The sequence below is a fragment of the Rosa chinensis genome, chromosome 7 (genome assembly GCF_002994745.2).
Source record: "Rosa chinensis cultivar Old Blush chromosome 7, RchiOBHm-V2, whole genome shotgun sequence".
Classification (NCBI taxonomy): Eukaryota; Viridiplantae; Streptophyta; class Magnoliopsida; order Rosales; family Rosaceae; genus Rosa; species Rosa chinensis.
In genome coordinates, this window is record NC_037094.1 from 3614291 (window position 1) to 3741709 (window position 127419).

A 127419-nucleotide genomic window follows, 5' to 3' on the forward strand; every position below is an offset into this window, starting at 1 on the left:
AGATAGACCCCAACTATATTGAAAACTTATTGCTTACTGAAAATCGAGCCTATACATATAAAAAACTCATAGTAAATAGGCACACTATAAAACCCGAAGTGCACAGCTCCCACAACAAATAGGAGATTATTAGAAAGTAAAAAACTAACTATTATAAGAACCCAAAAAGATAAAAGGAAAATTAACAGCCTGGCCCAGAACCTAGTCCTAGCCCAATCTTCTCATCCCATGAACGTACGCTGCACCCCACCAATGATGGACACCTCTACCTCGTCGCATCTCGCCGTAGGTGTCACCTGTCAAGCCATGCCGACGCACAATGACCATCGTCATAGCTCATAGCCACCCAGAAAGCACCACCGACACGGATAAGCAGACAAACCTGAAAACCAGAACAGGGATTGTTACGAGTCATTTTATTTACAATTGAAACGCAGCGTTTTGTTTAGTTGGTGCGCACCGTTTGGTCCTTGTGATGGGAGTATGTTAGGTAGGGGTCATCACTGGTTGGTCAACACGTGTCCTAGACAGTTCTATATGTACTAGCTTTCCTGTAGAATGAAGGGGGGGAATGAAAAATCAGTCTTTTATCATCTTATTTTCTTTAGCTTTCTTTTAGTTCCTTTCCTTTGCAATGTCGTTCCACGGTTTCGATCCCGGGGATCGTAACAATTGGTATCAGAGCCCGCAACTGGGCCTGTTTCCGGTGAGTCCGGCGGTGTACAGCGGTGGGATCTCTGGCGGATGTTACAACACTCATTCTTATCATCCTTATGGGAGCCCCAGCTACCCACCACCACCTCCTCAATATCTACTGCAACCAAGCTACCCACCACCTCCTCCTCAGTTTCCATCGCAACCAAGCTACCCACCACCACCTTCTCCAACAATCATCAATGGGCATGTTTTTCCTCACCAATTTCCACACGTTTCAGCAAATCACATTCAGTTGAGCACTGTTGCACATTCACCACACAATTACTCCTGCACTAAGTTTCTCACCACCAAACCCCAATCACCTCTAACCCCAATTCACCCTCATCCAAGTGAGGTCTATCACCATTGGGTAGGTCGTTTCACCCCCACAAACCAGTTTGTTCCTCCACCTTCTACTCATGAGCAACCACGTCCTATTTCAAATCTAAAGCAGGTGGAAACTGACCTTCAGCTTTGTCCAATTCCAATGGTACCTGACCTGGTGCGTTATTCCAATTGGGAAGTCCCAATTATTGATATGGTCAAGCTTAAGGGGGATGAGAAACCACCGTCACCACCACGAGGTTCCGGCGAATTTTCACACAAGGATTTTGAATTGCAAGGTCACAAAGATCACACAGATGATAAGCTATGTGAGATGCAAGAATCTTTTAAGAGCTTGATGGATACCTTCATGTCTGAATTCAGGGAAGAGCTGCGGTGGTTATGGGGTTCGAAGCTAACTCCGGCGGGCGAAGTTGATAATCCACGGAAGTTTGGCTCTCTGCCATCGTCAACACACAACATTATTCCAGCTACTATTGAGGCTTCTTCGTCACTCGTATCGTCTTCTAATGGTAATCTGATAATAACTTCTCTTAATACTGAGTTAAATTTATCTCACCATGAAGTTATATTTGGATTCACTAGTGAAGTGGGTACTGAACTTGTGGCATCTGCTATTTCCACATTATCTACTACTGACCCTCATGAAGTAACGTTGGATTTGCATAATGATATTTCTGTTGTGGTGGTCTCAGAAAGTAGTAATGAGGATAATATTGCTGTTGGAATGGCTGAAAAATTGAATATTGTGAGTAATAGCATGGGTGCTAGTACAGGAAATAAGGGGTATGAGATTCAAAGTGCTGAAGGGGCTGTTGTTATAGTAAAATCGATTGGGAAGCTGCGAGATGGTAAGAAATTTTTGAAGAAAGGTCATGGTGAAGGAGAAGCACCATTTGATTTCAAGAAAAACGAGGAGCAAGTGATTGACGAGCTTGAGAAAACTGTAGTGACAATGAGGAAGGTTTTAGATGAAGCAAGTCTTCCTTCTAACTTCATGGATGCTATAATGGATGGTGTCCTTTGCTCAATAGAGGCCATTACTTGCATCCCACAATGTCTGTATGCCCTGTGTTTAAATAATAATGGTTTTCAGGCTGTGAAAGATGCTTTGAGGTGCTTGGTTGAGGTATTTAATTCAAGAAAATATTTGCGTGCTCTAACAAATGATAAACTGGGTGAATTAATGTTTCATGCTTCCTCATTACATGGTCCTGATGTGGATATGTTAATTGAGATTTTAAATGCCATCTCAAATATTGGACACAGGGTTGATGCTTCTCTCACGTCAACTGTAGTTTTGTCTTCTTCTACTCATGTCCCCATAGAAGCTGATGGAGAAGAGAGGAATATAGTCATGACAGATTATAGGGAGTCATCCAAAATGGATAGTTTGGAGCAGGGGATTGAACCATCTTCTGATTCTTTAGTAGGATATGCTGAACTATTACTTCCTAGTTGTGTGAGCAAGGTTGCAAGTCTTCTTGAAACTGTACTTCAGAATGGTGTTGTCCTGCAGTTGTTTACCTTGCCTTTATTGTCTCTTTCTATTACTGTTAGTCCGAGTATACCTATTGCATTTAAGAACTTCACACCACAACATTCTGCTTCTTTGGCTTTGGTAGTATTCTACACTGACTACCAATCTCGATCACATTTATTGCAGTGGTTCGCTCTTTGCTTTGAACTTTGTAATTTTGAGACAACAAAGGAGCCACCACTCTCTTGCAGACTAATCCAAACCTTAGTCTCGAGGGTATTCACTACCATCATTTCTGGTCCTCAATATTTTTGAGCAGATTTTTATGAGGTATTGTGTGACTTATATAAGCTTTATGTTGTGATTCATAATCCTTTCAATAAGAATGTTGTGAATCTGCTTCTTGATGACACATTTGGGATAATGGGATCTGTTGCGAGCTTTGTTGTTGATATGTATGCCCACTTTGGAGCTTCTCTTATCCCGGAGATGGAAACACAATGTGAGAAGGAGTGCTCTAAGGTTTATATGCTTGACTCAACACAAGGACATTTGATACTAGCATTGGAAACAGTTCACTCCAGAGCTGCATGTCATTGGGCATTATGGTTTCATTGCCTCGCATTGCCTGCTGACAAAAATGGTTTCTTAACTGTGTTCAGTAGTCAGTTTTGTGACTTTATTTTGTTGAAGGCAAACCCTTGTCGGCCAACAACTTGGGGACAAATGGTTTCTTTGAGGTTTGACACTGTGGTGATTTATTTGCTTATTCCAAATGTAAAGCTCATCTTCATTATTGGTGGAATGACCCACAACAATTTAAACTGTGCTGCTCTACCTACTGCTTTTTGGTCTCCTCAAATGTGCAAGGACATAGACCAGTTACAAACCCACAGTACAATGATCATTACACTTATCGTGGGTGTCATTTCTGAGGATATAAATGACCAAACTAAAGCCATCTCTCAGCCAAGGAGTTTCTCTATTGATGAAGTTATTGATTTTCTCCAAATCAATTTAGAGTTTTCATCTTTGAGCCATCTACTGCAGGGTTCCAATAGAGAAGCCTTGAGAATCTCTGCTACTTCTCATGTTGGCGTTCATTTATGTGCATTAATGCATAATTGTGTCTTCAAATATTATATATGTCTCTTGAAGCAAAGAATGGAGTTTCCCTGGAATTACATGCCATATAATAAGCTGGCCATCTTTCTTAATTGGATCATTGAGACGTGGTCAGGTTTCAAAGAAGTGGCAAATATTGATACAACACTGCAGCCTACTGTGGGAGTTTTTTATGCTATTGATAATTCTAGCACTGGAACAGACTCAGAAAAGATGTCAGATAGGGACTTGCTTGGTGACATAATTAAGACACTATTCTACATGATAAGTGAGATCATTCATGTGGCTCCTGATAATTTGGATAGTTTCTCTGCTTATTTGCAACCTAGCAGATATGATAGAGATACAAGTATAACTTCAGAATTGTCAAATGAAAACTGCAAGGATTCTCAAGATATTTGTGGTATTGCTAGACTTGTTCTTGATTTGGCGAGTTCTGTTGGTGCAATGTACAGAGCTGGGGCGGATGATGCTATTTTCAATATAAACAATGTTATGGTATCATGGGTTCCGCATATGAATCGACTGGTTCAAGGCTCATTTCATCATCTTATCCAATGGGATATCACCCTTGAGTTTGTCTCTACTATCTCCATTTATGGTTGCTTCTTTTATAACAATTTGGGGGCTACTTTTGACAATACGATGGCTCTCCAGCTGGTCAACATTGTTGATTATGCTATTGGAACTTCACTCAATGCTTTTGACAGGTATTGGGATAAAATGTTCCTGCTGTTGGCAATATATGCAGTTTTGGAGCCTCAGATGCCAAAGATAACTTTTGGTGACTTGGGTAATGAAGCAGGGACAAATTTCGGAAGACATTTCAGGCTTGAGGTCAAGCCTGTTCTTTGAGCGGGTGGAAATGTTACGAGTCATTTTATTTACAATTGAAACGCAGCGTTTTGTTTAGTTGGTGCGCACCGTTTGGTCCTTGTGATGGGAGTATGTTAGGTAGGGGTCATCACTGGTTGGTCAACACGTGTCCTAGACAGTTCTATATGTACTAGCTTTCCTGTAGAATGAAGGGGGGAATGAAAAATCAGTCTTTTATCATCTTATTTTCTTTAGCTTTCTTTTAGTTCCTTTCCTTTGCAATGTCGTTCCACGGTTTCGATCCCGGGGATCGTAACAGGGATGGATCTGTCTTCAAGACGCTGGAGTCTAACGGTGGTGCCACCTCACCTAGGAGCAAACCAGTTCGCGCCCACCATCGTTGATCTCAAATGGTCCATCCACAGAGAATCCTTAATCAGACTCGAACCAAGCCTCTGGAGAGACCAACCATGGATGCCCACAAACTCGTCCAACAACAGCATCGGCACAGGTGCCCACTACCGCCGGACAAGCAAAACTTGAAAGCCCGCTACGACAAGGTGGTTGGAGACTTTCTCGAGAGAGAGTTTAGGCGTGGGTGAACATTTTTTTGAGATTTTTATTATTAGGAGGAACGTAATTGCTTGTTTTATGTGCAAAATGAAGAAAAGAAAGATTGAAATGTGAACCTTGCTAATTAGTACAACACTATTAATTTATAGGAATGACATTTCAACTGAAAATTTAATACACCAATTTATTTGATTTAAATAATAAGAGAGGATTTAGAACATCGACATACACTAGTATCAACATGAATGAACGGCTAAATTACATTAAATACGCTTTTTGGTTATTAAAAAAAACTGATTATAAATATCAAATGGTGAAATCATCTTATAAGTGTTGAGTCACTTGCACCGTCGTTGCATAAAAGAATTAATTCAAGGCCCCATTTGGTTGGCAGGAATGTCAAAATAAGAAAATGATATATTTTACTGATATGGAATGAAATAAGTTTTTCCATGTGGATGTTTGAAACATTATTGGAAATTAAATTCTAGAATTAATTTTTCATTCCTATTGTAGATCGAGTTTGGTAAGTCATAATAATCAAATATAAAATTATAATTTTCAATAATAATCTTTTACTAATTAAAGTACAAATATGGGGACCTCCATCTTTTACTAACTAAGAGGGAGGAGTCATCCTCCACCTTGCCGGCCTCCGGTGACCAGTGGCAGGGCGCCGGCGACCGGCGACCGGAATCCGGCGAACGGTGACCGGAATCCGGCGACCGGTGAACGAAATCGGACGACCGGTGAGCAGAATCCGGCGACCGGCCCCTAATAATATCCAGTAACCATATTATTGCCCCCCAGTAATCATATTACTGCCCCCCAGTAATCATACTATTGCCTCCCAAAAATCATATTATTGTCCTCTAGTGAATTGTATGAACTCCCAAAACCAAAATGAATACACTACAGGCACAATTGATTAATTTATAATCATATTATTGCCCCCCAATACAAAGTCCAATGTCTCTACTGCCTCCCAATAGACCACAAAAAATGCACATTTTTGTAGGATTCACAGATAATTTGACTTTAATACACAGAAAACAACATGTAACTTATCAAAACACCACACTATAGTGATCCTTGTCCCTCGTATCAAAGTCTACTGGGGGCCAATAATGTGTCTATTGCCCCCCAGTAGACCATCAAAATTAAAAAAAAAAATCCTGACATCCTACCTACCAGATCGTCCTTCGTCTCCGCCAGCCCATAAGTAACTGCAGCACCGCCTCCCCTTCACCGGAGTCATCTGCAGCACCGATCCCAACCGCCTGCATTCCGGCTTCCGATCCAGCCTCCTCACCGGAGCCTCCCAGCCTTTGATCTAGCTTCTAAGACCTTGGCGCTGACGTGGCGGGCGAGGTCGCGGATCTTGGAGGGTGAAGGTGAATCGGAGGACGGAGATGGTGAATCGGAATCTGGCTGGGGAGAACGAGTTGGTGAAGAGGAAGAAGCAGTGAGTTGGAGTAGGAGGAAGGCGAGGAAGAAGAAGCGGAGGTCGCAGACTCAGAGATCGCCGACGACAGTGGCCGGTGGGTCCGATTCGAATTCCGGCGAGGGCTTTCCAGAAGCAAGGGGAGGAGAGAGGTTGATGGGAGTCGAGAGAGAGAGAGAGAGTATGAGGGCAATATTGTCCATAGATGTTAGATTGGGTAAATGGGGTTAAATAACTCTTGGTGGAGTAAGTGGGCAATTTTTTGTCTAAAATTGGGTAAGTGGTCACGGCCCCTAAGGAATATTGGCGGAGGAATAATAATTTGTGTAATTTTGTCTTTGCCAATGGGAAATGGAAATAGAATACCACTCCTGACTACTAGGTAATTCTATTCAGGCTTTATGACAGAGTTTAATTTCTAGTGAGATCTCATTTTTTATTTCCTTTCTAATCTCTTATTTTAATCAAACGACACCTCTAAATGAAAAATATAATTGATTCCTATTCCATACTATAATTTTCTGCCATCCAAACGGGGCCTAAGTTCAATCTCTTCACACAATCACACGGGCTATGAGCTAGAGATCGATAGGAGGAAACCATTATTACATTGTATCACTTGATTAAGGGAGAATCATTAGCTCTTGTGTGATGCATAATTAAATTACTAATAATGAATTAGAGATGAATCTGTGGACCAAGAAAAAATCAATCAAGTTGGTATAATAAAGTTGATTATTCATGATCAACAGGTCAATTTATAGCTGCATGCTTGGACCCAGAAGCCAGACCGACCCTAAGATAATAATGCAATCATTATGCAGCTCCTCTTAGCCTAGTGTTCGGAAAACGATGGTTCATGAGCTTCAATAATTTGTCTACGATTTTGATTAAAAATGACGATGATTCCACCAGTAACATGAAGAAGAATCGTAAGTCAATCTATGTATTTAAACCTTTATTTAATCCTCCTAATAGGCTAATAGACAGACCCAATTTTTTTTTTTTTAATTTTAAGAAAACAATGCTTTCTACTGGCTCAAATAGTGTCAAAACAGAGAAAAAAAAAATGCCAAAATTGAATGTTACTATAGCTTGTTGGATCTTAGCAGCGTCGTTTGATCGTGATGTTGCGAAGCGGCTAATCATTGTTGTTCATTTGATCTTGAGTTTGACTCTACCCAAATCAAACAGGAACTAATCTTTTAAGGGGGGTGTATTGTATTTGAATTTGTGCAGACTTGTTTTAAATGACAGACTTTTTGAAAAGTCCACAGACTCTCTAAAAAGTTGACAGACTGTTACGGATTTTTTAAAACCATTGATTTTAGCAACAGACTTTCATTGATTCATGAAAATCTATATACTTTATTATGAATGACTTATACAGATTTCTTAGGATGTACAAAATAAAAAAAAAAAAAATTAAAGCAAATGCAACCCAAACACAAAACAAAATAATTACTTGTTGTCTCTTCAATGCTCCAGTATCTTCTAATAGAAATTAACTCAAATAAATGATTGTTAGTCTGTCTAGCGAGTCTGTTCTCATTCCTAATCTCTCAACAGCATAAATATACAATATAGATCACTTGATGTTTATGGTTAATTATTCTCATCAATTTTGTTTTCGCTAATTAACATATATTGTAGCAATATCGGTCAATGTCTTGATCTATAGTCAATCAATTGAAATTCAATTGTTCAACCTTTTTTTGAACCATAATATAAATTCAAATTAATGAGAATAATTAATTAATTAATAAAATTTAGTATGGTTCAAGGTCTTAGGGTTAGACCACAATATTTGAGTTTTAGGGTTTCATAAATCATTTTGATTGCTATTAGGGTTCAAAGTATCACAATTGAAAAAAACAAAACAAAAAACAAAAATCACATTCAACAACTACAATGAACATGTTGGGTAACAAAAAAGGTTGATATCATAAAAGATTAGAGAAAAGACAAAAATTAAGAAAGATAGATGATGAAGGACAAATTTCTTCGTGCGTAGAGATAAGAACTTTGATAGACATTTTTTTTTTTTTGAAGAGGAAACTTTGATAGACTTTTTGAAATCTTTGGTCTGGAGGCTGGAAAATTATTGGAGTTTGGTATGTATAGTTAACACTACAAAGTCCATGATTATCAATGATTTTCTAATTCCATAAGTATGAATGATATTTTGAATACCTCTGTACTTTTATTCATTTTTAAAAGTCCTAATTGAATACCCCTAGATTTTGGTGGAATTCATGAAGTCTTTAAAAATCCTAATTGAATACATCAAGACTTTCATGGACTGTTAAAAGTCTATATTGAATACACCCAGACTTTTAAATTCCATAGATTTCTTTAAAAGTTCCACTAATTCCATATACAATACACCCCCCTAAATTCAACTTTGGGATTTGCTCAACACAGAACCAATAAAAGGTAATGGATATATGGTCAAATATGAAACGCTTGGATCCAAATGTAGAAAAATAATTTCAAATTCATGTACATAAGATACAATGCATAAATAATTTCCAAAATTTGAAATGATTTTATGCATTGACAAATGTAGTATATATAATACATTTTTTTTTTTTAAAGAATGAAACAATTGCATTAGTAGTACATATGCTGATACATTGGTATTTGTACGTGGTATATTAATCTACATTATGGAAAGAGAGTATTTCTTGGCAAGGAAATAAACAAAAGCAAAAATGGAAAAAGAGAAAATACTATGATGGAGAGACGGCAATGCCCCCTATATACTAGGCGCGTTTTTGTCGTGGAATCACAGATATAGGTGACGCAATCCACTTTTATCAGGAACTCAGGAAGGATAAAAGGTTCTTTCCTCTGACAAAGATTGCTGTCTCCCTGCTCAAAGCTTCTTCTTCTCTCTCTCTCTCTCCTCCACCGGCAAAAAGAGGTTTGTACAATCTCCTTGATTTTTGGGAGAATGGGGTTGAATTTGGTTGTAACAAACGCGCTTATTATTCTTCCATAAAATAAGTAAATAACCACTCTTTCTGAAGCCACCAATAAATCCCCTTTTTGGGGTGTTCTTCTCTTCTTGGGTTGGGAAGAGAAACAGGAAAAAGGTATGATCTTGATCATTTTTTTCTTTCAATGTTAGTATCAATTGGGTTTTGTCTGTTTTATGCTTATGATTACATGGTTGATGTCTTAGAAGGGTCTTTGTGTTTGTCTCTGTATGAAATGAATCATCTTTAATGTGTTTTAGGAAAAATGATTGATATTTTGTCATGGGGGTGAGTCTCTGTTAATTGTTACGGTATTGATGAACAGTTGCTTCATACATGTTGATTGCACCGTAAGCATTTTCTATTTTGTATTGTATTGGCGTTTGTAATGCAGGGAATCTTTGTTTTATTGATTGTATCTACTTTTGGTCTGGTTTTGTTCATTGTTTGATTTCTTTGTCGTGGTTATTCCTTTTCATATGGTTTTTCAGGTTTTGAACAAATATGCCTAATAAGGAAACTAATCCTTGGAGGAGACCTTTCATGATATGTCTAACAGATTCATATTTGATCTTTCTCCTATTGTAGCTGTTAGATGGTGTCAATTTGTTAAAAATTGATACTTTGACTTCTGATCTTTCAAAATGTTGCTTGAAGTAATGAAATTAATTATTCCAAGTGAATCTTAGTAGAATTTTGTGATTCCTGTCTTATGCAGGATTACAATTTTGTTAAATTTTGGGACCTTAAGATTCTGCTTCAGTTTTTCTTAGTACTTGAAATTCAATGGGGAAATAATTGATATGATATTGAGTAGTTGTGCGGTTGCATACTCTCTCCTCACTCTGTTTCGGGAATTTTGATCTTCTACAGGGTTGTCATTTTGCTATGGCATAGTCTTCATACATGGAGGTGGAGAATATCGGTATCCCAGTGATCCTACAAGACTTGAAGTTTATTTGTGACGATGGCAGAAGGAACTCTATCTCAGTGATTCCACAAGAAAAAGAACTCAATGGCAGTCACATTAGAAGGCATTCTATAGCACTGGTTCCACAGGAAATGGAGTCCACGCGTGGTGATATCATTAGCAACTCTATCCCTGTGATCCAACAGGAAATTGAGCCAAATGGTGATGAAATCGGGAGGAACTCTATTCCAGTGATCCCACAGGAAATCCAGTCGGATGGTGATGATTTCAGAAGGGCCTTTATTTTCCCACAGAAGGTGGAGTCTAATGCTGATGAGTCCGATGATGTTAGCACTAACTCAATCCCAGTGATCCCACAGGAGGTGGAGTCTAATGCTGATGAGTCCGATGATGTTAGCACTAACTCAATCCCAGTGATCCCACAGGAGGTGGAGTCTAATGTTGATGAGTCCAATGATGTTAGCACAAACTCAATCCCAGTGATCCCACAGGAAATGGAGCTTGAAGGTAATGATATAGGAAGGAACTCTATCCCCGTGACTCCGCAGGAAATAGAGCTTGATGGTGATGATATCAGAAGGAGCTCTATTGGGGAAGTAGATCCAGTTGATATACAAACTAACTCTACAGTAATCCTACAGAAAATTGAGTCCAATGGTGGTGATGTGAGAAGGAATTCCATTGCAGGTATCCCACAGGAAATAGAGTCCGAGGATGGTGACATCAGAAGGAACTCTATCATAGTGATCCCGGTGGGAATAGAGGCCAGTGGTGCTGATGTCAGAAGGAGGTCTATTGCTAGAAATATCCAATCCCGTTATCTCAGAGCTTCAATGGGATCTTGCCATGATTATTGCAAATATGGAATAAGGGAAGGATGTGAAGATGAGAATTTGGAAATATCTCCTATAGCTGGGAGGAAAAGGATATCCACAATCAACTCTAAGCCTTCTCCAGATTCTTTTGTCACAAAGAAAAGGGTCATATCAGTGACGAAGAAAGGAACTCCTTCTCCTAAAAAAGTTTCTAAGGAAGTTGGTGTTCCTAAGGAAGAGTCCATTCATTTGAGGAAAAAGCGTGGGCAATTTGAGCCATCTTCTGAGGTGAAATCCCCAGTCAGTCATGAGCCTTCTCCGGATTCAGAAGCCCACATACTTAACAAGTCTTTTGTCACAGAGAAAAGGGTTGTGTCAGTGACAAAGAAAGGAACTGTTTCTTTGGAAAAAGAGATTGATGTTACTATGGAAGATTCCATGGATTTGGGGGAGGAACCTGAGCAATTAGAGTCATATTCTCTCCCAGGATCAGTCCAAAGCCTGAGAAATTCGAAAGTGATATCCACAGTCAGTCCTAGGCCTTATCCAGGTTCTGCTGCTATGGAGAAGAAAGTTATATCAGTGAAAAAGAAAGATACTGCTTCTTCAAAAAATGAAATGCCTTCCTTAAAGGAAATTTATGTTTCTATGGAAGAGCAAGGTTTACGTCATAAAAGAAACATTGGAACCAGAAATAGCAAGGAAGCACCTGACGGTTCAAGCAGTGGAGGAAATAGAAGTATCAGAAACCATAATAGGAGGGCTTCTCTACCGGGTGAGAAACAGACAATGGGGCTGCAACATGTTTCTTTGTCTTCCAAACACTTCAATAAGAGAGACTCCAATGTGAATACCGGAAGCTCTTATAACCTCAAGGGGTTGACTCATCTGAAAGATCAAAATGATCCCGGAAAAGTTGAACCTCAGCCTCCAAGTGATAAAGAAACGCCAGAAAAGATTTTGTATGTCATTGAATCAAGTACTGAGAATGGTACCATGGAATCAACTCCAAATGGTGTTAGTGTTCCTGAGCCATCACCATCCTCAGCTGTATCTGTTGAAGGCAAAGGCAAAAGCTTGAAGCATGCAAGGAAGGGAACTGGCAGAACTGGATCCTCTCCATCCTCTGAGAAGAAAAACTTGAAACGTGTTGTTAATGGAGCTGATTCTCGATTAGCTGGTCCTTTAGATCGGGATAACAAGGGGTTGAGAAGAACTCGACGTGGTACTCCAGCATCTTTATCTCCATCGTCATCCTTATCATCCATGTCCATATATTCATCTGACTCCACTCAACATAAAGAAAATGGTGCCCACTCTCAGCATGATAGAAGTAAAAATGTGAAGCCAATAGGAAAGTCGAAGGTGCAGCACAAGACTACTCCTCGGAGGGCTGCAATTGTTGGCTCTGGAAACAAAAACAGTGTATCCCGGAAGCTGACATTTCAGAGAGGTAGGGTGATTGAACTTCAGCCTGAGAACAATACTCCAAGGAGACTCAAATTCAGGCGAGTAAGATCGGCAATGGAGGTTCCAAACAGTAAAGGCAGTATCACAAGTGGAAGAATTGGGAGGAAGGAAGTTGATGACATCCAGTCAACTGGTGCTGGTATCATCAAAAAGGGAAGCAATGTGAGGAAGGAAGTTGGTAACAGACAGTCAAGTGGTGCTGGTATCAAAACGGTAAGCATTGTGAGGAAGGAAGTTGGTGATACCCAGTCAAGTGGTGTTGCTATCAAAAGGGGAATCATTGGGAGGAAGGAAGTTTATGACAATCAGACAAATGGTGCTAAACTCAAATCCGAGAAAGTTGTTCTGAGAAACCAAGAACAAGTTGAAGTTTCCTCAAGGAAGAGCTTAACGAGGAAGGGGGTTGCTGTTGGTCTTTTGAATGGCATCAGAAGCAATCCTGAGAAAGTGGTTTTGAGACACCAAGATGTAAAAGGAAAGAAAGGTGATCAGAAATTGTTCAACAATGTGATTGAAGAGACGGCCAGCAAGCTTGTCGAAACTAGGAAGAGTAAAGTCAAGGCCTTGGTTGGTGCTTTTGAGACTGTGATCTCTCTTCAGGACACCAGACCAGCGGCAGCGGCAGATGCATGTTGATTTTATCAAATACATATAGCTTTTCTGTACATGTTTGAAAAGAAAAAGAAAAAAGAAAAATAAAAGAAAGTGATGAACATAGTAGTTTTGGAGGTGACATGGGATAGGAGTCACAAGAATCTGTGGAGGTGTAGAGGCATAGATGGATGGAAACAGTCAAGGTGAGAAAGTTGTCTGAGTTGGGATGTTATCTATTGGTTTGCCTAAAGGGTGGAGTGTATTGTTATATTCTATATGTATTTTCTAATTTTGTTGGTGTAGTTTTTGCTTACGGAAGGCCGGATCTGTGCTTGTGAAAGAAGAGTTACAAAGCTTGATTCTTGAAAAGTATTCTTTCCCTTCTTAAAATATGATTAGTTTTATTGCTATTGTCATTTCTACATGAAGATTGTATTTGGCTGTGGTTGCTTATTAGCCTTATTTGCTTGATTGAAAGAGACAGTGCAATGGCTGGGATTGTTCTTTTCATTTCGATAAGCTATGAAAAGATAATCTTCATTTTACTCTTTGATTCAGTTTTGGCAGTCTAAACTTATCATCGTTGTTAATATTGTTGGAGATTAGGAGTTAAGTCATGAATGACAGTGTCACAACTCATCGGAGATTTTTGGAAAATCGTATGACTCATGCGACATGTTGAGAATGTCGGCGACAGAAATGTAGTTATGGTTAGACTCTTTGATGATCCGTTCAGCAAGAGTAAACTAATCCACATTTTGTGAAACATATGCAGAGGAAAGAAAATACAATATGGAACACTTATTAGTAATGCCAACAGAGATATTTTTCAAAGTCACAGCTTACACCAACTAGGCCAAGGCAATCACTCGTTCTTCTTCTTCTTAATTGTTTGACTGTGATGGGCTGCTTGCTGCCGTCTGATGATTGACTTGTTGACCGTACAGTGCTGCCATCCTGTTGAACAGGTCCATATTCATTGATTGCTGCTGCAAAATCAACCAAGGTTCAAGTAAAAAAAAAAAAAAAAAAATCCTGAATGCTTAGCACTCATTGGTTTTTGTCATCATCCCCAAGTTTATCAAATTTTGTTTCACTTTAGAACTAGAATTAGAATGTATGAGATAACAATCGGAGCCTTTTATTGTATAATCATCTTTGAAAATTGATCTTGGTAGCACTTTTTAGGCTATTTTGGCAGTCATTCTTTATTTTAGTTGTTCAAAACCATGTTTGATTATTAAACATACTTGTGCTAGGAGGGCATGATATGGATCAGCAAAATTAGCACTAGTGGCAGGGTCAGGCTTTGGCGGCATCAGTTGGGGCACCATAAAGGGTGGAAGAAATGATGCAGGAGTAGGATGAATGAGCGGCTGCTGTAGAGATTGATGAGGAGCAATTCTTGCCATGTTGCTTACGTCGAGCATTCCCATTCCTAGCGAGCCAGGTACAACAGGAGTCATTCCCATGCGCGCTAGGACTGACATTTGATGAAGATGTTGCTGCTGCTGCATTCCTAAAGGCATCATCATATTCATATGGGGATGCATATTATTCCTCATGCTATTCATCATTTGAACTTGTGCTTGAAGCTGTTCCAAGTATTTTATCACCTCGTCGAGCATTGAAGCTTTGTCAGTCTGTAATATTATAGCAAGTAGCTAGAATTAAAAGCCACACAAATCAAGTCTAAATGGACTTGTTACTAATTCTCAAAATGCATCTCTCACCTTATCGGCATTTGGCACCAACCTCTGTAGAGCTTTCATTTTCTGATTGATCCGATCTCTTCGTTTCTACAACAGAAAGTACCATTTTGATTTGCATCAGTAGGTTAAGCATATATACTTTTTCTTTGAGCAATATAGATATACTTTTTTGTTGGATGCCTAGTTATGCTTACATATAGCAGTTGGTATATAAAGTAATTAAGATCCATACCCTCTCTGACTGATTATGGATGGCAGCAACTCGCCGTGATCGTGATCGTGAACGGCTTGATTCATTGCCCTTTGCGGTCTTTCGTCCTTTGTCTTGGTTTTCCTATTAAGTGTGATATTTCGGTGATCAATAAATATGATACACACTACCACTATTCAAAGTAACACCTAATAAATATGTAGTTACCAATCCCTCGTGACAAGTGGAATCGTCGTCATTGCTTTTGCTCCTAGCCGATTCAAAAGAAACCCATGTGTTTAGAGTTGTATCATTGTCCCTCTGGTACTCGGTCTGTTCTTCATGAACATTGCTAGTAGTACTAGTACTACTAACATTCTTTCCATGATAGTCGGAATCCGATCGGGTACAGTTCCTGATCCAACTGTTTTCCAAAGGCTGCTGGCCGGAATCTTCAGTCCATGTTCCACCAGAGGATGCAACCATTGAGCTTAAATTTGTTTTAGGTACTTTGTGGCATGTAGCTTGATGGACTATTGATTCCAGTGTGTCACATGCCTTATTGCTCCAGGTGGCCTTTTCCAGAGCAGTGGGAACAATCCCACCAAGCCCATGAATTGCCAAATGACCATTTTCCAACTTTAGCTCAGCAACGTCATAGTTAGACCTGTACTTCCAAATGTTTGTCTGAATTATTTCAGATAGCCAAAGAAAAAAGGTCTAAAAATGGAAATTTTTAAATTTTGTTGCAGAGGAGAATGTAACATAGAAATATTAAATGTCAAATCAATGCAATCTTTGTTGGTAATACAGGTATAAAAACAGAATGAATGGAAGGAGGAAAACCAAACTTTTATGCTCTTGCATTTTAATTAGAACAATAAAATATGTATAGATGCATGGTATAATGAAAAAGGAAACTGTTTGAATAACCATGTTGAATTACATAAACGAAGTGACGAAAATCGCTATGATCAAGGAAAACTAGCTAGGAGAACTAGTGATTCTTCTGGTATTCATTTTTTTTTCCAGAAGAATACATATATGTAGTTTCTTGAAGAACAAGAACAAGAAACAGAAAAGAAATAGCTGAATTAGAAGTGATGAAAACAAAAAGCTGGGTCTCTCTCAGATCGATGATCCAAACTCAATATAGTAAATCGAAACTAAGCTGAGAACTCAAGCTGATGATGAAAGGTATACATACATTATATGATGAGTAAATATTGTGCTTACATGGGGACTAGATGAGTGATGTTGGGGTTGTTCTGATGCTGCTGCTGCATATTAAATAGCTGACAGGATCAATAGGATCTATTTCTCTTTTCGACTTCTTGGACTTGTTCTTGTCTCGCTTAGATTATTTCATCACTTGACTATATTTTCAGTATATATACAGTACTCACTCATTGACATATAAATTTTCTTGACTCTGAATGAGAGTTTGGGATTGAATTTGGGCTCTCTTATAATTAAGTTCTTTGTCTTATGGTCCCTTTTCATTAATTGTTTTGTGTAGTCAGTGTCACAATATATTGCTGTGATGGAGATTTTACACAAAACATGTGGTAGCCAAAACAAGCCAAGCTGGGGAGAGGGAATAGGATATGCATTGGCTCTATCGAAAACCTTTCCTCTAGCTTTCCCAAGACCTATATATCAATTCAAGGATCTTGATAATTTCATTTTCTGTAAATTCTCCACATATGTCACACACAAGACACAAAAGTTTTCTTATTAATAAATCGGTTAGTTGGGAGCTCTTCCGGAATGGTTGGTAGGATATACTTTGGGCTGACCGACACTGTGTGATTAATTTGTACTCGGTTCCTAAAAAAGACTAAAAAACAACTATGAGGCCAATTGCCTTCACACTTCACTTGAAGACAAACTCATGTTTGGTTGCTCTAAATCACATTCATCATTCAAGTTATGAACACATTAACTTTGACAGATGGATAAGTTTTAGTTGGCTTATTGAGTCAATGACTGTATGACACCAACTACCGCGCCCCCACCCCCCCCCCCAAAAAAAAAAAGCCTTGTAGATTATGACTTTCCCCCTATTAGAAGTCCAATCTTATGTACAGATCTTACTGTTCGATTTGTTCTATTTTGGTATAGAATCAATACATAGCTAGCTCTCTGCGTAAATGATTTTGGTACAAAAAGTTGTCAACTAATCAAACCAGGCATTAGGTGAAACATGTTCGGTATAAAATCATTATATAATATATATAGCTAGCTCTGCATAAATGATCTTGGTGTGCTTCCTTCAAACCAGGCATTAGATGAGGAATCCCCTGCATCTGCATTACACATTTAGAAGAACCCTATCGCACCACGTGGTGACGAGCGTGGACCAAAACTAGTATGGTCCTATTGACACTGAAGTGTCAGCCATAAACAGTTTTTCCCATTGGAGCAATGAGATATCCCAACAAATAAATACTACACCTACAAGTTAATTTCTGGGAGTTCAGATGACTGAAGTTTCATCATTCTTATCATATGAAAGTTCAGATTTATCTGTCACAAATATCTCTTCCTATTTTCCTAATTGTTATATATGCATCATCTTTTCCTCCATAACATTGATAAATTAATCTGATGCATGCTTGCGAAGGAAATATAAGAATCTTTCATTTGATGCAGTTTTTTTGTAAGCTGATTTCAAGTTAGCTAATAAGCAGTTCTCTTATAGGTTCGATAGACAATGACTTTCATTTCTCTCCATAAATTTCAGTAGTCTCTCACTATCTGCTGCTAGCTAAGTAGCTAGCATCCAACCTACAATATAATAGTATATGTCCTAAATATTAATTTAGTGTTTGCCTAGATGGTTACTGCCTTGACAAAATGGGATCATCTTTTGTCTAATGTCGAACGCGCGCATGGCAGCTGGGGTCACCTTGCTCCATCTCCAGGAACAATTTGATCCCATACTTACTTGTCTTCAAGCTTTTGTTGAAGGAATAAGCTTGTGAAGTTGTGATCGATGGTGATTTTCGTGGGCATGCACCAACATGTTATGAAAAGGATAAGCAGGTCCACTACAATCCTGCTTATAAGCATTACTTATGTGGTCGCGAACCCAATTTTCTTCCTTCTAGCTATGATCTGATTTTCACAAACAATATTGCTTCTAGTTGGATATGTTCTCTTTTCCCTGTCATGTATCAGCAATCGATTTTGAGTGTCATTTTCAGCTGATGTATGTGGTGGAGGTAATTTCATCCAGCATATTGGCCAGTTGTTGTGCCCTTTCCCTCAGAATGAGGAAAAAACTTGTTGCCATTCCTAATTATCAAAATCAACATCTTGGAACTTATTATATTCCTTTGTTCTGACTGAAGTTGTCCATGTCAATACTTTCATCTCTACACCATTAAACCAAAGCAAACAAGTTTCTATTTACGTGTTAATTCAAGCGTAGCTGCACAAGGGGTTCATATAATGATGTGATAATAGTACTTTTTGTTTAGACTTTAGAGTTTGCACAAATGTATAGTTATAATTTGATATACAGATATATTACATAGTTTTTCTCCTTCCATTACATCATTCACAATTAAAACAAGGTTATCGATATTTACTGTTGTGTACTTGTGTTTCCATCTTCCGACTACTAACAAGTGAAGCAGAAGCATGTAACAGGAACTTTTCCTGTTGCTCTAATCCTTTTCACCTTTTCTTTAACTCTGGACTCTTCATTCCTTCTTTTCTGTTCCACTTGTGCCCTTGCTCCTCCTGCTATCTGGTCAATCCTTTCTTGCTTAACTTGGTAGTGTTGCATATCTCTTGCTCGTCTTTGCTCCATTTCTCTCTGCATTTTAACAGTGCATGATTCGGGTGATCGCTATCATTGATCTTCACAAAGTTAAACTAAAGAACAACAGAATATAGTTAAAACAGTACCTTTCTCCTCTCTATCTTTATTTTCACTTGCATCTTCTTCTTATTTTCCCAAGCAAGAATTGCAGCTTTCACTTTTTCATACCTACATGTTATAGTTTTGTCATTACAGACTGATCAATTCTATTTCTTTAGACTTTAAAAGCAACCTTATGTACAATTATTAGTCCTTACCGGTTCTGAATCTTCTTCATCTGAGCTTTCTCCCAAGCATCTGCTTTGGTTTCCACTGCATTACCATGTCCTCTTGAATTTCCCTTTCGGTTTTGATTTCCGTCTGCAGGAGTTGGAGGCCTTATAGAGTTTCCACGATTTGGATACCTGGATGGAAAAGCTTTCTCTAAGTCCAATGTTTTTTGGTCCTGCCCCATTGGCCTTTTCATTGAAGCTCCACCTATTAAGTACAACCCTGTTTAATTCTCCAAGACCATTTCACTATAAAAAAAGAAAAAAGCACAATGAATATGTGCTGCTAAATTTACCACCATTATTTGCTCCTTTGTTTGATAATCGCCGAGTTGCTGCACTAGAACTCGGTCTCCCATTCATGTGATCCTGCAAAGTTTTGGTCCTTGTGATTTCAAGGCTTTCCCTCCTCTCTTTTTGATACTGCAATTCAGCTTGTTCCATTGAGTGAATGGCAAATGCAGCTGCTGCAACCGCAGTTGCAAACTCACTCTCTTGTGGAGCATAATCCATACCAATTTCCCCCGGAAACTGCCTTCTTGACCACTATTTCCCCTTATTATCTACAAAAAGTAATTAATCACTCGGAGTTTCTTGAGAAGCCATGTGATTATGTAATTATGTTAGTTCTCTTTGTTCCATGCATGGATGAACTACTGAAGAGAAAACTACATTTTATTTTAACTAAGCCACTTTTAAAAATCAGTGATTCATGTACAACAACCTTGAAAGATAAATCATGGATTTAATTATTTTCACAATGTTTTAAATATTTTTCAGATTCAGAAATATAATGAAGTGTATATATGCAGCTTATTACCTAAAAACTCTGCTTGTTGAAATGAAGGCTTTTTTCTTTAATGGGATCTGATCCTTGCTGCTGGTTTATGCTTGATCCTGTGCCAGAAAATCTCACTTCCAACAGACTTTTCACTAATTCTTTCCAAGATTTTGCCGATATTGACAATATGTAGAAGAAGAAGCAGGAACCAACTTTTTCTGGAAAAAACCAAGTATACTAATGTATTCTGGAAATTAATGGCATGGCTTTGTTATGTCTAAGCTGCAAAAATTCAACACAGGCGAGGAGAGGAAGCTATAAGTACCTTATCTCCTCTGCTTCATTGAAGCATTCGTTGTTCTTCACAACCTGATCTCTGTTGCTGATTCTATGACAGAATATATTTCCTGGTTTTTCAATGTGATCGATGCTGCTTATATCAAATTTGGGTCATGAACAGAAAACTCAGAAGCAAGCAAAGTGAAAATATGCCTTGCAGTTTGGATGCATGCACATCTATGAAGAGCTAGGGAAGCAAAGGATTTTCCCTTCACAGGCACATGCACATAAGTCTGATTGTCTGAACTAACAAGTTGTTTCCATTTTTAATCCCATGCTTGCTTTTTCTCCATTAAAGCCATGTTTGGCACAAAGCCATCTTTCATATACTAGTCAAAACTTTATGCAGTAGTGTTCTTCAAGTTTTGTAATGGAAATGGAACCATGGATTCTCACCAATCACCATATTCCCACTTTCTGTGCACCTGTTCTAGTTTTATTCCTTATTCCCTTTGAAGGGAATGGTCTAGTAATATTAATAATGTAATCTTCAATGCCTTGACGACAACATTGGATTCTGATGGCCCACCAGAGCAAGCAAGAGATTATATGTTCCAGCTCATCCAAGCCAGATGTTCCAGTTCTGATGATACCATTCCTTCCAAAGTTGGGAACTATATATAGTAGATGTGTGTGGTTGGTTTTGCTTAGTTTTGGACAAGGGAAATAAGGTCATTTCGGTTGCCTGATTGTGAAAGATTGAGAGGTATCTGGGTTTGCTTGGTTTTGGAGATTTACACTGTTGAGCTGTGAACTTGTGATGGTCAAGCAGTTGGTGATTCTACAAGATCTTTATCTATTGTTTCACTTTTAACCATGAACAACCTATATTCTTAATAATTCAACCTATATATAAACACAACACTAAAATGATAAGACGTGTGCACATCTGACTGAAGCTTATTATAATGTCCGTAGTACAATCATCTTACTCTGTGTGAAGTCACACTAAACACGTCTCTAAATTCTCAAGTTAGAAGAATCCCACGTGATAATGGTTCTTATTGCTTAGCAAACCATCAAAAGAAGAAGAAAGAAAATTGGTTTTGCAAACCATCATTGATTAGGTCGAACGCATGAAATCTCACTAACAGTATGACAAATCTTGTAATGTATTTGCTATATTCAAGCACCCTTACAACTGAGTTACAATCCTGTTCTTATAGAGCTCCTATAAGATTATAATATCAACATCATAGCTGGAAAGCCTAACACCTACATGTGTGATCCAGCTGATGTGAGGCTGGAAAGGTTAGTGGGCTACAGCTCACTTAACACTCCCCCTCAAGTTGGGGAATAGATGTCTCGCATACCCAACTTGTCTAGTGAGCTGTGGAACACTTTTCCAGAAACAGCTTTGGTCAGGATATCTGCAAGTTGATCTTCAGTACGCACATGTGGCATGTTAATGGTTTCTGACTCCAACTTCTCCTTGATGAAATGTCGATCCACTTCAACATGTTTTGTTCTATCATGTTGAACTGGATTGTGTGCTATATCAATGGCTGCTTTTTTGTCACAATACAAATTCATAGCATACTTGGGTTTGAATCCCAAGTCTTTCATCAAATGACGAAGCCATAGCATTTCGCATACTCCATGAGCCATTCCTCTGTACTCAGCTTCTGCACTGGATCTAGCAACCACTTTTTGCTTCTTGCTTCTCCACGTGACCAAGTTACCTCCCACAAAAGTAAAGTAACCTGAAGTAGACCTTCTATCAGTGATAGAACCAGCCCAATCTGCATCTGTGTATCCAGCTATGTCTGTGTGGTTATTCTTGGAAAACATGATCCCTTTACCGGGATTTGTCTTCAAATACCTCAGAATTCTATGTACTGCTTCCATGTGATCTTCACTTGGTGCATGCATGAATTGGCTTACAACACTTACAGCATATGCAATATCAGGTCGGGTGTGTGAGAGATAAATGAGCTTGCCTACTAACCTTTGATATCTCTCTTTGTTAGTAGGCACTTGGTCTGGATATTCTGCTAATTTGTGATTTTGCTCCATCGGTGTATCTGCTGGTCTACATGCTAGTAAACCGGTCTCTATCAGTAAGTCAACCACATACTTCCTTTGAGATAGGGCAATGCCTTCTTTTGATCTAGCCACCTCAATTCCCAAGAAGTATTTCAGTCCTCCAAGATCTTTCATCTCAAAAACAGATGATAGATGTGCTTCTAGTTTCTTGACTTCTTCCGGGTCATTACCTGTCACAATCATATCATCAACATAAATGATAAGTGCAGTAAGTTTATCTTTTCTGTGCTTCAGAAACAGTGTATGGTCAGAGTTGCTTTGTTTGTAACCAAACTGTTTCATAGATTGGCTGAATCTTCCAAACCATGCTCTGGGGGACTGTTTTAGTCCATAAAGGGATTTTTTCAACTTGCACACCATTCCTGCTTGTGAAGGTAGAGAATAGCCAGGAGGTAGATCCATGTAGACTTCTTCCTTCAAGTCTCCATGTAGGAAGGCATTCTTTACATCAAACTGCTTCAGAGGCCAGTCTAGGTTAGCCGCTAATGACAGTAGTACTCGAACGGTATTCATCTTGGCCACTGGTGCAAAAGTTTCTTGATAGTCAATACCATATGTCTGAGTATACCCTTTTGCAACCAACCTGGCTTTGTATCTATCCAGTGTACCATCAGCTGCGTACTTCAATGTATAGATCCATCTGCATCCTACAGCTCTCTTTCCTGCGGGTTTTGGCACTAGTTCCCATGTGTGATTCTTTTGCAATGCTTCCATTTCATCTTCCATAGCTTTAGTCCACTTAGGATTTGCTAGAGCATCCTGCACTTTATTTGGAATGATAATAGCAGATAAATGAAATACAAAGGACGCATATGACTTGGATAACCTATGGGATGACATGTAATTGCTTATGGGATATTTGGCCTTGGCTTTAGGATCTGGTTCATATTGAACCTTTGGTTGACCTCTATTTTTCCGAAATGGCAATTTATGAACCCCTATGATGTCACTTGATCCTATTTCAGTATTAGGCATAGAATTTACATTATCATGGCATTCAAACACAGGGTTATTAATTACCTCTGGATCATCCTCAGGGAGCATTGGTGTTGATGGGGTAGTAGAAGGGGAAGAAATATCTCTCACTGCTGATTCTGGAGTTGGTAGCTGATTTCCATGTTCAGCTGCCATTTCTGATGTCGGTAACTGGTTGCTCCTTTCAGTATTTCCATGCTCAATTCTTGTTTCTCCAGTATTTCCATGCTCTTGGATGTCCATGGGTTCCAAGGGTGGACACAAGCAATCCCCCGAAGACTGCTCTTCCTCTATATCATTCTCCCCTGAATAGTAGGCTTCGGGGAAAAATGTAGATCATGTTCATGGAATGTAACATCCATGGAAACATATGTACGCTTAGTGGTCGGACTATAGCACCGATATCCCTTTTGAGTGGAAGCATAGCCAATAAAGATACACTTTTCAGCACAAGCATCCAATTTAGTCCTCTGGTTTCGATGGATATGTACATAAGCTACACAACCAAAAATCTTTGGATCAAGGGCATGGGTAGGTGGTAAAGGTAAATGACTGGCAAGAGCTTGAATTGGTGTTTGTGGTGGTGGACTGGTTTCCTTAGCTGTAGACTGAAGGGCTTGTGTAGGGAGTCTATTTATGAGGTAAGCAGTAGTTAGGATGGCATCACCCCAAAAAGATTCTGGCATATGAGCTCCGATTAACATGGAGCGAGCAACTTCTAGAATGTGGCGGTTCTTTCTTTCTGCCACACCATTTTGTTGAGGAGTTTGAGGACATGTGGTCTGGTGAATGATGCCATGGGTAGCTAGATACTGGTGAAAGGGATGGTTCACATATTCTCCACCATTATCGGAACGAAGGACTTTAATAGGTGTTTGGAATTGAGTTTGGATCATGGCATGAAAAGTCTGAAAAACCGGGAAAACATCACTTTTATTTCGCAGCAAGTAGATCCAACTCATCCGGGTGCAATCATCGACAAATAAAACAAACCATTTCATTCCAGAGGGCGTTGCCGGACAAGGTCCCCAGACATCAGAGTGAACAAGATCAAAAGGGGAAATACTTTTATTCGAGCTCAATGGAAAGGTTACACGATGACTCTTGCCTAAAATGCAAGTGTTGCATTTAAAGTCTGATGGTCTATTATGCTGAAACAGTAAGGGGAAGAGAGTTTGGAGATACCCAAATGATGGATGTCCCAATCTTTTATGCCATAACCAGATCTGTTCTTCATCGGTGGAAGGTTTTTTCTGAATATGATGCACCTCACTTATGCGACGATTGCCAGCAGTGGTCATCTCCATGTAGTATAACCCCCCTTCTCAATACCCCGCCCAATGATTTCCCCTGTTAGGATGTCCTGAAATATACAACACCACGGGTAAAGAATTACACAACAATAAAATTGTTTTGTTATCTGTTTGACAGACAAGAGATTATGAGATAGGGAAGGAACAAGTAACACTGTATCAAGGGTAATGGATTTTGTAAGAGTAACAGATCCAGCTCCAGTAATGGGATAAGAATCGCCATTGGCATTAGTTACGCCAGACCGGCGAACTGGGGTTAAATGGTGAATATTGCTAGGGTTATTAGTCATATGGTCCGTTGCACCTGAATCAATTATCCACATATCCTTCCAATTAAAGTCAGAGTTACTCGATAGCAAAGAACAAGGTGTACCTGAAGTTGTCATGAAGGCAAAAGTGGAGTTACCAGAGTGAACACTGTGAGGAGGTTCATCAGAAGCTGTACTCGAACTCAGTTCTGGGGAAGCAATTTGGAGGGAGACTTGAGGTTTGCCTTTGGATTGATAACTCTTTGGGTTGTTGTTGCTAGATGGCTTAAATGATCTTGCTTTCCCTCGTACTTCTTTTGCTAGTGCTTCCTTTCTGGAAATGTGCTCCCCCCACCATTCCGGGAAGCCATGTAAGTGGAAACAAGTCTCTACCAGATGCCCGGTTGATTTGCAATGAGTGCATTTCATGGATCCTGGAGAGGATGCTTTCCAAGATGATGATGATGATGGAGGTGGTTGGGAGCTACGGAGATGCGGTGGTTGGTATTGAGCAACCATGGCAGAGCCTTCGTACTTTGTATCAGACATCATTTTTTTTGAGTCTATTATGCTCAGCACTGACTTGAGAATAAGTTTCTTCTATGGAAGGCAGCGGCTTGCTGTTTAGGATTCTACTCCGGACTCCATCAAGGTGAGGGTCTAGCCCTGCTAAGAAGAAATAAACACGATGCTTAGTGACTCTATTAGCCATGTAGGTGATAGAGTCTGCATCCTTAAGCTGGAGGGGGTCCAATATGTCAAGCTCCTGCCATATTTTCTTCATTTTGCTGTAATAGTCATGAAGAGGAGCCCCATTCTGTTTAGTGGAAACAGAAGCAATTTGTAGCTCATAGTTTCTTGTATCATCCTGAGCTACTGAAAAAGTAGTTTTGACAGCATCCCAAATTTCTTTAGCCGTCTCCAAACTTTCATAATTTCCTCTGACATCCGTGTGCATGGAGTTGAAGAGCCATGCTTGAACAAGACTGTCTTCTTCGACCCAAATTTCATACCCCTCTTCATCTTCTTCAGATGGTGCTTTCTTCTTGCCGGTGAGGTAGCCAAGTTTACCTCGGCCGGTGATGTTCAACTTTGCATGTTTAGACCAGGAAATAAAATTGGAGCTGTCCAATTTTTCTGGAGCAATAGGACCATGATCATTGGATGATGATCGCCCTTTATGTTGAGAAGAGTTGGTTGCCGATTTGGGGGTTGAAGCAGCAGATATTTCCTCGAGAACCATGGTTCAATACTTACTAAGTAAAGAGAAGAGAAATCGGATCCTTGGGTGTTGCCTATCGTGCAACCTTTCAGTAACTCCTTTTAATGTGGCCAGGTAGTAGAGGAACGATTTTGGCGGAGCTCAGCTCACTTGTTTAGCAGGGGACGAGACCCTTTGCTAGCACTTCTCGTATCCAATCAGCCTAGACACCACATTAATTGGATGAGCCTATGTGGTTGAACGAGTAAGCTCGACGTTACAAGGATAAAATTTCTAATCCTTTCTTTTTTTTTTCTTTTTTTTTTTTTCTCTCTCTCTCTTCCTTCACGTGCCTAACCTTTCTTCTTTTCTTCTTCTGCTTTTCCAAAAGATTCCCCCTTAGTTGTTCCCCCCTTTTTCCTTCACGTGTTGTCCCCCCCTTTTTTTTTTTTTTTTCTCTCTCTCTTCCTTTTCACGTGTTGTTCTCTCTTCTTCTTTTTTTCTTTTCTTCTCTTCCTTTTCTGAGACCAGTGCTGTCTCTTTCTCCTTCTTTCTGTCTCTCTTTCCCTTCTCCTTTCTTCTCTCTCTCCTTTCTCCTGTCAGATGAAATTGAAGTGGAGTGCAGATCAGAGAATTTCAGCGTGGCGAGTATAGCGGCTGCGGCGGTGGAGCGGCTGCTGCGGTGAAGCTGAAGGCGGTCGATCGGAGATGCTGCAGATCGGGTTTCGTTGGTGGGAATGGAGGAATCAAGGTAGTTTGAATATTTTTTTTTTTTTGACTTCAGTATTGAGCTGGTAAAAGGATGGAATTTGGTATTGATATGGGTACTGAGTATTGAAGAACAAAATTTGTTCTTGGTATTTTCTGGGAATATGGATATGGGGAAGAACAAAAGTTCTTTGGTAATGGTTTAGATTTTCTGGTGCTGGTATTTTTTTTGGTACTTGGTTAAGAGGGAAGAAACAAGATTCTTCTGTTGAAGGTATTGGTATGGCTAAGAGTTTCTGGTGCTTGGTTAAGATGAAGAACATAGTTCTTCTCTTGGTAATTCTGGCAGCGGAATATGGGTATGGGTAATTTAGATTTCTAGATATGGGTATTGGTCTCAAGAGCAAACCGCTCTGATACCATGACAAATCTTGTAATGTATTTGCTATATTCAAGCACCCTTACAACTGAGTTACAATCCTGTTCTTATAGAGCTCCTATAAGATTATAATATCAACATCATAGCTGGAAAGCCTAACACCTACATGTGTGATCCAGCTGATGTGAGGCTGGAAAGGTTAGTGGGCTACAGCTCACTTAACACAGTATGTAGGCTCTTAAATTAGTTTTGCAGTGTGGGCGGAAGAGAACGGAAAGATTGTAGAGAAGATCAAAGTGTTGCTCAAAACTTATGATATGCCTACATTTTCCTTCCGACCAAGAGAACGCAACAAAGTAGCTCATGAGCTCGCTAGATTCATAATGAATATCGTTTTCTATTGGTAAATATAGAAACAAATGTTTGTAACTATTACAATGATGGAAAATACTTCAGTACATTAATGTACTTATACATCAAGTAGACTAGGTTCAATACAGAGGTAGACTAGCTCAGTATAAGGGTAGACTCCATGTACTGAGCTAGTCTACATCTATATTGAACTAGTTTACTTGATGTATCGGTACATTAATATACCGTAGACGATCCCTACAATGATTATAAAAAAAGAAGAAGAAGAAAAAGAGACTATCACGTGCTTAGGCACGTGACTAGAGTTGAACACAACGGCTCAAATACTCTACAGTTGAGATCCACTTCTCTCTTCTCTCCAATTCCCCGCGCTAAATAGCCCCTTTTCAAAACACGCTCCTCTCTCTCTCTCTCTCTCTCTCTCTCTCTGCGAAAACCCTAAAACCCCAAAGAATGGAAATCACCGAAGAACAGCGAAAGCGAGCCGAGGCGAATCGATTGGCAGCCTTAGCAAAACGCAAAGCCCTCGCCGAATCCTCCAGTCTTCAACAACAACACGATCCGTGGTCGCTTTTCAAATGCCAAAAGGTCTCTCCGGACCTCAATCCGAGCTCAATTCGCTGCGCCCGCGATCCAAGATCCGAAATTTCACGGGTTAGCCCGGTTGTGGAGAACCAGATGTTCCGGGTCAGGCTCGAAATCTGCTCGCCGGACTCGTTCTCAGCCACCCCGGTTGCCGTTCAAGGGTTTAAATTTCCTGGGCGGGAAGAGTGCGTAAGGAGAATGAGTGATTGCTTGGCTGGTGTAAGCGGCTTTCTGGGTTTTGTGAATTTTGATTCTGAAATTGACCTAAATTCTGAGTCTTTACTACTGGCATTGTTGGTTTTAGATTTATAAGTTGCTTTTGTAGTGGTCATCATGAGCTTGATTTTCTTGGAATATTAAAATGTACATGTTCTCTGGAGTATTTTTTTTTTTTTTTTGAGTGGTGAGAAAATGGTTGAAATCAAGTTACATGAAGGAAATTGCATTCAGTTTTGTTAAATTTTGGTGATTTTTGTGCGAAAAAAGCTTCGTTCTAACTTCTAAGTGAATTTGTTTGACTATTCCTTCTGTCCTAGATCCATGCATACAATAGATAGACACAGTAAATTGTAGTATTCAACTGTGCTGTATTAAGTAGTTAAGAGTTTAGTGTTTAAAATTTTGTTTTATGCATTTGTATTAGGTAATGCCATCCCACTACACGCAAAATCACAGTGGTGGAAAGGCTGGTGTTTATAAGCTGAGTGAGTACAAAGAAGTCTTGAAATGTTTAAGGAGCAACAAGGGCATTGACATTGAAGAGATACCTTGGACTACTTTCCATGTTGTAGACAGACTTTCACAGTCATATATCACAGGGAAGTGGGTACCATGCAGGCCAGAACACTTGTTGGATGATAAGGTTGATGAGTTGATCGGGAAGCTGCCAAAGAGGCTATTGGATTCACTCTTACCTTTCCAGCTTGAGGGTGTTAGATTTGGTTTGCAAAGGGGCGGACGATGTCTTATTGCAGATGAAATGGGCCTCGGAAAGACACTGCAGGTAGTTTTATGTCAAGTAACTTTTCAATTCTTATTGATGGCGCTAGGATTTTGACCGATGATATTGTCCCTGTTGGGTGCATTGAGATATTGTAATGTAGTTCTAGGGAGTTAGAGTGCTAGAATACTCCAATAGTCTCTAGCTTTGTTATTATTCACACACACACTGACAGAGCTTTATTATACAGTATCTACAAAATAAAAAAAGTGTATCTCCTGCATTTCAAACGTTCCCCTGCAAGTATAAATTTTAAATTTGTCCTCCCAGGCTATTGCTATTGCATGCTGCTTCATGAGTGAAGGCTCTATACTTGTTGTTTGCCCAGCTATTTTGCGTTATTCATGGGCAGAAGAATTAGAGCATTGGCTTCCTTTTTGTTTGCCTGCTGACATCCATCTAGGTAATTCTTTTCATTAATTTAAATTTGTCTCTTGTTTAAGTTGGACTGAGTAGATGGGAAGGTGGTTGATATAAAAACAGACAACCATTTTTGCAAATAACACTTCAATAATGTGTCACTACCAAAAGTGTGATTTAGTTTCCAGTGTAGAAGATGTAATTACTTGAATTCCATATTGTATAATCTATCATTTTACTATACATAAAATTCGTTTAAAGATAATATTTAAATATAGTTTAAGAGTGGCTAGTCCAAGTAATGGAACATTATTATTAACTGGTTGGAACCAACAATGTTTAAGGTAAAAATGTCATGGTTTAAGGAAGTAGTTTTGTTATGCATCTTTGATGCACATGCCTACCCCAGGTGTAGTTGTTTGAACTCATTTCCTTGGTTGAATATGTGACTTACTTTCTAAAAGAGGTAGTGAGCAAATAAGCAAATTGTTGAGAGATATGATACAGAGTGAGCTGAACTGTTTATAAAATGGGGCGAGATGTGGTGTTGGTTTCAGTTAATTTTGTGAGCAAACTTTCACCTCAACATGTGTATTGCTGCACTTTTTTCGGCACTGATGCTGTATAAGTTTATATCTTTTAACAAACCAACCAAAGACCTACCATTTATTGCAAATGAAAAGCTGTATTGACTGATGCTCTCTGTGCATGCAAGTCTATAGAAGGATTTGGGTACTTGTTCTAACGTAGAATACTTATTTGTTTTATTGTTTTATATCTCCATATTATAGATTAGTTGTAAAACAGGACTAATTTCTTACATGTCCTTCTGACTCCAGTTTTTGGTCATGAGAACAATCCTGCTAATTTAAAGAAATGGCCTAGAGTTGTGGTTATTTCTTATACAATGCTTCACCATTTGCAAAAGAGCATGCTGGATCGAGAATGGGCTCTCTTGATTGTTGATGAGTCCCACCATGTACGATGTACGAAGAAAAAATCAGAACCTAGAGAGGTACCTAGATTGTTCTGATTTGTAGTTTTTGTAGTACTTACTAATTAAGTATATTAATTGCAGAGAGCCTTTACTATGTGGTATTTGTAATAATGTATATCTACAGATAAAAGCTGTTCTTGATGTGGCAAGAAAGGTCAAGCGCATAGTTTTACTATCGGGGACACCTTCTTTGTCAAGGTTGTAGCACAGGCCTTTAAAAGCACTGCAGTACTTGATATTTCTAGAATGCATGTTGTTGTTTACTTTTTTCATGTTGCATCTCTATAGCCTTCTCTTGTTCTTCCCCATACTAAACCCCTGTTTGTATATCTTCCTAGGTGATTGTAGGCCATTTGACATCTTTCATCAGATAGATATGTTATGGTAAGTGCCCTTAACACAGTTGAACTCCTGGTTGGCTTGGTTATCTCTAGTTCTATTGATTGACATCTCAGTTGTTCCTTTACAGGCCTGGTTTGCTGGGAAGGGACAAGTTTAAATTTGGAGAAACTTACTGTGATGCCAAATATGTTCGGGGTGTCCAAGGGAAAGTTTTTCAGGTAATATATGGAGTATCCTTCATAGTTCTCATAATGATTTCTTGAGAAGTGTCCTTTTTGTGCTGCCTATTAGTTAAGATTTAAGATGATGGTGTTTTGCAATCCCTTGGAAAGAAAGAAAAAAATGCATCCATGTCTTAAATGTGATGCAAGATTCCTGTTTCTTGTTTGATACAGTTGGCCATGGCCCAAATTGGTTTTTCTGTTTTGTCCTAAAGAGCCTTGTGCTGGACTATGTCAGATGTTTTAACTTCTTCAGGAAACATATAATAAATCTGTATCTATGCTTTACCTACACATTATAAAGCTACTACTAAGATCTTTTATCAACACCAGCTTTATCTAATGACTTATTGTTACAAAGAAAAGTAATGAAATACTCTGTGGGATTGTTGCTGCAGGATTTCTCAAAGGGTACTCGTTTGGAGGAGTTGAACATGTTACTAACGCGAACAGTTATGGTGTGCTCTTGTTCCTTAGATGTGTATGCCACTTTCGTTATTTTTCTGAAGTCATGTCATAGTCCTTCTCTTAATAATTATCTTTAAAAATGAACTGCTGGGTGTTTTCAAGGTCACAATTAAGTGCCAATCCAAAAAGCATAGATATGAACAGATTTGGAAAATAGCATGACTGTGATTATATCAATTTTATGAAAACAAATGTGGAAATTCTATGCTTAATTATCAGAAAATTTTACAATAAGAACTCTTATGCGGGCATACCTTAGAAGAGAATAGGGTTCAGGTTGATGATTATTTATGTGTTGATTATTTTGAGATTATACTTGGATGATATGCTATTTGTAGACTCCAAGTGAAGGTCAGAATAATTTGTTCTTTGGTTCTCTGTTTTGAAGTTCACTTACATGTTCTCATTCTAGGAATTAAAAGTATTCCTGCTGACTTAGTAGTTCATACTAATTTTTAATGTTGAAGCTTTTTGTTGAAATCTGATTCTTTATTTGAAACATAATTGTAGATAAGACGTTTGAAGGAACATGTCCTGTCTCAGCTACCACCCAAACGCCGACAGATTATACAAGTTGTACTAAAGAAATCAGATATAGTTTCAGCAAAGGCTGCTATCAGGGTGGGAAAGAGTCACGATGAAGATGTATCTTCAGAACATTTGGATGAACTGAATGGTAAATTAAAGTATTCTTTTTCTGTGTATATGCAAATACATTTCGAATGTCAAAGGACTGTTTATTTTCTTGTATTGCCACTTTTTATATTACACAGTGAGTATCGATGCCTCAAAACCTTTGGTTTGTTGATGTACTAAAGAGGTATATGATATACTTAATGTTCTGCAGTAAAACAGTGTATTGATTTTTGTTTTTATTGAATTTTGCATATCTTTGAAAAAAGCATTGATCACTGAATGCTAAGTTTGTTGTTGTATACTCATTTTGCCTCTCTCTCACTATCTGTCTAATTTTTTTTTTTTTTTTCCAGATAGTATGGGTTGCTGTATATCAAAGCAGCTTTCTCACCAAGAATTAGGTATTGCAAAGCTAGCCGGGTTTCGTGAATGGCTCTCCATTCATCCAGTCATTGCAGAGGCAGATGGGGTTGCAAAATTGGAGTCGGATTCCAGTTCTCATAAAATGTTAATATTTGCACATCACCATAAAGTACTTGACGGAGTACAGGTGAAATTCTTCAGACTTGGTGTTTCTTGTTCATTTGAGAAGGGCTTGAATTCACTTTTTTTAAATTAAGACAGTTGTTCAAGTGGAATTATCTTAGGTATATTGCTCCAATGGCTGTTTGTTTTAGTTATTCTCAAGATTATCAGGCGTCTGCTTTTTCTGAAATTGGAAAAAAATAATAGGGTCGGTGACTCGGTATAGTAAGAGTTTTACTTATATTTTTGAAGAGTGGATTATGATTGTACTGTTTACCAGCATTCCATTTATATTGTTTGATAACACATAATTTCTCTTTCTTGTTTTTTTAGTTCACATCATAGTTTGTGTGCATGTGTTGAATGTTGATCTTGTCTAAATAGTTCCTAAATATAAGTCTGGTATTCTAAATTCTCAGGAGTTCATAATCCACAAAGAGATAGATTTTGTCCGAATTGATGGAAACACACTTGCCACAGACAGGCAGTTAGCTGTGCGAAAATTCCAACTATCAAGTGAGGTTAGTATCAGCTGTACCATTACAAGAAAGTTACACCCACAGTGGTTTTCTTGATGTGCCTATAGACTTTTAACTAATGCATCATGAACTTAATAATATGCTACTGTCTTCACCTGATCATGGAGTTTCCATGTCATTTTCTGGTGGACTCCTGCCTTTACCCCATTTCTTCAGTGTGGTTTGTCTTAATAATGCATTGAGTGTCTACGTTGTTCAGGTTAAGATTGCAATAGTTGGTATTACAGCGGGAGGTGTTGGTCTTGATTTCTCATCAGCTACACATGTTGTCTTCTTGGAGCTTCCTCAGTCACCATCATTGATGCTTCAGGTTGAAAATAGTGAAGTTGTCTTCTTGTTTTGTGAATTGTCAGGGTTGATTCTAGGTTATATGTCATTAATCTTTGATGTACTTGGTTTTTCTGAAATTAATTGAAGGCTGAGGATAGAGCTCACAGGCGAGGGCAAACAAATGCAGTCAACATATACTTCTTTTCTGGGAAGGTGCTTCTTTCTTTGTTCATAGTTGTTTAGACATATTTCACATACTTTTAAACTAATGAATCTAGCATATTGCAGGATACCATTGATGAGTCACATTGGCAATACTTGAACAGGAGTTTGCGCCGTGTTTCATCTACAACAAATGGAAAATATGATGCAATACAAGAAATAGCGGTACTTTTCGTCTTTGAATGCTCCTTTCAACACTTATTATTGATCTGTAATTAATATATAGTAAGTTTTTAGTACCAAGTTCAATTCAAAACACTACTAGTCCGTATTTTATACCCCTTTTGTCTGAAATCCAGTTCTCTCTATGTTCGAAATTGTTAGACAGGTGCCAATTTCTTGTGAAGTTGGACTGCTCATCATGTCAGAGGTTGGGATTGTCTACAACTATGACCAACTAATTTTGGACTTTAGAAGTGAGGGTTAGTGGGTGAAAATGCTGGTCTAAAAGGATAAAATAGTTATGTTTAATTGTTTATGGAGTTTATTAGTAGGCTTTCTCTTGGAAGCAGTTACTGAGGAGTCTTTGGGGTTCATAAGGTTAGGAAAGATCAAGTATAACAGGACTTATATGGTAGCTTATTTGGCTTTATTTTTCATAATCATTTTAATGTCTTTGACAGTGAGATTCTCTGTAGAATTCAATATCATATTTTGGGGCCTGCAGGTTGAAGATGTTTCTTTTTTTGAGACATTGGGTGGAGGTGATACATGTGAAGATTATACTTTGCAAAAGTCAGAGGGTAGTGAGTTCTCAGCAGAGCTAATCAAAGTTCCTGGTTCTGGCTGCTTAGCTAAGGCTATGAAGCCTTTTGAGTCAAATGATAAATTAGTGCCAAACATTCCACAGAGATCTGAAAGACATCATGGTACTGATGGCATTTCATCACAAACTGAAAATTCTGTTATTAAGGTGAAATTTATAGATATTTATTTTTACTCCTTTATGAGATTTAATTTTACTCATTTCTTCCCTTGTAGTTACAACCTACAATAGTCCTTTTGGTTGGATGATCTATACTAATTTTAATGGTGAAACAGGATGATGTGGTCTCTGATTTGGATATGGATAACAGTATCTCTTTAGATGAGAAGTTGGAAACAAATGTTCCTGAGACTAAAATTAGAGAAGGGACAGTAGTCTATTCTTGTAAGTTAAATAAGAGCAGTGAAGATAGAGATGGACTGGAATCACTGGATAAGGTACATTTGGTTTGTTCTCAACTTTGAAGGAAGATGACTTTTTTTTTTTGGGTCCAATTTTTTATACAATTGAAGCTATCTTATAAATTAGAAGCAGGAAGACGGAATCAAATCTCAGACAAACAAAGGACATGATGGCCAATCTGTTCAGCTGATCAAAGGACATGATCGCGAACCTGTTCAGCCAATCAAAGGATATGATCGCGAACCTGTTCAGCCAATTGAAGCTGAAGAAGGTGGCACTAATCAAGTAGATGCTCTTCGATTTGAGGTAAAAATGTTGTTGAGAATATATACATCCCACATGGGAAAAATGGGACCTTGCTCAACAAATGTGTCCTGGTTGTCAGATTCCAATTTTACACAGGTCAAAGGCTGGAAACTAGTACATGTGAAAACATGATGTGTTAGTTTTTCTCTAACATCCAAATATGGTTTCATACTATTATTAATGCTCAGAATTTTTAAAATAATGCATCAATTTTATTGGTTTATTTTAGTTACCTACAAAGTACATATGGAATAATCAAATAGCGTTGCTATTTTTTTTATAAAAATTTCTTATGAATTGTAGGTGAGTCAATATACCGGTAGAATCCACTTGTATTCTTGCATCTCAGGAGAGGATTCAAGACCAAGGCCACTTTTTGAGAATTTTAGACCAGAGGAACTTGAGTCACTAAGTTCTTCTGCCGCTGAAAGTACTAAAGGAACAGTTTCAAATTCATTCAAGGATAACCCAGCTTATTTGCATGCACTTCTTGAATTCTATAAAGAATGGAAGAAACTGAGGCCCATTGAACAAAAGAAATTAATTGGAAAGCCTTTGCAACTTCCTTTGACTGTTGAGTTGTGCTTTCTGTGTGAAGGCACTAACCACGACAATACGGTACATCTGAACTTCCTTTGTGGGAATAAATTTGCTCATTCTTTGCTCTGGTGAATGTATTTTTAATTCATTTCAGTGTCTGCCTTATAATTTCTAGAGTTGCAGCAGTTTGTGGTCAGATGGACATAATAATCATTTTCATTTCTATGACAGGGACTGCTGAAGGGCCGAAGCAAGCGCCGCTCTACACCTTTTGATGAGATTAGCAAACCCCTACCATCAAATGCTGTGTGGAAAAAGGTCCACCTACGTAGTGGCTATGGAAAAAAGGAGAAGCAATACACTCAGGGTTACACTTTGACTGATGAACCTCTCTGTAAACTCTGCCAAACACCATGCGAGTAAGTCCTGTTTAAATCATCTGTTAATAGTGCTGTTTGTGTTGGACAATCACATTACTTGGTTTCAGGAGCCCCAATGCCAAGGAACCTGAATATTTTGAAGACCTGTTCTGTAATCTTGACTGTTATGGAGAGTACCGTATCCGAACTAGTAACAGATCTATTCGTCACGTAAGGACATGAGCTATGTTTTTTGAAAGAATCAAGTTCAGATATACTTTTTTCAGTTGTAGTTTGATTTTATCCATGTGACACTTATAATTGAAATTTTTTGGTGCTTTCTGCATATTTATCTTTTCTTTTTGTCATTTACTTGGGCATTTTTTTTTTCATAACTTAACATATTCATATGCTCAGGAACTTTTTCAACTAGAACGCGGTGTCTGTGCAAATTGTCAGTTGGACTGTCATAAACTTGTGGAGCACATAAGACCTTTATCTGATGTAAACCGGAGGCAGTATATTGAAAAGTTTGCACCAAGAGTGGCAAGGTTGAAGAAGTTGTAAGTCAAATTGTTGATGACTATCTTTGTATTTTAGTTGCTGCAGAGGGTTATAAATTTTTTTTACATTGTTGTGTGTTCCCATGGGTCTCTGAATATGCTAGACTTGATTAGAATAGTAAAAAAGTGCAACCTGCAGTGAGTTATGCAGATAATTGTCATGCAACTAGTTAAACATATGTATCTCTGTTTGATGCATCTACCAATTGTCTTACACTTTTCGAATATAAACAATACCCGTTAGGCCAAATACTTAAATTTGACATCCTGCAGGCTTGAGAGGCTTGTTAAGGATCCAACAGAGGGAAATGCATGGCATGCAGATCACCTTGTCCCTGTCTATCTTGGTGGAGGTATGTGCCTAAACAAATTTTCATGAATATGTTCTGAACTTCTGATACCTGGAAATATACCTTGTAAGCAAATAATCTGCCGAACTTTATTAGGACATAGACCGAGCAGAACATAATACTATTGATATTGTTTAGTCAGATTATAAATTGCCTGATACCATTTTATAATGATTGTGTCGTTGAACTGATGACATCACTCTGTATCAGCCCTTGCTATGCGGGAAATTTTGTTTTTTAATATAATCTTATTATAGTTATAAAATAATACTTCTGCTGCTCTTGTTCATATTCTTCTGTGATTTTGGAGGATGCCTTCATCTATAAAGCACACAATAATTAATCTTCTACGTTTTGCATGCTTCGAACTTAAGCCCTGGTTTTCTAATTTGATAACATTCAAACGTTTTGTAGGTGAATGCAGGCTAGAGAACATGAGGACTCTGTGTGTGGCCTGTCATTCTGATGTTACTAGAGCACAATGTGCTGAACGGCGGTCAACAAGGAGCAAGGCTAAGAAACAACTGAAAGCAATCATGAGTGACCTTAAAAACAAAGGCACAGAGATTAACCCAAAGGTATGTTCTGAAAGTAGCAGTCTCTTTTCTGTTTCCAGAAACTGTCTTATCACTTGCTTTTTTATGTGAGGCCTGCCACGGCCAGATGCAAGTGTCCAGTTTAAGCTGTCCCTGCATGAACACACAGTAGGGCCGTGCATAATTGCTGAGATAGCTTCCTTAGCAGTTCTCATGTGGTATTTGGTTCTAACACTGCCAATGTCCTTTTAAGTTGTTAGAATTGTATTTTCATTGATTTGTGCATTTACAATGTTTACAATATATAGGAGAAGCAGCATCAGTTTTACAATGCTGTAATAACTAAATTTATAACAATAGCAAAACTGATCCTAGATTGATGCACAGCAATATATGCTACAGCTATCTATATTTATAACAATAGCAAAACTGATCCTAGATTAATGCACAGCATTATAGCCATATTAATGGCTAGTGATTGAGGAAGATTGAGTATCTTTAACATCCCCCCTCAAACTTGACCGGCCTGGACGGACAAGTTTGCTGGTGAAAAGAAGATGTCGAGACTTGTGAAGTGGCTTTGTGAGTAAGTCAGCTGGCTGATCTCTGGAAGGAATGAAGCAAACTCTGTGACTTCCACGAGCAACTTTTTCACGCACATAGTGGTAGTCGAGCTCAATGTGCTTGGTGCGGGCATGGAACACCGGATTGGAAGCCATATATGTGGTGCTGAGATTATCACAATGAAGTAAAATTGGAAAATGGATCGTGGCACCAAGCTCATACAATAAATAACCCAACCATGTCGTTTCAGCACTAGCATGAGCCAGAGCTCTGTATTCAGACTCAGCACTAGAACGTGCAACCGTAGGTTGCTTTTTAGAACACCAAGAGATGAGATTGGAACCGAGATACACAAGGTAGCCAGATGTAGACCGACGAGACGTTGGACAACCAGCCCAATCTGCATCAGAGTAAGCTGAAAGATGAACTGGTTGTCGTTGAGGAGTGAACAACAACCCATGACCAAGTGAGCCCTTGACGTAACGAAGGATACGTTTTACAGCAATGAGATGGGAAACACGAGGCTGACTCATAAATTGAGAGACCAAGTTAACAGCAAAAGCAATGTCAGGACGGGTGATTGTGAGATATTGCAAAGACCCAACAAGCTCACGATACAATGTAGGATTCTCAAGGAAAACCCCATCAGTAGAGTGAAGATCAGACTTGGCAGACATGGGCGTACTGACAGGCTTGCTAAGCAAAAGGTCATGTTTAGAGAGAAGATCATGAGCATACTTAAGCTGATTAATATGCAGCCCATGATAGTGTTTTGTAACCTGTAATCCCAAAAAATAATGCAAAGGTCCTAGATCCTTAATGTCAAAACCACGCCCAAGGTTATCAATAAAGGATTGAAGCAGCTGAACATTGCTGCCCGTAACAACAATGTCATCTACATATAGCAGAAAAAATATCTGATGCTGGCCATGACGATAGATAAACAAAGAGGAATCTGCAAGACTCTGAGAGAACCCAACAGAAAGAAGAAAGGTGCTCATACGCTGAAACCATGCACGAGGTGCCTGTTTCAAGCCATAAAGAGCTTTGTTTAATTTGCAGACATGACTAGGCCTAGACTGATCAACAAAACCAGGGGGCTGAACCATATACACATCCTCAGTAAGAACACCATGAAGGAAAGCATTTTTAACATCTAATTGGCGTAGGGACCAACCACGAGACACAGCAATCGAAAGGACTGTACGAATAGTTGCAGGCTTAATGACTGGACTATAAGTTTCACCGTAATCAATACCTTGCTGTTGATGGAAGCCCTTGGCGACAAGACGAGCCTTGTACCGCTCAATAGATCCGTCAGACTTCCGCTTCACCCGAAAAACCCATTTGCAACCCACTGTATTTTGTGAAGAAGAAGGAGGCACTAGAGTCCATGTGTTGTTTTTCAACAAGGCATTGATCTCCTCTGTCATGGCAGCACGCCATTCAGGTTTCTGAGAGGCCTGAGAGTAACAAGTAGGTTCCACAATATCAACCAAGTGAAGGAGAGCACGAGGAATCGGGTACCGTACTGTACCATCTGTTAGTGCACGGGTTTGGACAATGCCATCCCGAAGTCGGGTGACCATTGGATGCGATGGGGCGGGGGCCGGTGGAGGAGCATTGACCGGTGGATCAGGAGAAGGAGCTGGTGAATTAGAAAGAGGAGAGGAAGGTGCCGCAGGCAGTGAGGATGACGAAGGATGGGAAGCTGCGTCGGGGGACGCGGAGGCTGGAGGAGGAGAGATAGGCGGCACTGCTGCGTTGCGCGACGCGGTGGCCGGAGATGGAGGGGAGAGCGGCGCTGTGGCTGGCGCAGTCGTTGGGCGACTGCGGGTGTATTGGAGAAGGGGAGTTCGGGCGGACGGGGGTGAGGGTGGAGGCGTGACGGTGGAGTCACCTGCGGGAATTGACAGTGGGAAGTCGGAGTTGCATGGAGATGCTTGAGCGGAAGGTATGGAGCTGTTTAGCAGTTGTAGGGTCGTAGGAGGATCTGAAGCAGGGGGACTGATCGATGTAGGGACTGTTTCTGGTGGAAAAGTCAATGGGCTAGATAATGTGAACAAGTGAAGTGGACCAGGAGGAACATTTGATGGTACCTGCAAATCTTTAAAAGGGAAACTATTTTCATTAAATAAAACGTTACGTGACACATAGACACGACCAGTTTTTGGATTGAGACACCGATAGCCCTTATGATTAGGACTATAACCAAGAAAGACACATTCTATACTACGACTGGATAACTTGTCTGAGACATAGGGACCAAGATAAGGGAAGCAAGAACACCCAAAAACACGAAGAGAAGAATAGGGGGAGAGCGTCCATAGAGACAAGAATAAGGTGTTGCCCAATCTAAAACTGGTGTAGGAAGGAGATTGATAAGATAGACTGAGGTTAGGACAGCTTCTACCCACAGATTGTGAGGAACCCCTGATGTGAGGAGAAGAGTTCGGGTCATTGTGGCTATATGTTGATGTTTGCGCTCAGCAAGGCCATTTTGTTGTGGCGTATGAGGACAGGAAAAACGTTGGAGAATGCCTAGAGATTTGCAATAATGAGAAAAGGCATTAGTGACGTATTCCGTGCCATTATCACTTTGTAAAAATTTTATGGAACTGTGAAAGTGATTTTGTATCATGACAACCAAGGACTGAAAATGAGTAAAAACCTCATTTTTACGGCGCATAGGATAGACCCAAGTAAAGCGAGAATACTCATCTGTAAATAGGACATAGTATCGAAAACCACTAACTGACGAAGTGGGAGACATCCACACATCACTATGAATTACATGGAAAAGAGAAGTAGCAGGATCATTATTAGAATTGAAAGGCAACTGTCGCGATTAAAACACCATTGTGGCCCGGGGCCAAGAAGCCCATTTGACCATGCTGGGCGAGCTGGCCATGAAGTAGAGGAATGTGCGTTTGGAGTAAACGCAAAGTTCTGGAACTGAGGACGTGCAGCACCACCACGACGGTAGCGCTGGTTGTTGCGCCCGCCATATGAAGGCCGGCGGCCGTCACGGCGAGGGGGAGGGCCACGGGGGGGTGCAGATGGGTTGGATCCATGGTGAAACAAGGCCGAGGCAGTGTTAGAATCTGGTGACCGGGTTTGCTGAGCCTCAAAAGAGAGGATTCGGGCTCGGAGTTCAGAGAAATCTGGAAGAGAAGATGATTGAGCAAGGGCAGTACGAAGCATTAGGTAATCTGGTCCAAGTCCATGAAGTGTGGCAACAACAAGATCAGCGTCAGAGACGGGTTGATTAATCGAGGCTAGGGAATCAGCAATTGATTTGGCTTGTTGGAGGTACTCATCAACAGATTGAGAACCCTTTTGAAGATCAAAGAGTTGAAGTTTGAGACTTGTGGCACTGGCAACAGACTTCTGGGAGAAATGGCGAGCGAGGCAGTCCCATATCCCTTTAGATGTATCGAAGCCAATGGTGAGACGTGCCACATTTTCAGAAAGGGAAGTGGTGAGGATGCTGACAATTTGTTGGTCAGTAGTGAACCAGGTTTCATGCTCAGGATTAGGGATGGTTGCGGCAGATTGGCCATCACTTGCAGGTCGTGTTTTGGTGGCAGCAGGTTCAGGGATAGAGCCATCTATATAGCCCCAGAGTTTCGCACCATGAAGATATGGTTTCAGCTGACGAAGCCAGACAAGATAATTTGTTTCTGTAAGTTTGGTGAATTGAGCAGTGTTTTGAGAGGGAGGGTTGGACGATGAAGAGGCCATGGAGATAAGGAGGGTGAGATTGGAAGAAAACACAGGAAGAAGACACAGGAAAGTTGACACCTAAGTTGACACCTTAGACTACTGATACCATGTTAGAATTGTATTTTCATTGATTTGTGCATTTACAATGTTTACAATATATAGGAGAAGCAGCATCAGTTTTACAATGCTGTAATAACTAAATTTATAACAACAGCAAAACTGATCCTAGATTGATGCACAGCAATATATGCTACAGCTATCTATATTTATAACAATAGCAAAACTGATCCTAGATTAATGCACAGCATTATAGCCATATTAATGGCTAGTGATTGAGGAAGATTGAGTATCTTTAACATAAGTAATGACCGGCTGTCTAGTAGGTATACTGTCAGTTGCTTTTTGTACCTTAAGCATCCAAGTGTTGTTTGTTAGTCCAGTTTGACCTGGCCAGACTTGTCCTGTGCATCACGAAAAATGGAAGTTTTCATTTCTCAATTAGTCTTGAAACTTCCATAGCATATAAGATTCAGAATTCCTCTTTTTAAGAAGGAAATGATTCCCTAACTAGTAATCCCTAATTGGGATGAGTCTATTTCATCTAGGACTATGTCCTTAAGTTTGATTCTTCCGTAGCTTCATTAGGTTGGTGAAATATAAGAATTTTGCAACCTCCTTTCCTTTTTTAGTTCAGCTTCGAAGGCGTAGGGATTAAAACCTTGGTCTGAAGATGCAATTATGTTTATGTGTTGATTGCACTTTGATGTCACATTACCTGATTTTAGGACCAGGGGGATCCAGAGGCAGAGGAGAATTTGAGTGATGACGAACTTTTAGTCAAGGTTCCTGGGAGCGCCTACTCATTAGCAAATCGTGGGGATGCTACAACGATGAATGAAGACTTGGAAGAGCCCTCCAATAGTGAGAAGATTCCCAGAGTAGAAAAATTCACGTATACGCCTATCTAGAGCATGTGTCTGTTTGTTGTAACCTTGGTGTTCAGCACACATTTTTTTAGGATTGCAACTCTTGGAAGTGTAGAAACTATGGCAGAGGGTGATGAATCATCTATTCCAAGATCATAATAGATTTCGGTGAAAAAATTAAAAAATAAATAAAAGATTAATGATCTTCTGATGTAGTTTTAGTATCCCTGTGTATTCAGCTGTATAGCAAACAAGAAGTTCAATTCATTAAGAGGAATATCAATTATTTATTTATTTTTACCAAGAAAAGGAATATCAATTCATATGGGACGAGCTTCTTCTATTTCATTAGGTTTAGAAGTCCAAAGGGAAACAAAGAACGTTTTCAGGAAATCCGAAATCTATTTAGTCCTAATTGTATTAGAGAATCTTTATTTATTTATTTATTTTTTCATTAATACTGAGCGACTTATAAACCTTGACCAAGCTGTGGTATCAACAAACCAACACAGCAGTATGGAAAACGATGAGAGAAAGGAAGAAAAGGCATTAGAGAAAGAACTGAAGAAGCAAATGGCAATAGCCAAAGAAGCTGCCAGGAGGCTACAAGCAGTCTCTTCTCCTACTGACACTGGAAAGAAGGAGAAGAAGAATTTAAAGAAGCGTTTGAACGATGAGGATGATGATCTTAACAAGAATGCAGAGGATCTAGAGACTCTATTCGGCAAAAAGAAACTGATGAGTGTTCAAATGGCAAAAGAGTACCGTTGAAGTGTTCAAATGGCAAAAGAGTACTTCTTGAAACAGGACATGACATTCTCTTTTTCTGGGTGGCGCGCATGGTAATGCTCGGAATTACTTTGGGTCCTGAAGCTGAGGGTGCAGGAGGTAATGTGCCTTTTCCAAAGGTGTACTTGCACCCGATGATTTGTGATGCGCAAGGGCGTAAAATGTCAAAGTCTTTGGGGAATGTGGTTGATCCAGTTGATGTGATAAACGGTATTAGTCTTGAAGGTCTACATGAGAAGCTTTCAAAGGGAAACTTGGACAAGAAGGAAATAGAGGTTGCGAAAGAGTGGCAAAAGAAGTCCTTTCCTAATGGTATTGAAGAATGTGGTGCAGATGCTCTTCGTTTTGCTCTCATTACCTACACCCATCAGGCTGAGAATATAAATCTAGACATCAACAGGGTGATGGGTTATCGTCACTGGTGCAACAAACTGTGGAATGCAGTAAGGTTTGCTATGCTCAAACTTGGGGATGGTTATGTTCCACCTTCGAGTGAAATTAATCCGAATGAGCTTCCATTCATTTGCCAGTGGATCCTCTCAGTACTAAACAAAGCAATTGACAGAACTGTTTCGTCAATGGAGTCCTATAAGCTGTGCAACCAAAGCTGTGTATGGGTGGTGGCAGAATCAGTTGTGTGATATTTTCATCAAGCCTTACTTTGCTGGTAATGATCCAAAGTTTGCAGCAGAAAGGGAGTTTGCGAAACACACTCTTTGGCTATGTCTTGACACTGGATTAAGGCTGCTTCATCCTTTTATGCCCTTCATCACAGAAGAATTGTGGCAGCGCCTTCATCTTGCATCATCATCATCATCATCATTAGTAGCACCATCATCGATTATGATATGTGACTATCCATGCATGATAGAGTGCTGGAAGAATGAAGAAGTGGAGACTCAGATGGATAATGTTATTATTTCGGTTGTGAATTCTATACGCTCACTTGCAAAAGAAGGTCGTGAACGACGAGCAGCATTTGTGCTTAGTGGGATAAGAGAAGAGAGGGAGTTGATGTACAGCCAGTGTGCAATCATTGAAAAGTTAGCGAATGTGTCACCGATGAAGAGGGTGCTGCTCCAACTGGATGTGCACTTGTATAATTCTTGCTGTCTTCAACTTTGGCAGTGACATGGAGTTTGACTTGCACTTACTCACAACTGCTGGCCTCTAAAAGCCCAAAATGCTGTGTGTCTCTGTCTTCCTTCTACAACCCCTTGATCACTCCTTGTCCATCTTGTGCTTGAGGTTGTAACGATGCAAATAATTGTGTGCAAGCTAGTAACGCTACTTTCTCTTTGATGCAATTCGTCGACCTCCTTACATACACTTCTTGTCTAATATTTTGGAAACATCATGCAGGAATGACCTCATGGATTCAAGTCTGCTACAATCAAATACCTCAGCCAAGGAAAATGCACCACAACTGTTACAATGCACAGAACACAACTGCCCAATCCGAGTTCATTGGCATGTGAAAGCTAACTACAGAGAGTATTGGCGTGTGCAAATTACCATCACCAATTTTAACTTCCTCATGAATTACACACAATGGACACTAGTTGTTCAGCACCCAAATCTCAACAAACTGGCCAATATACCTAGCTTCTTTCTTAACCAGTTTTTATTGTGTTTAATTCTGCAGATGACACTGGCATGTTTTATGGCATAAAAAATTAAAAACTCTTAATGAACTAATAAGGGAACCTGGGCCCAAGTGATATATCTACACAGTGTTGATTCTTAAGAAGGACAGGAATACATTCACATTGGATCAAGGTTGGGCATTTCCATTGAGGCTTTACTTCAATGGTGATGAATGCGTGATGCCCCTTCCGGATCAATACCCATATCTACCCAACTCTGCTTTCTATAATTCATATCCAATTTCTATATCATCTTCTACACTAGCTACCTTTTTTGGTTTTGGTATTGCTAGTCTTTTTGTGATCTAGTTCGTGCAATATGCAAGTAGGATCATTATGTATATCCAACGTCCCATCTAAGCAGGGTGATGCAATATATATATATTTTTTTGGGACAATAAGGGTGATGCAATTAGGTTACTTGTATAGTTTAGGCTTTTAGCATCATTAAAAAGTTACAAAAAAAAATGTCTTAGCAATTCAATTTGATTTTTGAACTTATCTTCAAATAAGTCATATATACATGGCACCTTAGGTGAGTTCCGATAATATGTCACTGCAAAGTTGGTTTGTGGATTCCAGAGTTTTCAGATCGCATGAATATGACAACAGCAATATGCAGAAGGTTCTAGCTTGTTTTTATATAACCAGACCTGCTGGTATATTTGGAGATGGGGTTATTTGGAGAATCTTTTACTTGTTGCTGCATCATGGAGACATGGAATATAGCTCACAAGTAACTTCTTTTGGCCTTAATCACAGTTTTGAATCAGCCTGACATTGTTTTTGTTCAAGTGTTTTTTCTCAACAATACTCTGCAAAAAATTAAGTGGGGGTTTAAAAATTCATGAAGAAGCACTTCTCCCTAAACCATACATTGTCTACAACACAAAGCATTTCTAACTATTTCGGCCTGACCTACTATTCCAAAAGAACTAGTCGTATTGATATCAAGCTCAACCTAAAAAGAAAAAAAGAAATGCATGTATGCAGGCATTTCTGTACTGTAATATTTAAATACACCACTTCAATACCACCACATCGTATCTCCATTATTCTACTCGACCGAATGAACACTCGTGTTTGGTAATGGCGTAGAGACTACAGAATGTAAAATGATATATATATTAATGGGATCCCTATATTAATACTCAAAACTAATTTTAAAATTGTGCGGGCAAATCCGTAAATTCACTATTACGGACGACTGTGAACGTAAAAGGTACCAAACTCGTTCGCCGAACTAGTGTCACCGACCATCGTTCCAAACTCTCTCTGTTCCCTCCTTTCCCCAAAACCAAAACCAAAAAAAAAAAAAAACCCTTCTTTGAATAAAACCCACCTCCCAATTCTCAATTCTCAATCTCAAAACTCGCATCCCACATTCCTAATCAGACCTTCTGTTAATTCTGAGCTACCCATTTCTCTTTTCCACTTTTATTTTGTGGGAAAACACTTCTCTCAGTTCGTTACAGATAAAAAAAAAAAAAACCAACCAAAAAGCTTCAAACTTTACCTCATTTCATCTTCGTTTTCGGATTCTGTTGAATACCCAGTTCGTTTTTGATCACCAAGATCGTGTATTTTGGTATTGGCTGTGTGATTGAAGTGAATTTTGATATTGGTTTAATGTAAAAATTGGGGCTTTTGATGAATAGAGTGGTGAAATTGATCTGGGATTTGATCAATTGGGAATGGAGAATATTGGAGAAGCTCTAGATGATGATGGCGCTGGATGGTTCGAAGTGAAAAAGGTCTGCGCTTTTTTGGGTTTTTAGTGCCTCATTTTGTTCCATTTGTAAAGTTACATCAAGTATTTCAGTGTTACATTTCCTGTAATTTGAATGAGGGGAGTGAGTGGTTGAAGTCCAAGTTCAATTTATATTGTTCAGATGGGAATAATGAATTGGTTTGAGTAAACCTATTTGCTGTTGTATTGTAATTGAAGCTGATAGAGTCTTGCTGTGTAAAGGTTTGTTCTTGTCATTTATCTTCATTATGATAAGTAAGTTGAGCTTAAATGTAGACCTGGAAATGTGGTAGAGTCAGTTTACCAAAAGCAAGAAAGAACGAAGGAAAACTAAAGAAACTGCATTTTCATTTCATAATCAGGACAGGGTTCCCACAATAACATATATAGTCTTTACAAAAATGTTATAATCTGAACCAACTGTCAACTAGAACCAAAACGTGTCCAGCTCAAGAGTTAAAGCTAATAAGATAATGGACCAAAAGCAAGGAAAGTCAGGAATGAACAGTAAATGATCTTATCAACTCCTCCCCCCTTGAGTAGGGCCTGACCTCAGGCACCAAATGCAGGAAAATCTAGAGTGTCAGAGGATTCGTCACTTGGTGTGGCAGTAGGTGCTTCCAGTATGGCTAGGAATGGTTGTTTACATGAGTGGGTGGGGGTGTACTGCTCATCACAATTAAAGCATAAACCTTTTGCTCTTCTCTCACGTTGTTCTGATGTGGAAAGGATTCTGGGATTGCGATGGGTCGGGGTTTTGGTAAGTTGTACTTGTGGTGGGTTAGGTGGTTGGGTGGTAGCAGGTGAGGACAAGGTATGGTTGGCACGGTAAGGTAATGGGGAAGTGGTTGAGTATGGAGGATTGGGGGAAGGTCGGAGGTCGACTGGAATTCGGAAAGCTTAGCCTCACAGCATCGTGCCAGCCTTTGTGCCTCTGTCAAAGTGAGAGGATTGAAGGTTTTGACATCGTTGCGGATTGCCGGTTTCAGGCCGCCCAAAAACATGGGAAGAAGATGATCATCGTTCCAATCCGGGGCTCTGCAGGACAGTTTGGTGAAGGCGGTGATGAAGAGCTCCACTGTTGACGTCTGCTGCAGGTGTGATAGTGCAATCTTGAAATCATGATTCGCACCTGCGCCGAAATGGGCCAAGAAAGCCGGTACAAACTGCTCCCAAGTAATCAATGGATGTCGTTGTTCAAACGAGTTCATCCAAAAACAAGCATCGGGTCCAAAATGGGAAGCTGCAATGGCCACCTTTTCTGATTGTGGTATGCGCTGGGTGCGCAAATACCTTTCGACCATGGTGATCCAACCGGCAGCATCATCACCCGTAAATCGAGGTAAGTCGACTTTTGGGGGTCTGAAGAATTGGGGTTCATACTGAAGTGTGTGGTGAGCTTGGGTGTGGTAAGCGTTATTTGTGGTGGTAAATTGTGGTTGTGGAATTGATGAAATGGTGGAATATTGCGGTGGTGCAGATGGCAATGGTTGATGTGTGTGTGGATAGGACTCGGGACGTGTAGGTATTGGTGATGTGAGAGCTGGGAAAGGAGTAGGAGAATTCAAACCTTGGTAAGAAGTGATTGGGGTTGAGATGGACCCAAATGTTATAGGTGGGATGTGGGCCGGTGTACGCGGTGGTGGAAGTGGTGAAAATGATGGAGTTGAAGTGGGGGTGGAGGGAGATGCCGAGCTAAGGGGTTGGTGTTGTCCAGTAAGAACTTGCATCATAGTGCTTTGCAAAGCTGCAAGTCGTGCAGTGATGTGATTTTGAAAGGATGTATGGTTATTGTTGACTGCGTCAATTGCCTGGTGGAATTCCTCTTGAAGAATGGCTAAGGAGTTGTGAAATTCTGCCCTTTGTAAAGGTTCTGCTGCATCAGTTGGTTGATAAGAGGAAGAAGCTAGGTGGGTAATTGGAGGAGGGGGTGGTGGTGGAACCAAAGCGGAGGTGACTGGGGTGGAGGAGGGAGCAGGAGCTTGCACGGTCCGAGCCATGCTCTGATACCAGTTGGTAGAGTCAGTTTACCAAAAGCAAGAAAGAACGAAGGAAAACTAAAGAAACTGCATTTTCATTTCATAATCAGGACAGGGTTCCCACAATAACATATATAGTCTTTACAAAAATGTTATAATCTGAACCAACTGTCAACTAGAACCAAAACGTGTCCAGCTCAAGAGTTAAAGCTAATAAGATAATGGACCAAAAGCAAGGAAAGTCAGGAATGAACAGTAAATGATCTTATCAAAATGTTGGGTTTAGTTGTGATCATTATCATATCAATGTGTAAAACTCTTTCTACTTTTGAAAGTTAGATCATCTTTTAGGGCAAGGGAGTGGTTACACTGATCATGAAATTCAACTTTGCATGTCGATATTGGCTTATTATCTTTAACTTTTTAATTGAAATTATGACCGTGAATTTTTTTGTATCTGAGGACTTTTACTTGTTAAAACATGCTACAATGTTGTCTCCATTTGAATTTTCCATTTTTTAGAATAATATAATGCTTATAGATTTTTAGCTGTAACGCTTCCCTGTTGATATCGACCTGTATTGCAGATTTGTGTGTTTTTCCAGAACTTAATTGTTTCATTTGGTATCAGTAACATGCATTTAACTTTTTATCTTTATTTGTTTGTCTCCTGTCCAGAAACAGAGAAGTAGCTCAAAGTTGTCTCTACAGAGTTGGGTTGGGGGAAGTTCTGGGAAGAATGCTAACTCTTCGAGTGGTCACTCCTTATCAATTGAGAACAGTAGGAATTATTTTGGCAAGCGCAGATCCCAGCTTCCAAAAGTAGGGGGAAATAGTGCTGTACATAGCCAAGGAAGTGGTGCAAGCACCATTCCTACGCCAAATAAGAGTAAAATGGGTGTTCCCTGTGATATTGGCATTGACAAGCAATGTGCTAAATGTCCCATGTCATCTCCTTCATTTATTACAAATCCTGATGGTGAAACTAGAGATCTAGAGAAGATCCCTGCAAGAGATAACTCTGAAGTGGTTCATAAAATTAAGTGGGGGGATCTAGAGGATGATGGTTTGGCACTTCCTCTTACTAACGTTGTCGGCACCAGAATCAAGTTTGGTGCTATTGGAGATGAAAATCTGGTGGCCTCCAAAGAGCATGAGAATTGTCATAGTTTTGTCCCTTCTGCAAATTCACAAGAAAACAAACTGTTTGCTGCATCTGCGGATGCCAATAGTGTTTCTCACCAGACGGCGTCAGTGAATGATAAGGATCAATTGTATGAAGATAACTGCAAGGAGGTGGATATTATATCTGCTGAAAATGTTGAGGAGCCAATTCAGAATGACAAAATGGTTGATGTGGATAACAATACTTCAAATTGCAAGGCTATACATACCGAAAACATTGAAGCAGTCGCTGATGATCCTGTAAGTGCTAGCACTTTGGCTTGTGAAGAGGGTGGGACAGTGGGGAAAGTTGAAGCACCTGTGGTTGTAACTGTGGTAAGTAATCCTGCAATTTTTGAAGAATCAGGCCCCGATGGCAGTTCAAGTGAAGTTCATATCTCCAAAGATAAAGACTTAGTTCCACCTGACAAGAGCAACCCAGAAATTTGTGCAGAGCCTACCCTCACACCATCTGGACATTATATGTTGAACTCAAATATGAGTGCCCTTGGAGATTGTGACACAGGTGAAAGCAAAGAAAGGTTTAGGCAGCGACTTTGGTGCTTTCTCTTTGAGAATCTTAACCGGGCTGTGGATGAGCTTTATCTTCTTTGTGAACTAGAGTGCGATGTAGAGCAGATGAAAGAGGCCATTCTTGTTCTTGAAGAGGCTCGCTCTGATTTCAGAGATCTGAATACTAGAGTGGAAGATTTTGAGAAAATAAAAAGGGCACCATCTCAGTTGATAGATGGGGTGCCCATCACCTTGAAGAGTGACCATCGTAGGCCACATGCTCTTTCATGGGAGGTAAGCTACCCTTCTTCTGCTCATTAAAAACATGTTATTCTCAGTTTGATGTGAAATTGAAACCTTGATGTTTTCTTTTCTCCATCACTATGAAAATGACAGGTTTCTTGTGTTTTTTGAAATTTCTGAAAATGATATAATCTTGTAAACTGCTAGTCAATGTCACATGCAGGTTAGAAGAATGACAACTTCTGCACACAAAGCAGAGATACTATCCTCATCTCTTGAGGCTTTTAAGAAAATTCAGAAAGAAAGAGCTAGCTTTTGTGCAGCCAATGATGCTAAACTTATGGGCCTTAAGTACACAAATATCCAATCTAGTGATAACCTCAATACGTTACCTGCAAGAAATGATGGGAAATTAAATTCTAAAGAATCAACAATGAAGTTAAGAAGATATAGTGGAGGTTCAGATCTCATTGAAGCCGTCACTAATGGGAATAAGAATACTGAATCAAGCAGTTTGAGCAGAGTAAAGTTGGTACAAAATGGGCGTGTCTCTCAGAATTCATCTTCCTTTGTTGTTAATGCATCTAGATTGCCTCCTAGGGACAATTCTGCTGCTGGAAAAACTAAGAGAGAACAGTCTGGGTCTGAAGCCGAGAAGATGCTTGCTAGGAAAGAAAAACTGTCAACAGAAGGTGGTGTTGAAAAAATTGCCAAGTTGACCAATCAGTCCAAAAAGCAAATTCCACTTTTGGAAAAAGATAAAGAAAAGAGGAATTCAGCTCCATGGAAATCCATGGATGCTTGGAAGGAGAAGAGGAATTGGGAGGATGTTCTTTCATCTCCTTCTCGTGTCTCTTCCCGAGTTTCACATTCGCCTGGCTTGAGGAGGAAAAGTGCTGATCGTGCACGAATGTTGCATGATAAACTAATGTCTCCTGAGAAGAAGAAAAAAACTAGTTTGGATCTGAAGAGAGAGGCAGAAGAAAAACATGCCCGTGCTATGAGAATCAGAAGCGAGCTAGAGAATGAGAGAGCTCAGAAGCTTCATCGTAGTTCAGAAAAGATGAATAGAGTTAATGAATTACAGGCTGTAAAAAATATGAAGTTACGGGAGGGAATGCATGCTCGTCATCAACGCAGTGAGTCTCGACACGAAGCACATCTAGCTCAACGAGTGAAGAGAGCTGGTGATGAAAGCATCAAAGTTAAAGAGGTTCAGTTCATAACTTCCTTAAATGAAGAAAATAAAAAGCTCAGTTTGCGCCAGAAGCATCATGATTCAGAACTGAGGAGAGCTGAAAAACTTCAAGTGATAAGAACTAAACAAAAAGAGGATATGGCGCGAGAAGAAGCTGTTTTAGAGCGGAGGAAACTCATTGAAGCTGAAAAGTTGCAGCGTCTTGCTGAAACACAGCGGAGAAAGGAAGAGGCTCAAGTTAGAAGGGAGGAGGAGCGTAAAGCATCAAGTGCAGCACGTGAAGCAAGGGCCATCGAACAACTTCGGAGGAAGGAGGAAAGAGCCAAAGCCCAGCAGGAGGAGGCTGAACTGCTGGCCCAGAAATTGGCTGAGAGACTAAGAGAAAGTGAGCAACGCCGCAAATTTTACCTGGAACAGATACGAGAGAGAGCTTCTATGGATTTCAGGGATCAATCTTCACCTTTATTACGTCGAACTTTAAACAAGGATGTTCAGGGAAGATCATCATCAATTAACAATGGCGATGATTATCAAGTAAGCAGTTTCTCAGGCCTAGGAAGTTGCACTTTTGCGGAAAGCAATAATACAGCACAACATTCAATGAAGCGGAGAATTAAAAAAATTCGACAGAGACTTATGGCTCTAAAATATGAAATTCTTGAGCCTCCTGTTGGTGCTGAAAATGCTGGCATTGGATACAGAACAGCACTGGGAACTGCAAGGGCAAAGATTGGGAGATGGCTTCAAGAACTTCAAAGACTCCGACAAGCAAGAAAAGAAGGGGCTGCAAGCATTGGGTTAATAACTGCTGAAATGATCAAGGTATGTAGGTTTTGAGGATTACCAGGTTGTTATACTGGATAGTCGAATATAAATTATGATGTTTGCATTAAGCATTTCTTTGTAGAGTTGATGATCATTATTATGGAAATTATACCATGTTTGCATTTTCACCTACCTAGAATGAACACTCGCAGCTCAGAAAAAGAAAGATCCAAATGTGCTGATGAGTGACTATATTTGTGCTGAAAAGTTGCTTTTCAGATAAATGTTCTTATGTCTCTATTTTATGCTTGAAAATGCTCTGCCTTTCTGATGTTCCAGTAGGGTTTTTTTAAGTTTAATGTAATTATGGGATGGCTATCTTGACTTACAAATGCTGTATGCTTTTCTTTTTCTGAACATAGTATTTGGAGGGAAAGGAGCTGGAACTGCAGGCTTCCCGCCAAGCTGGTCTGATTGATTTTATCGCTTCTGCCCTGCCTGCTTCTTATACATCAAAACCTGAAGCCTGCCAGGTGACAATACATCTTTTAAAACTCTTAAGGGTGGTGTTATCTCTGCCTACAAACAGGAGTTATTTTCTTGCACAGAATCTCTTGCCCCCTATCATCCCAATGCTGTCTGCTGCCCTTGAGAGCTACATAAAGATAGCAGTATCCTTGAATCCTTCTGGTAATGTTAATTTCCCATCTACCAAAACCTCAGTTGAAAATTTTGAATCAATATCTGAGGTGTTGGATGGTTATTTATGGACTGTAACAACAATAGTCAGTCACATAAGTTCTGATGAACGACAGCTCCAAATGAGGGATAGTTTGTTGGAGCTACTGATTGCCTACCAAGTTATTCACCGGCTGCGAGATCTCTTTGCCCTTTATGATCGACCCCAGGTGGAGGGGTCACCATTTCCATCGTCAATTATCTTAAGTATAAATTTGTTGGTTGTCTTAACTTCCAGGTCTGAAACTGATTGTCCTATTGATTGGAAAGAAGTACCTATTGAAACACTGCTTGGAAATGGAAGTGAAGAGGCTAAGATTGCTGAGTGTGATAATTCGGAATGTCTTCCTTCAACTCAGACCTTGGAAGATTTTAGGCCTCCATCATCATTGGTGAATGGTGGTAAATTTGTACATCTCCCAGATGTACCAGAGGATGGACCAGTAGATGAGATGTGTAAGATAAATGAATCTGTGGAGTCAGTAGCTGCTGCTAAGAATAGTGAGAAAGAGCAGTCTAATAGTCTGGTTGAAGCAAACAATGCTAACACCTTCAAAACAGGTGTTCCAGATGAACCCCAGAAGATGCTGAATGAGGATATTATGAAGCCTTTTGCATCAGTGGAGGAAGAGAAACACTTGGTGGATACTGGTGCGGAACATAAGTATGATAACAGTATGAGCTTGCAGCAACCGGTAGCATTTCTTCTTTCAGCTGTATCAGAGACAGGGCTTGTCAGTCTCCCATCTCTGTTGACATCTGTGTTATTACAGGCAAACAATAGATTGTCTTCTGAACAGGTAATTTTACTGTCAAGCCCAATATAATTTGCTTGAATTGATGGTTCTGAATATGTACCGTTGTAGTGCTCCCAATGTTATTAACATCGTTGCTGGTTGGTGTTATTCTTACTGTAAAAGAGTTGTGGTAAGATATTACAAAGACAAATTTTGATACAATGCAAATTAACCCCCATCCCTAAATGTAAGCCTTGCATAGTGATATATAAAATCTTGGGCCTGTTCACCTATTGCCAATTTTGGGCTGGATGCTAGATTCCTACAATTACCATTGCTCTCTACATATGGCATCATGGTCATGAATATTGAACCTGGAAACTAAATGTAAAGATAAACTTCTACTCTGTTTCAGGCCTCAGATTCCCTCCCATCTAATTTTGAAGATGTAGCAACTGGAGTACTGAAGGTGTTGAACAATTTGGCTCTTTTGGACCTTAAATTCATGCAGAGAATGCTAGTAGGTCCTTTTAACTAAAATCTTTGTTATAATGGCTCCCAAACTTTTGATATGCTCACTCTGTAATGTCATCTAGAAACTGTTGGCGATGAGCTTATCTATTTCTACTTTCCTGATCTGCTTGCAGGCTAGGCCTGACCTAAAAATGGAATTTTTCCATTTGATGAGTTTCCTGCTTTCTCATTGTGCCAGCAAGTGGAAAGTAGCTAATGATCAGGTAACCAATTCATGTCACTATTTGGTTTAATTCTATGTTTTAGTAGTAATTGCATTATTTCATCTCTAAAGTAGTTCCAAACTATCTGTTCACCTCTGTATGATGTTTTGTGTCTCAGGTGGGGCTGCTTTTGCTTGAATCTCTTTTGCTTCTTGGTCATTTTGCCCTGTTCCACCTTGGGAATCAAGCTGTCCTTCGTTGGGGAAAGAGTCCTACCATTATCCACAAGGTCAGTGAAGTCTTCCATACAAATATTTACATCTTTGAGTTGTATGGATAAACTAACTATTTAGTGGGTGAGGTCAGGTATGCGATTTGCCATTTGTATTCTTCAGTGATCCTGAGTTGATGCCAGTCTTGGCTGGCACGCTGGTTGCTGCCTGTTATGGGTGTGAGCAGAACAAGGGTGTGGTTCAGCAGGAAATGAGTACAGATATGCTACTCTCCCTGTTACAATCTTGCAGAAACGTCCTGCCAGCAGTTAGATCCAATTCTAAGTTGGACAGTGGCCCAGCAGATGATGTGCCCCTAAGATCCGGCCGTAACAGTACCAAGAACTCTAGGGTTTCTTCCGGAAAGGGTGTTGCTTCAGGAAACAGCATGAGAATTGGCAAGATGAGAAGCCATAGGGAAAGTAAAACAATTAGGAGTTATGAAGAGTTGGCTCCGAAGCAGATTCTTCCATCTACAGACACTGCCTCTATGATGCTGCATTGTAGATTTCCGAACAGCTTCATCGATAGAGCAGAAAATTTCTTTTCAACTGAGAACCCCAGCATCGCTGGAGTATGACATGCATGGCGGTGCGTCTCATTTTGACAGGTAATGTCATCTTGAGTGTGCATGCTGAATTATTTTGGCATTTTTGTTTCGCGTTCCAAGCAAGTTACAACATTAAACTCAGATTTTCCACAGAAGTTTCCTTTGAAACTGAATCTGCAAAAGACTTGCTGTGACTGTCGGAATAACTGAATATAGGCATCAGGGCTTAAGTCTCCGTCGGTATAGGGGTCGTATCAAAAATATGTTATGAACACAAGTGTAAAAACAATTGTTGTTGTACTGTACAGAATTGACAGAATAAACTTATGGAAATTCGATTATTGAGAACTAGCATTCCGCAAGTAAGATTGTTCTTGTAGACTTGTTGAGTGCATGGATGATAAAAGGATATACTAGTTGTTAGACTATGACACGAGTATGTAATATTTTCTATTTCTTGTAATAGAAAAACCCAAATGCGAAATATAGGTATTCAGAGAACTGGATTTGAAGCATTCCAAGTCTCTATTGCTTAGGTATGGGCCTCTCCCAAAAATCATGATGTACGGGAGAATTTCAATAAAAATTAGTCTTGGTGTTTGAGGACAAGTATGAAATGATAAACAGAGAGAGAGAGTAATGTTTCTGTGAGAATAGAGATTCAAGTGTGTTTATTCATCTCACACAAAGAGGTATTTATAGGAAAATATTACAAGTGTGAAAGCTCAAAGAGTAACTCAATTTGATAACCTCTACATTCACAGCTGCAGCCTTCTATGGTGGCTGTGATGATGATAAAATGCCATGCTTGTTGCCCTTTGGCATAAAGCTTGTCACACAAGTCACAATACCTACATTATACTCAAGTACCTATTTGTATACATGATATAGACATTTATACTATGACTCATGTTTTGTACATGTGAATCATATATACTACAACACTCCCCCTTGGATATTTCATGTCAAATAGTATTGTTTAGGTCGTGCGCTTCGAAATTGCCTCGTTAAAAACCTTGCCAAGTAATAAAACCCTGTGGGAAAAAACAACCTTGGTCGAAGGAGAAAAAGAGCACAACGCGCGTTTGAGCGTGGAGTATGTAACTGGATACTCCCCCTGATTTAGACTCCCCCTGAAGATCGTGGGAGTTCGGATAGCCTTCTCAATCCGATACTCTTCACATGTTTCTCGAAAGGGGATTTTGGTAACGACTTAGTAAATAAGTCCGCTACATTTTCCTCTGATCGGATTTGATTTACTTCAATTTTCAGAAGTGTTTGTTGTTGCTGATTGTAGAAGAATTTTGGCGATATATGCTTGGTATTGTCCCCCTTGATGAAACCTAATTTCATTTGCTCAATACAAGCTGCATTATCTTCGTAAATGCATGTAGGTTCTTCTGTGGTGGACTTCAAACCACAGGTTCCTCGAATGTGTCTATTTACAGACCTTAGCCATATGCATTCACGCACAGCTTCATGTAGAGCAATAATCTCTGCATGATTTGAGGAAGTAGCAACAAGGGTCTGTTTCGTGGATCTCCAAGATATCGCGGTGCTTCCCATGGTAAAGACATAACCTGTTTGGGAGCGACCTTTGTGAGGGTCAGAGAGATACCCTGCATCAGCAAAGCCCATCAAAACATCATTATCATTTTGATGGAGGGGAGGAGGAGAACGTCGGCCACCATGGAAAGTGTCGCCGGCGTTCATATTGCGGAAGGTGGCTTTTTGCCATGTGGGATCTAATCCCATACTTCCGTCCTTTCTTTTCTCCCTGTAGGGATAAAACAAGCCCATATCAATCGTACCTTTTAAGTATCGAAAGATTGTCTTTATACCAATCCAATGGCGGCGTGTTGGCGAGGAACTATGTCGAGCCAACAAGTTCACTGCGAATGAGATATCCGGTCTTGTGCATTGAGCTAAGTACAATAATGCACCTATTGCACTTAGATATGGCACTTCAGCCTCTAATAAGCCTTCGTCCTCATCCTTTGGACGAAATGGATCTTTTCTGGGCTCAAGGCTACGGCTGATCATGGGAGTACTCACAGGCTTTGCTTTATCTTCATTAAAGCGCCTTAGTAATTTTTGAGTATATGCTGACTGATGGATCATAATCCCATCACTACGGTGCTCGAGTTCTATTCCGAGACAAAACCGTGTTTTCCCAAGATCTTTCATCTCAAACTCGGATTTCAAATATTTAGCAGTTTCTTTTAACTCATTTAGAGTTCCAATTAGATTCATGTCATCGACATATACTGCTATAATTGCAAATCCGGAACTTGTTCTTTTAATGAACACGCATGGGCATATTTCATTGTTAATATATCCCTTCCTAATCAAGTAGTCACTTAGACGGTTATACCACATCCGTCCGGATTGTTTCAATCCATATAGTGAGCGTCTCAATCTTATTGAAAACGCGCTCCGTGGTTTAGAGCCATTTGATTTGGGTAATTGAAGTCCATCTGGAACCTTCATATATATCTCTGAATCTAGATCCCCATAGAGATATGCTGTAACCACATCCATAAGCTGCATGTCAAGTTTTTCGGAAACTACCAAACTGACAAGGTAGCGGAACGTTATAACGTCCATTACGGGAGAATATGTCTCCTCGTAGTCGATTCCAGGGCGTTGTGAGAAACCTTGTGCCACAAGGCGGGCTTTGTATCTAACAACCTCATTTTTCTCATTACGCTTTCTAACAAAGACCCATTTATGGCCAACAGGTTTTATATTTGGTGGTGTCAGCATTATAGACCCAAATACCTGTCTCTTTGTTAGTGAATCCAATTCAGTCTGGATCGCATCTTTCCATTTAGACCAATCTGCTCTTCGTTGACATTCTTCAACAGAGCGAGGTTCGATATCATCGTATTCTATAATTCCTTTTGCAATATGATATGCAAAAGCATCATTAATAGTCATAGAATTTCTATCCATCACCCCATGTATACTAGTGTAATTCATGGAGATCTCTCTATTCTCTGGAATTGGTTCTTTTATTGGAGCGTCCTCCAATGATGTCTCTTTGACATAACCATAATCCGGAATATTTTCATGAGAGGGATTAATTGTATCGATGATTAATGGATTATTTTGTGCCAAACTCGCTTTCTTTCTTGGGCGAGAATCCATCGAACCAATGGGCCTCCCGCGCTTCCTGGCGGGAGCCATGGGTCTAGCCACTACATCACCCATATAGGGGACGTTGGCGCCATTCTCATGTATTCTTGAGATGGCATCATGTCCTCTAGTGTTAGGGACATCAATCCTTGCAGGCACATTTGCAGAAGGTATATGTGATCTTGTCACTTTAGCGATATCAGAAAACGCATCAGGCATTGATTCTGCTACGTTCTGAAGATCGAGAATCCTCCGCACTTCTATTTCAGATTGTGCTGTTCGGGGATCAAGATGAGACAGAGTGGGGACAAACCACGACAATTCCTGTCTTTTCTGTTGAACATTACTGTTCATGTCTCCCCCTAATGATGGGAAGACTGTCTCATCAAAGTGACAATCCGCAAATCTAGCGGTAAATAGATCGCCTGTCAAGGGTTCTATATAGCGGATAATGGTGGGAGAGTCATATCCAGTATAAAGACCCAATCGTCTTTGAGGACCCATTTTGGTGCGCTGTGGCGGCGCAATTGGCACATAGACTGCACACCCGAATATTCGTAAGTGTGAGACATCGGGCTCATACCCAGTGACCATCTGGGAAGCAGAAAATGGTTGGGTGGCAGTGGGCCTCAGACGAATAAGCACAGCTGCGTGCAATATTGCATAGCCCCAAGCAGAAATAGGGAGATTGGTGCGCATAACCAATGCTCGAGCAACCATTTGAAGTCTTTTAATGGCAGCTTCTGCGAGACCATTTTGGGTGTGTACATGAGGTACAGGGTGTTCAACCTCGATCCCAATGGACATGCAATAATCATCAAAAGTTTTTGATGTAAACTCTCCAGCATTGTCAAGACGAATTGACTTAATAGGATGATCAGGGTGGTGAGCCCTTAATTTAATGATCTGTGCTAGGAGTTTAGCAAATGCAGCATTTCTCGTGGATAATAGCATGACATGTGACCAGCGTGTCGATGCATCAACCAACACCATAAAATATCTAAATGGTCCGCAAGTTGGTTGAATAGGTCCACAAATATCACCTTGTATTCTTTGCAAGAATGGTATATTATCTTTAGAGTCCTTTGCATAGGATGGTCTTGATCCTACCTTTGCTAAAGAGCAAGCCTTACAAAACGAATGATATGAAGTAGTTCTTTCGACCAATCTTTGGTTCGTACTTCTTTTCGTTTTGAAGAATGGATGTCCGTGTGAAGTTTTTAATATACGGAGCATCATATCACGACCTGGGTGACCCAAGCGGTCGTGCCAAAGTCTATATGTGTCAGAATCCCATAAATTTTCATTCATGACATGGTTGGATTCAATTACTCTGATAGTGGTTGCATATAATCCACTAGAGCGACACATAAGTTTCTCTAATACTCGTGTATTTCCGTAGTTATTAGAGGTAATGCAAAGGAACTCTTGTCCATTCTCACAATGTGTTTCCACATGAAGATCATTGGCTCTTATATCTTTAAAACTCAATAGGGTTCTTCCAGCCCTAGGAGCATATAGAGCTTCGATGATATTAATATTCGTGCCATTTGGCAACAAAAATTGAGCTGGTCCTCGACCATGAATCAATTGTGATGATCCTGCCATCGTAGTTATTGAAGATCGACTAGGCTTCATCCATAAAAATAATTGCCTGTGTCGTAATATAGTATGTGTGGTGCCACTATCAAGAAGGCATTCCATTTCTCCGGAAAACATACTGAAAAAGGAGTAAAGTTCGGAATATTAACACATGTCCATGACATTGAATGCGATACTTTATTAATAAGGAAAATAACCAATGATTACATCAAGGTTTCCAAAGTCTATTCCAAAGTACAATCAAACTTTATACAAATTGTAATTGCTCATTCCGTTTGGTAATTCCAATGAAATATGACCAGGGAAGTAGAGAGATGTTGGTGGAGCGAGGCTCGCTTAAATACCATGGTCTCAATTACTTTCCTAGACATCATATTTCATTGGGTACACCACATAAGAAAAGTCAATACAATTGTTATTGATTAAGGCACATTTGCCCTTGGAAAATAGAAAAGGACTATTCTAATCAAAGTCTGCTGCATCCTCGTGCATTTGTTCAGCTTTGAAGTCCTCTATTGTGAGATTGACATCTTCACTATCTTCATTTTCGGCAAGGTTGGATTCTTGCTCCCTGTTTTGCCTATACTCTTTGTAGCTTGCAGCTAGTTTAGTACTTGCATGGCATTGTTTGAACCAATGCTCGATTGATCCGCATCTATGACACACGTCATTATGGTTGCCTCCTTTCATTGGAGGTGCAGTTTGTCCATGTTGTGGATATTCCCTAGGAGGGTTACTGCTACTACCACGCCTTATGATGCGACCTCCACGGCCCATATTGTTATTATATTCACCTCTCCCACGTGTGGAGTTGCCACCACGTGTGAAGTTGCCACGTGTGGAGTTACCACCACGTGTGAAGTTGCCACCACGAGTGTCCGCTTTAAAGTTGCGGTTTCTCTCTTTATTGGGGTGGTTATATGGGCCCGTACGCCTTTCTTGTCCCTTATTATTAGGGTATTGCTGCTTGCGCCCCTTTTTGGGTGCATTATAATTTGCCTCACGGACGCTCTTGGTTCCTATGGGCCTAGAATTATAATTCTTTACAAGGATGTTGTCGTACTTTTCAGATACCGACAAAATATTAATAAGCTCATTAAACCTTGTAATTCGTCCAGCATTGACTTCTGTGCGAAATTGCTTTGATATCACAATTGCTGAGACGGGAATGGTGGAGAGAGTCTTCTCAAGTAGCTCATCTTCTGTGAGAGGCTTTCCACAGAACTTCAACATAGCTTTGAGTCGAAGAGCTTCCGAATTATATTCTGCAACAGACTTAAAGTCGGAGAAGCGTATATTATTCCACTGAACCTTCAAGTCAGGGAGGAGGGTATCTTGGATATTACCAAAACGCTCTTCTAGCGCTACCCATAAGTCTTGAGCATCTCTCATTGACATATACTCTAGTCTGAGAGCTTTATCCATATGGCGCCGCATCAAGATAATAGCTTGTGCATGCTTTGTAGGTGTTCTTTGGAACACAAGGCCTGGATTAGGAGCTTGAATTATGGGCAATATCCCTCTTGAAGTGAGGTGGTTCTCAACGTCGGTTACCCAACTATAGTATTCCGAACCCGTTGAGTCAAGCATTTGAAAGTCGAGTCTAGGTGCATTCGACATCCTGAAGATAAGAGAAGATATATTAGTGATAGGAGCATTTTAATGTGATATTTTAATAGTTATTTCCTCACATTTTGCTTAGTTAATTCCTTAACTGAATCGATTTTAATTCAATTTCTATTTTTAGGTACATTGGAGTAAATGAAGGTGAAATGAGCGTTAGGTCCATAATTACCTAGAAATGATGGAGAAGAATGAAAATGCACTAAAAAGTCAACCTTGAATATTTTCTTACTCCAGCTAGGAGAATCAGAGCCAAGCAAGGAAGAAGGAGCGGCCGCCTGACCAAATGAACTTCAAATGAGCTGAAACCTTCCAGATCCATTCTAGACACCCAAAGGATCATTTCTTATGAAGAGTGCCAGAGAAAAATATGAGTGGAAGGCCTTCAAACAATCAGCCCAATTTTCTACAGAAGCAAAACCGGAAAACTGGACCTGTAAGAGGTCCAGCAGCATTTCCGGCCCAACCACATGGATTGAAGCTCTGAAAATTTGTCAGGATTATCTACACTCATAGTGGAACATTTCATATGAAGAAGTCGAAGGCATATAATGAAGTCTTGTTGGAGAAATAATTGAAGGAATAAAGGGGAAGAAACTGACCTGACAACAGCTCAACACCACATATTCATGTTTCCCACCCACATGAAGAAAGCTAGATGCTTTTCTCTTTTTCCTTGGATATATTTTTTCTACAATCTCTTTAATAGATCATCATCACTTCCATGTTGCTGCACCTTCATGCTTTGCTTTCATTTCATCATTTCTCTTTCTTTTCCATATTTTACAAATCACTTTCATACTCCACTTTCATTATTTTTCTTCCACTCATCATTTCACTCTTCTTTTTCTTCCCTATATAAACACCTTCTCCTCTCATTCTAAAACACATTCCTTCATCCATCTCATCTTCTTTGTCTCTCCATTTCCTTTCCATTTTCCCAAACACATTCCTTCATCCATCTCATCTTCTTTGTCTCTCCATTTCCTTTCCATTTTCCCAAACACCAATTCCTTCATCCATCTCATCTTCTTTGTCTCTCCATTTCCTTTCCATTTTTCTCTCCATCCTCTAGTGCATTCAACGTTTCAAGCAAGGGAGAAGAAGAAGAAGAAGGAGCCGTGAGCATCATCATCCATCCTCCACCTTGAAGCTTGCTTTCGAGATTCAAGAATCCATAACGTTTCATCCTTCATCCCCATCTCCATCTCACGGTGTAATTCAACCTCTTTCTTTGTAATCTTGCTTAGTTTCGTGAGAATTGTTTTTAGTTAACATTTATGTTTGAACAAGGTTTATATTCTGAAATTTTATGATTGAATAAAGAATTTCGATTCTTATGTTGTGATTCCAAAGTTGCTTATGTGTGATTGTTCGATTGAATTTGCTTGATAGAAAACTTTTATATGTTTATCTTATTTGGGTCGACACTTATAGGATTTGCATGTAATTGGTGCTAGGTTTAAGAACATGAAATCGACTTTTCGTTTTGTGTAAACTTGAATCAAAGTAGTAAAGGTTTTGGACAAAAATCGAATTCAATTGAAGAGGATTGCAATTAGGTGAACTTATTCATACTAAGTTGTACACTTGAGTTGATAGCCTTTCTCTATGTGTAATGCATTAAACATGACATGATTGACTAGCTTTCTAGGGTTTGATTGCATGTTTAATAGGATTAATCTAGGTGCTTTCGCTTAGATTAATTAGCATTGAAAAGTAAAATATGGGAAATCGTTTGCTTTCGAATGTTTCACATGATCAACTCCTTTCACATGACTTGGAAGAACAATGTAGGGTTAATTCGAATTCAATGATAAACTTGGGTTTAATCTTTGTTTCTTATGTTTCATTCTTGAACATGTGTTTTTATATTTTCTTTATCTTAATTTTCAATTCTATAATTCTTAAACCCCCTTCCTTTTTATTTTGTTACTTGTATATATTTCTATTCTTTACTTTATTTTTGTAAATAATACTTTATTATTTTAATTCTTTATTTGTTTATTCAATTGTATATATTTATTCTTTATTTTATTTTTGTAAATAATACTTTTCTTTATTTGTTACACAATTACAGGTGTACCCTCAATCCCCGGAATAGAACGATCCCTATTTGCTTATACTACTAACGACATTTTCAGGGTTAAATTATGCGCTTGCTTTGAGCGCATCAATTTTTGGCGCCGTTGCCGGGGATTGAAAAATCACTTGCTAAATTGTGTCATTTATTGTATATATTTGTTGTATATAAATTGTTTAAAACTTAGTTTAAATATTATTTATATTATTGAACACGAATTTTAATTGTAGATTGTAAATTGAGAGGAATAGGTGAAGTCTCTTTTGTTAATATTGGCCTAAACCCCTTATTGGTACCTAGCTCAGGTCCCTTAAGGTTGAGGGCGGCCTTTATTAACACTTGTTGAACTGTCTTCACACTTATGAACTTTTTCATCTTAGTAAGTATAGCCTATGTGGAATGGTGTCTAGGAAGGGGACAACGTTCATGACGGGTTTTTGAATCCAGAAGTGCTTGCAAATGGGCGTAAACCACTATGTGGGAGTAGCTCATGCCAAAATGGATTTTTCCTCTCGTGTTCGTCCTCCCCCACCTGGCCATTTCAGTAAGGTTGCCCAAACGATTTGAAAGGGAGTTTGTGTCTAGGCGACTATACTTGGGCCGCACGTCCACTTGATTTACCGCTTGGAATTTGATTCGATATCAATAATGTTTATAATAAAAGAAATACTTGTGAATACTCTATACGTGTAAATTATTTTGTTGTTTCACACTTTAAACTTGTAAAAATACTTTTCACGTTTTATACTCACTTGAGTACTTAACTTGTGTTTTATGTACAATATACTTGTTAATTATACTTGTAGTTTGTAATTAATAGTTATACTTGTTTTTATTTTGTATTTCTTTGTTAATTATAGTTACTAACTTTATTTAATGTAGGTACCGTCTGGCTGCAAGACGTAAAATACAAGCGCTACTTGGGAGGCAACCCATGCAAATCAGATTTGCTTTCTCTTTCCCTATTTCTTTTTATTTTTCAATTTTTCTCTTTAGTTTTTATTTTAGGATTTGTTTTCGTAAATGTCTTCTATCTATGCTTACTTATTTCATTGCATTCTTTTAATTGATTACATTGAAGATAATGCAATATTTAAGTGTGGGGGAAGAGATTTATATTTTTGTCTTTCATTTTGAGTCCTATATATATATTTGTCTTTTATTTTTGAGTCCTTTATATTAAAAAAAAAAAAAAAAAAAAAAAAACTGCATTCATTCTGTCTTATTAAATTCAGCTATTTACAAAAAAAAAACAAAAAAAACAAAAAAAAAAAAAAAAAACTTTAGACACTATACTAAGCCATGTCTGCATCTCCGTAGGAGTTGAGGCTGAGCTCAAGGGAAATACGAAAGCCACTCGCCCGCATACCGCTCCTCCAAAGGAGTAAATGGAGGTACAAGTCTAGGCTGAAAGACTTTAAACATTAAGCGCTGCATGGGAGGCAACCCATTTCAACCGTATCTGTGGAGGAGCCATCAAACGCAGATTTGCTTTCTTGAACTCTTCCTTCTATTTTATTTTCATGAATTTTAAGTTGTTTTAGGTTTCGTTGTGTTCATTTTCTCTTCTATGCTTGATTTATGCTTTGCATGATTTATATTTGTTTATACATTGAGGACAATGCATGAATTAAGTATGGGGGACGGATTATTGCTTTGTTGTGTTTTTAGTAGTTAGTATATAAAAAAAAAAAGAAAAAAAAATGTGTTTAACAAAAGAAAATGTTGTGATACACTAAGGTATATTGGATTAAACATAGTCTTGAAAAAGGGTAGCTGTTTCAGTCCCATTGCACATCGAGACTCCCTGTTCCCGTATCTAAGTGTTGAAATTAAATTAAATTGTAAAAAAAAAAAAATGTTGGTTTTAGAGTGATTTTGTTTGTTTGAGTCTTAGGATGCTCCTAACGTCTAGGATGAACATGTCTCTGAATTCATGGCTGAAGGTTTTCACAATCAAAATAGAACTTAATTGAATTCTGTGGTTAATCGACATTGTGATGCTTGTATGAAGATTTGAGATAGGATTGTAACTTGGTTCATTAAGCATGCTAGGATTAAGTCTAATTCATTTGACCCGAAGTGAGCTATTGAGCTAAAATACTTTCTTTTCGAGTGATTATTGATAATTCTAGAATTTCGTGGCTGTATTTGCAAAACCTCACCATTCTTTGGAAATCCAATGATCATGTGCCATAGATTTTAATGGACTAGAGAGTACTAGAACTCGGCTGTTGTGACTGTCAAAACTTGTATGCCATAATATGCACTGATCCTGGATAGGATAGAAGGCATTAGGGTAACCACCATAGCCAAACAAGCATGTATCCCCAATTGTGCCCGTCGTGGGACTCCTTAGAATGAACCCCTTTGAGCCTACGTTGAAAACCTTTGTTTCATCACCCTCACTACCCTACCATGAGCTTAGTACAGGATATCTCTACCCTTGTCTTAAGGACTTAGTAGAGCATGACATAGTATGTAGGGGTGACGATGAAAGACAAGTGTGGGGTGGGGAAAATCCAAGAAGAAAAAAAAAAGAAAAAATTTTTGCCTTGAAAAAAAAAAAAAAAAAAGAAAGAAAGAAAAGCGGCAAAAGAGAAGAAAAATTGAAAAGAAAACTCTTGGGAAAATGTTGAAGTGTGGTTTTGGACTTGCAAATTTGTAGAAGGCTCAAAGTTGAAAAATTATGCCTTTGTCCATTCCCATGTTGGTTAGAGTGAAGGTTTGGCCCAAAACAATGATATTTGGTCTACAAAAATGATGACATAAGGTGGTCCTTATATGCTCTGCTAGGTCCTTAGGATTTTTTTTGTATCCTTAATCTTCATTTCAAAAACCCTAGCTTAGCCCCATTACAACCTGTTTTAAGTGCTGACTTGATCCTTGAGATGGGCAGTCTTTGGTTAGTGGAGTCAGTTACGCAGTCGAGCTTATGGTTTAGGTCCATTTGTGCACTTAGTCATTTCATGAGGTCTTTAAAAATTCTTCACAAAATGTGTTTATTGATGAAATATGCAAGCTGTTTGTTGCCTTACAATTTGTTCTCTTGCATATACTTGAGTGTGAAGCTTTTAAGCATAGCCATTTCTGAGAGAAAAATCGAGAGTATGCCCTGTAAGTTTGGATTGGACTTGTTCGAAACATGCTATCATTCACTGTATAACTTAAGTTCTCCATATCTTGCTTAGTCATATGAATGTCACAGGTTTATTAACCATGGAATTATCTTTGTGATTTTGATTAAGTGTTTAACGTGAAAGCCATGAGTTTGGAGTCTCTGAGACAACAGTTAGGAGCAATAGAGTCATTTACTTGCCTTTTGTCAAGTCTTTGTTTTGTTTTGGATTTTTTTGTTTTGTTTTGCTAAGGGACTAGCAAAAGCTAAGTGTGGGGGAATTTGATAGGAGCATTTTAATGTGATATTTTAATAGTTATTTCCTCACATTTTGCTTAGTTAATTCCTTAACTGAATCGATTTTAATTCAATTTCTATTTTTAGGTACATTGGAGTAAATGAAGGTGAAATGAGCGTTAGGTCCATAATTACCTAGAAATGATGGAGAAGAATGAAAATGCACTAAAAAGTCAACCTTGAATATTTTCTTACTCCAGCTAGGAGAATCAGAGCCAAGCAAGGAAGAAGGAGCGGCCGCCTGACCAAATGAACTTCAAATGAGCTGAAACCTTCCAGATCCATTCTAGACACCCAAAGGATCATTTCTTATGAAGAGTGCCAGAGAAAAATATGAGTGGAAGGCCTTCAAACAATCAGCCCAATTTTCTACAGAAGCAAAACCGGAAAACTGGACCTGTAAGAGGTCCAGCAGCATTTCCGGCCCAACCACATGGATTGAAGCTCTGAAAATTTGTCAGGATTATCTACACTCATAGTGGAACATTTCATATGAAGAAGTCGAAGGCATATAATGAAGTCTTGTTGGAGAAATAATTGAAGGAATAAAGGGGAAGAAACTGACCTGAAAACAGCTCAACACCACATATTCATGTTTCCCACCCACATGAAGAAAGCTAGATGCTTTTCTCTTTTTCCTTGGATATATTTTTTCTACAATCTCTTTAATAGATCATCATCACTTCCATGTTGCTGCACCTTCATGCTTTGCTTTCATTTCATCATTTCTCTTTCTTTTCCATATTTTACAAATCACTTTCATACTCCACTTTCATTATTTTTCTTCCACTCATCATTTCACTCTTCTTTTTCTTCCCTATATAAACACCTTCTCCTCTCATTCTAAAACACATTCCTTCATCCATCTCATCTTCTTTGTCTCTCCATTTCCTTTCCATTTTCCCAAACACATTCCTTCATCCATCTCATCTTCTTTGTCTCTCCATTTCCTTTCCATTTTCCCAAACACCAATTCCTTCATCCATCTCATCTTCTTTGTCTCTCCATTTCCTTTCCATTTTTCTCTCCATCCTCTAGTGCATTCAACGTTTCAAGCAAGGGAGAAGAAGAAGAAGAAGGAGCCGTGAGCATCATCATCCATCCTCCACCTTGAAGCTTGCTTTCGAGATTCAAGAATCCATAACGTTTCATCCTTCATCCCCATCTCCATCTCACGGTGTAATTCAACCTCTTTCTTTGTAATCTTGCTTAGTTTCGTGAGAATTGTTTTTAGTTAACATTTATGTTTGAACAAGGTTTATATTCTGAAATTTTATGATTGAATAAAGAATTTCGATTCTTATGTTGTGATTCCAAAGTTGCTTATGTGTGATTGTTCGATTGAATTTGCTTGATAGAAAACTTTTATATGTTTATCTTATTTGGGTCGACACTTATAGGATTTGCATGTAATTGGTGCTAGGTTTAAGAACATGAAATCGACTTTTCGTTTTGTGTAAACTTGAATCAAAGTAGTAAAGGTTTTGGACAAAAATCGAATTCAATTGAAGAGGATTGCAATTAGGTGAACTTATTCATACTAAGTTGTACACTTGAGTTGATAGCCTTTCTCTATGTGTAATGCATTAAACATGACATGATTGACTAGCTTTCTAGGGTTTGATTGCATGTTTAATAGGATTAATCTAGGTGCTTTCGCTTAGATTAATTAGCATTGAAAAGTAAAATATGGGAAATCGTTTGCTTTCGAATGTTTCACATGATCAACTCCTTTCACATGACTTGGAAGAACAATGTAGGGTTAATTCGAATTCAATGATAAACTTGGGTTTAATCTTTGTTTCTTATGTTTCATTCTTGAACATGTGTTTTTATATTTTCTTTATCTTAATTTTCAATTCTATAATTCTTAAACCCCCCTTCCTTTTATTTTGTTACTTGTATATATTTCTATTCTTTACTTTATTTTTGTAAATAATACTTTATTATTTTAATTCTTTATTTGTTTATTCAATTGTATATATTTATTCTTTATTTTATTTTTGTAAATAATACTTTTCTTTATTTGTTACACAATTACAGGTGTACCCTCAATCCCCGGAATAGAACGATCCCTATTTGCTTATACTACTAACGATATTTTCAGGGTTAAATTATGCGCTTGCTTTGAGCGCATCAATTAGTTTCGGAGTTCAAAACTTCCACGAAATCTAAAATCAATAATCTTTAGACCAAAACAATGATGTTTTGCGGACACTCTTAGTCCGAATATTATGAACACTCTTAGTTCATAATTACGAACGCTCTTAGTTCGTTTAGCGTGAATTTCTTGGAATTCCGCTTTTGATTGTAAGTTCCCGAGAAAAATAAAGAGAAGAAGAATAGAGTAAAAACTCAAAAACGGGAACTTTTAGTAAATATTACCTTGGAATAATATTGCCGGAAAAAGTTGTCCAAAAGTTGCCGGAAAAGTTGTCGGAAAGTTGTCCGAAAGTCGCCGGAAAAGTTGTCGGAAAGTCGCCGGAAAAGTTGTCGGAAAGTCGCCGGAAAGTTGTCCGAAAGTCGCCGGAAAGTTGTCCGAAAGTCGCCGGAAAAGTTGTCGTAAAAGTCGCCGGAAAGTTGTCCGAAAGTCGCCGGAAAAGTTGTCGGAAAGTCGCCGGAAAAGTCACCGGAAAGTTGTCGGAAAGTTGTCCGACAGATGTGTCGGCAGCAGCTCGGCAGCAGCTCGGCAGCAGCTCAGCAGGTGGCTCGGCAGCTACTGCGCAGCTGCTCGGCAGGCCTTCGGCAGATGCTGCGCAGCTGCTAGGCAGGCCTTCGGCAGGTGCTGTCGACAGGACTCGGCAGGACTCGGCAGGAGCGCTCGGCAGCTTTCGGCAGATGCGCTCGGCAGCTTTCGGCAGATATCGGCAGGACTCGGCAGGGCTTCGACAGCGGTTCGGCAGCGGTCCAAATTTTCCGTTGGCCGGTTCTGGCTGTTTCCGGCCGGTTCTGGAGGTTCTGAAACCGGTTCTGAGCTTCTTGAATCAAGGGCTTTGATATGAGCTAGGGTTTGGAGGTTTTTTGCAAGTTTGAAAAAATGACTTCGATCGGATTATGAACTACCTCTCCTCTTTTCAATTTCGATTCTGATTCTAGAGCAATTTCGTGCTGATAACGTGTTTGAGGACAAGTATGAAATGATAAACAGAGAGAGAGAGTAATGTTTCTGTGAGAATAGAGATTCAAGTGTGTTTATTCATCTCACACAAAGAGGTATTTATAGGAAAATATTACAAGTGTGAAAGCTCAAAGAGTAACTCAATTTGATAACCTCTACATTCACAGCTGCAGCCTTCTATGGTGGCTGTGATGATGATAAAATGCCATGCTTGTTGCCCTTTGGCATAAAGCTTGTCACACAAGTCACAATACCTACATTATACACTCAAGTACCTATTTGTATACATGATATAGACATTTATACTATGACTCATGTTTTGTACATGTGAATCATATATACTACAACACTTGGCATGATTTGATACATTTTTTTATTTTTTTATTTCCAAGTCTTGGCATGGTTTGCTACATTTTGAAGTCCTTGACATTTTTCATTCGTGTTATATGAAACCTTATAAACCTCCACTACTAGAATAATGTTAATAGACATCATGTCATAGACATCGGTTAGGAATTCAAGCGATGTAAAAGAGATTTCTAACATCAGTTCTTGGAAATCCGATTTCTATTTGTATAATTAACATCAGTTATCATTTTTGACCGATGTCTGTGTTTTTTTACAAAATTTTGAGAAAGCGCGGAAACGACTAAGGATGAGGCGGGGGAACAAAATTTCATTTGCCTCCAACACTGAGTCAGCTTCCCACGCGACAATTCTCTCTCAAACCCTAGACACCATGACACCCGACGAACACCCGTCCTCCTCTTCCTCATCCTCCACCTCCGACCAGCACCCGACTGCTCTCTGCTGCATCCACCGCCTCCACTCTCCTCCTTCTCCGCCTCCGCCTCCGCTATCTTCCTCCTCCTCTTCCTTTGGCACACCTGTTCTCTCATCTCTCTTCTCAAATTCACCAGATCTGCCAAAGACGCAGTCCACACCGGAGCTCCGCCTTGCCCCTCCTCCTTCTCTTTTCTCCTTTCACCCCGACGGTATCACTTTCATCTTTATCCTCTCAATTTTGCTTGAAATTCTCTTCATGTTCAGTGCGTTTTCGATTCCTTCGTTGTTGGTTTTCGATATTGCAATGGGTGTTTGTGTAATTTGGAGGTGATGGAGTGATGGGTATTGGGTAGTCGATGATTTGCTGATAATCTGGTAGTTGTTGATGGAGTGATGGGTATTTCGTTTCTGGATTGTGTTTCTGGGTTTTGGGGGTTGTGTTTGAGGTATATGTAATGGGTTTTGAGGTAGCTATAATGTGTTTGAGAAGCTAAGCGCCTTCTTCTTCTTCACAGAGAACTAGAAAGAGAACGGGAAGCTTTCAAGGCCTCAATCATCTTCTCTAGGTAATAATCAAACCTCTCTTTCAGTTTTTCTATTCAATTGGAATTGATTTTCTTGCAGCAATTGCAACCAGAAACCGTCATTGTTTCAGTCACTGATATTATCTCTGCAACATCTTTTTACTCAATATGGTTTGGTTTGTAGGTCTCTTTACTCAATGTGAAATTTTAGGATGTCAATTTTATGTGCATTAGTTGAAAACAGAATACATGTAGATCACAAGGTTGTTCTGCAGTAAATATATTTGCAGTTGTGTTAATCAAGAATCTCGGTAGCAATTAAGCAACAAGCTAAGGTTCAGTTTAACTATCTTGTCTTTGGTTGCTCAATATCAAGTAAAGGTGACACCCTTGTTTGCGGTTTCTGTTAGACCTGGGATTAGATTGACTACATTAGTTTTGGAAGGTGAAGGCTAGGTGATAGCTATTAACTCAGTACTGGAAGGTGAAATTTTGAGGAGAAGCATTAGTTTTGGATGTAGAGTGAGAGTGGATACATTTGAGTAGTGGTTGCAAGGAAGGGAAAGATGTTTGGAACTCTTCTTTGTACATTGGTCTTGTGGAAATAAAAACTGTTATGATATAGTTGTGCTCTGCGTTTCAGGGGTCTTTATCGAGCTTATTCAGCAGATGCAAGTAAAAGGTGCGCAGGTATGGGTTTCTTTGATGCCTCTCTTTATGGTCCTTTTCATGCTGGGGATAATTTGTTGATTGTCCAATGGTCATGTGAGGACACAATAGAATTCAAAGATGCATCTGCAAGTGTAATTTCAGGCTAACCTTTCTTCTTCTCTTTGAAAATCACCAACAATATCTTGCTTAAAGTCTGATTGAATTTGGTTTTTGCAGCTGATATTTGATCTTACCGCAAAGAAACTTATCAGTTATGACTCAGAAAAGTGCTCGGAGAAGAATTTACGCAAAAACTTCGTTGCATTCATACAAGGATTGATTTCCTTCCTTGTGGACATCCCTGGAACAGCTTATCACAAATGTTTACAGGTAAGCCTAAATCTGTTCCACCAGTATCATTCATCAAATTCACAACGCTAATGAGTACAAAAATTGAATATTGATGTCGGAAACAATTGTAGTCTCTTGGTGCTGACCTTCAACAATTTCTCAGGGTAGGAAAAATGCAATGAGAATGTTGGTAAACCTGCTACAGGAAAGACGAGAAAAGCCGCGAAAGCAGCCTATAGATTTTTTTGATCACGTGCTTGAAGAACTCAAGAAAGAGGAAACGATGTTAACAGAAGAAATTTTTTTGGGTTTAATGTTTGTACTGCTTTTCGCGAGCTTTGAAACAACTTCCCTAGCTAGTTCAGACCATCCTGCATTGCTAAAGAAATTAACGGTCTGTACAAACTCTCTAAGCATTTCAAACCATACTAATTGCTATAGCTCGCTGTTGTTAATATTTCTATCTTATGCTTTTGACAGGAAGAGCATGGGATGATCATAAAGCAAAGGGAAAATGCTGATGCTGGACTTACATGGAAAGAATACAAATCAATGACATTCACATTTCAGGTGAGTCTCACACGTTAACTGTCAGTGGTCAAAAGGGAATGTACAAAATCATTTTCTGTAAAATGTTTTGGTTTACAAACTAACATTATATATCAACTTGCAGATCATCAACGAAACAGTTAGACTGGCAAATATAGTTCCAGCTATCTTTCGCAAAGCAATAAGAGAGATACAGTTTAAAGGTATGCAAATCATAATATTTAGTGTGGGATTCCAACTATAAAAAATCAGTCACACACATGCACGAATATCATCCTAATTTGACATATTATACCTATTTGTCTGATTGCAGGACATACCATTCCAGAAGGTTGGGCAGTAATGGTTTGTGGAAGGTGAATTATTCTTCAGCTTTCTTAATTGCTTTATCCCTAATGATATCTATAAAGGAATCTAGTTTGTTAAATATTCATTGTTCCTGGCAGTTTAACACATTGGGGTTGCTTCCTACACATGCATCAGACTGGGTTTCATCCTGACCCCTTGCTCAGGTATTGTTTATCCTTCCCTAAACAATTAAATTTCATCTGGAATGTGGCCTTTGTTCCATTTCTGAGGGATGTGAACTAAATATTAGGTAATACCTCCTGGAATGGAATTTCATCATATTATTCCACCTGCAGATGGTGATGCAGATGTGAAAGGGGAAAGAAATGATGATAGTACTGCTAATCCTGACCGGCCAATTTGTAAGTTAATCTTTGTTGGGTTTCTATTCTAAATAAATTGTTTGAATTTTCATCGCTTTATTTAATTATGCGTCAGATAATTACATGTCTGGATGTGTTGAATGTAGCTTAGTTTGCTGCTTTTATTGCTTACCAAGTTTTTGATTTTGTGCTCTTCATCCAGGATATAGAACTTAGGGGACTATAAAACTGGCCTCTTTCTTATATGTTTGAAGTTTTGCACCAAGTTATTGCATGTCCACTTGGTTTTGGTTTTGAAATTTGAAATTGGCCTCTTTGACAGTGCCTTGGTATTGATAACATAGAGTTGAGTTCACCAAATGTTACTTGTACCGAGTCTACTCTTTGTCGAAATTCTGATTTTTTTGAGTGACCATTAAAGTACTCTATGGGTAGTATGAGCTTAGACAATGCATTTCTGGTGGTTAATTTCCTCAATGCAGCTTTAGTCCTCATAGCTTAGTTAAATGATACTAATGTCAAGGTTGAGTCAGTGGAATTTCAAACTTTCTAGTTGATGCTCATGCAATAAGATTAATGTAAATTGTCATGAGGGAATAACTGGTACATGTGGCTTTGATTCACGAATGATTGATGCTTCAAGACATGGGACAGAGGATGGGCAATTGGTTTTGAGAGTCGCTTTGCAGGTTTGCTTTCTTTCTTGTAAATGCTACGCATAGATGAATCACTTCACAGGTCTTTTGTCAAATGCTTGATTCTGTAAATTAGCTAGCTGTTATATACGAGATGGATTCTTTGTTTGTATCAAATGCTTGACTTGTTCAGTAGAATACTTGGAAATTACTGTACTTGTTATTTGAAAACTAATTTGCAGAGGGTTCTCTACTGCTTTTCACTCTATATAAAGTTGTTATTAACGTCTCATTCAGTTAAGGACGAAAGGGTATTCTACTGGTGTTTGAGATTTTAACCAAAAGAGACCTCTAATTAATTAGTCTAGGATTAATGAAAGATGCATCTGAAACCACCAAATTTTGCGATCCAATATTGCAGGAAATATTGCTTGCGATCCATAGACAATTAATTATCTATGGTTGCTTTTGCAGGAAATATTGCACTTTGCTTTTGCAATCTCATTCTTTGCATCATTCCCAAGAGGTACAGTTTCTGTGATCCTTTTTTTTTTTTGTGGTATTTACCTTATATCCCCACACAATTATCTGCAACTTGAACTCTGCTTATATATTAGATTTATCTTGTGGTTTTAATACAATTAACGTATGGTTAATGTTTTTTTTTTCCTTTCTTCTGCTTTTCTCTTTTGCAGGTTATAGCTGCTATCACTTACCAAATAGTTCCCACTGACCCACAGTACGCTGAGATACCTATTGCTGCTGTCAGTTCAATGTACCAACACAAGGTCTTTCCTCTATGCGTTTGCCATCTCTTATTTGGTTGCTTGTGATTATACTCTTGTTTCATGTAGGGCTGTTGTATCTCTGATAATGTGCTTGCATTTGTAAAAATGGCAACACAGTTACACCCAATGACCACTTCTAGTTTTGAATACCACCACTTAATGAAAATTTTCCTTAACAGTTCATGCAATCTGTGATCAAACTGAACTTCGAAATCAGCAAGAAATTTCCTTCTCCATTTTAATTGCATTATGCTGAACTTTTTGAGTTCGGTGTTGTAGGTTTTGGGTATTACCTTTAGGACTTGTGTTCTCCCCAGGCCCCTATTTTTTTAATTACTCTTCCTTGGAATGCTATGAATTCTTATTTAGAAATCTCATTTAGTTTTTTACTGGTTGACTCATGTACAGAAGTAATTTCAGGGATTTGGTAGCTCCTTGCTCCTGGAATTGAAAAAGAGACTTCAAAGTGTTGGTAAATGCACAATATTCTGTTGGGGAGACAAGGAATCTGAAGGGTTTTGGCTCAAACAGGTAATTAACATTTTTTGTTCTCAGGATCAGAGTCGGATCTTGTAGTTGTATTTTCTTGTTGATTTTGTCGAGTGTTATTTGATATATCTTCTCTCCAACGATTTGGGCATTGATTTTACTTTTTTGCTCTTTTAGATGAAGATGCAAATTTTACTTTTTTCTTCATAACTACCATAAGAAAAAATATTAGTGTACGGCCTTTTTGGTTGGGAGTTGATGCAATAGACATGATCATATGAATATAGTTTGGAACACCTGTAAAAAGGCAAATGGAGCACTGAAAATTGTTAGTTTCTGGTACCGTGATAATCAACTCAAGTAAACTAGGATAATTTTTGTGCTTAAAATGATTATTTTCATGTTTCAACTTTCAAGGTAAAGAAAGTTGGTTGTTCTGTTTTATTCCAAATGAAGTAAACTATGCAGCTGAATTTGATAATATAAGATGAAAATCCAAATGTTCTGTTCAGGCTAATTCTTGACGATGATCAGGTCTAAACTATCATTTGGAATGTGCTAACATATAAGATGAAGTGCGTGTTTATGCAAGCAGCATTTCTCTTTGTGCTGACAGCCATGATTTTATATGTTACCCAGATCAGAATGACAAGGATTTGGATTGGACGAGTGAGAGGTAGGATCTTGAAGGAAAGGAGCTAAAGCAAGAAACTACTTTGCATGACCTGGAGCTGGTTTCTTTAGTTCACAGTCATGTCAATGCTGCAGAGCAATACGATTTTGAGTAAGGCTAGATTTTGCTGACCATTTTGTAGATGTAGTGATATCAGGATGAATTGTGAACAAATTATACTGCATGTAGTTCTTGCAGTAGTGGTATCTTCTAGACTAGCCTTAAAGTAGGTTAGGGTTTATTGTGCAAAACTTTTGAAGCTTCCTCAAGCTCTAATTTTGGATAGAAATTAATGCAATTCCCTAATATTTGAATTTCATGTTATTTGTGGATAAGCTTTCTAGTACCAAATACAGCACGAAAGGGATATAATAGTAGTTTGAATTCACAGACTGATGTCAAGAAAAGAAAAAACATCAGTTACTGATGAAGAACTGATGTCAAAAAACAGAAATTACATCAGTTTGAAAATAAAAACCGATGTCAGAAAAGAGAAAATACATCAGTTTGGAAACAAAAAACGATGTCAAGAAAGAGAAAATACATCAGTTACTAAATAAAAATTGATGTCAAGAAAGAGAATGTACATTAGTTCTTAAACAAAAACCGATGTCTAGCATTACTATGGACATCAATATATAAACAAAAACCGATGTCTAGCATTACTATGGACATCGATATATATAAAAAAACCGATGTCTAGCATAAATATAGACATCGATATAGACTAAGGAACCGATGTCCAACATAGCATTGGACATCGTTCTTCTTCAGGAACCGATGTGTAAAATATTATCAGACATCGTTTCTAAATCAATAACGATGTTAAAATGGATAATTGTGTTGTTAGACCTATATTTCATTAAGCATCTAATGCCAAAATATGAAGGTTTGACAATAGCTAAACACACCAAAATGGTGATCACAATAACGTTTTTACATCGGTTTTGAACCTTAAACCGATGTCTCGTTGCAAAATAGACATCAGTTGTGAACCGATGTCTTAGTTTTGGCGATCTTTAACATCGCCCACTAAGACATCGGATTTTTTTTTTTTTAACATCAGTTGTGAACTGATGTCTATGAACTTTATCCTAGTAGTGCTCATTGTTCAACAAAATTGTGTTTTGACTCCCGCTGCTAATATGCCAATATTTGAGCAATCTCCTTTGCTATGGTACATGAGTTTCAATAAAATTGTGTTTTGTCAAAAAATATTTGAATGGGTGAAGGGAGAAATGCTATGGTCCCAAGAAGTCGAAGCAAATGCTTGTTAAATATCCGCAAGCGATTATTTGCTCGAGTCAAATCATGAAACAAATTGACTTCAAAAACAGTATTCATGGAACAAGGTCAAGTAAGAACTAGTAGAGAATGAAAAACATATTATGACATGGAAATTATTCTATGAACTGACGGTGTAAATGACCAAACATTTATAAGATGATCTCAACCCTTGATATTTATAATTAATATTTTTATTAAAAACCCAAGAGTGTATTTAATATAATATAATCTAACCATCCATTTATGTCGGTGCAAATGCACGTTGGCGCACTGAATCCCCTGAAACAGATGAATATCCGCAAATAAATTGCTCAACCAAAAGCGCTAATTTTTTTTTTTTTTTTACAGTAGTATCATCATACCATCAACTCTTATCTATTACTAATTTTTCCTCAATACTAGCATGAGTAGTATCTAACCTCTAAACCATTCTTTTGCTGATTGTAGAGCTCAACAGTATGCTGTGGTACCATAAACAATTCATACATATGCTTAGTCAAACTGAGAAATGTGCCTGGCTTCATTTTCCTCATTTTGCCTAATAATCTTCACTTTACCTTGGAATATGGAAACTTTTAGTTTACGTTCATCTATCAACTCAAAAACACAGACATCACCTAATACCAGATGATTGTCCTGCTTAAATGCTTTCCAACCAGGCCCTGAGAGACTTGCTTGCACTCGGTGATGGCTGTGTTCACTGACAAAACACTGAGCAGTCCAAACTCTCTCCTCTGAATTCTGTAGGATCACATTGCAAGAAATGCCTGGTTTGCATAGATGTTCAGCAGCAAATGATGCACTTATGTGCTGCAAATGTGAAAACGATAAAAGATTGTTAATTCTGGAAAGATATGCAGCATGTTACTCCTTGAAGGAGTGTGTTCTCAAATGTTCAGGAGAGCTTACCGCAAGAGAGAGGCGCATGTATGTAGCTGTCATATTGAGCATAAAAATTGGCTTGTCAGATTTGAAACTAGTAGTTGTGAGAAGATTATTTTGGTCTTCATCAGCTGAGGATCCAGAAGAAACTGAATTGGCTCTAGCTTCTAAGTGGGCAGGAGGCACCTCTTGATTAGCTCCTGGCTTTTTCCCTTTTAGTGTTACATCAATTCCTGTTTGATTCCCATGGTTAGTTCAACACAAATGATGTCCACGACAGATCTCAAGAGGAAGAGTGATAGAATTTTCAAATGGAACTTACAAGATTTCCACACATACATACCTCCTCCATGAATAGGGTAATCTATTTCCATATCCTTTTCCTCAGCTTGCCTATTAATCTTCACTTTAGTTCGGAATATGGAAACTTTGAATGTACGCTCCTCTATCAACTCGAACACACAGATATTACCTTTTACCAGATGATTGTCCTGCTGAAATGCTTTCCATCCAGCACCTGAAAATCTAGTATATATTTTCTGATCTCTATGTTCGGTGGCAGTGCACACAGCAGTCCAAACTCTCTCACCTGAAATCTGCAGGGTCACATCGCAGGAAGTGCCTGGTCTACAGAGATGTTCCTTGGCAAAAGATCGATTTATGTGCTGCAAATATGTGAAGGATAAAGAGTTGTCAATTACTTAAAGATAATGTAGCAAGCTGCTCCTTGAAGGAGTGCATGTTTTCATTACAGAAATGGGAAAGAGCTTACCGCAAAACAGAGTTGTATGTATGAAGCACAGATGTTAAGCATAAAAAATGGCTTGTTAGATTTGAAACTGGCAGTTGCAGTAAGATCGTTTTGGTGTTCATCAGCTGAGGATCCGGAGGAAATTGAAGCGGCTCTAGTTTCTAAATGAGCAGGAGGCATGTCTTGATTAGCTCCTGTTTTTTTCCTTTTTGGTCTGCCATCAACTCCTGTATACACCACACCCATAATTAGTTCCACAGTCAATGATGTCCATGGAACATCTCCAAAGGAAAATTCTAATAAAAATTCTGAATCTGATTGAAATCCAAAAATGCATACCTCCTCCATGAATAGGGTATTCTAATTCCATATCATTCCACTGAAAAACACGTACTTGGAAATGAGAATGTTCGCCTTCATAGCTGAACACTGCAAAGTAGCCTTCATCTAGCGAGTAAAAGTTGGCAAACTCTTGCCATCCCTTGTTTAACCACATTCGGCCACCACGAGCTGATCTTCTCAAATTCAATTTCCATGGTTTTTCGCAGTTTGGAACCTCGAGGAATATATGATCTGCCATGCAATTTCTGTACTTCCTCACAGCTGGCTCTGGAAGTTCCTGTATCATATACAACAAAGCATGTGCCATAAGTCCATAACATCATTTAAGATGAAACCAAGACCAAGGGCATTTAAATCATCAAGATGAAACTTAATCAGATAATGTAAATCAATCAGTATGTTTGATAGCCTAGCCAAATCAAGCCTCAAACTCATTCGAGTACTACACTTATCAACAAAGTGTTTGGATTAGCGCACCTATCATTGCCAAAGGATTAAAACCGGAACCACAATTTGATCATAAAATGCATTGCAAGCAGAAATTTCTAACTTCTGACCAAATCAATTAAATGGCAGAAAGTCACAAAGTTATTACAAAGAGAGATGTACCAGGATAGAAATGCTTTTAACAAGAAAGTGAGCAAAAAAAAACATGTAATTGCTTCCTCCTCTTTTTGTTATTGTTCCAAATGAGAAGGTCAAACATATAAAGGTCTCAACTTTCAAGATTAAGGGACATAAGTGCAGAAAAATAATGTAAAGGAACTTTCAAGCTGCAAAAAGTTCAGGACAGATTGTCTGTCTCTTTTTGTTTTTGATGTTTTTTGTTTTAACTTAAAAAAATTTCAAGCTTTAAGATGATGATGAGAAAAGAATCAAAGATATGTTTAAGTTTACCACCTTCCCATCTAGGAGATCGTCATCAGTAACAATGTTTAAGAAGAAGCTTGGATAGTCCTCCGGAAAGGCAGGTCCTTTTCCATCTCTCTTGCCGGAAGAAGCCATTGCACGTGAGAATGTACCTTCAAAATGGAAGTAGGCATGTCTCCATCAGTTACTGTTTCTATCTATAGTGGCTGGCAATCAGCTAGTATTTAATTCCCATGATTAATTCAACACAATAATGTCCAAGACACATCTCCAAAAGAAATGTATCTCAAAAGGTCTAAACACTAACTTACAGAAACACAACAAAGTCTCAAAATACACATACCTCGCCTACGAATAGGGTAATCCATTTCCATGCATTTCCAATGAAAAATGCGTACTTGGAAATGGGACTGTTTTCCTTCATAGCTGAACACTGGAAAGCAGCCTTGGTCTAGTGAGTAAAAGTTAGCAAACTCTTGCCATCCCTTTAGTAACCACATTCGTCCACCAAGAGCTGATGTTCTGAGTTCGACTTCCCATGGCTTTCCACAGTTAGGCACTTCAAGGAATAGATGATCAGCCATACAATTTCCATACTTCCTCACAGCTGTCTCTGGAAGTTCCTGCACATTTTTGATATGTTACTCAGCTTGAGATGAAAAGGTAAAGTAATGTTTTTATCATAAACAAACATACATGTAGACATCATTGTGCAGCAACCAAGACCAAGGGCATGTAAAATCAATTAAGATAAAACTAAATTAAACAACGTAGATCTAATGACCAGCATGTTACATAGCATTGCCAAATCAAACTCATCAAATTACTACACTTAAGACTTGGCCACATAATATATAGTGGTAAATTCAAATAAGATTGCCAAACCAAGTCACAAAATGATGAGAACACAACTAACAGAACAAGACAAAAGGCAGACAAACCCAATAAAGTTGAGAACCTGTTCGATTGAATTTCAAAACAAGCCTCAAAAACTCATTACATACTGCTAAAAGCCTTGTCAACACCAGCATTGCAAATGTACATCTACCATAAACTGAACTATACTGAACTTAAATAAACAGAATGCCAACCAAGCTACAAACTGAAGAGAATATACAAAAAGCAGATCAGGTAAATGCAACAAGTTACCACTACCCATTCCCTACTAATGTTTGGATTGCCCCATCTACAATTGCAAAGGACTAAAACCAAAACCACAAATTGGTCATAAATCGCAGAACTTTATCACTTCCGAGTTCAGACCAGATTAAAAGGCAGAAGCAGAGTTGGTATGAGTAAGGGAGATGTACAAGGGTCAAATAAATAAGGAATAGAAGGCCAAGAGTCCAGGACGGTTCTCTTTTACAAGAACGTGAAGAAAAAAAAAATGCAATTTCTTTATTTTATAACTATTATTATTTATTTTTTCTTTTCTTTTTTGGGTAAAGATCTCACCTTTTAACACTAAACATGAGAAATTAAGCAAATGTATATTCCTTCCAAAAAAAGAAAAGTAAAAGGCTTCAACTTTCAAGCTGCAATAAGTTTAGCAATTAAGCAGAGATGCTTTTTTTGCTACCGAATATGATTAAATAATATAGAAAAGGCTGAAACTCTTTACAAATGGAACAAATGCATGTTTCTAGAGGTTTTCAACTTGATTTCTAGCTAAATAAGATGGGAAATTAAGTAAATGCATGTTTCAACTTATAAAGTTACAACCTTTAAGAACATAGTAAGGAAAAACTAAGCAAAGATTAAAGCTTTACAACCTTCCCATCTCTGAGGTCATCATTAGTGACAATCTTTAAGCAGAAGCTTGGAAATTCCTCTTGAAATTTTCCCTTTCTACATCTCTGGCTGGAACAAGAAGATAACAGACGTGAAGATGTAGCCATTTGAAGCTCAAAGATTCAAACTTTGAAGGCCTTTTGTATTTGGAGGAGGCCTTATTTCAGGTCTGTCACACTACGTACTACTCGGTCTACTCTGCCAGAGTCGATGAAACCTTGCAAATGAAGCATTTACTTCCTTGGCAAATGAGTCCAAAGCTGTTCTGAACGTGAATCTTCACCGTTCGTTTAAATTTTACATCAACGGTTTAGAATTGGAATCAATATGGACAAAAGAAGTGGGAATGACCACTTTACCCTATTCATGTTCCAACAATAGCCCCCGTGAAGAATTGTGCTTGTAATATCTACAACTAATCATCACTTATCAGTTCATACCTTATGAGATCTTGGATGAACTCAAGCCCCTTATAAGCATAACATTGGACGAAGTAGTGTCAGCTCAGTGATTAGAGCGCCCACTACCTAGGATCCAGGTCCTGGGTTCGAGTCACCATGGGGATAGGAGTGAAATCATTTGATTCTCTTTTAAAACAGAGAAAAAAAAAAGAAGCTTAACATTGAGAACAAAAGGTTTAGTCATCCACAGTGAGAATTCCATGAGTTTAGGGACTATACTTTGCATTAGTAGTGTAGTTACCTTTGAGTTTGACATATGAGCTTTAATATTTCTAATCCAGTGAGACAGAGGAACTGATATCTGCATATAAATTGCACCCAAATCCAACCAAAAGCGCTCACTTTTTCATTAACACTATTATCATCACAGTAGCTCTCAGCTTATCTAATACTAAGTCTTTCCTCAAAATCCTACTTACTTCCTCATATCTAACCTCTAAACAATTTAGGCTGTTGTGTTTTTGCTGATTGCAGTCCTCAATGGTATGCAGTGGAACCACAAACAGTTCAAATGCATAGTTAAACTAAAACATGAGCTTGTCTTCACTTTCCCCATCTTGCTTATTGATCTTCACTTTAGCTCGGATTATGGAAACTTTGAATGTACGCTCCTCAATCAACTCAAACACACAGACATCATGTACTTCCAGGTGATTGTCCTCCTTAAATGCCTTCCAACCAGCACCTGAAACTCTTGCATATAGTTTGTGCTCACTGTTTTCACCAACAGTGCATTGAGCAGTCCAAACTTTCTCCTCTGAAATTTGTAGGGTCACATTGCATGAAGTGCCTGGTCTGCAGACATGTTCCTTGGCAAAAGATGGACTAATATACTGAAAATATAAGAAAAGATAAGTGGATTACTTGAAGAAGTGCATTTGAATTCTCACGTTACACAAAATGGGGTTGTTGATAAGAGCTTACCGCGCCAGAGCAGCGTATATATGTAGCTGTCATTCTGAGCATGAGAAGTGGCTTGTCAGATTTGAAACTAGTAGCTGTGGAAAGATCATTTTGGTTTTCATCAGTCGAGGATCCAGAGGAAGTTGGACTGGTTCTAGCCTCTAAATAGGCAGGAGGGGTGTTTCGATTAGCTCCTGTTCTTTTCCTTTTTGGCACTCCTGTTTAATTCCAGTGATCAATTTCAACACAAATCATGTCCATGACACAGGAAAAACCCGATAAAAGTTCTAAATGAAAACTTACAAAAACACAAAAACACATACCTCCTCCATGAATAGGGTAGTCTATTTCCATATCATTCCAGTGAAAAAGGCGTACTAGGAAATGGGAATGTTCGCCTTCATAGGTGAACAATGCAAAGTAGCCCTGGTCCAGCGAGTAAAAGTTTGCAAAGTCTTGCCATCCCTTGTGTAACCACATCCGGCCACCACGAACTGACCTTTTCACTTTAATTGGCCACCATGTCCAACAATTTGGAGCCTTGAGGAATATGGACTCTGCCATACAATGTCCATACTTCTTTACGGCTGTCTCAGGAAGTTCCTGTGCAAATAACTTCCTCAAATTGAGATGTGTACAACTTTACATAACAGCACTATGCAACAACCAAGACCAATTAATCGAACTTGGCAAACAGCATTTGTCTAATCATCAATATTTAGATAGCTTTGCCAAATCAAGCTTCAAACTAATACTAACAGCATAGTTAAACGCCTGCATTACTAAATCTGAAGCCTATAAAGTAAAATGCATTGAACCTAAACCGAAACAAGCCATAAATCGAGGTCATATATGGTAAAATTAGGAAGTTACCACTACCATTTACACTTCACTAGTAAAGATTGGATGTACCACAAAGGCACAGACTGAGCACAAGTGCATGCAAGCAGGAATTTCTTACTTTCCGACCAAAATAGAAACCAGAAATTAACAGAGTATAACTACAAGATTCATTTTAGTGCTTTTTCGTCCCTTTTTTTTTAGTTGTTTCATAAAACATGTAAAGGTTTCAACTTTCAAGCTGCAAATGGTTCAGGAGTCAATCAGAACATGTAAAGGTCTCAACTTTCAAGCTGAAAATAGTTCAGGAATCAAGCAGAACATGTAAAGGTCTCACCTTTGAAGGTAAAGAAGATGAAAAATGAAGCAAAATGCATGTTTCAGGTAAAAAAAAAAAGTTACAAGCTTTGAGAAGAGTAATAAAGTTACAACCTTGCCATCTCGGAGATCGTTAGCAGTGACAATCTTCAGGCAAAAGCTTGGAGAAGCCATAGGACGTGGAAATGTAGCCATCTCTGCGCAAAAGTTTCAAACTTTGAAAGCCAAAATCTTTCGGGTAAGAGAAGTGAGGGGAAGAACTTGAAAATGAAGCAGGGCCTGGGCATATGGGTCATTTTATGGTCTTGCCAGGGCTGAACTTCTTAGAGCTGAAAATGACCATTTTATCCTCTTCTGCGTAATTCACTTCACAGCACCAAGGGAGGGTTTCACCGACGAGTTATTGGTCGGGGAAAGCCCTAATGTGTGTGTATTTTTCTTTTGTTATGGATGGCTTTTAGCAATGAACAATATGTGCGTCAATTTTTTTTTTCGCTGCTAATGGTGGCTTTTAGTGATGAAATTGTTCGTCATTAATAATGCATCTCTTTTTATTTTGTTTTTCTTGTGGGATTTTGTGGATTGAATTATCGGCGATAAAAGTATAATTATTACTATTTTGGTACGGGTGGTAAAAGAATAGCTGGAAGCCTAGAACACACACCTTACAAAATCCAACCACAACAATGTCATAATACTTCAAAAATTTTCCTTGAGATGGATGCTTAACTATTCCTGACATCAAAAACAATTTTTGCTGAGTTTACACCTCAAAAGTCAAACATATGCTTTGGAACCATGACTAGTTCATATGCTTAGTTAATAAAAATTGGATGATAACAGCTTCTCCTTGGCTGAATTATCTTGGCCTTCCAGCTTCACTTAACTCGTTAATCTTCACTCTTGCTCGGAATATGAAACTCTGAATTTACATTCCTCTATCAACTCAAGCACACAGACATCACCTTCTTCGAGATGATTTTCCTCCTTAAATGCTTTCCAACCAGCACCTTTAATCTTTGCAAATACTCTTGACTCAGTGGTTTCATACACAATCAAATCAGCAATCCAAGTTCTCATATCTGGAGTCTGTAGGGACAAGTCACAAGAAGCGCCTGCTCGACAGAGATGTTTTGTGGCAAAAGATGCACTTATAAACTGCAAATATTGAACATAGATGTTCAGTGGCATCGTTTCAGGGTTTTCCTACTTGAAAAAGGAGTGCATTGTTTGTTGAGAAAAGCTTACCATTTCTCTACGCAAGTAATAAGCTGTCATTTTGATCATAATGAATGGCTTGTCAGATTTGAAACTGTTAGCTGTGGAAAGAACATTCTGGTGTTCATTACCCGAGGATCCGGAGGAATTTGAAATGGCTCTAGCTGCTTTTAAATAAGCATTAGGCATGCCACCATGAGCTCTTGTTCTTTTCCTTTTTGGTATGCCATCAGTTCCTGTTGAATCAATTCCCATGATTAACTCAAGACAATGTAATATCCATTAAAGTTCTAGATGCATGCTTACACAAACACAACAGAATTTCCACATGTTACATACCTCCTGATCCGCGAATAGGGTACTCGATTTCCACATCATTCCAATGGAAAATGCGTCCTTGGAAATGAGAATGCTCGCCTTTATAACATCACAAATACCAAGTATCCTTGCTCTAGTGAGTAAAAGTTGGCAAACTCTTGCCATCCCTTGTGCAACCACATTCGGCCACCATGAGCTGATTTTTTCACTTCAATTGGCCATAATGTCTCATAATTTGGTACCTTGAGGAATATAGAGTCTTCCATACAGTTTCGATATATGTTTACAGCCATCTCGGGAAGTTCCTGTACAATAGTTTCCTCAAATTGAGATGTGTACAACTTTACATAACAGCATTGTGCAACAGCCAATACCAATTAATCAAAATCAAACATTTGTAAATAGCAATTGTCTAATGATTATCATTTAGGTAGCACTGCCAAATCAAGCTTCAAGGTCGTCAATTAGAATACTACTAAGACCATAGTTAAATGCCTGCATTGGCAAATCTGGAGGCCATAAAGTGAATTGCAGTAAATTCAAAGAGCATCGCCAAAACAAGACACAAATGATGTGAATGCAGCTAAAAGCAGGAAGTTACCACTGCCCATGTACACTACTAGTAAATTTTGGATGCCATTACCAAAGTTCCAAACCAAACCCACAAACTGATCACCAAAGCATTGTAACTTTGCAAGTTGAACTTTCCAACTTCGGACCAATTTTTTTTAGCCCAAGACATAATATCTTCCTGTTCTTTTTTAATAAGAATACAAAAACATGTAAAGGTTTCAACTTTCAAGCTGCAATAGCTCAGAAATAAGCAATACAAGTTTTCTTCATTTTCTCTGTTCTAACAATACAAAAGGAGAACATGTAAAGGTTCCAACTCTCAAGCTGAAAAACACTGTTAAACAAATGAAATGCATGTTTCTAAGGAGAATTTGACAAAAGAAACTGTAAAGAGGTAACTTAATTTCAAGCTGAACCCTTTTTGTAAATGCAGCAAAAGATTGAAAAGTTTTCAACTTTGAAGCTAGCAACTTTAAGAAGATGGTAAATAAAAAACTACGCAAATTAGGAGGTTTGAAGTATAGGATTATTTACCTTCCCATCTCGGAGGTCATTATCAGTGACAATCTTAATGCAGAAGCTTGGAGAGTCCTCTGGAATTAGGGCACGTCTCGCAATTGAAGAAGCCATAGGACGTGAGCATGTGGCCATTTGATGAGAAGATTCTTACTCTATCTCATAATGACTATACAAATAGTATGGAGAAACTGCGACGATAAATGCATGCATAGTTCTAATTTTAAAATTTTCAGATTATAAAATAATTTAAACATAAGTGTTAATGAAATAATTATCATCATGCATAGTTCTAATTTAAAACTTTTCAGATTATAAAATAATTTAAACATAAATGTTAATGAAATAATATTAAACATAAAAATTGACCTATTTTTGTCATTGATGGCAATTAGTTAGCTAGCTAGCCTTCTACAAGATCTCTCATCTTGATGACAAAAGGAAAGAACAACTAAAAAATCTTAAACCAAACCATAGTCAAACAATGAAGCATACACACCTTAAAAACATTCCTCACAACATAAATAAAAAAGACCCATTATTCTAGGAGAAGAGTTGGGTGTTGGCATAACTTGTAGGTGAAGACACAGCTCTTTGAGCATAAACCTGAAAGCCCACACCTTAATTAGATAAAGAATGCACGCAAATCCAACCAAAAGCTCCACTTTCAGATTAAGATAGTTGTTTGGCTCCAAAACCAGCTGGTGTGCAAACAGTCTCTTTTGGGCGAGTGGTTGCGCAGGCGTGCCAGCACCGCGGGGTGCAGTCGTTGGGGTAGTCCCGTGACCTGACTTATTCTTCAAGCGCTGTGGACGAGGAGAGCAACAACCTCGTCACAGGGTTCTTTTCTTGCCTTTCGGAAAAGGACTTTCTGCCTTACGCGGGTAAGGGCTTTGGTTGTGGTCTCTTTGCGTTCACCGAATCGATACTCAACGTTGTAGGTTGAGCAGAGCAATCACTGGGAAGTTGAGAGAAGCACAGGTTTGCTAAAGCGTGACTCTAGCTTCGCTGGGTTGCGAGGGCGTTACCCTTGCTTCGCTGGAAGTAACAGTGGCGGTTGTGCTCGCAGTCGGCTCCTGGGGAGACTGGGTCTGGAAGTACGGTCGCCGGGTTGATCTGGTGAGGCTGACAGTCGGCTCGCGAGGAGACTAGGACTGGCGGGCGGTCACCGGGTTTCAACGAGGTTAACGGTTTGCTCCGGGGAGGCTTTGTAATCGCTGGGATCGATTGCTCAGAGAGAGTAAAGGTCAAAAGGTCATTTTCTGTATCGTGTTTAGCCTCTATATATAGGCTTATTGTAGATTCACTTCCCTAATAGGAATGGAATACTATATCTTGGGCCACAGTTATTGGCCTTGAATCAAATCAAAACTCTTGATAGCATTGATATTATTATGAGCGATAACTATCCTCTTCTATCGTCGCTAGAATATAGGCAATGATTAATTGCCTCTATAAGAATCCTAGATGTGATCGCTGTATGCGAGCAGCAGGATACGCACGTATTAATTGCCAATATATCTTCACGCCCCCACGAGCGCTCAGTTAAGGATGATATCTCCTTATGAAACACGGGATGAGCAATACCACAACCCAAATCCGTATAGTCCCATTTTTGGGCCGCAGATATCGGCCCACTGGTTCAAATCCACTAAAGGATTTTGCCAAAATTACTTTTGGGCTCAAACAATAGTAATATCATAATAATCTCGATCAACATAATATTATTACTTAATCATTCTTTAATCTGATACTTGACTGTTCCTCACATCTAAACCTCAGATATTTTGTCCTTTTCCGCCGACTCTACACCTCACTGTGCTAATGGAACCTTTAACAGTCCTTGTGCTTAAACTAAACCGTAAGCTTAAATTTCCAAACTTTGATAGACCCATTTCACCAAACGTAGCAGACAGGTCCTTGAGTGGTCCACCAATGTCAAATTTGCTTGTTTATCAACTAAAAAGCTTCACATTATCGATGTGATTTGCTTCAAGGAAGGCGCATGCTTTTGTGTTTGAGCTGCACTGATGGCTTTGATGGTAAAGTTTTAAGCTTTGAGATGAGTTTTGATCTGGGTTCCTTCTGATTTTGTTCTTTACCTACTGATTGTTGGAATCTGGATTATACTTGCTCTTTTAGGAAAGCTGTTTAGAATTTGTTGTTTTTTGGGTTTATTTGAACTGGGGTTGTCCTAGTGGTCTTGGATTCTGTATTTCGCAGACTTGTACGTGTTGTTTTATACATGATAAGCTCTGGTAGTGAGTGTAAAGTATGATCCTTTTGATGTTATATATTGAATTTGAGATCTGAAATTGTTATGATTAAATCTGTTTCTCTTCAGAAAAAATGCAATGAATGTTTGGTAAGTGTAGGATTGTGAAAACTATTCCTCTTAGTTACAAAATTTGGTGACTAGAGTTCTCATTGATAATTTCTAATTCTGTCCATGAAACTCTTGCAACGAGGATTCTTATTGCTTCGCTGAAAAAGGCAAGGGAATTGATTTTCCAGTGACTCCACTCTGCTAACCAAATTAACGTTCTCAATTCTAACTCTAGAGTCAAGAAATTGGGATCTCCTTGGAATTTTAGTGAAATAACTTTCACTTGGTCTTCCTCAGAATCCTAAATCTGTTTGTTCAAACTTCTGTCACAAATTAAATTTCCATTTAAGTCTGAAACACAATGCATTTTTCTTTTTTGCAATTTGACTGACTACACTGACTTTCATTGCAATTATGTTTAAGCTCTTCAAAAGCTGAAAAACCTGAAAACAATGTAGATTAATGCATGCCTTTTGGGGAAAATGACCAGTCCAAACTCTTTATTTTCTTTCCCATTTGTACTGAATTATCAATTTGTCACCAGCTATTCTTGGGTCATATAAATTAGCATAATTATCTGCTTCTCAGTTTATCTTTCTCTTCTTGCAGTTAATCCATTAGCTGAGTGGGTGAGCAAGAAATTGATTTACAAATGGAACTCTGTGTCCCTTTGATTCTCTTTCCAATTTCTCTGCCGGCATTTTTGGCCAAAGATGTCGGACATGCTAGCGTTGTAGTTGATGGGACAGTAGCTACTGCACACATTGATAACAATTTTGTCTGTGCCACTCTTGATTGGTGGAATCATGAAAAGTGCGACTACAACCACTGTCCTTGGGGATCTGCATCTGTGTTAAATTTGGTAAGCAATCAGAGATACCTGTATTTGGGTCTTCTTCATGTCAAATCGTCAGAAAATGAGTTTAAAGTTTAAACTAATACTGAATCTGGTTTTCTTTTTACCAGAACTTGTCTCGTCCTCTTCTTGCCAAGTCAATTCAAGGTTTGTCTATCCGTAAATTCGTATTAATAAGTTTGCATCATTTGGACTGTACTGGCTATTTAAAGTAGAGTCAAGTGTCATTGGCTATTATCTACAAACTTAATTTACTCTTCTGCACGGTATTTTCATATAGCTTTCAATCAGTTGAGGATCAGAATTGGGGGTTCCTTGCAAGATCAAGTATTGTATGGTGTAGAAGATTTGAAATATCCTTGCCATCCTTTCAGAAAGCAGAAGGGTGGGTTGTTTGGATTTTCTACAGGATGTTTACCTATGAGTAGATGGGATGAGCTTAACCATTTTTTCAGTAAGACAAGGTAAAATATATTAGTTATGAACTTTCCCTATAGAAGCGAAAACATGGAGAAAAGAAAGTTGGACTGTTGTTCCTTACATATCCTTTGTTGCTCTGAATTATGTGGTCTAGGCTTACTTGTACTGTGACTTACGATCTGCATCTTACATTTTCAGGCCCCTTGTCACATTTAGCTTGAATGCATTGTCAGGGAGGCACCACAAAGGCGCGGGTGTTTGGGTTGGAGATTGGGACTCTAGCAATGCTTATGATTTTATTAATTATACAGTTTCGAAGGGCTACCAGATAAATTCATGGGAGTTGGATATGATTATGAAAAGATATGAACATCTTTCTTGCCGCTTGTTTTGTTTTTGCTTCACATATATTCTTGTCTATCTTGGTGTAGGTAATGAGCTCTGTGGTAATGGTGTTGAAGCTAGAGTTGGAGCTGAACAGTATGGAAAAGACATGATGAAGCTTAAACAAATTGTCAACCAGTTGTACAATGACTCCCATATAAAGCCTGCAATTGTAAGACCTGGAGGATTCTATGATCAAAAGTGGTTTGCCAGGCTTCTTCAGGTTTCTGGTTCAGGCGTAGTCAATGTTGTCACTCAGCATCTTTACAATCTGGGTCCAGGTAAGTTTGCATGTCAAAAATCTAATAACTGCACAGTATGTAAGTTTTAAGAGTGTCTGCATACTCACCCACAGAGTCCCTTGTGATGGATTAATTTCCTCTGTAAACCAAGTTGTATTTCAACCACCTTATTGATTAATTAGAAGGATGCATCCCAATTTTATAATGGCCCATACTAATTATTTTACCTCCAGATCAACCCAGTCATATTGAACTATTGGCCTTAGGAACCCTTCCTCTGTTTTACCTTGTAGTCTCCAAAGAAGGTAATAAAATGGAAATCCTCTTTATGTACTGGTGAAGATGTCTGGATGATCCAATGCAGTCAAATTTTTAATGTGGGGAACATATAACAGTTCAATCTATTCATTTAACTCCACTTCGGTCATTGGGTAATGAACAAAGATATACATATTAGTATATTACCGACCTTAACTTGAGGCTGTCCTGTATCTGTCTCTGTTGCCAGGTCAGCGGTGAATACCACAAACATTGTAGTGTGATTATCCTATGAATGCATAGCTAATACTTTAGTTACCAAATCGGCTATACATTGATACCATGAAAAACGCTCTATATGCATGCATGTTTAAACTTTAAACGCAACCTACTTATTGTTCCTATTTCTCCTCCATTTGACAATTGAACTCTTGTTATCAGGTGTTGATCCCAAGTTGATGCAAATGATATTGGATCAATGTTACTTGGACCATATATCTGGTACATTCGATAATCTTGCAGCAACAGTGAAACAGCACGGACCTTGGGCTTCTATTTGGGTTGGAGAGTCTGGAGGAGCCTATAACAGCGGTGAATGTATCTGACACATTTGTGAACAGCTTGTCAGCTTTTGGTAATTATGATTGCCACATTACATGCAACATTCTGTATCTTCACTCTAAGCTTTTGCTTTCAGAGGAGGAAGAAAAAAAAAAGAGTTAAAAAAAAAAGAGCAATCCATCATAATTAACGGACCACATTACTATTTATACATGAATTACAGGTACTTGGATCAGCTTGGAATGTCAGCCAAGTACAATACTGCAGTATATTGCAGGCAGTCCGTAGTTGGTGAGCACTACGGTCTTCTCATTTGTTCCCAACCCTGATTACTACAGTTAAAGCACGAGTGTTGGTGTGACTATATAAAGATTTCCTTTTACTTGATATACTTGTCAAAACCTGAATCATATCCTTTATAATGAACAGTGCACTTCTGTGGCATCAATTATGGGACAAAATGTTCTTGCTGTTGACCACAACGGGGCTCCACACTTGCGCGTTTATGCTCATTGTTCAAAAGGAAGCGTAAGTCTGTATGATCTGTAGATTTTAGATGGAGTTGTAGAAAAACAAGAACACAGTTTATCCAAGATTCTTCTTACCACAGTAGTTTTTGACTATCTTCATGATATTGTTGCAGGCGGGTATAACCCTACTCATCATAAATTTAAGCAATCAGACCGATTTCACTGTCAATGTTAAAAATGTTCTGGAGTTTGATACAGCTGCTCGATCAAGAAACACTGGCAGAGGAAGTAATTTCGGTCACGGACTTAAGAGAACGGTGTCATGGGTTGGTCTTAAAGCATCAGATGGACCGTTACACGGAAAAGAATACCATCTGACTCCAAAAGACGGGAACCTTAGAAACAAAATAATGGTCCTAAATGGAGTTCCATTGGAAATTACCAAGGATGGAAACATCCCGGAATTAGAACCTGTTCTTGTTCCCACAAATTCTCCTCTATCAATCACCTCTTTGTCCATCAAGTTTGTTGTGCTGCTCACTTTGAGGCTCCAGCTTGTAGATGATTTCTCTCGTCTCAACCCCCCAGAGCTTCTGTATGTTAGCTTAGTACTTGCTTGCAGAATTTTATGGGCAAATGGCAATTGTAAATTGTCTTGAATAAACCAGTAATGCACAAGAACAAAAAGGTATAGACAAAAAAATATATATACCATATTCATTCACATATTCCTTACATGTTTAAGCTTTGTAGTACCTCAGGGACATCTGATACGTAAACAATAATATTCCGGAATGTTAAATTTCATAGTCGAGAGATTCCCGCGCAATCGAGAGATTACGACGTACGTTGAATGTCACAAAACGACAGGTAGTCATGTACAAGCCAAAGCTCACAAGCATCATGAACCTCAAAACCATCAAATGAGAGGAAGAACAATTTGCAATTTTTCCAGAGTTCAGGCTCTTCAAGTTTCAGTTTTCTTGTTTCTGTGATCCATGAGATTTACAGCGTACGTACTAGTATGAAAATGATGAAAGGATAATAAACCGTAATTTTCAATTTCATTGCTTTGGTTGCTGCGTTGGTATATTGGTGTTCTAAAAGAGACAAATTTTGCATATATTCTGTGTGGTTTTCTGACTTTTCTCTCTTTTGTGTGATTTCCTAAGAAGCACCGATACGGGTACGAGTATCCGAATACGGTACGGTCGGATCCGTGGATACGGCAAATCTTAAATGTAATTGGATCCGGGTACGCGAAGGATACGTCAATTAAATATATATATATATATATAATTAGAAGAAAAAAAAATTATGAAACATAAACAAAGTACTAGTTTATTACAATCAAACATTATCAATCTAAAGGTTCAAACAAAAGGTTAACACAACTTAATTCAACTATCAACTTCATTCAACTTGGACAACATCCTCAAGGTCTTCATCTTCATCATCAACATTAAACAAAACCCCCTCTAATACACTCATGGTTCCTGAAAAATACACAATTTATCACAATTCACAAATTTGCATAATCACATAATGCCATAATGCAATGAATCGTTTTACTGACCATTGCAACTATAATGCCATAATTCACAAATAACGCATTAGGCATATCGACAACATTATCTACAGACTACAATTAAACTGAACAATCAAGCTATAAAATAATCAAACCATAAAAGTATAAAACCCATATCCTTATCCTTTTATCATCAAGCCCATAACACCATCAGACCCTTCTAGTCGAAAAATAAAAAGAAACAGAAAGATTAACCCATAACTCTATGACTCATGAGACCCTTACTGATCTGTACAACAATTGAAAGCATCAGAATTCAGAAACCATCAGACCCTTAGTATCGGTACAACGATTGATCGAAGCAATCAAGCAATCAAGCAACGATTGACCCTTAGTATCAGTACACCTTGAAAGCATCACATGGGAAAGAAGCAATCAAGTTCATTTGGGTAAGAAGCAAATCAAGCAATCAAGTTCATATGGGTAAGAACTAAGAAGCAATCAAGTTCATATCGTTACTAAGAAGCAACTAAGAACTAAGAACTAAGATTCTAAGAAGAAGAGAACGTACCGGAAGCACTGGAGCAGTCTAACTGAAGCTCCAAGCGGATCGAAGAAGAGGAGAAAACTTGATTGATCGAAGAAGCGGATCAATGAGAAGCTTGATTGATCTTAGCTGCAACTTGTGAAGAAGAGGAGCAGAGGAGCGAGTGAACGACCAAAGCGGCGCTGAAGGCCTGAAGCTGAAGCCGCTGAAGGTAGGTCTCGATCGTGATCTGGAGTTTTTATGTTTTTTGTTTTTATGTTTTTTGTTTTTGTTTTTTTTTAATGGTAAAAAGTCCAGATTACCCCCGCGTATCCAGTTGATTTACATTTATACGTATCTGATTAGGATACGCACGTATCCAGGCCGTACCCAAATATGGATCATCGTATCCGCACGTATCCACACGTATTTGCACGTATCGTACCAGTATCCCGGATCGATACGGGATACGAAGCCATTTTGGCGTATCCATGCTTCATAGGTGATTTCCAGTGTTAAAACTTAAAAGCTAACAACCAACACCAAATGAAGAGTATTACTATGCAGTATACCGCGAATCTGCATATATATATATATATATAGAGGGGGCTTCCAAAACTCTATAAAAGACCCAAAAAATGGATCCCACTAGAAGGGCCTGTATATATATATATATATATATTTACTAACTATTTCTAGTATTTCACCAATCAATGATCATGCGTATCTAACAACTGATTCTGGTCCGTTGAAACCCTTCATCACAATGACTCAAAGCCTGTACACAAAAATCCATCCCGATCGACGTGGAAACGGGCCCCGGGTTTACCGAAAATAAAAGCAAAAGGTTTGGAGATTAAAATTTTAAGAGAAAAACTCAGATTCCTTGAAGTTTGAAGCCAGGAAAGCGACTCTAAGTTTGTCGTCCAAAAAAAGAAAAAAGCGACTCTAGTTTGCTTTTCCCTCTTATAAATAAATGATAAATTATAACATAGGTCGAACTTCCTGTCCCGTTATTCGAAAGATATTTCCATGCAAGGAATATTATTCGCTGATGCTGACATTGCCTGTTTAGCATGCGTTGAAACTAAAAACTCTCTGAGTCAAATCGACTTCAGAAATTTACGTGTGGCTGACACGAAATTGCTCGGTGAACTTTTCATGAACAAATAATATGACATTTTATACCATTTCATTAATAAAACGGAGCAGCTCTCTCATTAATTGCCCTGGGCTCTTGCCAATTTCCTATATAAGCATCTCCACCCTTACACTTCCCACAAACCCACCTTACCAGCCACAGTTCAAGCTTTGTCTACACAATCAATACAGGAAAACCTCCCATTGTTCTGTCTAATTATTCCTGTAATGCGCTTAGGGTTACCATTGCTGTCGAGCTATATGCGTTGCTTTCTCGTTTTGTGAACCTATAGAGACAACAAACAAAACTACACAAACAGCAGCCTCTACAATGAGGAGCAGTGGCGGACCCATAAATTTACTTCTATGGGAGCAATCTTGAACTTTAATAGTTAAATGATAAGCGAAAATTGTAAAACTACAATCTAAAGATAAAATTTTACTATTAGATTTAATCTTCATGAGAAACTATAACCCATAAATTTACTTCTATGAGGGCAATCTTGAACTGTAATAGTTAAATGATAAGCGAAAATTGTAAAGCTATAATCTAAAGACAAAATTTTACTATTAGATTTAATCTTCATGAGAAACTATAAGAATGTACTTAATACACACTCCCTAAAGAATTAAATATGGATCTCTTATACGAAGCTATATTTGAAAGTCGAGAGCTTTTTCTCTCGAAGCTTTAGCGGCAACTCCTTAGGGTTGCTTCAAAGGAGACCTATGTCGCCTCCACACACCATTATTTCTCACTGTGAGGAAGATAGGGCTGCGAGTTGCTTGGCAGCGTTTGCAGATTGGCTTAGATTTGGATTACGACCATGGCGGGGATGGGTCTGTGATCTAGGGAGGAGATCCGCGATCAGACTTGGGCGGCTGTCTTCTTATAGGGCTCGGCTGATTTCCACAGACGGAAAGGGGCTTTTGGCTGCGGTGCTTCAAAGTGGTGACCGGCTCTTGCTCTGGTGGATGGTTTTGCTGCTATCGGCACCAGAATTGCTGGTTTGGCTGATCAGATTCCTAATCCAGCCAGTTTCGTCCATCTAGTTCCGACCAGATTCTATGTTCAATGGCTTGGTCTTACACTTGAAGTTGTTCGATGTGGTGGTTGTCCCGGCGTTGGGTGGCGGTGCAGCCCTTGGTACAGAGCTATTAGGTCAAAATCGTGCAACTCCAAGATTGGTTGGGCTGTTTGGGCTTGCTTACTCCTTTTGGGACTGGGATGAGGTCTTCGGGCCTTATCTTGGGCCTCATGAGGAGTGGGCCGACCTTCTAAGGCTGGGTCTTATTTAGGTTTTATTTCTTTTGCCTATTTACATGTTGTTGTAACATTGTTTATAGACTTTCTTGAATAAGTGAGCGTGGGTACTGTCAAATGATAGGATCTAATGTATGTATCACTGTGGTTTACCACAAACTCTTCATCTACCCATTGACGGTAGAGGGAGGATATGTAATGGTTCTTTCTGGCCTGAGTTATTATTAGGGGAAATGATCATTTACCCGATTTTAGACTAAAAATTGCCCACTTGCTCCACCAACTGTTTTTTAACCCCATTTACCCAAAACACTCTAGAGGATTATTTCCCCTTTACCCAATTAATTCTTTTTTATTTTTTTTTGAGACTTTTTTGCCCTCTCCTTCTTTTTCACTTAGAGGGAGAAGTCATCCTCCACCTTGCCAGCCTCTGGTGACCAGTGGCAGGGCGCCGGCGACCGGTGACCGGAATCCGGCTACCGTGACAGGAATCCGACGACCGGTGACCGGAATCCGGCGACCGGTCCTTAATAATATCCAGTAACCATATTATTGCTCCCCAGTAATCATATTATTGCCCCCCAGTAATCATATTATTGCCTTTCAAATTCATATTATTTCCGTCCAGTGAATTGTATAAAATCCCCAAACCAAAATGAATACACTATAGGTCACAATTGATCATATTATTGCCCCCCAGTAATCATATTATTACCCCCCAGTAATCATATTATTGCCTCCCAAATTCATATTATTTCCGTCCAGTGAATTGTATAAACTCCCAAAACCAAAATGAATACATTATAGGTCACAATTGATCATATTATTGCCCCAGTAATCATATTATTACCCTCCAATAATCATATTATTGCCCTTAAGTGAACCAAAATGAATACACTACAGACATAATTGATCAATTTATATGTTCAATTGTAAACGTTCACTTTTTTTTCTTTTTGTTCCTTTCCCATTCTCGGAGCTCTTCCCATCGAGATCAAAACAAAAAAAAAACAGCGAAATCAGAATTAAAAAAAAAAAAAACCAACCAAATCTGAAAAAAAAAAAAAACAACAGAATTTTTCTCCGGTCCCAACCCGACGCAGCCTCATCCATGCCTGCAGGTGCCCCACGCCGGCGCTCTCCACCGTCACATCCACCATCTCTCGACGTCTCCAAATCGGAGGAAACCGGCGATTCACCGAGATCGGACATCCTCATCTACTCCACCAAGATCCGACATCCTCATCTGCACCACCGGCGATTCACCGCCACCTGCAGCAACTGGCTCCGGCTCAGCCTGGACAGCACCTCCACATCACCGGTGCCGCAGAAGCTGCTTTTCAGGACGGGCAGGGAGTCGGCGGAGTAGGAGGCGACGATGGGCATGGCATGGAGGGCCGCGACTTGAGGCTGGAGAAATCTAACGTAGCTTTTCTGGTGCCGTCAGAGAGAGAGAGAGAGAGAGTCCGGGAGGAGAGTGATTCTGAGAGGAGAGAGAGAGAGAGAGAGAGAGAGAGTCCGGGAGGAGAGTGATTCTAAGAGGAGAGAGATGATGAGTTTTAATTTGCTTAATAGGGCAAAATTGTCAATGAATTTTAGATTGGGTAAATGAGGTTAAAAAACTCTTAGTGGAGTAAGTGGGCAATTTTTAAGCTAAAAATGGGTAAGTGGTCACAGCCCCTTATTATTAATATATCGATTTGATATTCTTCAAAAAAAAAAAAGAGAAACTATAAGAAAGATCTACAATATGTTAAGGGGAGTGAAATTTGCACCCCCCTTATTACAATCTGCACCCCCTTCTTAATTTTTAATATTTTCTGATGCCATCTTACATGTGTTTCCCATATTACCCTTCTTCTCCAACCATTTTTCTTCAGTCTCTCTCTCTCTCTCTATCTCTGTGTCTCAAAACTCTCACTCCTCACTCCCTCCCTCTCTATCTCTTACTCTAGTCTCCGGCGATGGACACCAAACAGAGTCGCTAAAGCTGGCCTGCGACAGAGAGATTCCTGCTCAGCTGCACAAGACGGACGCTACCGCGGCGGATTGTTGACCCGAGTGCTCCTACCGGCGACCCGATTCCATCTTCGCCATCCGGCCACGACACGACAGCGGACCACCATCAATCGAAGCGTCTCTTCATCGTCGACCTGTTGGTGGTCTCGGATCATCCATGCACTGGTTGTAGAGAGAGAGTCGAAGGCCCGAAGTTCATGATCCTCTGACGGTTTCTGGGCAAGTTCCGGCAACGTCGACTGCGAGAATCCTACTCTCAAGAACATCCCTCAAGAATTTCAATCACTTCCTTCATCCTCCTCTCAATTCCTCCGAAGCCTATGCTCCCTCGTTTCCCGACAATTCAATTCCCACCATGCCAAGAACCCTCATCCTGGGTATTCCAGGAGCATGGTCTCTGCCTCAAGCTACAATCTTGACGAGAATCCGAGCTTGGGTCTCGATACCCGTGTTCCGGGGACCATTATCACCGGCTTTCTCGGTTCCGGAAAGGTGGGGTTTGGTTTCTCTGCTTCTCATTGTCTTTTTTCAATCTGGGTTTTGATCTGTTTTGTTGTTTATGATGTTGCAGACTACATTGCTCAATCATATACTAACATCTCAACATGAAATATGAAGCAAAATTCTTCTTTCTGCGAACCCACGACGAGCTTCTTTCTATTTGGGCAGCTACGACAACGCGTCTCGCTCCGAGCTTCTGAAGACTCGGGGAATCTCTCGTCTTCTCAACGTAAGGGCCCTGTTACTTGAAATTTAGCTAGGTTTACAGATTGGTTTTAATGTTGGTTATAAGTTTAGTAATGTTTGCTCATCGGGTGTTGGAGGTATTCGGAATCTGGTTTTCCCAGATTTCTAGTACTGGCTTCGATGCCTTAGCTTTATTCCCAGATTTCTATCGGAAGAAATGGTACAACTAAATATTGCACGAGCAGCTAATTCCATTGAATCTAAGGTGCTCGCCATCACTCCATTTGGATGGCCCCTTTCCTCATTTTCCCTATACACTCCAACACACCCATCAAGAAATATGAAGCATTAAGCATCAGCTTGTTAACTTATTCAAAATATTTTGTGGAATAATTTCCATGTCGGTAGTGGCAGCTGAGCAGGAATCTCTCTGTCGCAGGCCAGCTTTAGCGACTCGGTTTGGTGTCCATCGCCGGAGACTAGAGTAAGAGATAGAGAGGGAGGGAGTGAGGAGTGAGAGTTTTGAGACACAGAGATAGAGAGAGAGACTGAAGAAAAATGGTTGGAGAAGAAGGGTAATATCGGAAACACATGTAAGATGTCATCAGAAAATATTAAAAAATTAGAAAGGGGGTGCAGATTGTAATAAGGGGGGTGCAAATTTCACTCCCCTATGTTAAACAGAGACCACCATTGTACCGATACTGTCCCAACTTAACCACCTGTTAGGTGTGGGTTTTAATCACAAAAGGCCTCAGTACAATTGGGTGAGATTCACCCACTTATAAGTTATAATTTATTTGTCACTTTTCCAATGTGAGATCTTTCCTCTCCAACACCCCCCCCCCCTCACGGTCTCACGTGCAACCTAACTCTAGGTCTGCATATGAAATTAATTAATCCAATTTCCACATTGGAAATTGGGACACAAGTCTCATATCGGAGACTTGGTCAATACAATCCAAGGTCCACATTGGACACTTGGTAATTTAGATGGCAATACAAGGAACCCCAATTTGGGAACATGATACGTGCCTACGTGGAGATGCAATTAGAGAATGACCTGCTTTGATACCATGTTAAACAGCGACAAGCGTGGCCCGTGGCCCACTATTGTACCGATACTGTCCCAACTTAACCACCCGTTAGGGGTTGAGTTTTAATCACAAAAGGTCTCGGTACAATTGGATGAGATCCACCCACTTATAAGTTATAATTTATTCGCCACTTTTCCAATGTGGGATCTTTACTCTCCAACAAAATATTTATAAAAACATGTATAAGAATTTCAATTACTATCTCCTAGCTAGTGGGGGCACAACCTTCTTAATATACCTTCAAATTCACATTAGCAACTAAAACTCCTATATAGAGAAGAGCATGTATATTTTTTGAGTGGGTGCATCTGCCCACTCTTGGCCAATGCTGGGTTAGCAAGTGGTGAGGAGGATCAGGTAAACTATCATTGTTCAAGATAAGGGAGAAGGACGGTGCTGGACCCAATTAGAGGGCACCTCCCACTGTAAACCAACTTAGCAATATTATGAGGGGAAAATATCACCAATGGTCACTGAGTTGTGACTTATTCTACACTTAACTCACTGTATTTTCAACAATATCACTTAACTCACTCAATTTTACATCCGTCTTTCACTTAACTCACTGTCGTTAATTTTGTCGTTAAAAGCTATTAAAATTGTCTAAACACTAAAAAAATGCATTTCTAACATTTTTTTTTTAAAAAGACAATTTTTTTTTCAAATTATATTTAAGTTAAAAAAAAATCATTTTTTATTAGAAACCTCAGAAATTTAAAAAATTGAAAAAAATCTAATAAATGTAAATTGAGGGTATATTTGTCTAAACACTAAAAAAATGCATTTCTAATTTTTTTTTCAAATTATATTTAAGTTAAAAAAAATCATTTTTTATTAGAAATTTCAGAAATTTAAAAAATTTGAAAAAAAGTCTAATAAATGTAGTTTTTTTTAAGTTAAAAATGATTTTTAAGTGTTTTGACAAATATACCCTCAATTTTAACGGTCTCGAATGGTAGAATTAATGGCAAAGAGTTAAGTGAAAGACGAATATAAAACTGAGTGAGTTAAGTGATATTGTTGAAAATACAATGTGTTAAGTGTCGAATAAGTCATAACTCAGTGACCATTGGTGATATTTCCCCATATTATGAGCTGATTAATTTGTTTGCCTTTCTACTGCACCTTCCACTGTATATATGCTTGGACAAGTAGTTTTATTAATTGGTAACCGTGGTGAAGTTAAGTATTACAAACTGTACCCAACAATGGGCAAACATGCAGAACCACAAAACCCTAAACAAAATAGAATACAAAGCCAACTATGTGCCACCCAGCGGGTAAACCCTTCGAGGGAGAAAACAGCAATATCTGGGCATTGGATGCTGTGATAAAAAACAAAAAGCAATTGTAGGGTGATGATACAAGAATCTATATAAATGTGACAAATTTGTTGTTATTATCATAATGCCAGTCCAATTTTGTGTAATCTTAGTTCTATTAATGGTAATTAATTACAGCACCTACATGTTACAAATTTTTGAACAAATTTGTTGTCGATGTTATAATTTTGGTTTAACTACATGTAAATAGTGTAAATGAATGTAATAATTTTGTTCTCACTGTTGTAATTTTATTCATATAAATTATAATTTTTATTCAAATAGATGTAAAATTAGTGTATGCTAATCATCACAGTATCATAGTTTGTTCCAAAGAAGCTAAGTAGGCTAACATGTTGTGAAGCACTATTCCATGGTTTTCAATGCTCCTGCAATGCCCTAAGCCCCTAAACCCTCTATAAATACAACCCGGGGCATAACTAGCTAACTAACCCTGGCCTGTTACCACAAATATCCTAAAGTAGGCTAACATTCTTTGAATGGTATTAATTGCTTCTGCAATGCCTCAGTTAAAAAAAAGACTCCGTCAACCCTAAATCCAATATAAATCACATCACCCGGGGCATAACTAGCTGACTAACCCTCTGGCCTCTTACCACTTATACACTATCCTTTCGATCACTTACTTTCTTCGCGCCCTTGTCTTTAGATCAATGGAGTACCAGTACCAGAGCCGCTACCCTGAGAAACAGCTGATGACGCCATCTGATGTGAGTTGTAGGCTCCAGCTTGTGGATGATTTCTCTCTTCTGAACTCCCCAAAGCTTCTATATGTTAGCTTAGTACTGGCAGAATTTATGAGCAAATGGCAATTGTAAATTGTCTTGAATAAACCATGCCAGTGACGCACAAGAACAAAAAAGAATGGATAAAAAATTTATATGCCATATTCATTCACATATTCCTTACATTTTTAAGCTTTGTAGTACCTTATATAGAGACATGCATCGGTTCATAGAACTTGGCAAGTGAGGTCGCTCCACAAAAATTGGAGCAACGTAGTTAGGGTTTGGAAAAAACAGAGGCAGCTCCTTTGCTTATCCGGCTGCACCCTCCCGTCGACAACTGCTACCAGCCTGATTGACGAGCGAAGAGTGTGGCCGAATGGGCGTGTTTTCGCTTGGTGGCGGGAGGTGATCAAGATTGGGGGCTGCGACAGGAGGCGTTTTCTTTTTCTCAAATGTAGACAACGGCGGATTGGTGTTCTGTTGCAGAAAACTTGAGGAATCGAGGAGCGGTCATCTCGGTAAGATTGGAAGGCGTATTGACATTGGGTCGGTGTTGGGACAGTGTTGGGTTGGAGAGTTTTGTCATCTGGGTTTATAGTGGAAGGAGATTTCAGAGATGGAGTTTCTCTCCATGTTGGTTTTGTCCTTGGCTTAGATGTCAGATAATTGGGGTCGAGTTTACCAACCTCAATCCCAACTTTGCTGTGGCTGGTTCTGTGAAGCTTGAGTCGATTTTGTGGAGAAAGAAAGTTAATTGTGGTAGTTTATTTCTGTGTTTTTTTAGGCTTTTATGCTTTAGTTCGTGGTTAGGATTAATAAGTCCCTCCTTCCTTGAGCGAGGGTTTGGGTGTTTTAGTGGAGTGTCGATGCCATTGTTATGGTGTCATGGTCGTTCTGTTGTGTCATGGTCTGGTATTTTATCGGTGCTTTCTGGTTATCAATATGATGGTGAATCATCCTTACATGTGGTCTGGCTGTTTTGGGACGTGGTGTCCGAACGGGTGAAAACAGTTCATCTTAATGTTGGTGGCTGATTGTATCGATACAGGTTTGGTTGTTACTCATTGTAGCTCGCGAGTATGGGCGTAAAATTTGGTTAGGGGTTGAGTCTTTTTGGCTCATAGAAGTCACTCATATTGACAGTCTCGTAACTATGGATTCAATGCTTTGTAATCTATTTGGTTATTAATAGAATTTTCATCTTCTAAAAAAAAAAAAAAATATATATATATATATATAAATAGAGACATGCATCTGATACAATTTTAAGCTTGCAACATAAACGACAATTCTATAATTTTCAGGAGTATTGATATTTCAGAGGCAAAAGTTGTTAAATTAATTATTGTACGTTTGCAGTATGCCCCAATGTATAAATAAAGGGAAATAAAATAGCTCCCGTGAAATTCGAGAGATTCTCGACAGCAAAGAGCCTTGTAGGCCACAAAACGACAGGAAGTCATGTGCAAGCCAAAGCTCCCAAGCATCATATCATGGATAGACCTCAAAAGTCAAAAGCATCAAATGAGAGAAAGAACAATTTGCAATTTTTCCAGAGTTCTAGCTCTTGAAGATTCACTTTTCTTGTTTCTGTGATCCATTAGACTTACAGCGCGCGTACGTACTAGTATGAAAATGATGAATGGATAATATATGAACCGTAATTTTCAATTTCATTGTTAATTTGGTTGCTGTACGTTTTGGTGTGTACGTACTGGGGTTCTAAAAGAAACAAATTTTGCATGTATGTATTCTGTGTGATTTTCTTCTCTTCTCTTTCGTGTGATTTCCAGTGTCAAAACTAACAACCAGTCAATGACACACGACAACATTCAACAAGCAGAATGGAAACATTTTTCGCAACGACTTCAATCCCATATATCCAAAAATAACATGTAAATCCATCCCGATCCGCGTGCAAACGGGCCCCAACAAAAGCAGAGGGGGGAAAGTTTTCCTTCAAGTTTGAAGCGGCCAGTTGTAAGGCTGAGAAGTGCATTCCCGGCCCCTCTTATAAATAAATTATAAATTATAACATAGGTACTTCGACTTGTCTCGTCCAACCTCAGAAATTCCCGCATAAGGTATTCTTGGGTAAGGGCCGGCAATTTTTCTGTCTAATTATTCCTGTAACACCGTTAGGGTTCCATTGTTGGCGAGCTGTGTGCGTTGCTTTTTCGTTTTGTGAACCTGACTGTTCAGCTTAAGGGAGAAGGATGCTGGACGACCCAGATAGAGGCCGGGCACCTCCCAATGTAGACCAACACCATACCATTAGACCAACGAAGCAACAACACGAGCTGCTTAATTTGTTTGCCTTTCTACTGCACCTCCCACGTACTGCATATATCCTTGGACCAAGTAGTTTTATGATTTGGTAACCGCGGTGAAGTAAGCATTACAAACACTACCCAACAATGTGCAAACAGAACCACAAAACCCTAAACAAAATAGAATACAAACCCACCCAACTATGATTCACCCAGCGGGCAAACCCTCCAAGGGAGATCGAAAACAGCAATATCTGGGCATTGGATGTTGTGATCGAAAACAAAAAGAAATTGTAGGGTCATTATACAAGAATATATATAAAGTTGTATAAAGTATATATTCCATGCCATTCCATTTTTATCAAGGAAACAGAGATAGTAGAGTAACTGATCAATCAGCAATCCCTATCTAACTCAAGTGAGATACTCAAAGCCTGCTCTTAATTTGGCATTAATTGGGAGAAAAATGCAATAAGGACAAGATTCCACGGTTTTGAATGCGACTGCGTGCACTGCCTCCGCCAAAAACTTATATATAAATCATTCGCCAAAAAAAAAAAAAATTTATATATTAATCACACCAACCGAGGCCTAACTACCACCTCAGACCTCTGGCCTCTTACCACTTATATATACGGTATACCCAATCTTTTCGATCACTCTCTTCCCTGCCCTTGTCTTTAGATCAATGGAGAACCAGTACCAGAGCCGCTGCCCTGTGAAAAAGCTCAAGCCCACTGATGTGAGTGATAGGCTTGCATTGCCGAAACATATGGCTGCAGTACTGCCTCCTGCACAACCAGGAAGCGAGATTCCTATCCGAGTGTTGGACCAATGGCACCGCGTTTATCATTTCCGTTTGTCTGTAAGAAGAGGCCGGCGTCTCAAACCAGTTTTCCAGTACAAAGAATGGCAAGACTTCGTCAGAGACCACGGAGCCGAAAAGGGCAACCTGATTTACTTGTGGCGGGAGGTAAATGCAGTTGCAGGTACAGAATATCGAATTGTCTTGTACAAAGAATATCTTTGATCTTCATCAAGCTAGATTATCATCGATCCCATCTGCAGAAAAAACTCTAGCTGGCTAAATCTACCTATTGATAACCACCTACAACTATCCCAGTTTGCAAGTGCACGAGTGCTGTACGTGAAATAAGTGCACTTGATTTCCATATGTATATATATATACTCTACTATACTTCCATCTACTAGCTAGGGAAGCTACCTTTTATTGTGTTATTGTTACTTCGTCTGCGCAATTCTGTTCATATCTATTAGTTATCCATATATGCAGCTGTAAAATTTGTACTTTGTTTCTTGCCTAAGGGTAAAATTTGTATTGTAGTTTACTGCGTACTAGTATGAAAGTGATGAATTGAAAATAAACCGCAACTTCATTGCTTAGCTTGCTAAGTTGGAGTACTGGTGTTCTAAATTAAAAGAGATCAATTTTGTATATATTCTGAACAAGCCAGTAATTTAGCCATATTGATACAAAAGCATCAGGGACTGCAGAGAGAAAAACACCCTTCAATTTGCTTGTGATTATCATCAGGTTTGTTGTATTTATGCACGATGAACAAGTATGATTGTATCTCTCTTTTCTGTCATTTCCGGCTAAAGCTAACAATCAACACCAACCTTAAAGGTCTTACTATGAAGCAGTAAACTGTGAATTTGCGAATACTTATAAGGCATGTCTCCATCAGTTACTGTTTCTATCTATATTAGCTGGCAATCAGCTAGTGTTTAACTCCCATGATTAATTCAACACACATCTCCAAAAGAAATGTATCTCAAAAGGTCTAAACACTAACTTACAGAAACACAACAAACTCTAAAAATACACATACCTCGTCTACGAATAGGGTAATCCATTTCCATGCATTTCCAATGAAAAATGCGTACTTGGAAATGGGACTGTTTTCCTTCATAGCTGAACACTGGAAAGCAGCCTTGGTCTAGTGAGTAAAAGTTAGCAAACTCTTGCCATCCCTTTAGTAACCACATTCGTCCACCAAGAGCTGATGTTCTGAGTTCGACTTCCCATGGCTTTCCACAGTTAGGCACTTCAAGGAATATATGATCAGCCATACAATTTCCATACTTCCTCACAGCTGTCTCTGGAAGTTCCTGCACATTTTTGATATGTTACTCAGCTTGAGATGAAAAGGTAAAGTAATGTTTGTATCATAAACAAACATACATGTAGACATCATTGTGCAGCAACCAAGACCAAGGGCATGTAAAATCAATTAAGATAAAACTAAATTAAACAACGTAGATCTAATGACCAGTATGTTACATAGCATTGCCAAATCAAACCCATCAAATTACTACACTTAAGACTTGGCCACATAATATATAGTGGTAAATTCAAATAAGATTGCCAAACCAAGCCACAAAATGATGAGAACACAACTAACAGAACAAGACAAAAGGCAGACAAACCCAATAAAGTTGAGAACTTGTTCGATTGAATTTCAAAACAAGCCTCAAAAACTCATTACATACTGCTAAAAGCCTTGGTACATCAACACCAGCATTGCAAATGTACATCTACCATAAACTGAACTATAGTGAACTTAAATAAACAGACTGCCAACCAAGCTACAAACTGAAGAGAACATACAAAAAGCAGATCAGGTAAATGCAACAAGTTACCACTACCCATTCCCTACTAATGTTTGGATTGTCCCATCTAAAATTGCCAAAGGACTAAAACCAAAACCACAAATTGGTCATAAATCGCAGAACTTTATCACTTCCGAGTTCAGACCAGATTAAAAGGCAGAAGCAGAGTTGGTATGAGTAAGGGAGATGTACAAGGGTCAAATAAATAAGGAATAGAAGGCCAAGAGTCCAAGACGGTTCTCTTTTACAAGAACGTGAAGAAAAAAAAAATGCAATTTCTTTATTTTATAACTATTATTAATTATTTTTTCTTTTCTTTTTTGGGTAAAGGTCTCACCTTTCAACACTAAACATGAGAAATTAAGCAAATGTATATTCCTTCCAAAAAAGAAAAGTAAAAGGCTTCAACTTTTAAGCTGCAATAAGTTCTGCTTTTTTTGCTACCGAATATGATTAAATAATACAAAAAAAGCTGAAACTCTTTACAAATGGAACAAATACATGTTTCTAGAGGTTTTCAACTTGATTTCTAGCTAAATAAGATGGGAAATGAAGTAAATGCATGTTTCAACTTATAAAGTTACAACCTTTAAGAACATAGTAAGGAAAAACTAAGCAAAGATTAAAGCTTTACAACCTTCCCATCTCTGAGGTCATCATTAGTGACAATCTTTACGCAGAAGCTTGGAAATTCGTCTGGAAATTTTCCCTTTCTACATCTCTGGCTAGAACAAGAAGCTAACAGACGTGAAGATGTAGCCATTTGAAGCTCAAAGATTCAAACTTTGAAGGCCTTTTGTTTTTGGAGGAAGCCTTATTTCAGGTCTGTCACACTACTACTCGGCCTACTCTGCCAGAGTTGATGAAACCTTGCAAATGAAGCATTTACTTCCTTGGAAAATGAGTCCAAAGCTGTTCTGAACGTGAATCTTCACCGTTCGTTTAAATTTTACATCAACGGTTTAGAATTGGAATCAATATGGACAAAAGAAGTGGGAATGACCACTTTACCCTATTCATGTTCCAACAATAGCCCCCGTGAAGAATTGTGCTTGTAATATCTACAACTAATCATCACTTATCAGTTCATACCTTATGAGATCTTGGATGAACTCAAGCCCCTTATAAGCTTAACATTGGACGAAGTAGTGTTTGCTCAGTGGTTAGAGCGCCCACTACTTAGGATCCAGGTCCTAGGTTCGAGTCACCATGAGGGTAGGAGTGAAATCCTTTGATCATCTTTTAAAAAAGAAAAAAAAAAAAAGCTTAACATTGAGAACAAAAGGTTTAGTCATCCACAGTGAGAATTCCATGAGTTTAGGGACTATACTTTGCATTAGTAGTGTAGTTACCTTTGAGTTTGACATATGAGCTTTAATATTTCTAATCCCGTGAGACAGAGGAATTGATATCTGCATATAAATTGCACCCAAATCCAACCAAAAGCGCTCACTTTTTCATTAACAGTATTATCATCACAGTAGCTCTCAGCTTATCTACTAAGTCTTTCCTCAAAATCCTACTTACTTCCTCATATCTAACCTCTAAAAACAATTTAGGCTGTTGTGTTTTTGCTGATTGTAGTCCTCAATGTTATGCTGTGGAACCACAAACAGTTCAAATGCATAATTAAACTAAATCATGAGCTTGTCTTCACTTTCCTCATCTTGCTTATTGATCTTCACTTTAGCTCGGATTATGGAAACTTTGAATGTACGCTCCTCAATAAACTCAAACACACAGACATCATGTACTTCCAGATGATTGTCCTCCTTAAATGCCTTCCAACCAGCACCTGAAACTCTTGCATATAGTTTGTGCTCACTGTTTTCACCAATAGTGCATTGAGCAGTCCAAACTTTCTCCTTTGAAATTTGTAGGGTCACATTGCATGAAGTGCCTGGTCTGCAGACATGTTCCTTGGCAAAAGATGGACTAATATACTGCAAATATAAGAAAAGATAAGTGGATTACTTGAAGAAGTGCATTTGAATTCTCACATTACACAAAATGGGGTTGTTGATAAGAGCTTACCGCGCCAGAGCAGCGTATATATGTAGCTGTCATTCTGAGCATAAGAAGTAGCTTGTCAGATTTGAAACTAGTAGCTGTGGAAAGATCATTTTGGTTTTCATCAGTCGAGGATCCAGAGGAAGTTGGACTGGTTCTAGCCTCTAAATAGGCAGGAGGGGTGTTTCGATTACCTCCTGTTCTTTTCCTTTTTGGCACTCCTGTTTAATTCCAGTGATCAATTTCAACACAAATCATGTCCATGACACAGGAAAAACCCGATAAAAGTTCTAAATGAAAACTTACAAAAACACAAAAACACATACCTCCTCCATGAATAGGGTAGTCTATTTCCATATCGATCATTCCAGTGAAAAAGGCGTACTAGGAAATGGGAATGTTCGCCTTCATAGGTGAACAATGCAAAGTAGCCCTGGTCCAGCGAGTAAAAGTTTGCAAAGTCTTGCCATCCCTTGTGTAACCACATCCGGCCACCACGAACTGACCTTTTCACTCCAATTGGCCACCATGTCCCACAATTTGGAGCCTTGAGGAATATGGACTCTGCCATACAATGTCCATACTTCTTTACGGCTCAGGAAGTTCCTGTGCAAATGACTTCCTCAAATTGAGATGTGTACAACTTTACATAACAGCACTATGCAACAACCAAGACCAATTAATCGAACTTGGTAAACAACATGTGTCTAATCATCAATATTTAGATAGCTTTGCCAAATCAAGCTTCAAACTAATACTAACAGCGTAGTTAAACGCCTGCATTGCTAAATCTGAAGCCTATAAAGTAAAATGCATTGAACCTACACCGAAACAAGCCATAAATCGAGGTCATATGTGGTAAAATTAGGAAGTTACCACTACCATTTACACTTCACTAGTAAAGATTGGATGTACCACAAAGGCACAGACTGAACACAAGTGCATTGCAAGCAGGAATTTCTTACTTTCCGACCAAAATAGAAACCAGAAATTAACAGAGTATAACTACAAGATTCATTTTAGTGCTTTTTCGTCCTTTTTTTTTTTTTTAGTGGTTTCATAAAACATGTAAAGGTTTCAACTTTCAAGCTGCAAATGGTTCAGGAGTCAATCAGAACATGTAAAGGTCTCGACTTTCAAGCTGAAAATAGTTCAGGAATCAAGCAGAACATGTAAAGGTCTCACCTTGAAGGTAAAGAAGATGAAAAATGAAGCAAACTGCATGTTTCAGGTAAAAAAAAAAAAAGTTGCAAGCTTTGAGAAGAGTAATAAAGTTACAACCTTGCCATCTCGGAGATCGTTAGCAGTGACAATCTTCAGGCAAAAGCTTGGAGAAGCCATAGGACGTGGAAATGTAGCCATCTCTGCGCAAAAATTTCAAACTTTGAAAGCCAAAATCTTTCGAGCAAGAGAAGTGAGGAGAAGAACTTGAAAATGAAGCACATGTTTCCTCAAATTGAGATGTGTACAACTTTACATAACAGCATTGTGCAACAGCCAATACCAATTAATCAAAATCAAACATTTGTAAATAGCAATTGTCTAATGATTATCATTTAGGTAGCACTGCCAAATCAAGCTTCAAGGTCGTCAATTAGAATACTACTAAGACCATAGTTAAATGCCTGCATTGGCAAATATGGAGGCCATAAAGTGAATTGCAGTAAATTCAAAGAGCTTCGCCAAAACAAGACACAAATGATGTGAATGCAGCTAAAAGCAGGAAGTTACCACTGCCCATGTACACTATTAGTAAATTTTGGATGCCATTACCAAAGTTCCAAACCAAACCCACAAACTGATCACCAAAGCATTGTAACTTTGCAAGTTGAACTTTCCCACTTCGGACCAATTTTTTTTAGCCCAAGACATAATATCTTCCTGTTCTTTTTGAATAAGAATACAAAAACATGTAAAGGTTTCAACTTTCAAGCTGCAATAGCTCAGAAATAAGCAATACAAGTTTTCTTCATTTTCTCTGTTCTAACAATACAAAAGGAGAACATGTAAAGGTTCCAATTCTCAAGCTGAAAAACACTGTTAAACAAATGAAATGCATGTTTCTAAGGAGAATTTGACAAAAGAAACTGTAAAGAGGTAACTTTCAAGCTGAACCCTTTTTGTAAATGCAACAAAAGATTGAAAAGTTTTCAACTTTGAAGCTAGCAACTTTAAGAAGATGGTAAATAAAAAACTATGCAAATTAGGAGGTTTGAATTTTAGGATTATTTACCTTCCCATCTCGGAGGTCATTATCAGTGACAATCTTAATGCAGAAGCTTGGAGGGTCCTCTGGAATTAGGGCACGTCTCGCAATTGAAGAAGCCATAGGTCGTGAGAATGTGGCCATTTGTGCCCAAAGGTCCCAACTTTGGAGGAGAGGCCTTATTCAGGGCACTGTTCTAGTGTTGAAACTCGGCAAATGACGCCGGGCCTCAGCAAATGTGTCCCAGCTGTTCATAATGAGGATCATCACCGTTCATTTAACTATTTGAATGAATGGTCCGGATTTTGACCAGAGATGGAGGGGAAATGACTATTTGGTACTATCCTCCATGCACAAGTCACTTTACCATTAGTGGTTCTTCCCACATAGGGAAATGTTTAAGAATTGAGCTTCCTTGAAGTAGATCTACAATTAACGATCACTTTCAGTTTATAGCTATATGATCGTATGCATCCAAGAAGGTGATTTATGGGTTATTATCATCATAATGGTAAGGGAAAATTTCGCAAATAGTACACCAAGTAAATGCCACTAATAATTCTTATACACAAAGTTTCAAACCAAATATTTCGGTACACGAAATCTGAAACTCGACCTACTATCAGTACACAACGTTAATTTTTGACACCAAAATGTCCATTATGCCCTCAGTTTCTGTTATTTTTTTTCTTCCTTTGTTTATAATTGACTCGAGTCATTTTTTTTCCTGTTTTGCGAGGTGAGGAAGGCGGCGTTGGACGTGAGGGAGTGAGCCCGGAAGAAGAAAGAGATAAAATGAAGAAAAAAAAATAAGAGAAAATTTTTTTTTTTAAAAAAAAAAAAGAATTGATGGCATAATGGATATTTTGGTGTCAAAAATTGACGTGGTGTACTGATAGTGGGTCGAGTTTCAAATTTCGTGTACCGAAATGTTTGGTTTGAAACTTTGTGTATAAGAATTATTAGTGGCCTTTACTTGGTATACTGTTTGCGAAATTTACCCTAATGGTAATGAATAATGAACCTATATATTTTGCATATCTTTGAGTTTGATGATTATTTATTTGGACTATTAGTTTGGGTGTGTTTTCGAGTTTCATTACTCCTTTATATTTGTTCAAGTAAATCCCTATTTGTGTGTCTGACCCAAACTCTAGGTTACTTGACCTAGTGGTAATATGATTTTAATTAGAGAGAACCTCGGAGAATATCTTAGAGATATCCATTCATTACATTTCTTTGTACAATTCAAATTCTATGCATTGTAATCCTCTATATAAAGAGACCCCTATTATCAATGAAAGTACACAACGATTTTCTCTCAATTTCTGATTCCCTAAAACATGTTATCAGCATGAAAGCCTAACCCTGAAACCATAAATTCGTAATCCTCAAATTCCAAAAACCTCCACCGCCCACCTTGAAGCCACAGACTCCAAGAACTCAGAACCGGCGGCGCCACCCCCAGAACCGGCCAGAATCAACCTGAACCGGCAGTTGGAAGTGACTGAACCAGCCCTGAGAAGAATCTGTAGATCCCCTGCCTGGTTCGCATCCTGACCGTCCATCTTTCACCTCCATACTCTGTCAGAAGCTGCAGCCATACCCCAGATTCCAGGAACCGGAAAAATCACCACCGAAACCAGCTTAAAAACCCGTGATCCACCTATCAGAAGTCCCCCCACCGTGAACCGCCGCCTGCAAATTCCATCTGCAGATTCTCTCTCTGTCCCAAGCAGCCCAGCCCAGAAGTATAAGCCCAGAAGCAGAATGATAGGAGCATTTTAATGCGACGTTTTAACTGCATTTCCCTACATTTTCTGCGTTATTTCCTTAATAAAACCCTGTTTAGGAAAGTTTTCATTCTTTGAATGGGAAAGTTCCTATTTGTAGAAAGTTTCCATTTTTGTAGTTTCTATTTTTCATTTTTAGAAAGTTTCTCATTTTCAGTTTAGGAAAGTTGCCATTTTTCATTTTAGGAAAGTTTCTATTTTTCTTACTAGTTTCTATTTTCAGGTCCTTGTCATAAATAAGCTGAAATGAGCTCACAAATGGAGAGAGAAGCTAGCCAACGTTGGAGGGAGACAAGATGAAGTACAAAGGGAAGCACAAATGAGCAGAAATGAAGAAATGAAGCTTTCCTGGTCCAACCAGGAAACCCTGTCCAGAAAAGGAAAGCTTGCCAAAACAAGACTCTTGAGTCAACCAAGAAAGGAAAGCAGAAAAATGAAGTGTCATGGCATTGAAAGAAGCTTCTTGAAGACATTAGAAGATGACATGGCTTGAAGGTGACGCACAAAGGCCCAAGAACTCTCAAGAAGTTATGGATTTCGGCAAATTGATAAAGGCCCATGGAAATTAGGGTTTGTGACACATGAGAGATATTTTTGGAGAATATATATGTGTTTGCCGTAAAATACAAAGAGGAAAAGGAGGAGGCAACATGAAAATCTGAAAATATAATTGAAGATTTTGATTGGAGTAATTCAAGGGAGATTTTTAAGGGCAAAGAGATATTCTTGGAAGATTTAAATGTGATTTTTGGCCGAAAATGGTGAAGCAAATCAGCATTTATTTATGGAATTTCGGCAATTACTTTCCCAAGGATATTTGTGGCCGAAATTGGTGAAGCAAATCAGAATTTATTTATGGAATTTCGGCAATTACTCTCTCCTAAGATATTCTTGGCCGAAATTAATGAAGAAAATCAGAAAATCCTTATATAATTTCGGCAAGGATATATATTAAAGGAATTTAGGGAATTAATTTGGAGAGTTTTGATTGGTTAGATGACACACCAAGGCTTACTTGGCATTCTACGATTGGTTGGACCACATCACAAGGCTTACTTGGCATCATACCATTGGTTGAAGTGATGTGGAAATTTCTGATTGCTTGGAGAACCCTAGCCGTGCCCCTATATATTCTCCCCTTTTCTCAACGTCAAGGGGTCCTTTCCTTTACAATTTACACTTTAGAAAAAAAATCAGAAAATCTCTCTAGCCTAGCCGTGAGTTTCTCCATCCTCTAGTCATCTTCACGAGTTCAAGTAAGGCCAAAGGAAGAAGAAGAGAAGCCGTGAGCATCACCATCCATATCCATCCTTGAAGCTTGCTTTCGAGATTCAAGAGCCCACAACGTTTATCATCCATCTCATCTTCATTCACGGTGTAATCCGATTCTCCTTTGTAACCTTTGCTTTGAATTTTGTTGGTTATGAACTAGTTGACATATGTGTTTGAACAAATATTAATTTCTGGAATTTTTATGATTAATTGAGAATTTTCAGATTCATATTATTGTTCTTCGAGAGTTGCTTATGTGGGTTTGTTTAATTAAATTTGCGTTATAGATATCCTTTGTGTATTAATCTTATTTGGGTCGACACTTATAGGGTTTATGCATAATTGTTGCTAGGTTTAAGAACATGAAATCGACTTTTCGTTTTGTGTAAACTTGAATCAAAGTAGTAAAGGTTTTGGACAAAGATCGAATTTAATTAACAAGGATTACAATTAGGTGGACTTTTCCATACTAAGTTGTACACTTGAGTTGATAGCCTTTCTCTATGTGTAATGCGTTAAACATGACATGATTGACTAGCTTTCTAGGGTTTGATTGCATGTTTGATAGGATTAATCTAGGTGCTTTCGCTTAGGTTAATTAGCATTGAAAAGTAAAAAATGAGAATTCATTTGCTTTCGAATGTTTCACATGATCAACTCCTTTCTCATGACTTAGATGAACAATATTAGGGTTTGAATCAATTTTAATCATATGTTTCGGTTTTGATCTTTGTTCTCTCATTCCATCTTTGTATTTATGTTTTTGCATTTTAATTGTTTTGTTAACTTAGTTTTATTTTCGAAAAACCAAAAACAAAGTCCCCCCTTTTTTTCGTAAATAATGTTTATACTTGTGAATATCTTTGTGAATATTATACTTTGTTTTAAATTTAATTGTTTGTTTGTCCTACATTGACAGGTGTACCCTCAATCCCCGGAATAGAACGATCCCTACTTACTTATACTACTAACGACATTTCAGGGTTAAATTATGCGTTTGCTTTCGAGCGCATCACAGAAGAGAAGCCCAAGCCCAAGCCCAGAAGCAGAAGGAATAAGTGTTCTCGGCCCAGAAGTCCACCAAGCCCAGAAACTCCCCCACATCAGCAGCGAACCCAGCGCCACGTCAGCTCCAGAACAACGCCACGTCATCCCCGGACCAGCGCCACGTCAGCACAGTTAACCCCCGGTCAACGCCGGTTGATAGTTTCCTGTCAACTTTCTGGCGACTTTTCCGACCATATTTTTTAGAGTTTTTACATTTAATTTCTCTTCTTTTTCCAGGGACTTGCAAACTCTCTTCTTCTACCCCCCCTTTCTTCATCATAGGGGAGACCTAATTAAGCCGAACTGTGGGGGTTCGTGCTCATTCTAAGTTTGGAGCTTATTGAGATCTCCAAACTTAGAGTTTGTAGAAAATTTATGATTGACCACTTACGTTATTATTTCGATCCAATCCAATACCTCTTGGAATTGAATTTCTTGGAAGCGATTACGCTCAGAAATTCCTAATTTCTTGGAAGCGATTTAGCTTTGAAATTCATAATTTCTTGGGAGCAACTACGCTCAGGAATTTTATATGTTTTCATAGTAGCCTTTTACGCTCTGAAACTAACCTTTTTTTCTTGTTCTCTTTCAGGATGAGTAACCTGAACAAATTGGACTTTGCTCCATTGAGAACAACTGGCTTTGGATATCACAGATGGGTTCGTGATGTCCGCCAGCATCTCAAGGCCGATAGAATCCTGTATATGATTCTCGAGCCTAGTCAGGACGTCCTAACTGTTGAGCAAGCTCAAGCTTTGGAAGCAAATGGAGCAGCCTTAGAGGCAAAGAAGGCGAAAGTCATCATCCTAATGACTCGTCATATGGATGATTCGCTCAAGTACGAGTGTATGAATAAAGAAGACCCCAGAAGGCTGTGAGTCTCACTCGAAGAAAGATTTGGCAACGTCCATGACTCCCTGCTTCCTGACCTAGAAGTGAGATGACATAGCCTCCGCTTCTGTGATTTTAAGTCAGCTCTTGACTACAACTCGGAAGCACTTCACATTAAATCCTTAATGGAATTCTGTGGTAAAGAGATCACAAATGCGATGTTGATTGAGAAGACTCTCTCTACCTTCCTCGTCTCTGCATTGATGGTTGCTAAGAACTATCGAATCGATGTTACTACAACACGGATCACAAGGTTTCATGAGCTCATTGGAGCTATGAATGTCGCTGAAAAGCATGACAACATCCTTGTGAAAAACTATAATTCGAGATCTGTGGGAACATAGCATATTCCAGAATCCAATTATAGTCGCGCCCCAAAGAGAGGGCGCCAAGAGCAAAACGGAGCAGCTCTCTCATTAATTACCCTGGGCTTTTGCCAATTACCTATATAAGCATCTCCACCCTTCACTTCCCACAAACCCACCTTACCAGCCACAGTTCAAGCTTTGTCTACACAATCAATACAGGAAAACCTCCCATTGTTCTGTCTAATTATTCATGTAATGCGCTTAGGGTTACCATTGTTGTCAAGCTATATGCGTTGCTTTCTCATCTTGTGAACCTATAGAGACAACAAACAAAACTACACAAACAGCAGCCTCTACACTGAGGAGCAGTACTGGCGGATCCATAAATTTACTTCTATGAGAGCAATCTTAAACTATAATAGTTAAATGATAAGCGAAAATTATAAAACTACAATCTAAAGATAAAATTTTACTATTAGATTTAATCTTCATGAGAAACTATAAGAAAGATCTACAATATTTATAAAAACATGTATAAGAATTTCAACTACTAGCTCCTAGCTAGTGGGGGCACAACCTTCTTAATATGACTTCAAATTCACATTAGCAACTAAAACTTCTGTATAGAGAAGAGCATGTATATTTTTTGAGTGGGTGCATCTACCCACACTTGGCCAATGCTGGGTCAGCCAGTGGTGAGGAGGATCAGGTAAACTATCATTGTTCAAGATAAGGGAGAAGGACGGTGTTGGACCCAGTTAGAGGGCAACTCCCACTGTAAACCAACTGAGCAATATTATGAGCTGCTTAATTTGTTTGCCTTTCTACTGCACCTTCCACTGTATATATGCTTGGACAAGTAGTTTTATTAATTGGTAACCGCGGTGAAGTTAAGTATTACAAACTGTACCCAACAATGGGCAAACATACAGAACCACAAAACCCTAAACAAAATAGAATACAAAGCCAACTATGTGCCACCCAGCGGGTAAACCCTCCAAGGGAGAAAACAGCAATATCTGGGCATTGGATGCTGTGATAAAAAAACAAAAAGCAATTGTAGGGTGATAAATGTGACAAAATTGTTGTTATTATCGTAATGCGAGTCCAATTTTGTGTAATCTTAGTTCTATTAATGGTAATTAATTACAGCATCTACATGTTACAAATTTTTGAACAAATTTGTTGTTAATGTTATAATTTTGATTTAACTACATGTAAATAGTGTAAATGAATGTGGTAATTTTGTTCTCACTGTTGTAATTTTATTCATATAAATTATAATTTTTATTCAAATAGATGTAAAATCAGTGAATGCTAATCATAACACTATCATAGCTTGTTCCAAAGAAGCTAAGTAGGCTAACATTTTGTGAAGCACTATTCCATGGTTTTCAATGCTCCTGCAATGCCCTAAACCCTCTATAAATACCACCCGGGGCATAACTAGCTAACTAACCCTGGCCTCTTACCACAAATATCCTAAAGTAGGCTAACATTCTTTGAATGGTATTAATTGCTCCTGCAATGCCTCAGTTAAAAAAAAAGGATCCGGCTCCTCTAAATTGAGGAAGCTTTGAATTTAAGTCAATTTCATTAAATATTGACTCTCTATCTAATCTAAAGGTCATTACAATTGACACATCACTCTTCCATTAATTTTTTATTTTTCATCTAAACTCTAGTTAACTTTACCGTTCACTTTAGGAAAAAAAAATTTGGGGATTTTGATAACTAGCTTAAGCTTAAATAGACTTTCGGCTATATGCAAGAGTTTCTGGCTTCCATCAATTAATTAAGAATTCAATTATAAATTTTTTTCCAGTCGAATAGGCAGTTTTACTAGAAGAACTTACATCCATAGCTAAGGCATTCATGATCCCATCAGGGGATTCTCAAGGTAGCAATCAAATAAGCTACTTCATTATTCCTACGAGAGATATATACAAGAGAACAACACCATTTCAAAGTTGGATGCCAAGACTTTGATATCAAACAGGACAGCCTCAATAGATGCATCAGGTTCTAGCTGCCTTGTAAATATTCAATCACCATTTTAGCATCACAAACTTCTTCCATCCTCCCAGAAGACATCCTTCCAACCCATCACACAATCCCAGCGTTTCCACTGTGAGTGCAGAATCACTCAGACATAGACCGCTGCATCCACCTTAAAGAAACTGACCTTCATGATTCCTCACCACCCAACCTACATGCACCACCCCACCTAGTTTTACCTCTCCAAGCATCATCTGAATTGCACTAAAATGAGTGAAAGTTAACAGGAAACTTAATATCACAAAAAGGAAAACTGAAAGCTTGCCAACCCTAATTATTTCGTGTATGTGATTCATTAGGTTGTTTAATTCGATCTGGGTAATTTGAATTCTGAAGCCCTCAAGGTTCACAAAGACCCTCAGATTTCATTAACTTAATTGCTCTAATAAAACAGAAAAATAGTTGAAAATAATATCGTCAAAATTTTAGTAAAGTATTGGGACGATTGCAAGTTTGTCATGGTCGTGGGTTTTGGTTTGCACTCATCTTGCCGTCGACTCTCGAACGCAGAGGAGAAACGCTTGACGAGAATTTTTTTTCCCTAGAGTTAACCACATAGTTAACTAGGGTTTAGATGAAAAATAAAAAATGAATGAAAAAGTGATGTGTCAATTGTAATGACCCTTAGATTAGACAGAGAGTTAAGATTTAATTAAATTGACGTAAATTCACAACTTCCTCACTTTAGAGGAGCTGGATCCAAAAAAAAGACTCCGTCAACCCTAAATCCAATATAAATCACATCACCCGGGGCATAACTAGCTGACTAACCCTCTGGCCTCTTACCACTTATACACTATCCTTTCGATCACTTACTTTCTTCGCGCCCTTGTCTTTAGATCAATGGAGTACCAGTACCAGAGCCGCTACCCTGAGAAACAGCTGATGACGCCATCTGATATGAGTCGTAGGCTCCAGCTTGTGGATGATTTCTCTCTTCTGAACCCCCCAAAGCTTCTATATGTTAGCTTAGTACTGGCAGAATTTATGAGCAAATGGCAATTGTAAATTGTCTTGAATAAACCATGCCAGTGACGCACAAGAACAAAAAAGAATGGATAAAAAATTTATTTGACATATTCATTCACATATTCCTTACATTTTTAAGCTTTGTAGTACCTTATATAGAGACATGCATCGGTTCGTAGAAGTTGGCAAGTGAGGTCGCTCCACAAAAATTGGAGCAAGGTAGTTAGGGTTTGGAAAAAACAGAGGCAACTCCTTTGCTTATCCGGCTGCACTCTCCAGTCGACGACGGCTACCAGCCTCATTGGCGAGTGAAGGGTGTGGCCGGATGGGGGTGTTTTCGCTTGGCGGCGGGAGGTGATCAAGATTGGGGGCTGCGACAAGAGGCGTTTTCTTTTTCTCAGATGTAGACAATGGCGAATCGGTGTTTAGTTGCAGAAATCTTGAGGAATCGAGAAGCGGTCATCTCGGTAAGATTGGAAGGCGTATTGACATTGGGTCGGTGTTGGGGTAGTGCTTGGTTGGAGAGTATTGTCATCTGGGTTTATAGTGGAAGGAGATTTCAGAGATGGAGTTTCTCTCCAGGTTGGTTTTGTCCTTAGCTTAGATGTCAGATAATTCGGGTCGAGTTTACCTACCTCAATCCCAACTTTGCTGTGGCTGATTCTGTGAAGCTTGAGTTGATTTTGTGCAGAAGGAAAGTTGATTGTGACAGTTTATTTCTGTGTTTTTTTAGGCTTTTATTTTTTAGTTCGTGGTTAGGATTAATAAGTCCCTCCTCCCTTGAGCGAGGGTTTGGGTGTTTTAGTGGAGTGTCGATGCCATTGTCATGGTGTCATGGTCTGGTCTTTTTTTCGGTGCTTTCTGATTATCAACATGATGGTGAATCACCCTTACACGTGGTCTGGCTGTTTTGGGACACGGTGTCCGAACGGGTGAAAAATTCTTCTTAATATTGGTACGTGGCTGAGTTTTATCGGTACAAGTTTGGTTGTTACTCATTGTAGCTTGCGAGTATGGGCGTAAAATTTGGTTAGGGATTGATACTTTTTGGCTCATGGAAGTCACTCATGTTGACGGTCCCGTAACTATGGATTCAATGCTTTGTAATCTGTTTGGTTATTAATATAATTTTCATCTTCTAAAAAAAAAATATATATATATATGTATATATATATATGTATGTATATATATATATATATGTATGTGTATATATATATATATATGTATATATATATATATAGATACATGCATCTGATAAAACTTGAAGCTTGCAACATAAACGAAAATTCTATAATTTTCAGGAGTATCGATATTTCAGAGGCAAAAGTTGTTAAATTAATTATTGTACGTAGGGCTGTCAATGGGTCGTGTCGGGTTGGGTTAGTGTCGGGTCAAGGTATTTGTCGTGTCGCAAGATACAAACCCAAACCCAACCCATTTAATAATCGTGTCAAAAATTTAAACCCAAAGCCAACCTATTTATTAAACGGGTTATCCGTTTCCAACCCTCTTAACCCATTTAATAAATAGGTTATGTCGTGTTTGACAAAATGACTCATTTAAGGGTTAACAATGCGACCCATTTAACTAAAAAAAATGCATAAATTGATTAAATTCACTAAAAACTCTATAAGACGAAGAATATAAATAATTATATATAATTCATAAATAATTAAATCCAATAATTATAAAGCAAAATATTTCAAATTGTCTAATCCTATGATCAAATATTCTCAACATCTAAAATTTCAGGATGAAGTATAGTATAATAGGGTTATACGGGTTCACTTCGTGTTAGCGGGTTGACCCGTGGCCGACCTATTTATTAAATGGGTCATGGCGGGTTGACCCATGGCTGATCCGCTTTTTAATCTTGCGGGTTCAATCTGCTTTAGTTCGTGCGGGTTTTGAGTTGTGTTATCAGGTCATGTCGGAATTGACCGCCCTAATTGTACGTTTGTATAAATAAAATAGCTCCCGTGAAATTCGAGAGATTCTAGACAGCAAAGAGCCTTGTAGGCCACAAAACGACAGGAAGTCATGTGCAAGCCAAACCTCCCAAGCATCATATCATGGATAGACCTCAAAAGTCAAAAGCATCAAATGAGAGAAAGAACAATTTGCAATTTTTCCAGAGTTCTAGCTCTTGAAGATTCACTTTTCTTGTTTCTGTGATCCATCAGACTTACAGCGCGCGTACGTACTAGTATGCCAATGATGAATGGATAATATATAAACCGTAATTTTCAATTTCATTGCTGTACGTTTAGGTGTGTACGTACTGGTATTCTGTGTGATTTTCTTCTCTTCTCTTTTGTGTGATATATTTCCAGTGTTAAAACTAACAACCAGTCAATCACACACGACAACATTCAACAAGCAGAATGGAAACATTTTTCGCAACGACTTCAATCCCATATATCCAAAAATAACATGTAAATCCATCCCGATCCGCGTGCAAACGCGCCCCACGCGTTTGACAAAAGCAGAAGGGTATAAAGCTAGCGGAGGGGAGAGAAGTTTTCCTTGAAGTTTGAAGCGGCCAATTGTAAGGCTGAGAAGTGCATTCCCCTCTTATAAATAAATTATAAATTATAACAATGGTAGTTCGACTTGTCTCGTCCAACATGAATCTCTCAGAAGATATTCTTGGGTACGGCCGCCAATTTTTCTGTCTAATTATTCCTGTAACACCGTTAGGGTTTCATTGTTGGCGAGCTGTGTGCCTTGCTTTTTCGTTTTGTGAACCTGACCGTTCAGCTTAAGGGAGAAGGATGCTGGACGACCCAGATAGAGGCCGGGCACCTCCCAATTTAGACCAACACCATACCATTAGACCAACGAAGCAACAACACGAGCTGCTTAATCTGTTTTCCTTTCTACTGCACCTCCCACGTACTGCATATATCCTTGGACCAAGTAGTTTTATGAATTGGTAACCGCGGTGAAGTAAGCATTACAAACACTACCCAACAATGTGCAAACAGAACCACAAAACCCTAAACAAAATAGAATACAAACCCACCCAACTATGATTCACCCAGCGGGCAAACCCTCCAAAGGGAGATCGAAAACAGCAATATCTGGGCATTGGATGTTGTGATCGAAAACAAAAAGAAATTGTAGGGTGATGATACAAGAATATATATATATATATATATATATATATATATAAAGTTGTATAATGTATATATTCCATGCCATTCCATTTTTATCAAGGAAACAGACACAGTAGGGTGACTGATCAATGAGCAATCCCTATCTAACTTAAGTGAGATACTCAAAGCCTGCTCTTAATTTGGCATTAATTGGGAGAAAAATGCAATAAGGACAAGATTCCACGGTTTTCAATGCGACTGCGTGCACTGTCTCCGTCAAAAATTTATATATAAATCAAATCACCCGAGGCCTAACTACCACTTCAGACCTCTGGCCTCTTACCACTTATATATACAGTATACCCTATCTTTTCGATCACTCTCTTCCCTGCCCTTGTCTTTAGATCAATGGAGAACCAGTACCAGAGCCGCTGCCCTGTGAAAAAGCTGAAGCCCACTGATGTGAGTGATAGGCTTGCATTGCCGAAACATATGGCTGCAGTACTGCCTCCTGCACAACCAGGAAGCGAGATTCCTATCCGAGTGTTGGACCTATGGCACCGCGTTTATCATTTCCGTTTGTCTGTAAGAAGAGGCCGGCGTCTCAAACCAGTTTTCCAGTACAAAGAATGGCAAGACTTCGTCAGAGACCACGGAGCCGAAGAGGGCAACCTGATTTACTTGCGGCGGGAGGTAAATGCAGATGCAGGTACAGAATATCGAATTGTCTTATACAAAGAATATCTTTGACCTTCATCAAGCTAGTTCGATTACCATCGATCCCATCTGCAGAAAAAACTCTAGCTGGCTAAATCTACCTATTGATAACCACCTACTACTATCCCAGTTTGCAAGTGCACGAGTGCTGTACGTGAAATAAGTGCACTTGATTTCCATTTGTATATATATATATATATATATATATATATATATATATGCTCTACTACTTCCATCTGCTAGCTAGGGAAGCTACCTTTTATTGTGTTATTGTTACTTCGTCTGTGCAATTCTGTTCATATCTATTAGTTATCCATATATGCAGCTGTAAAATTTGTACTTTGTTTCTTGCCTAAGGGTAAAATTTGTATTGTAGTTTACTGCGTACTAGTATGAAAGTGATGAATTGAAAATAAACCGCAACTTCATTGCTTAGCTTGCTAAGTTGGAGTATTGGTGTTCTAAAAGAGATCAATTTTGTATATATTCTGAACAACCCAGTAATTTAGCCATATTGATACAAAAGCATCAGGGACTGCAGAGAGAAAAACACTCTTCATTTTGCATGTGATTATCATCAGGTTTGTTGTATTTATGCACGATGAACAAGTATGATTGTATCTCTCTTTTCTTTCATTTCCGGCTAAAGCTAACAACCAACACCAACCTTAAAAGTCTTACTGTGAATTTGCAAATACTTATAAGGCATGTCTCCATCAGTTACTGTTTCTATCTATATTGACCGGCAATCAGCCAGTGTTTAATTCCCAAGATTAATTCAACACAACAATGTCCAACACACATCTCCAAAAGAAATATATCTCAAAAGGTCTAAACACAAACTTATAGAAACACAACAAAGTCTCGAAATAGTAAAATACACATACCTCGTCTACGAATAGGCTAATCCATTTCCATGCGTTTCCGATGAAAAATGCGTACTTGGAAATGGGACTGTTTTCCTTCATAGCTGAACACTGGAAAGCAGCCTTGGTCTAGTGAGTAAAAGTTAGCAAACTATTGCCATCCCTTTAGTAACCACATTCGTCCACCAAGAGCTGATGTTCTGAGTTCGACTTCCCATGGCTTTCCACAGTTAGGCACTTCAAGGAATATATGATTAGCCATACAATTTCCATACTTCCTCACAACTGTCTCTGGAAGTTCCTGCACATTTTTGATATGTTACTCAGCTTGAGATGAAAAGGTAAAGTAATGTTTGTATCATAAACAAACATACATGTAGACATCATTGTGCAGCAACCAAGACCAAGGGCATGTAAATCAATCAAGATGAAACTAAACTAAACAACATAGATCCAATGACCACCATGTTACGTAGCATTGACAAATCAAACCTCAAGCTCATTAAATTAATACACAGAAGACTTGGCCACATAATATATAGTGGTGAATTCAAATAAGATTGCCAAACCAATCCACAAAATGATGAGAACACAACTAATAGAACAAGACAAAAGGCAGACAAACCCAATAAAGTTGAGATTTGAGAACTAGTTCGATTGAATTTCGAAACAAGCCTCAAAAACTCATTACATACTGCTAAAAGCCTCGGTACATCAACACCAGCATTGCAAATGTACATCTACCATAAACTGAACTATAGTGAACTTAAATAAACAGAATGCCAACCAAGTTACAAACTGATGAGAACATACAAAAAGCAGATCATGTAAATGCAACGAGTTACCACTACCCATTTACCCTTTGCCATTTCCCTACTAAAGTTTGGATTGCCCCAACTACAATTGCCAAAGGACGTACTAAAACCAAAACCACAAAGTGATCATAAATCGCAGAACTTTCTGACTTCCGAGTTCAAGCCCAGATTAAAAGGCAGAAACAGAGTTAGTATGAGTAAGGGAGATGTACAAGGGTCAAATAAATAAGGAATAGAAGGCCAAGAGTCCAAGACGATTCTTTTTTACTAGAACGTGAAGAAAAAAAAAAACAATTTCTTTATTTTATAAGTATTATTATTTCTTTTTTCTTTTCTTTTTGGGTAAAGGTCTCACCTTTCAACACTAAACATGAGAAATTATGGAAATTATTCTATGTACCGACGGTGTAAGTGACCCAACCCTTATAAAATAATCTCAACCCTTGATATTTATTATCAACTTTATTTTTAATAAACAAAAAGTGTATTTAATGCAATCTAACCATTCATTTATGTTGGTGCAAGTGCACGGCGGTGCTCTGAATAATCTCTCGAGAAATTAAGCAAATGTACATTCCTTCCAAAAAAGGA

At 38.7% G+C, this 127419-nt stretch overlaps 10 protein-coding genes, 1 long non-coding RNA gene and 1 pseudogene across 25 annotated transcripts; 5 read left to right on the plus strand and 7 right to left on the minus strand.

Moving 5' to 3' along the window:
* Positions 1-9283: 9283 nt before the first annotated feature.
* Positions 9284-13639, plus strand: LOC112176363. Of its 2 annotated transcripts, none has more exons than XM_024314237.2 (2): positions 9284-9405; positions 10334-13639. In XM_024314237.2, the coding sequence occupies exon 2, from the start codon at positions 10367-10369 to the stop codon at positions 13310-13312; it is 2946 nt and encodes a 981-aa protein (XP_024170005.1). In that variant the 5' UTR covers positions 9284-9405; positions 10334-10366; the 3' UTR covers positions 13313-13639. The 2 variants fall into 2 exon arrangements, with proteins under 2 accessions (XP_024170005.1, XP_024170004.1); XM_024314236.2 differs by having other exon boundaries at positions 9307-9577.
* A 366-nt stretch (positions 13640-14005) lies between these two features.
* On the minus strand, positions 14006-16597 carry LOC112176365 (transcription factor PIF7). Of its 2 annotated transcripts, none has more exons than XM_024314240.2 (6): positions 16409-16597; positions 15401-15839; positions 15215-15316; positions 15004-15069; positions 14521-14913; positions 14006-14256 (listed from the first exon to the last, which is right to left on the minus strand). In XM_024314240.2, the coding sequence occupies exons 1-6, from the start codon at positions 16456-16458 to the stop codon at positions 14155-14157; spliced, it is 1152 nt and encodes a 383-aa protein (XP_024170008.1). In that variant the 5' UTR covers positions 16459-16597; the 3' UTR covers positions 14006-14154. The 2 variants fall into 2 exon arrangements, with proteins under 2 accessions (XP_024170008.1, XP_024170007.1); XM_024314239.2 differs by having other exon boundaries at positions 14006-14259.
* A 2013-nt stretch (positions 16598-18610) lies between these two features.
* LOC112180013 (remorin 4.2) lies at positions 18611-20698 on the minus strand. 5 transcript variants are annotated; one of them, XM_024318503.2, is made up of 6 exons: positions 20380-20698; positions 20094-20272; positions 19570-19866; positions 19262-19481; positions 19091-19172; positions 18611-18998 (listed from the first exon to the last, which is right to left on the minus strand). In XM_024318503.2, the coding sequence occupies exons 3-6, from the start codon at positions 19784-19786 to the stop codon at positions 18801-18803; spliced, it is 717 nt and encodes a 238-aa protein (XP_024174271.1). In that variant the 5' UTR covers positions 19787-19866; positions 20094-20272; positions 20380-20698; the 3' UTR covers positions 18611-18800. The 5 variants fall into 5 exon arrangements, with proteins under 5 accessions (XP_024174271.1, XP_024174268.1, XP_024174270.1 ...); XM_024318500.2 differs by having other exon boundaries at positions 19570-19836; positions 20380-20694; XM_024318502.2 differs by having other exon boundaries at positions 19570-19836; positions 20094-20291; positions 20380-20694.
* Positions 20699-26636: 5938 nt separating this feature from the next.
* Positions 26637-45520, plus strand: LOC112176622 (DNA annealing helicase and endonuclease ZRANB3). 9 transcript variants are annotated; one of them, XM_040512261.1, is made up of 26 exons: positions 28013-28439; positions 28864-29223; positions 29491-29623; positions 30420-30595; positions 30702-30775; positions 30926-30961; positions 31047-31137; positions 31539-31598; positions 32119-32284; positions 32598-32794; positions 33189-33290; positions 33508-33618; positions 33726-33791; positions 33867-33965; positions 34468-34713; positions 34842-35003; positions 35098-35167; positions 35201-35274; positions 35578-35892; positions 36046-36233; positions 36302-36404; positions 36591-36736; positions 37010-37089; positions 37501-37664; positions 42698-44875; positions 44990-45520. In XM_040512261.1, exons 1-25 carry the CDS (start codon positions 28089-28091, stop codon positions 42878-42880), a joined length of 3753 nt encoding a protein of 1250 aa, XP_040368195.1. In that variant the 5' UTR covers positions 28013-28088; the 3' UTR covers positions 42881-44875; positions 44990-45520. The 9 variants fall into 9 exon arrangements, with proteins under 9 accessions (XP_024170418.1, XP_040368195.1, XP_040368194.1 ...); XM_040512260.1 differs by having other exon boundaries at positions 35095-35167; positions 44990-45519; XM_040512262.1 differs by having other exon boundaries at positions 35101-35167; positions 44990-45519.
* A 991-nt stretch (positions 45521-46511) lies between these two features.
* On the plus strand, positions 46512-56240 carry LOC112176073. The gene is made up of 8 exons (XM_024313890.2): positions 46512-47027; positions 49681-50973; positions 51146-52942; positions 53308-54423; positions 54776-54880; positions 55008-55097; positions 55216-55326; positions 55404-56240. The coding sequence occupies exons 1-8, from the start codon at positions 46968-46970 to the stop codon at positions 55887-55889; spliced, it is 5058 nt and encodes a 1685-aa protein (XP_024169658.1). The 5' UTR covers positions 46512-46967; the 3' UTR covers positions 55890-56240.
* Positions 56241-61061: 4821 nt separating this feature from the next.
* Positions 61062-61832, minus strand: LOC112180769. Its single transcript, XM_040510706.1, has 2 exons — positions 61394-61832; positions 61062-61282 (listed from the first exon to the last, which is right to left on the minus strand). The coding sequence occupies exons 1-2, from the start codon at positions 61830-61832 to the stop codon at positions 61062-61064; spliced, it is 660 nt and encodes a 219-aa protein (XP_040366640.1).
* A 10985-nt stretch (positions 61833-72817) lies between these two features.
* LOC112176191 (cytochrome P450 87A3) lies at positions 72818-77274 on the plus strand. Its single transcript, XM_024314010.2, has 11 exons — positions 72818-72951; positions 73037-73189; positions 73314-73544; positions 73631-73720; positions 73824-73902; positions 74013-74055; positions 74146-74211; positions 74344-75531; positions 75701-75793; positions 76214-76324; positions 76922-77274. The coding sequence occupies exons 1-8, from the start codon at positions 72841-72843 to the stop codon at positions 74348-74350; spliced, it is 780 nt and encodes a 259-aa protein (XP_024169778.1). The 5' UTR covers positions 72818-72840; the 3' UTR covers positions 74351-75531; positions 75701-75793; positions 76214-76324; positions 76922-77274.
* Positions 77275-78734: 1460 nt separating this feature from the next.
* Positions 78735-108464, minus strand: LOC112176409 (putative B3 domain-containing protein Os04g0346900). The gene is made up of 7 exons (XM_024314318.2): positions 107998-108464; positions 81118-81239; positions 80215-80494; positions 79897-80102; positions 79468-79789; positions 79152-79357; positions 78735-79052 (listed from the first exon to the last, which is right to left on the minus strand). Exons 1-7 carry the CDS (start codon positions 108236-108238, stop codon positions 78735-78737), a joined length of 1695 nt encoding a protein of 564 aa, XP_024170086.2. The 5' UTR covers positions 108239-108464.
* On the minus strand, positions 83663-85652 carry LOC112179006 (B3 domain-containing protein Os03g0212300). The gene is made up of 4 exons (XM_024317302.2): positions 85515-85652; positions 84566-84845; positions 84264-84460; positions 83663-84172 (listed from the first exon to the last, which is right to left on the minus strand). Exons 1-4 carry the CDS (start codon positions 85593-85595, stop codon positions 83864-83866), a joined length of 867 nt encoding a protein of 288 aa, XP_024173070.1. The 5' UTR covers positions 85596-85652; the 3' UTR covers positions 83663-83863.
* On the minus strand, positions 86092-88163 carry LOC112179009. Its single transcript, XR_005803188.1, has 4 exons — positions 88044-88163; positions 86958-87241; positions 86649-86854; positions 86092-86558 (listed from the first exon to the last, which is right to left on the minus strand). It is a non-coding gene; the product is annotated as an uncharacterized LOC112179009 (long non-coding RNA).
* LOC112179007 lies at positions 89867-94270 on the plus strand (annotated as a pseudogene).
* Positions 108465-110333: 1869 nt separating the features above from the next.
* Positions 110334-111145, minus strand: LOC112176410 (B3 domain-containing protein Os11g0197600-like). Its single transcript, XM_024314319.2, has 3 exons — positions 111115-111145; positions 110813-111009; positions 110334-110721 (listed from the first exon to the last, which is right to left on the minus strand). The coding sequence occupies exons 1-3, from the start codon at positions 111143-111145 to the stop codon at positions 110413-110415; spliced, it is 537 nt and encodes a 178-aa protein (XP_024170087.1). The 3' UTR covers positions 110334-110412.
* Positions 111146-127419: the final 16274 nt, after the last annotated feature.

Coding starts and splice junctions, on each gene's coding strand:
- LOC112176363 (XM_024314237.2), top strand. CDS start 10,367: ATGGAGGTGGAGAATATCGGTATCCCAGTGATCCTACAAGACTTGAAG.
- LOC112176365 (XM_024314239.2), bottom strand. CDS start 16,458: ATGCAGCAGCAGCATCAGAACAACCCCAACATCACTCATCTAGTCCCC. Junction 15,070..15,214: donor TCCATAATCAGTCAGAGAGG/GTATGGATCTTA, acceptor TTTCTGTTGTAG/AAACGAAGAGATCGGATCAA. Junction 14,260..14,520: donor ATCATGCCCTCCTAGCACAA/GTATGTTTAATA, acceptor TTGATTTTGCAG/CAGCAATCAATGAATATGGA.
- LOC112180013 (XM_024318503.2), bottom strand. CDS start 19,786: ATGGATTATGCTCCACAAGAGAGTGAGTTTGCAACTGCGGTTGCAGCA. Junction 19,173..19,261: donor ATGAAGAAGATTCAGAACCG/GTAAGGACTAAT, acceptor TATAACATGTAG/GTATGAAAAAGTGAAAGCTG. Junction 18,999..19,090: donor TAAAGATAGAGAGGAGAAAG/GTACTGTTTTAA, acceptor GTTAAAATGCAG/AGAGAAATGGAGCAAAGACG.
- LOC112176622 (XM_024314646.2), top strand. CDS start 28,089: ATGGAAATCACCGAAGAACAGCGAAAGCGAGCCGAGGCGAATCGATTG. Junction 33,291..33,507: donor AATTCCAACTATCAAGTGAG/GTTAGTATCAGC, acceptor TACGTTGTTCAG/GTTAAGATTGCAATAGTTGG. Junction 37,665..42,697: donor GCACAGAGATTAACCCAAAG/GTATGTTCTGAA, acceptor ACCTGATTTTAG/GACCAGGGGGATCCAGAGGC.
- LOC112176073 (XM_024313890.2), top strand. CDS start 46,968: ATGGAGAATATTGGAGAAGCTCTAGATGATGATGGCGCTGGATGGTTC. Junction 54,881..55,007: donor AATTCATGCAGAGAATGCTA/GTAGGTCCTTTT, acceptor ATCTGCTTGCAG/GCTAGGCCTGACCTAAAAAT. Junction 55,327..55,403: donor GTCCTACCATTATCCACAAG/GTCAGTGAAGTC, acceptor GGGTGAGGTCAG/GTATGCGATTTGCCATTTGT.
- LOC112180769 (XM_040510706.1), bottom strand. CDS start 61,832: ATGTTGAAGTTCTGTGGAAAGCCTCTCACAGAAGATGAGCTACTTGAG. Junction 61,283..61,393: donor CAACTCCACACGTGGGAGAG/GTGAATATAATA, acceptor CTCCAATGAAAG/GAGGCAACCATAATGACGTG.
- LOC112176191 (XM_024314010.2), top strand. CDS start 72,841: ATGGGTTTCTTTGATGCCTCTCTTTATGGTCCTTTTCATGCTGGGGAT. Junction 73,190..73,313: donor CTTATCACAAATGTTTACAG/GTAAGCCTAAAT, acceptor ACAATTTCTCAG/GGTAGGAAAAATGCAATGAG. Junction 73,903..74,012: donor AAGAGAGATACAGTTTAAAG/GTATGCAAATCA, acceptor GTCTGATTGCAG/GACATACCATTCCAGAAGGT.
- LOC112179006 (XM_024317302.2), bottom strand. CDS start 85,595: ATGGCTACATTTCCACGTCCTATGGCTTCTCCAAGCTTTTGCCTGAAG. Junction 84,461..84,565: donor CTACCCTATTCATGGAGGAG/GTATGTGTTTTT, acceptor GGAATTAAACAG/GAGTGCCAAAAAGGAAAAGA. Junction 84,173..84,263: donor ATATACGCTGCTCTGGCGCG/GTAAGCTCTTAT, acceptor TTATATTTTCAG/TATATTAGTCCATCTTTTGC.
- LOC112176409 (XM_024314318.2), bottom strand. CDS start 108,238: ATGGCTGATCATATATTCCTTGAAGTGCCTAACTGTGGAAAGCCATGG. Junction 79,358..79,467: donor TTACCCTATTCATGGAGGAG/GTATGTATGTGT, acceptor GGAATCAAACAG/GAATTGATGTAACACTAAAA. Junction 79,053..79,151: donor ACATGCGCCTCTCTCTTGCG/GTAAGCTCTCCT, acceptor TCACATTTGCAG/CACATAAGTGCATCATTTGC.
- LOC112176410 (XM_024314319.2), bottom strand. CDS start 111,145: ATGGAAATAGACTACCCTATTCATGGAGGAG. Junction 111,010..111,114: donor CTACCCTATTCATGGAGGAG/GTATGTGTTTTT, acceptor GGAATTAAACAG/GAGTGCCAAAAAGGAAAAGA. Junction 110,722..110,812: donor ATATACGCTGCTCTGGCGCG/GTAAGCTCTTAT, acceptor TTATATTTGCAG/TATATTAGTCCATCTTTTGC.